This window comes from Stomoxys calcitrans, chromosome 4, assembly GCF_963082655.1.
Source record: "Stomoxys calcitrans chromosome 4, idStoCalc2.1, whole genome shotgun sequence".
Taxonomy (NCBI): Eukaryota; Metazoa; Arthropoda; class Insecta; order Diptera; family Muscidae; genus Stomoxys; species Stomoxys calcitrans.
In genome coordinates, this window is record NC_081555.1 from 182,773,599 (window position 1) to 182,902,024 (window position 128,426).

Here is a 128,426-nt window from a genome sequence, read left to right on the forward strand (position 1 = left end):
ACTGAGTAATCTGTTCAGCTTTTAAGGGGCAATGCCGTAAAACTCCATATAAAAAAACGTCGGCGAAAAACTGGAGGAAAATAGGTGAAAAAGTAGTACTCTGTTTATAGTGAGGAAAATGGCAAAAAGAAATTTTAGTGGCAACGCTGGACATCATTGCCGGCATCATTTTTGTTTTATTGGTTTCAATGGCTCGTTTTTTCTTTTTGTTATTTTACTTATTTGCGAAAAAATAATAAAACCAAAAGTACAGACATGGTACAATTAAAAGGAAGGGTCATAAGCACAACAACAAAAATCTACCCCCATCGAAACTAACTTGAGTGGCAAATGCCGTAAATTTAGATGTCAAAGTGGTTTAGAAATAAACTTTGTTTTACAACTAATCTTCTATAAATGTCCTTTATATTTATATATTTTCATCATTATAGCACTGTTTTGTTGCTTATTGGTGAAATATCGGATCAAATATAACATCTTTTTAATATTTTAGAAAAATATCACAGCTGTGATATCAAGCTTTTGACATTTAGATTTACTGCAAAGTCAAAACAAAATTAAAAAAAATTGTACTCAGCTGTTCGCATGACTTCACCTTATAAGTGCATCCTGAAATGCAGATAATAAACATCTTTTGGTATGAGCATAAAAACAAAACCTAACTGTCAAATTCCGCTCGCAGAACAATTAAAGATTTCTGCGCCTATTCAGAAAGGAGAATAGAATACCAAACCTTAAGCTGGGTATTCTGTTCAGCTTTTCAAGTGGAATGCTGTCAAACTCTATATAAAAAATGCGTCTGCAAAACTTTGTCTAAAAATAGGCGGAAAAGTAGTATTCTGCTATCGTGAGGAAAATTCCAAAAAAAGCGAAGTGGCTACACTTGAAACCATTGCCGGCACCATTTTTGTATGTTTTATTGATTTCAATGGTTCGTTTTTCTTTATTTGCGATAAAAATAAAAAACGTGTTTTGGTATGGAAACAAAAACATTTGAATGCTGTTTAGTGCAACTCTGATTTTGTGCATGTAACATTCATGTAACACACACAACCAAAACTCGTTGGCAGATAGTGCACTTCGCGAGAAAAAAATTTACTTAGCTGTTTACGGTACACTACTTGGTAATTATGTTATGGAAAAAGGCAAAAAAATCAAAGTGGCAATACTTGCTACCATTGCCGGCACCTTTTTATATGTTATTGGTTATGGAAAAAGGCAAACAAATCTAAGTGGCAATACCTGCTACCATTGTCGGCGCTTTATGTCATTAGTTTTAATGGTTCGTTTTTCTTTATTTTCGAAAAAATAAATTGAAGAGAGAAAACAATAAGTGCAGTTAAAAAGACCTGTATTACTATGGAAAAAACATTAGATTGCTGACAAATTCCGCCTGCGGAACAATTTAAAATTTCCTCGACTATTGCGAAGCAGAATAGATTACTAACCCTAAAATGTATTGGGATACAACTCTAAAATCGAAAAAATCTATCAGCTGGGCTAATGAGGTTACCTTCTTAAATGTACCTAGTATTTAGTGAACCCTGAGTGAACTCTGCTCTTTGTATAGCATAAATCAGCTGATGCCTTGTTTCCGTTATGTTTTGAGTGGCGTCCCAGATTTCATCCTTTATTTACCTTTTAGTTTTGTATCTCAGCAAACAATAGTTGTTTATAAAGAATTTTGTCTTCAATGTTTTTGTTAAATGTAATAAGAAATGTGTGTCTGTGTAAATTTATAACAATAACTAATGGGCGTGTTTATGCCCCATTTGTTGGACTTTTTAGTAATGTCACAATGTGTTGATGGTCGGCTTTTTCGGCGTAATCCATGGCGGTAAGTCCCAGCATATCTGTTTCGTTTATACTGTCCATGTAGTCTAATAAATAACGCACAAGTTCCTCGAAACCATGTTGTGCTGCCACATGCAGGGCAGTACGTCCTGAGGGATCAGGTTGCGAAAGGTCGGCACCAGCCAGCTGGTATGACTGTAAACGGAGCAAAGAACCTCTGGCTGCTGCCGCACACAGTTGTTCGCCCACTGCCCTTGATGATCCCGTGAGATGAGCACCGCACGTTATGAGCAAATTAATGATTTCGTGGTTGTCGGTAGTAACAGCTTCCAGCAGAGGAGTTCGCTCATACAAATCGCGAATGTGTACTGACACTCCGTTTAGCAACAAATGGTTGACTACTGCCAGATTGCCCTTGTAACAGGCGAGATGTAGTGCAGTTCTGCCGTCATGATTGACACCAGATAGATCCGCACCGTATGCTTTGAGATTATTTATCTGGAAGAGATCCAACATATCGGATTAATAATGTCTAAGCTTTGTTTCACCGATTTTAAAAACCTTTTGGATGTCGCCTGCAGCAACGGCGGCATTTAACATGGCAGGAAAAAGTGTGGCTCCGAGTTGACTTAATTCTTCCGGTGACGATAAATGTAATGATCGGGCAACAGCATCTACCAAGTCGTATTCCTCCATTCTTGGCCCAGCGCTTGAAGACAGCTCACCTCTTAGGTTAGATTGCATCATCTGTAGGTGAATGCGTTGATCAGTTAGCTTTTCAGAGAGCCATGATGCTAATGCAAATGCGCTTACCTGCTTTTTAATGTCCAGTGACCATTCACTTTTACCCAAGACATAAGCCAATTTAGTTAATGCAGCCTCTGGAGTCATATCACAACCGGCTATGACACCAATGTCGAACAAAACCTTGCCAGTTTGATAGATTTCGGCCACCGCACCAGTGGGACATTGAGTGCAATTAACAATGATAACACCTCTGCTGCAGGCTTCTTTCAGCTCGTCTAGCAAATCCTTGCGATTAGCCGGCACGTTGCCCGACCCAAAGGATTGTAAAACTACTCCTTTCATTGGTGGAGCAAGAAATGCCCGAAATGTGGATGTTGATATACTAGGGAATATTCTAAGAATGCCCACATTTTCGTCCAGTTGCGCATGTACATTAAATTTGGACACTTTACATGGCCTAAATATGAGTCGATAATCAATATCGACGCTAATACCAATGCGAGCCAACGGTGGAACATTGGGTGAATCGAAAGCATCGAGAGAATTGGAACTAATCTTCACAGTACGATTACCTCGCATTAGCTTGTTGCCAAAGAAAACACAAACCTCCGGTATCACATAATTGCCAGCAATTATTAGAGCCGAGGTGAAATTATCTTTGCCATCTGTACGAGTCTCAAAAATAGGTATTTGAGAGCCCGTAATTATCACAGTTTTGCCGAGATTCTCCAACATAAATGACAATGCAGACGCAGTGTAGGATAAAGTGTCTGTTCCATGCAGGACGACAAAGCCATCGAAAAACTCGTACGATTGCTGTAGATGAGAGTAACAAAGAGAATGCAGTTTCCAGGTAAACGGTACAGGGAAGCAAGTAATTGCTTTCGGAAGGCCTTACCTGTATATCCTTTGCTATTCTAGCCCAATCATTCATTGTCATGTTACTCGAGTCGAGGAGTGGACTATATTCCGTTATTTGATACAGCACTCTATTACATTCGCCCTGAACAAAGGGCAGCACCAACGGTGCCATGGACGCGGATGGACCATAACGTTTTTCAGCATATTCTTCATCGTGCATATTTGGATACTTGCGTATTCGCTTAATCAACGCATTGGGTATAGGAGCCAAAACTGAAAGTTGAGAAAAAAATTGTATTTGTAGCTCGATGATAGCCTTCGGATTTGACTCAAGAATATCCATATTTTACATACCGTTACGTTCATTTCTCACCATGCCGATAGTGCCGCCGGTATAAATAACTCTGACTCGAGTTTCTTTGGTTTCAGTTGGCATAAGTTTGCCATAGCTTGTGTTACCTGCAACGATAATCAGCGACGGTCAGTGTCTTTAAAGCGGTCAAGGCACGAGGTGTGCACCTACGTTTTAGTGAGGAACTTTTTGTAGGTGAGCAGGGAATTGATGTATCCAAGGAAGACAATGATTTCAAACCAGTTCTCATTACCAAACCCTGGTCATTTTCATCAAAGCAAATAGTTTTGGGAGGGTCGATTTGTACAGGTTCACTGTGACCATTGGCATTTTGACTAGACATCTGAAAGAGTATAAATATTTATTGGAATATTAGTGAAAATCAAAAGAGAAATCAAATCAATTCAGTGTCGGTGAACATATAAACTTTAACACTACCACTGCTGTTGTATACTGTATCTCCTTAGTCAAATTAGAAACAAGGAATTTATTTAAGAAATGTTCTTAGTTCCTCTCTTTGGATTTCGAACGATCCTTTACCAGATGAATGAGAATTAGTTTTCAAAAACATGATTTCATTTAAAACTTGAACGTTAATGTAATTTTGTTTGCAACGGTCAATTTGAACCGGTCCACTTTGTTCAAATAAGATTTTCCATCAAATACCAGCTTTTTGATCAAATTTTAGTTTTCACTAACTGATTTGAGTTAAATAATAAGAAAGCATCATAACATTTTCAAATGTATCTATTTATTCAGTAAAAATAAAGGGATTTGGGAGAGAAACGTCATGTGGTGTTATTATTTTGACAGCGGTAATATTGGCTCCAACATTAAAAATCGATTAGAATATATTGGGTTGCCCAAAAAGTAATTGCGGATTTTTTAAAAGAAAGTAAATGCATTTTTAATAAAACTTAGAATGAACTTTAATCAAATATACTTTTTTTACACTTTTTTTAAAGCAAGCTAAAAGTAACAGCTGATAACTGACAGAAGAAAGAATGCAGTTACAGAGTCACAAGCTGTGAAAAAATTTGTCAACGCCGACTATATGAAAAATCCGCAATTACATATTGGGCAACCCAATATAAACAAATCTAATATGATGGACAAATGTATACGGTTTCGAATAACATAATTGTCCATCTTCCCTATAATACTGAACGCAATAAGAAATACCTTAATGTGTATGTTGTACACCAATATTCAGGTGACTTTTCAGGTGACCGTAGGTTAAAGGGTTGCTTGAAGATTATTTCATGCAAATGTTGATCGTGACTGCGCCTCAAATGGTCCATCCCCTTAGTCTAATTTTGGCTTCAATGTTGTCTTCCAATACGTCAATTGAAGCGTGCTTGTCTGTATAGACATGAGCACACATAGCCCCACAAAAAAAGTATAAAGGCGTTAAATTGCATGATCTAGGCGGCCAATTTGCCGGTCCCGAACGTGAAATAAAATGTTCACCAAACTCGCCTCTCAATTAGTCCATTGTCCGTTGTGTGGCATGTGACACCGTCTTGATGAAACCACATGTCATGTCTTACAAGTCAAGCTCTTGCATTTTGGGCAAAAAAAAGTCATCATCTCACGATAGCGATCACCATGTCACGATTTGCATCATCTACGAAGAAGTACGGTCCAATGACCCCACCAGCGCATAAACCTCACCAAACTGTGACTTGAAATGCCCTTCTTAGCGACAGACAGTATGGGTTCCGCTCTACAGGAGACCTAATGGCATTTTTGTCGGAACGATGGAGTCGCTCTATCCACCAGTTTGGTGAGAGTAAGGTCGTGACTCTCCAAGGAATTGGATAGGGTCTGGCACGGTGCACTTTTATCAAAGCTTGTCCCTTTTGGAGTCGGTAATAACTTCGTTCGATTTATATCGAGCTTTCTCAGAGATCGCACTATACGAGTTGTCGTAGATGGGTTCTCATTAGATGAGTATACATTGACCGCAGGTGTGTCACAAGGCTTCGTCCTTTCCCCTTCCCTTTTTCTTATTTTCATTGACGATCTATTAGGTCAGACTTAGAATCCACTCTACTCCTTTGCCGATGACAGTAGTCTGTGTCATTCATATTCATTCGACCATAGGTCCAGTTCTCAAGAAATTGTGGACAGGAGGCGCATTATAGATGAGACGCTCTCCCAGTATTTGCTGGCCATTTCCGAGCGGGGTAGAATGAACAAAGTAGATTTTAAAGCACAGAAAATGCAGTGCTGTTTATTGTCTCACAAGCGGTTCACTGACCCACTTCAATCGCCGATATCTATCGACGGTATAGATATTGGAACAGTCAGATGCTCTTGATGTTCTGGTCATGAAGATACAATGTGATGTCCGTTGGTCGAAACACGTATTCGAAGTGTCGAAAGAAGCATTCAAGTGTTAGGGCATTTTCAAGCGGTGCAATAAATATTTCACTTCTTCTGATCTTCTCAATATCTATACTACCTATATCAGGCCGAGGATGGAATATAACTCTCATATATGGGCAGGGGCTCCAAAATCATCCTTGGAGCTACTTGACCGAGTGCAACGAAGAGCGATGGTGTTGATTGGGGACAGTAGGGTATCAAACTCTATTGCTTCTCTTGGCCATGGTCGGAATGTGGGTAGCGTTTTATTGCTCTATCGTTATTTTAATGGCGTGTGTTCCAGGGATATTCGCCTTCTTATTCCTGACGTTAGTATGTCCACCAGGAATATAAGACTAGTCAGGAACTTACACCCGTTTGTATGTAAGTTCCTGAGCAGTTGACCGAACCATGCATTGCCGAGAAAATTCATTTTTCGCCCGATTTCCGTCTAATGTCTTTCCTACCGACATTGACGTTCAGAAATTAAAGACGAATATCAATAAACACTACTCCCTCTTTCCCCTCTTCAACCCTTTACTTTTCCAATTGCCAACACAATGCAGGTGAAAAAAATGGAAGAAGCGCGCGATGAACTTTCCTAACAGAGCACGCATTTTGATAATAAAGTTCAATAATTTGCAAGCGCTGTTCGTTTGTAAGACGATCCTAGGTTAGATTATAGACCAAACTGAAGATGTTTGAAAGTTAAACCAAACACGAAACGTGCGTGAGCTGTTTAAACCAGTGTTACCAAAAAGATAAAAAATCACCTTTTAATAAACTTCCGATGTACAAACCTTCAGTAGATCCAACCCGAGATCAGACCATTATAAACGGTTTCAAAATTTGAAGACAGTTCCAAAAAAAAGTGAAAATACTTTGGAGTAATAAATCGGCAGGAAACTAAGAGATAGTTTGATTTATGTACCATATAGGTCTTAACTAACGTAAGATGATCGGAAAGTCATATAACACTCGAAGTATTGGGTTGCCCAAGAAGTAATTGCGGATTTTTCAAAAGAAAGTAAATGCATTTTTAATAAAACTTAGAATGAATTTTAATCAAATATACATTTTTTACACTTTTTTTCTAAAGCAAGCTAAAAGTAACAGCTGATAACTGGCAGAAGAAAGAATGCAATTACAGAGTCACAAGCTGTGAAAAAATTTATCAACGTCGACTATATGAAAAATTCGCAATTACTTTTTGGGCAACCCAATAATTCTAAAAAGCTTTTGTTTGGATCAAATTTAGTAGCTGTAGTTCAAGGCCCATAGTCAATACGAATGTTAACTGTACTTAAACATAATGCTTTGAATTGTAGACTAGTCTATGGCGCTTCATCTAAAAGCAGACCCATATATCTTGAGAACGTCTTCAATGTTATTTCGATAGTTTGGAATTTTTATCTAGAAAATTTTTAACTAAAGTTATGTGTGCTCGGACTATGCTATGGTGCGAGCTCATTCCTTGCCGAGGACTATTAGCCTTTTGCAAAAACTGCGGCTACAAAAACAGAAATACATTCCCTTTATAGTGTCAGTTAATGGTACCATATGCTTATAATGGGACGTAAAAGCATTTGAATCTGTTTAGAGAACGATATTCAGTTCAAATATGTACTTTTAAAGGTGATAATTAAGTTTCTAAAAGTTTTTGCTATAAAGCAATACCATTAGTGGCTTTCACAATTTGGTCTTAACAGTGCGCAATTCGTGTTATAAAAATTAAAAAAAAAATCAATTGTTACCAAGTCAAGCTTAACAAATACACTGTGAAAAACAATGTTTGTTTGTACTAATCTAATTATCTTGTATCTATCGCTAACTGGTTAAGAATCCGGATAAACATAATGAGGCACGAGTATTTGTTTTTTGTAGTTATAGTTATTCAAATATTTTTACACTAACATGACATTCTAATCAATTTCAAAATAATCTGTGATTTTGTCACATGTACTCAAATTACTCAAGTTACGAACGGGCTACCTATAAAATCAAACAGTTTTCTTGGTATCTACGCGAAAATTTTTATTTACATGCTTGTTATGAAAAGTATTCACATTATGTTTGTGTTTATTCTAATGCGATTAACTTGGAAAAGAGGGAAATGGCAACTTTAGGTGCATATTACATTCTATCACAGTTTTGGATTTTTCCTGCACGGGATAGCGACGAGCACAACACGGGTTGGAACTCTGAGCTCCGAAATGTATGGTGTTAATCGTCATCACGAAAAGCTCAGCTGAGATCTCACAGGTAGGATGCTCCATATCAAGGGTAGGCAAAACAGGTGACCCGTTTTTTTTTCTTTCAGCAGGTTAGTCTCTTTTGGTGCGTGCGCGCTCTCTTTAACCAAGCAGAAACTAACCATGAACAGTCGTCGAACATTATTCAGTGGAGCTTTAGTGCAGATAAGACATGTCTTATGTAATATTAAAATAGCAACCCTGAAAGATTCACACATCGTGTGAGACGAAAGAAAAAGTTTATATGAAAAATGGATTTTGAAATAAATATGCATGTTTTTCGATTAAATTGAAATTTTATTTCATCGAACATACCTGTAGACACATGTCTATAAAGAAAGTATAATACATATGAGAATACATTTTGTTTTCACGTAACCAACACGCAGGGGTTGGCCCCTATATATGCAGTGCATTGCGTTGGCAATTAGGAAAGTTAAGGGTTGGAGGGGGGAAAGAGGGAGTAGTGTTTATTGGTATTCGTCTCAGATTTCTGAACGTCAATATCGGCGGGAAAGACAGTAACCGGAAGTCAATTCCACATACAAATGACACGGGCGAAAAATGAATTTTCTCGGTAATGCATGATACGGTCGACTGGCCAATCAATTACAAAGAGAAGTGAGTTCCTGGCATGTCTTGTATACCTGGTGAACATTCTAACGTCAGGGATAAGATGGCGAATATCCCTGAAACACAAGCCATGAAAGTAACGATAAAGCGATACAACGCTACCCTCATTTCGACGATGTTCAAGAGACGCAATCCAATCGAGTTGGATACTCTACTGTTGAACCCAGTCAAGTCCAAGAATAATTTTGGCTCTCCTGCACAAATATGACAGTTATATTCCATCCTCAGCCTGATATAGGTAGTATAGATATTGAGAAGATCAAAAGAGGTGAAATACTTCCTGCACCGCTTAAGAAAGCCCAGACATGCTTCTTAAGATACTTCGAATACGTGTTTTGCCCAACGGACATCACATTGTATCTTGATGTCTAGAACATCAAGACCATCTACTGCCCAATATCTATGCCGTCGATAGTAGTGGGTCAGTGAATCGCTTGTGAGACAAGAAACAGCACTGCGTTTTCTGTGTTTTAAAGTCTACATTGTTCATTCTACTCCACTCGAAAATGGCCAACAAACAGGGCCTATGGTCGAATGAATATGAAGGACACAGATTACTGTCATCGGTAAATGAGTAGACTGGATTCGAAGTCTGACCCAATAGATTGTCAATAAAAATAATAGAAAGTGGAAGGGGGAAGGACAGAGCCTTGTGGCACATCTGCGGTCAATATATACTCATCGAATGAGAACCCATCTACAACAACTCGTATATTGCGATCTCTGAGAAAGCTCGATATAAATCGAACGAAGTTATTACCAACTCCAAAAGCGACAATCTTTGATAAAAGTGCACCGTGCCAGACCTTATCAAATGCCTTGGAGATATCCAGAGCCACGACCTTACCCTCAAAAAACTGGTGGGTAGAGCGAAGAAGGCCATTGGACTCTCGCTAAGAAGGCCATTAGACTCTAAGTATCGCACGAGATGATGATTAACCATACTCTCCATAACCTTGGAGAGCAATTAGCCGGTAATTCGCAGTGTTGTTCGTCCCACCTTTCTTGCACGGTAAAATGTACGGTAATGCCGATTGGAGCGCACTCTATTCGTATTTGACGTACATAACCCCAAGTCTTATGAATACAGAAAGTGACAGCTCATATGACAAGTCTTATCAGCTTTACGCAGATGAAGAAGGTTTTGTAATCGGTTGCCGTTTAAGATGAAAACGTGAAGTTAAATTTTTAAACTCAAATTTTTGTAAAGAAAAAAAAACTCTTGATTTCCTAAGCTATTATGCTTTTATTGCAAAAAAATAATATATTTTGTATGATGCGTTTTCATTTTTATGCCTTTTACATAAATTTGTAGCTGTAGTCCAAAGCCTATAGCGACACATGTAAATATTTTTTTGTTATAAAAACCTTAAAATTCAACAAGATACTAAAACAGTTTTTAAAAATCTCATTACCAAGATTCGAGGAAAATTTATGTTGAAACATTTGACATTGTTAAATTTTTATTTTTATTTTTTTCGTTCATATTTAATTTTATTAATTATTTTCTTTTTTATACATACATATACATTTATATTATGCAATTTTCACATAAGTCGCTTGGAAATAAAAAGACAAGCAATTAAATGCGTATTTGAAATCAAATTTGAAGAACAACACATTTTCAACCATTTCGTTTTTTCGCGAGTACACACATAGCCAGAAGAAATGCCCACCTTTGCTCCATATACAGAGTAGCTGCAGTCGCGGACATTCAGCGATATCGAGTGGAGAGTCTCAATGAGATGCCAGGCCGCATCGGTTCTTGCTTAAATACTGAGTGCCTGTGATACTCGTTATGGCAATGCGAGTTATTGGCGCCTTTCAATAACCAATGGTCATAACGTTCCCACGTCGATAGGTCCTTTGGACCTCCGATAGAGTTGGACGAGGATCGCTACCTCCACATACAAAGACAACAACAACTACTTTTTATGGAATAATTTTACTTTACCTTTAAAAATACATCTCTGCCGCATACCACCGTAGCTCAGATGTAAGCATATCTGCCTTTGACGCTGAACGCATATCGGCGTGAACGTCAGAAAACATTTTCAGCGGTATTTATCCCCTCCTTGCGCTGACGACACTTGTGAGGTATTCCCCACTTCGGTTATTCTCTGCTAGGTAAGGTTAGGTTAAAAGGAGGGTACGGAGGGTCCGCCCCATGCCATTATCGACTTACACTTATCTTGCCACTGAAGAAAGTTATTTCCTACCAAAATGTAAGAAAAATCCTTCAATACCCGACCGAAACCTACCAAATGTTCTACAAGCTTAAAATGCGGTATATGTTTTTATAAGCACCACTTAACCGATCTTCTGATTTGACTTCTTGAGCCCTTACAAGCCGCAATTTTTGTCCGATTTTGCTGAAATTTTGATTGTAGTGTTTTGTTATGACTTCCAACAACTGTGCCAAGTAGGGTTAAAATCGGTCTATAACCTTATATAGCTCCAATATATACCAATCCCCCGATTTGACTTCTTGAGTCCTAACAAGCCGCAATTTGTGTCCGATTTGGCTGAAATTTTGCATGCGGTGTTCTGTTACGACTTGCAATAACTGTGCCAAATGCGGGCCAAATTAGTCTATCACCTGATAGACTGATTTCGATCGTACAATCGGTTTCTCGATCATCGTTGTTCGGTTCCTAGAAGCTTTAACTTTTGCTGGTATGACAGAAGTTTGGCATGTAGAATAAAATTATGCCTTTCAACTAAATTTTTGTTGAATGAATTTTTAGCAGAATCCATGGTGGTGGGTTCGTAAGATTCTGCCCGGACGAACTTAGTACGCTTTTACTTGTTTAAATTTCAACTTTGCCACATGTTATTTGAATATCGCGTTATTAGCTGATTGTCTAATTACAACATTGTACTCTGTACTCTAATGACCTTTTTTTGCTCGATGTCGAATCCCTAAGGCTAATGCTATTTGGTAATCTTCGGATTATTCACATCTGGATTGATTGTATTAACCAACATACCCAAAATTAATCAGCTGTCAAACAACGATCTCAAAGTAAATCCTTCTCATGTTTCTTTACGCCTAGTGATTTAATGACGTTAGAATCGCAAAAAGCCTTCATTGCCAGTAAAACTACTGTGCCCGATTTGGTGGGTTTTTTTAAAGCGATATGTTCGAATTGGCCCCTAAAATTTTTTTATTCTTGTTTTTTTTTTTTTTGCTATTCGCAAAACTCACCCACAAACACACCAAATCCGAAATAAAATCCCGTGTATTAGATGGGGTGGAACAAAAATATGTTGGGAGATTTACACAATTTTGTTTTATTATTTAAAACAATTAAATTTCAACTAGATTCCCCAAGCGTTTATGCTTTCGATAAGCCTTTTGTTCAAAATATATACCAACACAGACCAAATTAGCGCCTTATTCTTCTGCTGTTCTTGGATGATTTCAGCTTCCATATGCTCATTGCCAATCTAACGTACGAACACAAGAGTCAGTGTTGGTATTTTGTAGTTAGCTACAAGAGCCAAAAATGCTTATGAAAATGTGCCATTATACCTCGAGGTGTGTTGTGTCAATAATTGTGAAAGTGCTAATTTTTTCTCACCTAACCAAAAAGTTTGTGTATGTGTGTGTGTGTATTAAGGGATATCTAAAATGTTGACAAACTTTAAACTAATAGATACCAAAAGATTATAAGTTCTTATCAGCTTATCAAGTGTAAGCCTTAAGAGCATCTTTTTCTTTTGCGTTGGTCATAAGAACTGGATGTAAGAGAAATGCGCCATAGACTATAGGCTATACAAGAACTTAATATGAGATCTGTAAAAAATGTTGTATTCCTTAAGAAAGTGTTTATTTATTGATGGATATTCATATTGTACCACCTATAAACGATGCTTTTCTCCAAGGTAGCTTCACCACATGCCACAGTGAACAATCAAAATGTGTACAAGAATACATGGACGGAAAGACGGACATAGCTGAATCGAATCAGAAAGTAATTCTAAGTCGATCGGTACACTTAACAACGGGTCTAGCTCGTCTCCTTCTTAGCGTTGCACAAATTTATAATATCCTGTGCCACATGTGTATTATAGGGTATAAAAAATACCTCGACAAAACAGCACAGTAAAACTGTATACCATCTCTTAAAGACTCCCAGCAAAAAAGGCATTACTCGATAACAATGTTGGTAATCCAACTCAAAATGTAGCAACTACTTATCCTTTCATTAGAATTACATCTCTTCGAATTGCTTTCACAGCAATGTCCTAGGAATAAGTATTTAATCGCACATTTACCGGTGACTCATTTGTAAGCGTAGACAAAATTTTTAAAAAGTCTTGGTTCTGTTTTTGTTTCCTCACTCTTTCTGTTTGGTGGCCATCGTCGCGTAGAAGTTAGTATGTCCGTCTAAGGCACGGTACGCCTGGGTTCAAGTTCTGGCTATAACATCCCTCCTAATGCTGGCGACACTTATGAGGTCCTATGCCATTTAAAAACTTCTACCCCAAGAGGTGTCGTTAAAGAAAAATAGTTAGAGTTAATATAAAGCTCGAAATTTTGCACAAAGGTCTAAATCAGTCTTTGACCTCGGGCCTAATTATCGCATCTGTAATCGACTTATAACGATAAAATTTCACTTTTTTTGGATTGTGCCAACCGTTATCGATTAATTCTATTCGAAATGTGCAAGTTTTTTCCCGCAGCAATTTACCTATTGTAAACAATCAATTTTCGATATTTTCGAAAAAATTTGGTAAAAATATAACATTAAAGAAGTCAAGACTAGAGATCGGTTTATATGGCAGCTGTATCAGGTTATGGATAGATTAAGACCATAGCCGGCATAGTAATTGGAATTCATAACAAATAGGCACTTGCAAAATTGAAACGATTTATATGACAGCTTTATCAAAACATGGGCCGATATGGCCCATTTACAATCCCAACCGATCTACACTAATAGGAAGTATATGGGCAAAATTTCAAGTGCCTAGCTTTGCTCCTTCGAAAGTTTGCGTGCTTTCATCAGACAGACGGCTAAATCGTCTTTGAATGTCGAGGCGTTCAAGAATATATGTACTTTGTTTAATTTCCGATGTGTAACTTTTATATGTAACTTTTTTATATAACCACAATTTGCTTTGCTTTTGACAAATTACGTTCGTAATGCAAAATCTCGCTCGATGATGGGTGCGAGGTTAAGCTGCTGATAAAGCACCCATATCTCTCCCGATCTCCCGTTTTAACTTCTTGAGCTTTCAGGGGTCACAATTATTATCTGATTGGGCTGACATTTTGCACAATGACTTCTGATGTGGCTCTATAAACTATGGCGCAATATTATAGCTACCATATAAAGCGATATTCCGATTTAACTTCTTGAGCCTCCAGAGGGCGCAGTTACAAATTTGCACAATGACTTTCGCTATGACTCTCAAAAACTCTGCCAGGTATGGTCCATGTCTGTGCTTAACCTGATATAGCTCCCATATAAACCAGTCTCTTGATTTGTCTTCTTGAACCTATAGAAGGCGTTTACTTTAAGATAGGCCTTTATTCCGTAAATCTGTGTTAAATTTTACTGCGTTTTTGTTAAGTTTTGGGTTTTGGTGATTTCGTTGGATTTCCGGCATTTTTGTTAAGTTTTGGGTTTTTGATGTATTCAGCGGACTAGAGTAAAATTTTCTGGCGGAAAAAAGAGAGTTTTTCAAAATAGGCCAAAATATACAAATGGAGCAAGTTGGAGCAGTTGAAATTTTGTTTTTTTTCATTCAGGAGAGATTACTGAAGAACATTGAAAAAGAATTAGGATGGACCAAGACGGACTTTTTTAGATTCATTCTGGCAAAAATTTAATTTTGAATTGATTGCTTTATTTTAACCTATTACTTAAAAACAGCGGTACTAATACGTACGTAATTATATCATAAGTGATGCTGCGGGTAAATATATATACAGCGGTCAAAAAAAGTATTCATCATTCAATGTTTTTTTTTTAATAAGTCTACAAAAGACAATTGGAATAAAAACATATTAAAATAATGATGCAGTAGTGCTTGTGTGATATATATGTACACAATTTCATTGTTTTTAAAGAAAAAAATAGTATTTATTGGAACAAAAAGGGTCATTTTACAGCTGAACACAAAAAATTAAACAAAAAAAGTATTCATCATTGCAAAAAAACAAAAAAATAAATAACATAATTTAAAAAAATTAATACTTTGTTATTCGACCACCGCGTCTTATAACTTCTTTTAAACGGTTTGACATCGATTGGACTAATTTAGCGGTTATATTTTGGTCTATATTAGTCCATTCCTCCATTATCACCTGTTGCATTTGACTCTTGCTCGAAAAATTGCGCGTTCTCAATTTGCGTTCGAGATGTTCCCAAAGATGTTCAATTGGGTTCAAGTCGGGACTTTGAGGAGGAGTTTTAATGACTTTGGGGCAGTTATACAGCATCCACATCTTGGTATTTAAAGCAGAATGTTTGGGGTCATTATCTTGATAATATTGAAAGTTATTACCAAGCCCAAGTTTTACAGCACTATCTTTTAAATTCCTCTTTAAAATGTCAATGTAATACTTATGATCCATTACTCCATTAATAATTTCAAGATTTCCCGCTCCTGAAGCCGCCATACACCCCCAAACCATTAAACCACCTCCACCATGTTTTACAGTAGCAACTGTGTTTCGTTCTTCAAGCTCTGTATTTGGTTTTCTGTACACTATGACCTTTCCATCGCACCCAAATAGATTAAACTTGCTCTCGTCTGCAAAAATGACTGTTTTCCAAAATGATTCGGGCTGTTTTACATACATTTTTGCGAAGTTTAGCCTTTTCACTCGGTTTATTTTATTTATAAAGGGCTTCTTACGTGCAGTTCTTCCTCTGTAACTATGCCTTTTGAGTGTATTTCGAATTGTTTGTGTAGTAACTTCCTTCCCTAAATATTCCATAGTGTTTTTACGAAGAATGGTCGCATTTGTCTTCGGAGTTTTCTGAACTTGCCGCACTAGCCAACGCACATCTCCAACTGAAAGTGCTTTTGGTCGACCAGATCTTGGTTTATTGTCAACAGTTTTCGTTTCTGTCCACTTTCTGATGATGGATTGTATAGTAGATCGTGGTCTATTTAAAATTTCACTGATAGTTTTTTGAGTTAAACCATTCCTGTGGTGTTTTATTATCAAAACTTTTACCTCATCAGAAACCTCGTTTTGCTTACGACCCATTTTGACAAAAACTATATTTTCAATGAAATTAAATATTTGCTGTCAAGGGCAAAGCCTCCTTTACTAAATAAAACAGAAAAGGGGGATTCCCAAATAATATTTGAATTTGACTTTGATGATAGCACATCAATGATGAATACTTTTTTTGTTCTGTTTTTGGTGTTATTATATAAAATTGCATTTTTTGCGCTAATTAAATTTATTTTTTGAATTTATTTTAAAACATATTACGAAAAATAAACTATTGCATAAAACTGCATTATTTGTTTACTTTAAATTTTCTTCAATTACCCAAAATAAGTGAATTTATTATCAATTTTGCAAATGATGAATACTTTTTTTGACCGCTGTATATCCCAATGTATATATGAATGACTACTTTGAACGGCAAAACAGAATTAAACCACTATCTTCAATAGTTTGCGAGAAATCATAATATTCTTCTACACAAACTTACAAAAATAACTTTTTTTTTTTTTTTGCAAAATTGCCAAAAATATACACCACACCCACAAAAGCAAATATTTTAATCTTATTATACCTTCCACCATAGAATAAGAAGATATATTAACTTCTTTTTAAACTCATAGAACTATTTGGATCTATAAAAGTGCATATGTTCTTGATCGTCTTGACATTTTAAATCGATTTAGCAATTTCCGTTCATTTATCCATCCATCTGTCTGTCGAAAGTTGGTAGGTCGATTGGGATTATAACAGGTCTAAGTCAGCCTATGTATTGATATAGCTTTCATGTAAACTGATGGTTTAAAGTGGCCCATTACCTGATTTAGCTCCCATATAACCGATCTTCCTATTTGGTTTCTAGAGCCTCCAGAGGGCGCGATAATTATTCGATTTGGTTGAAATTTGACTCGTAGACTCGTAGCCTAATATAGCTTTAATTAAAAACTCGATTTGACTGAAGTATTGCACGTGGCTTTTTGTTCTTGTGTCTTCTAACCCGATCTATTGTACCATATTCGATTAAAATATTTCGGAATACATATTTTGAATGAAAACAAAATTATATATATTTTAAATGGAGGTGAAGATCTGGCTAGATCTGTATGAAAAAATATAAAATAAAAATTGTATGACTATAGGCAAATAATGATTAGGGAATTTAACTACCAAACAATGTTATAATATCTCGTAACACCAGCTCACAGTATAATAACCAAGCTGAACATGCTTTATCTTAGTAATATATATTAGTAATATATAAATATCGAAATTAATACGAGTTGTAACATACCACCTACCCTATAGGTACGAAGTGGGAGCTATGTCTAATTCTGAAACAATTTTGATGGACATCGCCGGATGTTTTCAGATGGGTTGTTAAACCATCCGTATCACAATCCGTTCACAAATGAGAACATTATTTGCAAATTGCCCAAAATTTGGCTAACATATATATGAGGCTATATCTAAACCCATTTCGAGCAAACTTCTAAGATAATGTGGTACTCATCGAGAAAAGCGCTGTGAAAATGTGATTGCAATGGCTCTAGAAGTGAAAATGGGGCGATATACATATACAACAGCTATATCTAAATCTTAACCAATTTCTATGAAATCCATCTATAATATCGACAATCAAGAGAAAATCCTTCCAAACAAATTTCAAGAGAATCGGTTAACAAATTACCATTTAATTGCATTACTACTGCAAATAGTACGAACATATATTTGGGAGCTATATCCAAATCTAAACCAATTTTTTCCAATTTCAAAAGGCTTCATCTCTAGGCCGAAAAACATGCCCATACCAAATTTGAAGATGATCGGACGAAAATTGTGATCTGTAGTTTGTGCACAAATTAACATGGACAGACGGAGAGTTTTCTAACAGTCATAAGAAGTACGGTCCATTGCTAAAGCTCTATTATACACCGATCTCCTTATTTGAGAAAATCAAGTCTTAAGAGACATTAACCATATGGTTCTGCGGAATGTTTTCGTAGTCCTTTCTCCAACACTTTCCGTACATGTGATCTCTATTGTGTGTTACGAGGGCTGCTTTAGAAATTTCTGGCCTAATAATGAAAACGCAAATTTTTATCATCAACAACAGTTTTATTGTTTTTCAAAGTATTCTCCTGTATGATTTATACACTATTGCATGCACTCAAACCAATTGTCGAAGCACTTTTTCCACTCCGATTGAGACACCTCCAAATGCTTTAGCAGCATTTTTGGATGACGAAAATCGTTTACCACGTTGCATTTTTATCTTTATATGCGAGAATAAAAAGAAGTCGTTGGGTGCCAAGCCAGGTCTGATGACCCATATCGGCAATCACCCCGAAATTGACTGTCCTACGTTGCTTAAGCGAAACAGTCGCCACATGACAAATTTTGCCAAAGAAACAGGCGATCATTTGCTTCAAAGTCTTTCTTTCAAGAACATTTTTCGTTGGATTTGGCTCGACTTCGAAGACCAACTTGGTCGATTGTTGTTTTGTTTCGGACTCATACGCATAGACGCCAATTCGCAATTCGCCAACTGTGACGATACGTATTTTGGAGCCACGGCGATCATATTTTTTTACAGCTCTTCTCACTCATCGACACAGGCCTGTTTTGAGATATTTGAGATTTTATAGTCATGCAAGAACGATCAAAATAATGATATTTATATGGCAGATGTTTTAATGTTAATTTGAGATGTTTTTAACCTATCAGTAGATATCGAATTGTGCCAATTTTGGCACGGAAATACCATGGTTTCTCATCCCTACTGCATAGATAGTTCTATTTGGTGAGGCATAAATGAGTGTTTGCTAGACACTTGGGAGGCAGGGGTGTCGGAAGGAATGCTATTTTTGCTTCGCCAATGGAAATGTTTTTTTCTTCTGCGTACCAATGTGTTTTTTACCAAATAAAATTGTTTTTGTTGTTGTTGTTGTTTTTGTGGGAGACAATCTAATGTTTGTATGTATGACGCAGAAACACGAGTGCTCACACTGAGGCATTTGTAAACATTTGTGCGATATATTAATGTGGTTAGCTTCCTTCAAGTTTAAGAAAACTTGTACTAACTAAATATTTGTCTGTTAAATTTCGGTGTAAATGTTACGTATTTGTGCCATAGCTATTATTTTTATACCCTCCACCATAGGATGGGCGTGTACTAATTCCGTCATTCTGTTTGTAACACCTCGAAATATGCGTCTTAGGCCTCATAAAGTATATATATTCTTGATCGTTATGACATTCTAAGTCCATCTAGCCATTTCCGTCCATCTGTCTGCCGAAAGCACGCAAACTTTCGAAGGAGTAAAGCTAGGCGCTTGAAAATTTGCACAAATACTTTTTATTAGTGTAGGTCGGTTGGGATTGTAAATGGGCTAAATCGGTAAGTATTTTGATATAGCTGTCATACAAACCGATCTGGGGTCTTGACTTCTTGAGCCTCTAGAGGGCGCAATTCCTATCCGATTCCGCTGAAATTTGGTTAGTTTTGGTTGGTTTGTGTTTCGTTATGACTTCCAACAACTGTGCTTAGTATGGTTCAAATCGGTCCATTACGTGATATAGCTGTCATATAAACCGATCTGGGATATTGATTTCTTGATCCTCTAGAGGGCGCAATTCTTATTCGATTTGGCTGTAATGTTGCACGAGGTGTTTTGTTATGACTTCCAACAACTGTGCTTAGTATGGTACATAACCTGGTATAGCTGCCATATAAACCGATCTTGGGTCTTGACCTCTTGAGCCTCTAGAGGGCGCAATTCTCGTCCGATTTGACTGAAATTTTGCTCGTGATGTTTTAGTATGATTTCAAACAACTGCACCTAGAAAGGCGCAAATCGGTAAATAACCTGCCAAAGCTGCCGTATAAACCGATCTGGGATCTTGATTTCTTGAGCCTCTAGATGTCGCAATTCTCATCCGATTTGGCACAAGTTTTGTACAACGGCTTCTCTCATGACCTTCGACATTCGTGTCTAATATGGTCTGAATCGATCCATAGCTTTAAACAGCTCCTATATAAACCGATCTCCCGATTTTGCTTCTTGAGCCCCTACAAGGCGCAATTCTAATCTAAATGCACTGAAATATTACACAATGACTTCTGCGATGTTCAGCATTCAATTCATTTATGGTCCGAATCCGACTATAACTTGATATAGCTCCACTAACATAACAGTTCTTGTTCAATATTCTTTGTTTGCCTTAAAAGAGATACCGCGCAAAGAACTCGACATATGCGATCCATGGTGGAGGGTATATAAGATTCGGCCCGGCCGAACTAAGCACTCTCTTACTTGTTATGTTTCAATATTTGGTAACCGATTGACTTTGAATTTTGTTCAGAATTGATCTATTGTAGAACGTTTGGAATTTGAATGGTGAAATTTGAAATAGAATTTTTTTATGACTTATTCAAAGTCTCTTGAATTCGCAAAACCATTATTTTCAAATGATATTGCTGTCACATACATTTCCTAAGTCTACCTGTCTATGAAAATTACTGTGAGTTGCAAGTGACTTAAACTAGGGGCTTGAAATTTAGGGCAAATACTTTTTATAAGTGTAGGTCTGTTTAGATTAAATGACAACATAGATTTGCCTACAAAAAAGCATCGCCCAGAGAACCTAACGGATGAGAACTCTAATGGAGAGTATATAAAGTCGGCCCGGACAAATTTTGGATAAGTATTTTTTATAAGTGTAGGTCTGTTTAGAAGATAGACCGGTGAAAATAGTCCATGTTAACTTAGATTTGCCTACAAAAAAAGCATCGCACAGGGAAGATTACGCAAGAGATCCCTAATGGAGAGTATATAACGTCGACCCGGCCGTATTTAAGGCATTTAAAGTTATAATAATTAGTCTTTCGGTTTCATAATATGTACACTTCTAACATATATTGCTTTTCAGAGTAATCAATGTAGAGCGATTTTCAATTTTTTGAACATTTTCATTATCATATCCTACTTTTGACCACTTTAATGTTCACATGCAGGGCAAACAAAAACACTATAAACTTTAACCTGGAGTAGTATGTACTACGTTTTGGCATGAATGAATCAAAGTGCTAAATGAAATTTAACAGCTATTTGCTATGGTAGCACTTGAAATTGATAACATACTCGTAAATATGCCAAAGCGTTCATCTAAAAGTGTACTAAGTCGAAGTAGAATGATCAAAAGCCCCACTGTGCAGGCCATTGTTTAAAATTATGAAATTCATTAAACAAAACATCCAGAGATTGAGCTGTTATTTTCCACTGAAAAACTTGAACGTAAATGCATGCATGCAATGTGGATGTTGTTACGACCGAAACTGGAATGATTATTTGTCATTTTAGTTGTTAAAATATATAAAAGTGGACTCACAATTATTATTTTATGATTTGTTTGAGGCGTTAGGCAAATTTATATTTAATTAATTAGCTGATAAGAATATTCATTTACATAAGGGTGGTTCGTTATGGCACCCATTTGAGAAGGCTAAACCGAATCCAGAAGAATTTCTAAGCCGAGCCATACACTGCTTCACTGATGGGGTCTGTTCATGTTTTAACCATAAATTTCGGCGGTATGTAGTTTGTCCCCAGGAATTGCACATCAAGTCCAAAATGAAATTTTGCTACAAATAGAGAACACCAACAAAACTTTTTCGTCTTTTGGGCCTTTTATCATGCAGCTATTCTTTTTTTTTATAAAAAGTTTACATGTTTTATAATAATTATATATATATATATAATTATATAATTGGATTTTTTGAAATTTACAAAAATCTATTGAAAATATTTTTCTGCATTTTACAAAGAGAGAGAGAGAGAGAGAAAAGAAAATATAAAAAAAAATTTCACGATTTTTAAAAATAGTATTCGGCTGTTGCGCTTTTCCTTTAAAAACAATGTTTCTATTGAAAAGGGTACAGTTACAGTTACTACTGCTGTAAGGTTACGAACAGTCCGGGCGGTAAGGTTAAAAACAGTCTCGAAGTATAAGAAGGAGATTAACTCCTTTTCTGAGGATAGCACGATCTGTGCGGTTTGGGTGCCAGGCCATAGCGGAGCAAGGAGGAATGCAAGAGCAGACGATTTGGCAGTGAAGGCCAGAGGACTGTCGTTAATAAAGTTGGTTAACCCGAAGCCTTTTGAATCGAGGCAGTGCGAAACGGTTGATAGGGCGAAGAAAAAGCTATTATTGAAAGGAAGTAAGAAGGAGGTCAGTATAGCTTTCTGTATCATAACGCGACACATGGGACTACAGCTCACTTTTGCGAAATCGGTGCGGCCAGTGATAGCATGTGGGGATGATGATGAGACGTTACAGAGTGGGATAGAAACAAAAAAAAAAAATAATTTCTATCCGTTTTTTTACAAAAATCGGCAGTGGAGGCTACAAATATTGTTTGGTGCAACACATTATTTCATGTGTTTATTAGCCTGAATGGGGAATCTGGGCTTTGCATTTTGAGAACTCGAGGGGTTTTTCCTATTTTTTTAATAAAATTGCCTCTTTTGATGTGCATATTGCACCCGTTTAAGTTAACATACATTTTTTCACACTTCTTTATTCAAACGCTATAACTTAAATTAAGTGAAATATCGAATTGACGCTTACTGCAGTAAAGTCATTGAAAATCAGAAAATCAAACTACAAATGCTTTCGTAAAGTGAAAAATACAAAACCAATCTCGGCAGAAGTTCAACAAATAAAAATTAAAACTCGTACATTCCCAAAACGAGTGGAAATAACACCTCAGCATTAATCATTTCCTTTCTCAAATGGCATATTTGTACTTTTTTTTTTCATTCCATCCCACTGTATGTAGGAGCATTTCCTATGTCATTGCCCGAATTTAGTGGCTAAGAGACACAGGCACCAAATTGGGGACGCAATAATAGACGTGAACCAACTTAGAAGCGTAGGATGGAAAACAAATAGGGATTTTGTAACTTGCAAGGAATTCCTGACTTAGATTTCTTTTTCGAGTCTACTTTTTAGCATTTAGAGCACACAATAAGCCGATTACTGGTTTAGGTGTATGTCCATAGTGGCAGAGGGCGAATTTACACTTTTCAACCGAACCTAACCTACCTTTATCTACTACTTCTTTCTTGCGCAAACTCTTCTTCCAATTTTAGTTAAAATCATATATGAAATTAGATCCCAAATTGTTTTCTATATCTACACCCCAAATATACACTTTAAACAACAACAAAATGTTGGGGTGATTATGCACTCTTTGGGGTCCATTTGCAAATATGAAAATTAACCCTAATTCTTAATTGGAATTCGACGCCAATTTTATTTTGGTACTCAATTTTAAAGATTTAAATAATATTTTAAAAATTTTAATAAGTAATTTTAATCTTTTAAAATTAAGAATTTGATCTTATGTCATACCTTGAAAGATTAGTTCTATTTTAAAAGATTTGCCAATATAATATTTTCCCATTTTTAGAGAAACATTTCATTGACAAACAAATGTTAACAAATAGGATTGTGCTCAATTTTAAAATTAAATTTTGTAAATTTTTTTTAAATAAAGTATCTCAATATTTTTTAGTTAAAACAATAAAAAATAAATAGAAAATTTTAAAAATTCTCTATCATTTTTTTAATTGGATTAAGTAAAAATTTCAAAAAAATTTTAATTGAATATACAATTTTTCTACCCTCCATCAAAGCAAGGTGTTTAAATCTTTTTATAATTCCATTTACAGTGCATCGAAAAATAAATTTCCAAATCTAAATATTCTATATATATTCTGCCATTTCCACCCGTCATTCCGTCCGGCTGTTAAAACCACGCTGCAGTCTTTAAAATAAAGATATTGAGGTGAAAATGTGGACAGATATTTTGTTTACCGTAGGCAGATTAAATTGAATTGAAGAGGATAAGTTAAGGGTCATGAGCCCATAAAAGACGCATTTATTACCCATATTAACTGAAATTTGGTACGGAGATTTGTGCCAAGTATGTATAGACTGAACTAAAGATTTAAACGGACATTTATTATCAGATTTAGGTGAAATTCGTCTCAGTTAGTTTTGGTAGGTCCCTTGACATGCCCCGTGTCGAGTATAATCCAGATCGGACCATATTTGTTAATAGCTGCCAAATAGACCAATCTTCCGATTTAAGATCTTGGTTCCATTAAACGGGCATTTATTACCCAATTTCGCTGAAATTTAGAATAGTGAGTTGCTTGAGACCCCTTGACGTCCGTATCGAGTATGGTTTAGATCGGACCATATTTGAATATAGTCCCCACACAGACCGTTCTCCTGATTGAAGGTCTTTCACACATTCATGGCTGATTTTGCTGAAGTTTGTTACAGTGAGTGATTAGACCGCTTAATATCCTTCCCAAATATGAGGCAGATAGGGTGGTATTTGGATAAAGCTTCCCAATAGACCGATCTCCCGATTAACGGCCCCTAACCCATGTAAAGTCCGTTAATCATCTGATGTCCCGATCGTTTTATATTTTGATTAAAGAACATTGGATTCATAAATGGTGCATATCCCACCGGATTCTAACGCAATTTGGTTAATATCTATATATCCGTGGTTGTGGGTAATCGAATGTATTAAGTTCGGCGGGCCGAACTTAATACTTTTAATTGAAATTTTTTTCAATTACCTTTTTTGAAAGCGTATTGTATCATGTTCGTGATTGATGCAGTTTTAATTGAGAAATTAATAGGATCAATTAATTTAGTGATTGCGACCGATTTTTATTTTTTTTCTCTGTAACAACAAAAATACTGCTGTGACAGCAGTTTGTAACAACGCTTCATAACAACCTCACCATCCGTCTGTCCAATTGATGTTAGCGCTCGAATTAAAAAGCAATTCGCTTTGGCACAGATGATTTTTGGTGATGTAGGTCATGTGATTTGCCTTCTTAAAGCCCTTGAATCGCCATTTAATTTGGCCGAAATTTACATAAAAAGATGTAGCCCCTATAAAAACTTAACTCCAGATTTCCAGTCATTCTAAGCCTCTAACAACCGCAATTTTTGTTCGATTTGTTACCTCCTACACCATCCACACCTGCATGCTGACCCGAAGGTTAATGAAAAGAAACTATAGCAAAAACCTAGGAGATCGAATTCAGTTTTAAACATTATGAATGCTAGAAACACTATGAGTCGATGGAAAACTATTTAGTTGATATGTATTATAAAAAATCTGCTTAAACTTAAAAAAAGTAGGCCAAGCGGATCGGACAGAATACACAAAAAACAAAAAAAAAAAAAATAAAAGGTTCGTTAAGTTCGGCCTGGCCTCCCTCCACAATGAATTGCAATTTTCATGTTTTTTGGATTTTTTAGGGAGAAACAAAAACGAGTGTAGCTGAAAGCTTTTGTTATGATGCAAATTAATTTTTGAATCCGTTTAGAATTGCACACAACGATTAGTTTTTGGAACACTAGAAAAATTTCAAAGATAACATAATACCCTTATTAAAATTGTGTTATTAAAAAAATCTTCCAAAAAATCGTTCCACTCTTGTGTTCACGTGGATGCCTTATATGACGCATTCACGTAAGAATTGTAATGCCGCATTTTTTCTTAGAGTGTCACATTTGAAATTCGAGGTAGTTTTTGCCAACTTCTTTCGTGACAAAATGCTGATGCAATATTAGTGTCGTTGATGAAAAATGATACTGCGATCTGTAAAGGAAATATTTTCTTATTTTCTATGCATCTTTTTAGAAAGATTACTTCAATATGGACCTCGATATACATAGGTACAACATCACTCTCAAAGTAACAACGCATTCGTTTCTTTTCACTCACAGTTGTCAATAGAAATAATTCACGATATTTGTTGATTTTCTCGGTAATTGAGACCGAGATGCAGCAAAGTCGTGCTTGTTTTGTAAGTCTTGGTGTCTAGAGTTCAACGATTCCCGATAACCCTCGGACCAAAAAACATATTCATCTCCTTTCAACGAACCTTGTCAGGCTTGCCTCGCTTCGTTTCTTAAGAATGCATAAAGCGTTTTTGCAAACCTACGAGTTAATGTCATGTAATAGCAGGCACATCCGAGAGAGAATGCTGATTTCACTATGTAATCACTTTCTATTTGCAATTGAATTCGCTTACATTTGCAGTTGTAGCGTAATTCCACCGCCTTCTTGGGGTGTGTTGACTGGGATTTCTCCACGCGAACTTGACGCCGATGGCTAAGTGACACTAATTTGGTTATGGGAGTGCGCCGTATAGTGAGTGCCACACTTTGTTATTTCCGTGTAATATTTTTCTTCAATTAAAAAGCGTAGAACAGAAAGCACATGGATAAAACTTGTATCTAATTTTATGTGACCAATGCGCGCCGCACCACGCCACCCCACTAGCACAGGGAATTTGGTTTCTTTATATTTGTGGAATTAAAATTTAAACAATAGCAAACACTTGCGGACGGTTGTACAGATACTCCTGAAATTTAGACAGGTGTTATTTTCCTTCTCTAATATCGCCTCTTTGTATTCACAATTAATTGAAACACCCGTGTTTTTAAAGATATTCGCGTTCTCTAATGTCAAAATAGATAGATGGAGATTCTTCGAAATGAAAATCGATTGAATTTAGTATTAAATTTCTCTCTTTGCGACACCTTAACGTCCGAACGGAAGCACCTTTGGAATACGACTGAATCAACGAAAACCAAAAAAACATCTGTTTTGCAGTGAATGAGAGAGTGGTGTTTGTGTGGATTGTATATGTAGAAATACAAAATTCCATATGACCAAATTAAAAAACAAAAGCAAAATGTATCTCCTAATCAGGGACGGAGTTGAAGCATGCTAGGCCCTTCACCATTTGGTTTCTTGACAAAAATATCATAGTTGTGGTTAGAGTAACCTTTAGATTTTTACGTATCCATATTGCTTTATTATATCAGACTTTGTAGATAACTTCTTTGATTGTACATATACGAGGTCTGAAAAAAATAAGCGTTATTTTAAATTTTTTTCAAAAAGTATTTATTTATCCATCAATAACTATCTTGTCCCCTTCAAAGAAATACCCCTCAGATAGTTTTACTTTCAATGCTCGAAACGGACTTTTTGGTTATGCGAAACTTAATACAGTTTCTTTGATCCATTTTTTCGAACAGTAAAAAATCGAAGGGCACCAAAACACGACTAGTCTTTCTATCTATCAAACATAAACTGACAATCCAAAATGGCTGATATTACAAAAATTTATAACAGACATCTGTACTAACATAGCAGAAACAAGTAAATGCGTGCTAATTCGGCCGGGCCGAATCTTGGGAATCCACCGCCATGGATTCTGCTAAAAATTCATACCATACCAAACTTCTGTTAAACCAGCAAAAATTGAAGCTACGAACCGAACAAGGATAATCGAGAGACCGGTTTATATGGGAGCTATATTAGGTTACAGACTAAATTCGACCGTTTCGACTTGTCGTAGTTTCAGCCAAATCGGACAGAAATTGCCGCTTGTAAGGGCTCAAATAGTCAAATCGTGTGATCGGTTTATATGAGATCTATATCAGGTTATAAATTGATTTGGACCGTATTTGGCACAGTTGCTGGCACAGTTACTGCGGCTTCCAATATCAATATCTTCGATTTTATAATCATTTCAATTTGAGTTTTTGTTTGTACAAAGTTGCGTTTATTGGGTACATAAGCAGGTTAGCTATACCCTAGCTATAACCATGTAAAATTTCATGAATTCATCTTAATTCGTTCGAAAATGGTAGACTTATTTCCCCTTATTTTTTTCCCCCAACCCACTGTGCATCTGTCCGTCTGTCTATCGAAAGCACGCTTACTTTCGAAAGAATAAAGCTAGGCGCTTGAAAATTTGCGCAAATACTTGCTATCAGTATAGGTCGGTTGGGATTGTAAATGGGCCATATCAATTTCAATGCCATATAAACCGATAAATCTGATTGGCAGATTGATTTTACTTCTTGAGCTTTTACAGGTCGCAATTCTTACCTCATTTGTATTCTTCTTTACACTTTTTCTTTTTTCTTTCGTTGAAGTTACAATTCATGCATAAATATCTATTTAAAGCCATGTAAGTCACTTTGTAAGGTCTAGAATTTCTCCTTATTTGCTAGCGGTAATCATTCATTAAGAAATTTCAATAGATTAAGTATTTAAAAAGTTTGTCGCAATTGTTAGGTTCTTGACCATTCAGAACAACAATTCACTCCTTCATTGTAAGATGTCCATGGAAATGGAAATAAACACGCAAATTTTTTGACAAAATCTTCCAAATAATTGAATCGGCCGATGGACATCTAACAATGAAGGAGTTAATTATTGTTCTGAATGGAAAAATAAAACCGCAAATTTTTTGACAAAATCTTCCATATAATTGAATTATAATTAAGTGGGGCATTTGATTTCGTTCCACTTTGTGTACACGTTCCACACTAGTGTAATGCTGCATTTTTTCTTAGAGAGATAGTTTTTGCCAACTTCTTCAAAATGCTGATGCAATATAAGTAGCGTTGATGAATCTGTACTGCAATCTGTAAAGTTATTATTTTCTATGCATCTTTTAAGAATATTCATTATTTTTTTAATCTAAGCAAGCCATATGTAGAAATGTGGACCTTGATATACATGAGTACAACATCACTCTCAACTTTGTATATCTTTAGCTAACATATTTTAATTAATTATATTTCCATTTAATGCGTTTGTAATTTCATCTTCATTAAGCGCCGTTTTTTGGAAAAAAACATATTCTAAAAAAATATCTACTAGTAAATGTCATGTAATAGCAGGCACATCTTACAAAGAACGTTAATTTCACTACACTCAATCAAACTTGTTCTTCAAAACAGCAATAATGTTAGCTAAAACAGCAGTTTTTGTCTGCTGAAAATGCGAATCAGACATTACTGCTGATTCAGCAAACATAGGGCTGCTGTGTTAGCAAACATTTCGGTCAACTAAATCAGCAAACAAAAACTGCTGTTTTACGCACAAAAATCTGCTGGAACAAAAAATGTATGCTATTTTTTATGTTAGCCGGTTACTTGTTTTGATTACTTTAGGCATTTTTTAGAAATTTTGTTGAAAGAGATGATTTTAATTTGTGGAATATTACTGTAAAGAAGTTACCTGATTCATCCATTGGTATACTGAGCTCGCTCGCATTTTTTATTATTGCTCTACTAATTTGTACATGACTGGCATGGCTTGTTGTTTATTGTGGAAAGTATACATTCCGTGGTGGTTATAAATATCCACTGAGACACACATTTATTTTTGTATTTTATTTTTTCTTCTAACCTCCCCTTCATAATTGAGCAGCCGTCATTTTCAGCAAACAACTGACTTTTCAGCGGTCAACCTGCTGCTCTGAAAGTGCAAAACTACTAATGTAACACCAGAACTACTACTAAAGCAGCAGCAAAATTATCTACACTCATAGAAATTTGTTAGTAAAAACCGGAAAAATGTTTGCTGAAACAGCAGAAATTCTGCTGAAAATGGGACCGCAGCAAAAATTTTGCACTGTTTTCACATTTAAGAAAGTAAAATTTCAAATAAGAAAGCAGCAAAATAACTCAAAAAATGTTTATATTCTATTTTGTTTATCAATTTTAAAAGCATGTTTTTGATCGAATTTAGCCTAAAATTTTAATTTTTTTATTAATATATAAATATATAATGCAAATGCCTTAATTGTTGTTTAGAAGTTCAAAAATTTTATATCCGCAGACTAATTTTTCTGGGTGTACTAATATTCAGCTATTTTTAGCAAACTTTTTTCTATGAGTGTATTTAAGTATAGCTCCCGTATTAGCTTATGTTGCGATTTAACTTTTTGGTTCATAAATTTTAACTTTTATTAGAAATCGGTAAAATTAAGCATTTAACGCAAAATTATGACTTCCAATGCGTTAAATAACTAATAGCTACTGAAATCATGTAGAGTGGGGTATATCCAAAACTGAACCGATTTCTACCAAATTCAGCACGCGTAGTGGTACACTCATAGAAAACAAAAGTTTGCTGAAAATAGCAAACACTGTCTGCTGAATATTAGTAGTTAATTTTGCTGCTACTATTACAGCAGTAGACTGCAATTTCAGAGTAGCAGGCGTCGGTTGAAAAGTCTGTTGTTTGCTGAAAATGACTGCTGCTTAATTATGAAGGGGATGTTAGAAGAAAAACTAGAACACATATGTAAATGTGTGTCTCAGGGGATGTTTGTAATCACCACTAAATATATATTTTCCATAACCTTTTTTCTCTAAATTTAGATACAAAAGGCCATGCAAGTCATGTGCACATTAGTAGAGCAATAACAAAAAATGTGAGCTAACTCAGCCACATTTCGAAATGTATGCCAATGGATAGAATTATATTCATCTCTTCCAACATGATTTCTAAAAAATGCCTAAAGTAATCAAAATAAGAAACAGACAACCATAAAAAGTAGTATACAAATTGTTTGTTCTGTAATGCAAGTGTGGCCCAAATCGGTCCATAACCTGAAATGCAAAAATCTCCAATTAGTGCCTTTTTTCGTTTGACACTAGGTACCTTTTTGGGTTTTTGGTGACCTAAAAAGCACTAAATCTAGTGCAAAAAGCACTAAGCTGGCAACCCTGCCTAATAGCATTGACTGGTTTCCTAGATCTCGATTTCGTCTGGCACGTCAACCACATTCATCGGTAGGATCTGTCAAATTAGACACATGCCTTTTTTAGTGATTTGTAGATGAGAAAAAGGCGTGAGTCGAGTGTGACAGATCCTGCTGATGAGTCTGTTTGCATATCTACACTTTAATAAGAGTACAATAATACTAAAATTAAATTTACCGCGGTACAAAAAAGCCCAGTTTTGGTATAAAGTACCATTAAGTGAATACGCTTCTATTCGATTATATGTTATATTTAACTAGCTGAACCGGGCGCGCTCCGCTATGCCTTCTTTTACTTTCTATGGAACAAAATCATCCTTTAAATATTTATTTTCGATAATTAAAGTGCTTTTAGTGAAATATCATGCTACGAAAATAGTATTTGTATGTATATCGCTTGGCTAACAGTTAAAAAATTTAAATGCCTCTATCTGAATCCTATATGATCTTTACAGATTTATGAATTCGCTCAAAGGGTTTAGGGTCATTTAACTTTGGATGTTAGATGTACTCCATTCTTGAGAGGCTTAACTTGTGCCCGATATTCTTATGGGGATTTTAGGAGTAAGACTTCCAGGGTGGCGGTTTGTGGGTTTAGGGGGTGGTGTGGTCCCGAAAGTAGGTATGAATTTCATGATCTACTCCCAAATACCTCTCATTTGAGTCCCATATTACCTTGACCCGTAAATATGTATGTCCGATTTATGGGTGTTTTCGGGGTGATACTTGGCCTTGAAAATGATATCCGCATCGTGCTCTTCTCTCAAATATCATTTATTTTAACCCCATATAGCTAATGGTTAGAGAGAAGTTTATGGGATGGGGCCACTTGGCCCCAAAATTGGTTATCATATTCGTTTTCTAATCTCAAATACATTTCATTTGGTCGGTAAATTTGTATTCTTGGGGAAGGGGCGGTGCCCCAAATACATAGCCCCATATTTGAATATCAAATTCGTATTCTACTCCCAAATACATTTACTTGAGCCCCATATTACGAGAATCAATAAATAATTACTGTTTGTGGCGTGTTTTTGGGAAGACCCCTTCCCAGACCCCCAGAAAATTGGTCCCTAAAATGGGTATCAATTTCGTGCTCTACTCCCCAATACTTTTCTTTTGAGTCCCACATTGACTTGGTCGGTAAATATGTCCGATTTAGGTGTGGTTTCGGGAGTGGGGTTGTCCCCAAAATACTTAGCCTTGAAAATAAATCAACATCGTGCTCTACTCTCCAATATCATTTATTTGAACCTCATAAAACCCAAAATGCCATGGTGAGCAAAAACGTCCTATTTAGGGATTGTTATGGGGTTAGGACGTCCCCTAGACAGTTGGTCCCGAATGTTGATATCAGATTCGTGGTCCACTTCAAAATACCTTTCATTTGCGCCCCATATTTGCATAGTCGGCAAACATGTCCGGTTGGGGGGTGTTTTCGGGGATGTGGCGGCCATTCAGTGACTTTCTCTGAAAATATATATCAGCTTCGTATTCTACTCTAAAGTACCTCCTATTGCAATGGTCAGCAAATACTTTCTATGTGGGTGGTGTTATGTTGTGCGTTGGCCCCATAGAAACTTTTTCCCGAATATTGATGTAAGATTCGTGCGGTACTTCCAAAGACCTTTCATTTAAGCCCCATATTGCTAGCTCGTAAATTTGTGCTCTTTGGATGGTGTTTTTGTATTTTCACCACGGGATCATTATACACCATCTGTGAAAATTTCCAGAAAATCGGTTCAGCCGTTTTTGTGTCTATACGAACAAACAAACCAACAAACGAACAAAGAAACACAAATTGATTTTTATATATAAGAAATATAGGGCTTCAAGCTGAGAGCGCCTGCCTTCCCATACATCCTGCGTTTCATCACACTTCATTAACGAGACATACTCTCTTGTATGGAATCAAACATCAACCCTTAAGAGACAATACGGTATACCACCAGCGTTGCCATTACAAAAATAATTTTCCGACTAACATTTTTCAAAAACCTACAAAATTCCCTCCTACCCGATCGCAATTGCAACCTAAATCAATATACACCCAATTTATTTATTATTTAACAATTTATACTATAACATAAAACAAGAAAAAAAGTTTTTTTTCGGGATATTGGCTAAGGATGTCGAGAGGCCCAAAACTACTCTGTCAATTTTGGAAATTAGCAGAGGCTTTTATGAGCCCATGGCCTTATTAGAGTCTAAAACAACACACCATATGTGTCAAAATACAAGTCATCTGCATAAGTAGTTTGACAAACTAATTTTTAAAGAGTTTAGCTTACAGAAATTGTTAAAAATAAAATTTCTTAAAATGACTGAAAGTAGTAAACCATTATTTTTAAATAAAATATTAAGCCAAGTAGCAAAATGTTAGTTGTCATAAGTATTTTGACATTTAATTTTATTATAAGAATAAATAAAAAATAATAAATTTTATGATCAAATTAATAAAAAAATAGAGAGCTTAGACGAGTAGGTGTAATTTAAGAGGGTTTTACAATAGTTTTATTAAATTAATCGAGATGTTTTATTGTAAAACTTCATTCTCCGCCATTGTGTCTGCTTAAGCGCTTGTCAATAAATTACAGCGTTTTTGATTGAATTGGACCCATAAAATTTATAGATCTAGACTTGGTAGCGATCATTCTAGTGTATTTGGCATAATCTAATAAAAAGAATTAAATGACTCGCCAATAAGTCTATCGTCAGAGGGAAGTGAAATTTCTTTAAAAAATGTATCAATATGTTATTTTAATCCACTCTTCAATTCATTTTAACCAAATTTCCCCGCCCGTTATATGCAACCTACTCCCAAGGCAATACTTTGTCACCTTTACAGTATTTGGCATAGGCTTTTTTGCATAGTGCACTTAAAGTACTTTTTAATACCAACATATCTAAAAATATGTTTTCTGAAAAAATTAAGTAAAATAAGTTACAATATCCTGTACCTAAATAGTGGTATGGGTTAACAATGCCCGCCATTTAAGAAACAATAGTATAAAGAGTGGGCTCAGAAGTGCCTTTAGGATAGGTTACATAAGACGGGCGGGGAAACTTGGTCCAATTTGATCAAAAAATTATTTAAATTTTATTTACTCTTATAATAAAATTAAATGCCAAAATACTTATGCCACCCAACATTTTGATACTTGGCTTAATATTTTATTCAAAAAAAAGGTTTGAATAAAAATAAATGTGAAGTTTTGTCTAAGTCCATTTATGACTACCCTTAGTCATGTTACGAAATTCAAACTTTATTTTAAAAAAATTTCTGTAAGCTAAACTCTTTGAAAATTTGTTTGCCAAAATATTTATGCTTATGACTGTTCAATCTGATCTTGTCCATACTCGACACATGTATTGAGGGTCTCGATGCATCTCACTTTACCAATTTTCAATAAATATGGATTCAAAACCTCAAATCAGCAGTTCAGTTTATAATGCAGCTATATTTAAAACACAGATGTTGAATAGAGATAGATGTATTGGGCAACTCTGCAACAAAGATTAGAAGTAGACGAAAAAAATAAAGAGAAGAAGAAGTTTTCAATCGATTGTGGGCACTTTTGCTTTTAAACTTAAAATTATTTTTGCAAAACACTTTAACTTTCTTGTTGATTTTGTTTTGTTAATTTATTAGCGTTTTTCTGCGGTTTTTATTTTCCCCAATCCCATTTTCCTCTCTTAGGAGACCCTTAAGAATGAAACAAAAGAAAACGTCAGAGTTCTTAGTTGCAATTTATCGATGAGGGCCTTGATTTATCTATATCGTGTGATTTATATATAGTTCGATATTGACCATAATCGGTCTGAATATCTATTGGCACTCATTGTTCAAAATTTCAGCGGAATCTCATAATAAATGCAGCAATTATGGGCTTAAGACCCCTTAATCGGCAGATCGGTCTATATGGCAGCTATATCGAAATATAGTCCGATTTGGTCGATTAAACAATTTATCCTGCGCATGGAGAAAATATGGATCTGTCCCAAATTTCAGCAAAACGTCTCATAAGGTTGAAGGCTGTAGCGTGATTACAACAGATAAACATACAGACGGACACACGGATATCGTTAAATCTTAGTTAGCCTTAGAGCTTTACGATGATCAAGAATATATGTATATTATGTTAGGTCGGAAATGGATATTAAGATGTGTTGAAAACGGAATGACTAAATGAATATGGCCCTATCAAATCTAGGAGGGCCGTCCATTCTACCAAATCCTTTAAATTGAAAGTAAATCCTAGCAAATACGGCAACACTGTATATCTTAACATCACTTAACATTTCCTGGGATGGTTAATCCATAGCTCTGTAAAAATGAAAACAAAACAGCTGATATTAAACATTAGTATAAAAGACGTATGAGCATTAGCGCCAGTTGACATGCGCGGGAACTACAATTGTTAAGAGCGGCGGCATTCGACAAATAAAGTATTGGAAGAGAACTTTTAGTGTTACCAACACCATTTATTTAATTTCGACATATCACATGTGTGAAAGCTAAACAAAAATAAAAACATGTTAAAATAAAGGAAATACAGATGAAATCATATTTTTTTTGGATTCAAAAATACCGACCTTATGATATACAAATTTAAACTTCAATTGCAATTTTTTTTGTTTTGATAAGCAATTTCGAAGACAGTTGTTTGGTAAACAATTATTGACTTATATCATTTTCGAAATCCGGCGTTCTTACTAAGTAAAATGTGCAATTTATAATTTTGCTTCAAAAAAGTCAAAGGTTTTTTGCATAGTCGGGGAATTCTCCAACACGTTGGATGGGGTTTTTGTATTCGGAGTAAGTTAGTTTGTGTGTTCTCCAAGTAAATAAAATGCTTAGTTATGTAAAACACAAAAGTTTGGCCCCCTAGTAGGTATCAAGTCAGGTGAATTTGGTATGCAGTATCTTTTATTAACGCATTCGATTTGGGGTTGGCCACCACCTCAAATTTGTTCCGCTGTTCCGAAATTGCAAACATTAAGATATAACAGCAGAACTACTGCTGTTATAGCAGTAAAATTAACTACTAACAGGCTTTGCTTGCAGGCTTTTTTCAATGAGTGTATGCCATGTAAAAATATCTCTCCGAAGAGGTGTAGTACGGCGGCACGCCGTTCGGACTTGGCTATAAAACGGAAGCCCCTTATCATGTTGCAAAATTTGCAATTTGTTACAGTATAAATCGCTTATAGTCCATACGTTGCGTTGCACGAAATAAGTGGCTTATATCGTGAATTTGGCTAAAAGCGAACTTTTATATACAGGCCTATTCCGTTTTCAGGGAAGTTTGCGATTATAAATCGTAAGCAATTGATGCGATACATTGGTTGATTCTCCAGTTTCCGTGCGATTTTCATTTTATTTACATTACACTTCGCCGGCAACACCTGAAGAGCTCTAGCAAAATGTTTTGTTTAATTGCATACACCATACGTTTGTGTCAATTACTTTATATCTGATTTAGAAGAAACTTTTAAAATTACAGAATAATTATACTACATTACCAATATTTGTAATAATTTGAAATCGCATAAATGATAAAATGCAAAGCGAAAAACCTATTTTGCCACACCACCGTTTCTTATACTGACAGACACAATTCATTGCACGCGACTTTTTAGTAGCTGTTAAAAATGGCAAAAACAAAACAAGAAATCAAAATTTGCTATATTCAAAAAAAAAAAAACGGCTTGCAAAGACCCAAAAACTAAAATATGTTCTTAGTCTAATAAACGTTAACATTTTTAAATTTAACTGACGTCAATTGCAATATTTTGCAGAAAAGTGTTATCTAGTCAGCTGATATTTCCTGTGTATTTATAGTGAATTCGCTGAATAAACCAAAAGCGACAGGGGTGAATTTAAAGTGTTGTTAAATAAACCAAAATTCTATGTAAAAAGTACATAAAACTGAGCTATTAAGATGCCATATAATTCTATAGATAGTGAAGCTCTATATATAAAAATTTTAATATTTATAAGGAAATCAGTGCATTGGTTCTACATTCGCAGACGCAAGTTTGACCGCTTTGAAACCGGAAAATTTTTGCGATTTCGATTACCGGAACATAAATAAAAGTTAAATTCGCAAATTTTTGCGATTGCGGTTATTGGAACTGGTCTGATAGTCCATAATTTGGACAATAGTTGCTTGTCGACCATATGCGGTGTTAAGAGATTACACTTTGTTTATTGAGACTTTTTATACCTTCCATTATATACTTACTTCTGCATACAGTTATAACTCTTCAAAATTTTTATCAAGATCCTAGATAATAGTATAGTAATTTTAATCGACATGACATTACAAGTTCATCTAGAGGTGTCCTCCGACTGTCTCCCGAAATCACACTTAAATTCGAACGAGTATATCTAGCTGTTCGAAATGTTGCACAAAAACTTTTCATTGTAAATGGCCGGAATCGGTACATGTTTAGAATTAGCTCTTCTATAAACCAGTCTTCCAATTTGACTTATTGACTAAAGGGCACAATTCCAATCTAATTTGGACGAGATTTGACGTCCTGAGTTGTGTTATGACTTCCAACATCAATGCCAAGTATAGTTTCAATCGGTCAATAACTTGAAATAATTGCATATTATTCGATCTTTTGTTTCACATCTGGAACACAGCATTTGTCAATGTGTACATTCTTAAATTACAATATATATCTTACATAACTTGTGTATAATATATTGGGTTGCCCAAAAAGTAATTGCGGATTTTCATATAGTCGGCGTTGACAAATTTTTTCACAGCTTGTGACTCAGTAATTGCAATCTTTCTTCTGTCAGTTACTGTTACTTTTACTTTTAGCTTGCTTTAGAAAAAAAGTGCGCGAAATTTTGTTTACATTTGTTTGTTTGGCGTCAATTTTAATATGGGTATCAGATGTATTGAAAGAAATTCATTTAACAAACCGAATCAACGCTTGTGATATGCACCTTAAACGCAATGAATTCGATCCGTTTTTAAAACGAATCATAACTGGAGATGAAAAATGGATTGTTTACAACAATGTTAGTCGAAAACGATCATGGTCCAAGCATGGTGAACCAGCTCAAACCACTTCAAAGGCTGATATCCACCAAAAGAAGGTTATGCTGTCTGTTTGGTGGGATTGGGAGGGTGTGGTATATTTTGAGCTGCTTCCAAGGAACCAAACGATGTATTTTGATGCATCCACCATATAGCCCTGATCTTGCACCATCAGACTACCATTTATTTCGATCTTTGCAGAACTCCTTAAATGGTAAAATTTTCGGCAATGATGAGGCTATAAAATCGCACTATGTTCAGTTTTTTGCAGATAAAGGCCAGAAGTTCTATGAGCGTGGAATACTAAATTTGCCAGAAAGATGGCAAAAGGTTATCGAACAAAATGGCAATTATATATGTATTTGATTAAAGTTCATTCTAAGTTTTATTAAAAATGCATTTACTTTCTTTTAAAAAATTCGCAATTACTTTTTAGGCAACCCAATATGTTATGAGTGCTCCATATGGCTTTTAAATAAAAATGGACAATATCACTAATGGACTATATAACGATTGATTTAGGAGTAAATCGACTATATTCGATGCGACAAACTTAAGATATTGGACTATATCTTAAATTCTACTATATGCGGTGTGGACTATAAGCGAAATATATTGTATGAATTCTAATAACCATGAGAACGGAAAATATCGGTCCATAACTTGTTATAGTTCCTATTGGGTTGCCCAAAAAGTAATTGCGAATTTTTTAAAAGAAAGTAAACTTAGAACTTTTAGAATGAACTTTAATCAAATATACTTTTTTTACGCCGACTATATGAAAAATCCGCAATTACTTTTTGGGCAACCTAATATATATTAAAAAAATTTAATTCAAAGAACTTGTTACATACGATCCATGTTGGAGGATATATGCATAAGATTCGGGCCGGCCTTAGCAAATCCAATAGGAAATATTTTTAAAAGTAATCAGTTTTTGACACTCAACACTGATAGAAAAAAACGTCGCAAAATCATGCTCCAATGATGTCACTGTCATGAACAGGCATTGTTGAACATATTAGGGGTGTTTTCTTTACCCATTAAGCGGATTTTCTCGCTTAGTTTGTATGAAGAAAAATGCTATCCTTGATTATTCTAAGTGGCCAATCTAATCGCCGCTTACCATCGCAGTTTATTAAAACATATGGTGTCATGATTCAATTTGAATGACAAAACTAATAGAAGAAGAACGCAAAATATTTATTCAATAATTAATTAATAAATGGAAAAATTGGTAATGATTTTAAAAAAATCACATTTGTTTTGTTTGTTTTGTAGGCATTTGATTATGTGTGTGTCAGTGCTGCCCACGTTTAAGTACAAAACATTTGGAGGGAAGAGCTTTTTATTTATCCATAAGCTAGCGAATCCGCTTGAATGGTAAATAACATAACCTAATTGTCATCAGGCGGGCATGATTCTGTGCGCGCGTTGATGATAACTCCACCGATCGTTATGACCATCATCCCACAAAATGTGTATTTATACCCAAATGGCTGTACACTCGACTAATCGTTATACGATTAGTCAATCTTCTGTTACCTTTCAAATAAACAAAAAAAAAATCGATATGCTGCATATTGAAATAAACCATTAATCGAAATAACGACCAATCGAATAATACAAATAAATGTACATTCTAATACCAACCTTATACAGCAGTGCAATGTGTCGCGGTAAGGGATGCATGGAACGCAGGTTCGATTTTCAGTAGCACACCAACGCTTTTTACAAACTTTAAAACACTGTGCACTAGACGTTGTCAGAATGGGATCAGTTGCAGACAGTTTCGAACGTATCGTTTACAAAAATCTATCGTTGATTTATTATACTGCGCTTCTTTTTATGTTGGTTATTTTATTTTGTCGTTGGATTTCTTTGTTCTGCTGAAACCAATAGGTTTTGTTTTTGCTTCTATTAAAAATAGAAAGTAAATTAAATCCTTTTTAAACAGGTAAGGCGAAATGTGTCGTGTTATAAATGCATTGCGCAGGCTATGGAGATCGTGATTTCGAAGAATGAATCAAAGCTTCAGTCCGATACGCCCCAAAAAGATAAAATGCTTCCTCCAACTCAATAATTATTGAGCTGTGCAATGGTAGAAGCATGCCTTTTTGAGACGAACATTGGATCATACGAGGATACTTTTCTTCGAAGAAAGGTAAACCACCAACCGCCAATATCTCATCTTAAAACGAACATCTGGCATTAGCAACACACAAAATAGCCAAAACCTGTTACCCAGAAAACTTTGATTGTCAAAGAATAACCTTTCAATGTGTGTGTAATGATTTATAAACAAAGCCCTGCACAAAACCATACATTGATGACCGTTTTTACTGAACTCGTGAACACTGAACCCACATGATGTTGTATTTCAAGACTACTGAAGAGCGAGACACTGAAGATAGAGTAAAACGAACAAGTTGCTGTTGAGTAGATAATCTTGAAGAACAACCACCATTCAGTATTTAGGAGTATTTTGTATCTCGAATTCATCGTGAGTTATGAGAAATTATTCGCTGTACTCGATGTATATGAAAGCGTCTCGTTGTCAGGAGTTTAACCATGTTTAGCCATGCATTTTTCCAAATCAAATGACAAGAAGCGACTCTAGCTGAAGCAAAATGTACCCGAATACATGCATTGTACAACGTGCACTTACTGAAATCCAAATCAATCTTTCTCTTCGCTGAAGGGCTCATTTTATGCATTCACTCATCTCGTTACTTGATGTCTTGTTTATCTGTTTGACTCAGTTCTCAATTGTCTTATACAATGTTGTATTTTTAAACGAAGAGTTCAGTTCTTGAAATACTGTATGATTGTTAGTGTGTCTTGAAATCAGATATAAATGGTGTTGCGCAGGCTTTTGGTGTATATATTTCCCATTTATAAATTGTGTTGAGGGTGGTATATTTTTCTTTACTTTCATATTTTGTTGCGTATATTTTTTTTTTTTTTTTGATTATCCTTATTTATTACTACACCACATGAAATTGACCAAAGTCAATGCCTTCCAATTTGACTACCCTCTGTTTTTTAGCTTTTGTTCGTTAACTGCATGCCACGATCCATGATCAATCACTATGGTCCTCTAATTCTGTCTAACGTTTATTTCAGCTTGGAAATGTTTTGATATTACAAAAGAAAACTTAAATTGGCTTTTGCTGCAACGTTTAATAGCTTTTCAATTTCAGATATTGGATTTGCAGACTTTAAGTGTGGAGTTTTGATATATTTGTTTTATACTTACCAGATTGAATTTTTAAATATTCTCTGACGAGAAAGGCTTGAACTTTTTTTTTCGCTAAATAACAAGACGTTTTTATTGCAAATTTTATTTCGGCTTAAAATTGATTCATAATCGGTTGCTTGTCTTAAGACAATATTATTAGAGTTGTTTTCCAAACGATTCTCTGATTGAAATGTTATTTTTTGTATTTGTTTGAGTTTCAGTGTATTTTTATTCTTTTCTGTTTTTAAAGATTTGGGATTTTCCCTCATGTTGTGGAATTGAAATTTTTGCATTGGTTTTTTTTTGAGTTTTTTCTTTTGCCAACAACGTCAATAAATATAAGCTTATAAATACATATTTAAATATATTTTCTTGTTCATATCGGATTAATTAAATAAATACATCATACAGTTTAGTAAATACTTTGTTTATTTTTTTGTCATATTTTTGTTTAGCTTTTTGTTGTGTGTTTAATATCATATCATGAAAATATATGTTTGCAATTATTTATGGATATTTTGCTGTACCATGTTTTTACTAGTTCCATGTAAATACACATATTTTAGAAATACTTGTCGTTTTGAATTTTTATTTTTGTTTCAAAAAATCACATCAAAATTACATATTTTTTTATTTGTTTTTGCATTTTTGTTCTGTTCAAAAAGTGATTGCTCAATTTATGAGTTACGTTTGTCGGTTTGATGATGAGGACTTCCAAAAATATGAATTATATAGTTAAAATAGATAAACTCTCTGTTATTTGTTTTCTTTTATTTGGTTTCAGTTAATTATTTTGTGAATTGTACTATTTTTACCATGTTTTATTCAGGTAATGGTGGGACAATACTATGTACGTAGTGTTTCTTTTTTTGAATAATTAGTGTAATGTGTAAATCTATGATGGTCTTATGTTGGTAAATATGTACATAATGCATGTGGGCGTACACAAATGCACCCCACATTAGCCATAATACTCAGTATATGGATTATGTTTTCTTTGACCATGAATGAAATGAAGGAAACACATATTTCAAATACAGATTATTTACTACTTTGTTCATGTTTCACATATCCAATATATAACTACTAGCAAAGAAACGAAAGCTATATAATACAAAATTACCCACGTTGATCCCGAATACTCATTCACTCTCAAGCATAAATATGCATTTATTGGGGATCTTTCCTCGATATCAGGTTACGCTGTCGATTTTCTCATATGGTAAATTATGAGTATCAGCATTGCCCCAGTAAATCGCTTGCTACTAGAGCAATGCTGGAAAAAAGTTCTCTACTCCTACTAAAAACCTTAGGATATGGAAAATACCTAAAAGTTGCAGAGTTCTGTTGTCAACGAGTAAAACTTTAAAAGTGGTCGTAAAGTCAGTGATGATGCAGAACTCTTTCAATCCATAAATAAACTGGCATCACAAGTTGACATTGACATTTTCCAAAAAATGTCCGATAATCCAGCTCGTCTCGAAATAGAAACAAACAAAAATTTTCCAAAAACGTTAGAGATAGTTTTGAAAACGGATATAGCTCTCATATAAATTGATCTTTCTATGCTGGATATTAAGCATACTCTTAAAGCGTGTATACTAGTAAAATACTGCTCTATTTTTCAAAAAAAAATATTTTTTTTTATTATTTCCTCAACTTTTGACTCGGATACTTTTTAATTATATATCTATTTTTACGACCAATATTTCGATCATCGCCGGTAATCATTTTCAAGGCGATTGGAGTTGAAGAGTTTTTTTAAATATCGTAGGTATGAGTCTTTTTTTTTGGAAAAATAAGTATTGGCAATTATTAATTAGAACTTTGCATGCCAGAACCTCAAGCAATTTTCCTTGCATTGCTTTTGACAGCATTTTCCCAATGGATCAACAAAGGATTTTTCCAAGAAAAAATTTCTTAAAAAATAGCATTCATTTCTATTGAACTAATCTACATCTATTTTGATGGATGCAAGTGGGTGTATCATGGTGTAGTCTAAGTCTAAGACAAACATACTGAGATACATATAAGCGCCTTTCAATGAGAAACCAATAATAGGAAACTGGTCCGATTTGGTGGTGATTTTGACTCTTATAATTAACAAATAACATTAACTATTCTTACATTTTATGTAAATACACAGGTGGCTGTGTGTGTAGGATATAATAAATTGGAACAAGGAAATAACAATACATCCCTACAATGACTACATACAATACGTGGGAAGTGGGATAGTGAGTAGATTGAGTACACGGATACTTGCTAAACGATTATTGCTATGCTGCTGCATCAGTGTCTGATGCAAACTTCATTAAGCGTATTCTCTTTGAAAGGATAGCCAATGCGGGAAAACATGATGAGCAGGCTTTAATGTTGACTCCATGCTTACTCGCGTCATTTGTGCACTGGAGATGGGTTTATGGTTTACTTACAATGTAGTAGGTTCAAATGTCCCATTTCAGTTGCATAAAAGTGCACCGCCACAGCTTCATTAAAATTTAAATTATTTTCGTTTTTTAATTTCATTGGTTTGTTTTTAATGTTTTACTGGTTTTGTGAGGGACTTTTATGTAGTTTGTAATACCATCAAACAACAGGAGGATACAGTCTTTCTAGCCAGGTACCTGTAAGGACCGAATGGTAGCATTTTTAAAAATTGAGTTTAGATATTTAAGCTGATCATTTAAAAAACACAGTGAAGGACAACGGTGACTGGTCATTTCCATGTTTCAGAAATTATTAAAGAATATAGAAAATCTTTACATTTGTATGAACTTTTCCTAAAGCCAAGTAAAAGTTTAGAATCTGTATTAATTAAAAAAATATATTTTCATGTATGTCTATTAAGGTATGTCAGTTTATATTAACGCAACTTTTGCCTCAATGCCTCAATGTCCTGGTCTAACTAAACCAGGAGAATGAATGACACCAGAATGTAAGATTGTTCATTAAATCCCGAAAAGAAATTGGTCGCAGACAATATATCATTAGTAGACCTTTAAAAACCTAGACAGGACCCCGCAATAGTGCTGTCGGGCCTACCATTCGTGGCTTGTGATTTTGTGAAAATCACTCAGTGCAAAGCGACTTTATATTTATGAGATTAAAAAAAGAGTTTTTTGTTGCAATTACAAGAATTTGCCGGTAGTTCCAACTTAAGCACCCGATTACATTTCAGTTGGGTTTAGGTTCGTATACCACAAATTAACAAGCCATGAATGGTAGGCACAACAGACAATCTCTTTTCGTATGTATGCTCCTCCATTCTGGTGCTTAGCTCCACTCTCTCTCTTTCTCAATCTTCCTTTTGGCAGAAAAAGTAAATAAAATGATTTTCAATCGATTTCTATTGATAATTTGTATTATATTATTATCGTACCGGAGGTCTGCTCAATGGAAAAGGTGAGTTTGAAAAGTTTCGGGCTATGTGCTTTCGAAGAAATGTTCTTAGTTGAGTTTGTTGTAAGTTGCATACTATTAAGGCGTGTTTTGCTTGCTCGACTGGGTACTGTTGTAGAAAGAACGGAATCAAAGAATTTGCTTCAAATTGTGTGTAAGAATGGAAAAAAGTGCTCAAAAGCAATTGAAATTTTGATAAGGACATGGTGAGTGTATTGTGAAATAAAAATATGTTTACAAATGGTATCAGCTTTTCAACGCAAGTCTAAAAGATGTGAATGACGTTGCTGGAATATACATCACATCTCATTCCAATGAAAATGTTTATGTTGAGAACATGCGGAATCGTCAAATCTCTATTAGAGAAGTTACAAAGAATTTCGGTACATTGCCTCTTGCTATACAATATTTGAATATTTTCGTCATGAAGCATGTGGCAGTGAAGCTTGTTATAAAATTGCTGAACGTCCCATGGTCATCTGGGGAAGTTTTACGTCATTACGTTATTGACATATCATATATAATTAGTAGGTAAGAGTGTATGAACATCAAGACCAAAACGCCGCACTAAGTCAATTTAATGTCATCATTTTGTTCAATGGTTCTTTCTATAAGTGTAGCTTAGTGCACCATGCGTTTTTCCCACTGTCGAAGTTATGCGTAGTTGGCAAAAATTAATACGAAGAAAGAGCTCGGAATTTGGAAAAAAAAGTGCGGGATTTAGATTTGTTATTTTTTGACCTAAAGGAATACCAATCAGTTTTTCCTGTTCCGTTTTGCGACGCTAGAGGACAAAAAAATCCGAATCGCTGAGAGAGCTTAAGTCTATACCTAATAATGCATGACAGAATGCTTTGATGATAAGAGAAAAAGCTGACACAAGTGTACTCGTAGTATACCTAGAGAGTATACTTTAAAGGGCAAAAAATTAATAAATAAAAATTTTTTGAGAAATTTTCTTTTTCACCTTTTCTAATTAACAGACCTCGTATATGAAATAAAAGTATAAGTTTAAATGACAAAAACTAATTTTTTAAAAATACATGCAGTAGGATTTTTAAATGAACATTTCCTCAGCGGGAGACCTCTATCATTTGAATGAATGGCACTCGATTGAAAATTTAGACCAATGATAAGGAAAATTTTTGTGTGAATCTTATGGCATACTAATCTAAACTAGTATTTCAAACAGGCAGTGCTGAATGAAGTTCTTGGTAAGAATATACAGCTCCATTCTGAATAACAATTCCTTGGGATTTTTTCCTTACTCCCTTTTGCCTTTATTCTAAACCAACTTCGAAAAAAAGAAAATACCTCCCAGGGAAAAAGGTAGGTATTCTGAATTGAAATAAAAGAGAGAATGAGACTATACAATTTGGGAAAAATTAATCGAAACAATTGGAAGGAAGTTAGGATAAAAAATTATGAAACTAATTGTTTTTATAAAAAAATGATACCTCACTATTTACGAACAATTTATTATGTGCGGAAATTATTTTTCACTTTAACATCAAAAACAAGTACAAATTTTGTTAGGTTCTCCCGGTTTAAATATATCATCTACCCATCATAGAAGATTTGCATACGTTTTTTAACTTTATTTACAACAAAAGACGGAATTCTAGAATTGGTATATGAATATAGCACATAGGTATCAAAATATGTGGTTCATATTTAAATATTCTTAGACCCATATGTGTAAAGAGATGTCGGTAAGTGGCATGCAGTTTGGAGTCGCATTAAGTTTAATGTAGAATCGGGCAGGACTTATTGATATGCAAGAAATATTCTGCCTGTTTTTTAATGGAACTCATTCATGACGACGAAGTCGAAGCAAACCTCTATTCAACTCACTAAAGTAGTTGTGCACAAGAACGATCCGGTAGATTTAGCCACACAAACTTCTTTTGGCAAGGGAAAACGCCAACGTGCAGGATGTGTGCCCCGTATGTAACCAGGAACAACACGACCCACTTAATCTATTTATCTATGCACCAACCAGGCCGCCCTGAAACATCTCATTTTAGCCATTGATTGTTGGATGAAGACGGAAAGTTGTTATCACAACACAGAAATATCGTGACAAGCTGTAGGCCATACAAAATGTAAAACAAACATTACAAAAGCAAGAAACGTAGTAGCTGATATACTTGTAGAAATGCAAATTTTGCCCATGAACATTCCACTAAGGAAAAGGGGCAAACTTCGCACATATCAATGAGTGCAGTCCAATTCAAGTTTAAGCTCAATGATAAAGGGCCGAACACACCGAACGGTGTGCCATAGTGCGACACCTCATTGGAGAAAAGTTGTACATGGCATAGTAGCTCATAAATGTTGCCAGCATTAGGAGGGGAAAATCACCGCTGAAAATTTTTTTCTGATAGTATCGCCAGGTTTCGAACATAGGCGGACATGCTAACCTTTGCGCTACGGTGGCCTCCTGATGTACTTGTAGGATTGAGAATAAACGTGACAATGATATTCTAAAAGGTTTTATCTGCGTCTGTCCAAGTACTTTCTAAACTAGTAATCTACCACTACAGATTTTGTACAAACACTTGTTATTGATATATGACATATAAACCTTCCCAGCGAATTTAACTTCTTGAGTTTAGGGAATTCACAAATTCTTATTCGATTTGGCTAAAACGTTTACACTTCAAGATCTGTTTGAACCAATTCCATCAATTGGTGGAATACTACTTGAAAACCTAGAGTATTCTTATCTGATATGCAAGTATAATGGCTTCAGGCCGAATATGATGAAAAGCTATCCATAATCAAACTAATGCTCTGATTTTTTTTTTCTTAAGTAGCTACAGATTTTTTTGGAATCGAACCTGCCTTCCATACATCCCATGATTGCGTTAGAGTTGGCAAACTATCGACAATCGCAACATTCGATATTTCTAATAAAAAGTATCGACATTAACGATACTATCGTTGATTTCCCATCATCTATATTTTAAATGAAAATGAGAAGTAAAAGCCAGGAGATCGATTTATATTGAAAATTGTCAGTTGGGAGTCATGAGAGAAATCATTGAACAAAATTTTAGCCCATTCGGATGAAAATAGCACCCTCTATAGGCGCAACGTATCTTATTGGATACTTTCAGTGTGGGATCGCTTACGTTTTGCAAAAAAATTAACTTTGCCGATAGCAATGGAAGGAAAAATATCAATCGATATTCAGACAAAAATAAATATATCGATAGTGCCAGCGATATTTTGCCATCACTAGATGGCGTGCTTACCAAGGCCTTACCACATTGCAACACAGCCATCTATGCAAATACAATGTTTTACGAGCCATTTAATGTGTTATATATAAATTTATGTCACGTCAGAGTTTCCAAGGTGAAATGAGAAGTTACGGTAGCTTTTCTTTGGCCAGGGCACTATGATTTTGGCGTCATTCTGTTTCAACCTAAATCAAGGAATAGTCAAAGCAATCAAACGAGTTTAAATTACATTTGAGAAAGCTAAAAGTAAAATGTAAGTAAAAGTTACTCAATCCAAATCCATTGTCCTTCACTGGGTATTGAGATGATTTCCTGAAAATTGGTACTCATTTATTGATAATAATTGAAGTAGAGACACATGGAAATGGAAAAGAATCCAATGTACAAAAGATATACAGATTTGGTTAAATTTGAAAATGCGGTTGCTGATTACTTACTGCGTGACTTATATTAGACGTCTTTTTAGTTTTTGGTTAATATCTAATTTTGAGTAATGATTGATTGTTTGTTTGTTTTCTATAATAGTTTGGTAATTAGTTTGAACGCACTGACGCACTCTAAGTCCTCTGCTATGGTACAATGCATTGGCGCACTTTTCAGATTAGGAGGCTATGCTTGCTTGTGGTTAATCGCTTCGGTAGAATTTTGGCAAATGAACTCGGCTATTCTGATGGCTTGGGAAGCTGAGGTGGTAGATAGTTGCTGGCATGAGTGGATAGAACTCTCCCTTTTTTTCTCTCTAAGTAACATCTATAATTTTCTAGTTTTATTTTGGGGAAAGAAGAGGATATGATGATGAACATGATGCTGCGAGCGATACCACCGAGTATCATGGTTGTAGCTGGACAGACCATCTGGACGAGTTGGTTGGTAGGTAGGAGTGAAGCTGTGCTGTTGTCGCTTCTGCGAGGATTAGTGTTGGTGTCCAAAATAGGTTTTGCGCTTCAGGTAACCACTGCGTATTGGCGAAGATAGACCGGTCTCGTTGCTGCATGGTTGATAGGTTGTTTGTTGGTGGTGACATTCGATGATGACATTTGGTTTGATTTGGTTGGTGGGTTTTTTTTGTGTTGTGGAGTGGGGGTATAGATACAAGTTGGTAACAAATTAAATTATTATAAATTCTTGGAATATCAACTGGTAGGTTGTTTGTTGGGTTTTTGGTTTTTTTTTGTTTTGGGTGAAATGCAAGGATTTCTCTACTACTGGTATTTTGTTTTTGGTTTAAACACAACATTCATTAAATACTAATTGTTCATCTGTTCTTTATTTTTGTTCGTTTGCTGTGATTGTTCGTCTGCTGTGTTTTTGTTTTTTATTTTTTATGGGGAGGGTTTGTCCGACAACGAGAACAACAACATCATCTGTGTCCTTGTGTTTCTATGACGGCACCTTAAATTGCAGATTTAAGCATCCTGTTGCTCATGCAGCCTAATTCAAATAAAACCGATGATTTGGGTGGTTGGTGGGGATAGAGGGTAAGGTGGTTTCGTGTTTGTTGTGATTTGCAGGACAGGATAGTGGTAGTGATGTTAGTTAGGGTTGCCATACATTGAACGGTTGAGGTGAGTTGGTGGATGGGTAAGTGGTTGGGTATAGGAGGCCAGGGTTGGGAAGTGACAGTAGGCATATGCAGGTGAGATAACCCAAGAAAACGCAGAAAATGAAAACAAAGAAAAGAAAAACGGAAAGTATGAAATTTTCAAACCAAAACGAAAAAACGATAGAAAGAAAAACACGCATTTAAAAACATTTCATTTTGGTTAGTGGCAAGTTTCATACGCAGGTAGGTAGTTCTTAGTAAGTAGTTAGGTAGGCAGGTAGTTAGGCAGGTGTTTGGTTATTGTTTAGATATATTTGGATTAATTTCAAAGTTCACTATAACCACAAATCAATACTTAAAGATAAAGCCAAAGTAAAAGTTTAGGTCTTCCAAATTATAAAACATTGCAAGTCGCTGCCAATCGAATCTTCCCTCCACAAGCCGCACGCACACAAATGCGAGCTCGCCATCTAGTCTTCATCATAGTCTTGCATGTTATTGGCTGTGTTGGTTGGATCGAATGTATTGCTATGTCCGCAAAGTTATAGGAAAATAAAATTTCGAACAAATCATAATTTATAAATTCTGTTTACAAAATATACTTTCAGTGGCCAAATAAGCAAAGCAAATAAAAACGAAAGAACCAAAAAACAAAAAAAAAAAAGGCAACGTAACAGCTAAATAAACCAAAAAGAAAGACAATTGTGCCGATTATAAAATAACGACAACCAACAAGCACAAGGCTTCTTAAGACTATAGGTATTTACATACATACAAACGAGTATTAACAGAGATTCCAATAGGGATTTTAAACATTTTTTCGGGTTTGTGGAGGGATGGATATATGCAAGGAATGGTGCAGATTACCTTGTTTTTTGTTTATTGGTTCAAATCCATAAGAACTGCAGAGGTTTTTTTGTAGGGTCTATGGAGTGAATTTATTTTATTCTAGCATTTTTTTAGCAATAAAAAGTATTCTATGAGTTGACTTGACCCGTCATCATAGGATGACAAGATCTAGTTCTTTATGATCATTATTGGATATTTTTTATTCGAACTATGATTGTTCTTTGATTGGCCTGTTGAAATCCTGCTCGAAAATTAATGAAGGTATGCACTCAATATTAGGCACACCGTACCCTTTTATCTTCTGGAACATCTTCCATAATATCTAACAATAATTCTGAACACAACTTCACTGTCAAAAATTAATTTAGGGTATTATATTGGATTATTTTTTGCCAGTGCCATTATATGAAATTCGCCTCAACGAAACTGTATTTTCTATTTTTACATCCGAAGGAAGAGAGATAGGCCCATTCCATTTGTAGGTATAGGGATCGACTCAGAATCACCTTCTTATTCGATTCAGCTACAGTAAATGCCATTAATATTCGGTATTTTGTAATGTTTTGTGAATTAAAAATTCAGCATAAATTCAAATTTGTTAAACTGATCCTTTTTGATCATTGTTGATTACTTATTATTTTTATCCAGCACAAAAGAATTAACGTTTAATTTTATTTGTTCCTTAAAATACAAAAAAGGCGTGCAGATGATTTTTCCGCAAAGAGTCTAGAAAACTTTTGTTCACCGATAGAATGATAAACAATAAAGCGAATTTATTAGCAAATAGAAATTTTATCCACCTTTAACTTTTGTGTAAAGACAATGACGAAATTTGTGCCACTATATGGATCGACGAGTTCGTGAGAAACCTATTTCTTCAAAAAGTTTTGTTATAAAAAGACTGCAGGAGTAGAATTCTGGAGTTTCAACTACTTTGGAACAAAAGGAAAGCAACCATTCTTGGACAATGCGAGATTAAGGATAGGTGTCATTGTTTTTACACAAACGTTGAACACTGAAAGAAAAACGGTTCATTGCATTATTGAACGGGTTTCATTGATTTGTTTTTACTGATGCAATGAAAAGATGCTAGAAAAGCATTAACATAACGAAATGTTCCATACATGCAATGAAAATTTACGTTATTTAAAAGTTAATGATTTTTGGCTTCATTAAATGAATGAAACGGATTTCATTGATAGAATGAAACCCTTTATTTATAACAAAAAACATTAAAAATGAGAAAATTAAAGTAATTGTAAATAGTACAATTTAAAATATTTTCGCAACAAGTGTATAAAATTTGACGGAAAAGTATAAGATTTGTTAAATTTAGAATTTGCCCCACAAGTAAATGAAATTAGTTTCATGAACTTAATGAAACGTTTCATTTAGTTAACGAATTTGCATTGCATTTACTTAATGAAAATTTGCAAACACAGGATCGAATCCCCCCGCCGGCCAATTTTTTATTTTTTTTCTTTAAACTTATTTTAGAAACATTTTAAACGAAAAAAATATGTATTTCTTATAAAAAAACATTTCTAAAATGTGGTTTCTAAATATTTTTAAATTTACTTTAATTGAGAATTTTTTTGCTGTGCAGTAGTATTATATGGTATTCTAGTGAAATGTTTGCAACCCCAAGTTCAAATCCCCCGCCCTGCAATTTTTTGTTTTTTTTTTTTAAATTCCACGCAAACGTATTTTTTATTGAAATTTTTTTTTTTCAAAATTGTTTCTGCTATTCTTTAAGTTCAATTGAGAAACTTATTGCTGTGCAGTAATATATTGCATGCCACTGACACATCTGCCATCGTACCGCTCAGCAATTTTTTTTTATGTTTTCCTCAAATTTATTTAACAAAATTCGGCGTAAAAAATGTATTTCTTATTATTATTTTTTTAAATGTAGTCTCCACACATTTACTTAATTTAATTTAATTGAGAAATTGTTATTTATGCTTATTGAGTTATGTCATCATTCAGTAAGATATGTTGGTAGGCTAGAGGATGCGTGAAAGACTACCAAACATGAGATAATGACTTCAAATCTTCTTGACCACAAAATTAATTAAATCGTTGAGTAGAGAAATAATAAGTAGAGGGAATGACAGAAAAAATCAAGAGCGCAAATCTATAAAAGGAACAAAAAAAACCCACCAACCATCAAAGGTGGTGGCTTTTGAGAGTGAAACTTTTTCATTACTTAAATGAAATGATTTCATTACTCCAAAGAAAAATGTTCATAACATAAATGAACGTTTTTCATTGTATCAATACCATTGCAATAATTAACATATTTTATTAATTTCACTTTAATTAAACTTTTATCACGTATGCAATGAAGCTCTACATTGGCTTAAAATCCATGACAAATTTCATTGACACAACCTACGATTTCATTTCTGTCATGAAGCTTTTCCTTTCAGTGAATGCTTACAAAAATGCATAAAAATATGCCAAATTATTTATTAGAAGTGATATAAGTGGGATATGCTACAAAATATTAAATTATTACTTTTTCATATACATTGAAAAATAATGCATACAGCGGTCAAAAAAAGTATTCATCATTAGCAAAATTGATAATAAATTCACTTATTTTGGGTAATTGAAGAAAATTTAAAGTAAACAAATAATGCAGTTTTATGCAATAGTTTATTTTTCGTAATATGTTTTAAAATAAATTCAAAAAATAAATTTAATTAGCGCAAAAAATGCAATTTTATATAATAACACCAAAAACAGAACAAAAAAAGTATTCATCATTGATGTGCTATCATCAAAGTCAAATTCAAATATTATTTGGGAATCCCCCTTTTCTGTTTTATTTAGTAAAGGAGGCTTTGCCCTTGACAGCAAATATTTAATTTCATTGAAAATATAGTTTTTGTCAAAATGGGTCGTAAGCAAAACGAGGTTTCTGATGAGGTAAAAGTTTTGATAATAAAACACCACAGTAATGGTTTAACTCAAAAAACTATCAGTGAAATATTAAATAGACCACGATCTACTATACAATCCATCATCAGAAAGTGGACAGAAACGAAAACTGTTGACAATAAACCAAGATCTGGTCGACCAAAAGCACTTTCAGTTGGAGATGTGCGTTGGCTAGTGCGGCAAGTTCAGAAAACTCCGAAGACAAATGCGACCATTCTTCGTAAAAACACTATGGAATATTTAGGGAAGGAAGTTACTACACAAACAATTCGAAATACACTCAAAAGGCATAGTTACAGAGGAAGAACTGCACGTAAGAAGCCCTTTATAAATAAAATAAACCGAGTGAAAAGGCAAAACTTCGCAAAAAGGTATGTAAAACAGCCCGAATCATTTTGGAAAACAGTCATTTTTGCAGACGAGAGCAAGTTTAATCTTTTTGGGTGCGATGGAAAGGTCATAGTGTACAGAAAACCAAATACAGAGCTTGAAGAACGAAACACAGTTGCTACTGTAAAACATGGTGGAGGTGGTTTAATGGTTTGGGGGTGTATGGCGGCTCCAGGAGCGGGAAATCTTGAAATTATTAATGGAGTAATGGATCATAAGTATTACATTGACATTTTAAAGAGGAATTTAAAAGATAGTGCTGTAAAACTTGGGCTTGGTAATAACTTTCAATATTATCAAGATAATGACCCCAAACATTCTGCTTTAAATACCAAGATGTGGATGCTGTATAACTGCCCCAAAGTCATTAAAACTCCTCCTCAAAGTCCCGACTTGAACCCAATTGAACATCTTTGGGAACATCTCGAACGCAAATTGAGAACGCGCAATTTTTCGAGCAAGAGTGAAATGCAACAGGTGATAATGGAGGAATGGGCTAATATAGACCAAAATATAACCGCTAAATTAGTCCAATCGATGTCAAACCGTTTAAAAGAAGTTATAAGACGCGGTGGTCGAATAACAAAGTATTAATTTTTTTAAATTATGTTATTTATTTTTTGTTTTTTTGCAATGATGAATACTTTTTTTGTTTAATTTTTTGTGTTCAGCTGTAAAATGGCCCTTTTTGTTCCAATAAATACTATTTTTTTCTTTAAAAACAATGAAATTGTGTACATATATATCACACAAGCACTACTGCATCATTAGTTTAATATGTTTTTATTCCAATTGTCTTTTGTAGACTTATTAAAAAAAAAACATTGAATGATGAATACTTTTTTTGACCGCTGTAGGTATTTTAAAAACCCGAATATCAATGCATGATGAATCGTTGGCTTTTTTTATTATGTTTGTTTTATATGAAATTTTTATAGCAAAAATTAATGTTAAATAATTTAATTTGGATCTCTGAATATCGGTCAAAGTTTTACAAACAAACTTTTTTCGTGTCTTTTTATAAATGACGAAATTTGTTCATTGAATTTTGTTAACAAAATAACGAATACTTTGGATACAGATTTTGGTAAAAATCTATTCGGATTGAAATATATCTAGCTCCCTTATATACATTTGTTCGATTTGTCTATTAGCGCTAAAATGTGTATAATAATCAAAAATTGGCACATACCACATTCGTGTGATTGTTGGCATTTCTAATGAACTTTATAATAATCGGCTCAGATTAACCTCTAGCTTCCATATACAATGTACATGCATCAACCAAAGAACTCTTGTAAAGCCCTAGGTAATACAATTTTAAACTTAGCTTGATATATGTAGGAACGGTGGTTTTATTTGTTTTCTCAATTTTTTGTGAGAATTGATGTCTCGAACTCGGAGTGTTATGCTGATCTGACCTTAATTTTATATAACACCTCCTCAAAAGTGCTTTTAATCATATAGTAAACTTGTGAAGTTAAAAAGGTTGGGTTTAAGTGCTTGCAAGATTACATTACAAAAGGCTTTTTTTAAATCTATTTTCTAATTAGGCGTTAGCTATGGACCAATCCTTACTTAACCTACTGTGCCGTAAATGTCTGTTTAGATATATCCTATTAACTATAGGAATAATAGACTAATCCTAAGGAGTTCCTATGGATTTGTGGTGGTCTATAGTGGGTGATAACATACATACGTACATACATTAGACATACATACACAACATCCAGTGGAACCAATTGATTACACGCTACCTTAAGCAGCAGTGAGGATACACGAAACTTACCTTCTACGTCTGGGATTTGTAGTTTGCCCCGGCAAGTTGAAACATCCACGAGGAATGACCATGCGGGCGTTACCCTTAGCGGGTCGAGAGCCGCCAACAACTTGTAAAGCGGCCAAATGTGCAGCATAACCATCATTGAGGACAGTGGCATTGGTTTGCAGCTTTTTGCTAACCTGCAGTAGATGTTTATAGGTTATTGAATGCATATATTTGTGTACCGTGTACCCCAACTGACCTTGCCCACAATGAATATTTGATCCATTCTCAAGCCCACATTGGAGTAAACACTGATGTCTTTACTGCTGCCGTAAGCTGCCATAATTGAGATTCCATGATTTTGTACCAAATTATTCAAATAGGCTGTCTTGTGACCCAGCGGGTCGGTGGTCAAACCATCGGCAAAGGATATTAAGCCATGGGGGAAATTGTGTTGGCTCAGCCAGGAGACAACACGCTGCTGCTGCATATCCGGCCGACCAGTCATGTAAATCAGCAAATAGCCCAGCTCCTGCCAGTGGCGGCAAACATCTACGGCTCCTGCCCTTACCTTGGGATCTCGCCCCGTAACCGACATAGAAGCTGTGAATGAGCCATCTATGCTAAAGACTACGCATTCGGTTAGCGGTGGCACCACCGCCAAATAGCAATCGACTGAAGTGTGGTCGCCGCGTACCACCATTTTGATCGGGTAAATGCCATAGCCCAGAGTAACTTCATCTGGAACAGTGTAGGAAATGCGTCCCGTCTTGTCAGTGACTTCTGTACTGAGGTAGTTCCACTCGCCAGCAGGTGGATCCTTCATAATGTGAATGTCAACCTTTTCGCCATGCAATGTTATCATATCTAAAGGTCCATACATGAAACGGGCATTGATTCGTTGTTCTCGACCCTCCAACACTATCACATCATTCGCCCGATGATTGGCGGCAACATTCTTCAACTTCACCGAAGTTCTCTTTCTTATCCATTTTTCGCGTGGTTGTCCCGGATTGAATTGTATTGTCTCCTTGTTATCGGGCGAGGTGACATATGGAATTCCCTCGAACTTGCCAATCTAAAAATTTAGTTTGCAAATGCATTTTAGTTTCGAGTTCAAGGAATTCTAACAAACCTGTCTTAGTATGAATGCTATAACATCAGCACTCTCCCAGTAACTGGCATGAAATAGATGGGGCAAAGCATTGGCAGGAAAATTACTCAAGCCTTCAGGGCAGTAGAGAGCGTAGTCTAGGCGTTTAGTACCCCACCATTTGCTTTGTACTGCAAGATAAAGGGATTTATTAGTAAAATTATAGAAAATAGCAAAAATTTGTATAGGTTTTAAGGTTTAAGGTACTGGAGTTTTAACTATTCTGCCTACTTTTAGGTTAGACTTTAGACAATATATAAATAAAACGTGCAACATGTTATGCGTTTGGATGAGTTGATGTATGAGATATTAGTGTTATGTTTCTAATGGGCCTTAATATGACCCAATGTTGATGTTGTTGTAGCAGTGTGTTGTAAACTGAGGAGCCAGCCCTTACCGAGGAACAACTCCATCGAGTCAAACCGGTGCGTACAGCCGGCTGCCATGGGATTGACTAAAACTCATCATTTCCCGGTAGTGCCAACTTGCGTAGCCATCTCAATTGCCATGTTTTATTTACCCAATAAGCGGATTTTCTAGTTTTTATCGCCGTTTATTAAAACATATGGTGTCATCATTCAATCTGAATGACAAAATGGCAGAACGCAACATATTTATTTAATGAATAAACCTTATGGAATTCAAAAATTGCTTAGGACTTTAATAAATTGACATTTATGAACTCGCGAGTAACATTTATTTAAAGTTAAAATGACTTATTTTTTTTTGTTTTATTGATATTGCACTATTTTGGATGTGTGTCAGTGCTGCCAACATTTTAAGTACAAAGCATTAAGTGGGAAGAACGTTTTATTTATCCATAATCTGGCAAATCCGCCAGACTGGTAAAAAACGACCCAAATGTTTAAACAAGTCATCTTAATTTATGGGACTGATCAAAAGAATTTGACCTACGTATTTAAAACCGGAACCTAAGGTCTCTAATCAGAAGACTACGCAATATTGGATTTATTCGATTATCACAAGGCTGTTGATACGACCTTAAACAAATTCTTAGGAGTAGGAATCACTAAAAGTTGACATACTGCATTATAGCTGTTAAGAAACGACGTAATTTTGACTGTGGATAAATCGTTAGTCTTAATGTACCACACTTTGTCCTTTGAAAGCCAATCTGTGCTTGGACCAAAGAAAATGACACGCTTTCAACTTTGAAAAGCACACAGTTCTTAGAGAATAAATCTATTTGTTTGATGTTGGGGAAATTTATGAGTATTTCAGTAGCGTCATTGATATGGAAAGAGTTTCTTCTCCTTGATGGAACAATGGCGAAATAGTGTTCTCTTTCTGCCTCTCGCTCTAAGAGAAATGCGGCAAATTATATATTTAAATAACAGAAATCTGCCCAAGAATCGTATCGTATGACTACGAGTGTTCTTCTGCTACTGAAGCGAAGAACATTGATTAAAGGTTATCACTTTAGTCAATTTGTAGTGCAAACGAGAGATTTCGGAGAAAATAATAAATGGTCATCAGGTCGAAGGATACAGGATTATTTGCAGTGTTCGAGGAGAAACTTATTCGTAAAGTATATGAGACGATTCGGATTCACATCAACTACGAGCTGAATACATACAAACGGTGATTCTGTTGAATATCCAGATCCAGGAACTCTGTGACTAAGGTGGGGTGCGTGCGGGATATGGGTCTGAGACGAGTGGATCCGCCTGGGCAATTAAACAGTTGACGTGCGGTCCCAGATCACAATCTGGACATACATCCTCCATACATCCTGCATCTGCTGGTAAACTATTCTGGTTTGTTGGGGGAGGTAAATTTCTTTATATGCAATGGATGTCGGTTGTTCTCATTCGACCGCATTCACCCGGTAGCTATTTACCGCATCTGCTACCGTATTGTATGAATGTTGCCAGGACCCGCTGGATCTAGAGGTTCTCTCATATAACGTTGAACCTCTAGCTTTAGACCATAAAGATCCACCTTAAGGCTTCTGGGCGATGGATTCATATCCACAAGATAATGATTTGGATGGTGTAATCAATAACAGCCCAAAATATGTATGCGGTGTTGGCATGCAAAGCAGTTTTTGTGCTATGCAGTCTTTTGAAAACCATGTTGATGCTCGGCGAATGGAAATTTTCCTAAGAGGCTCGGGAGGGTTAGTCCCTCAATCGTTTTACAATAGTTACTGGTGAGAGAAGGCAGATCGGTATGTACGACTCCCCCTTGCTCGGGTCCTTTCCGGGCTTCATTAGCAGGTTAAAGACAATTGTAAGCTACTCGACTCCAGATAAATTCAGATTGTTCATTATCAATGTAGACATTCCGTTGCGTCTAGCGTCTTGGATGACTTGGCGCCACGGATGACATTCGTACCTTCGGTAAATTGTAATGGCTGTTCATCGGCTCGGAGACCACGGATACGACAGTTTCCGCGTATTTGTGTAATATTGTTAGGTTGTTAAATTATAACAGCGGACGACGCACAGTGGCGCGAACAGAATAAACAGGTGACAAAAATCAAAATTTTCATGTGCACCTACGAAATTTTGAACAACCTATTAAAGGTATTTCAAGCTATGTCTGAGTTTGGTATCCCTGCAAAATTAATAAGACTCCGCAGGATGACACTTGCTGATACGCGTTCCTCAGTGAGAATAGGAAAGAATCTCTCCGAACCATTCAATACCAAACGAGGTTTCAGACAAGGAGATCGTGTGATCTCTTTAATATCCTGCTGGAGAAGATTATACGAGATGCAGATGTGAATAGATATGGCACACTAATCACAAGAGAATACAATCTACTCGCATATGCGGGCGACATCGACATCATAGGTCGCTTACCGGAAGTAGTAACTGTTGCCTTTGAAAGAATCGAAATAGAGTCAGTGAAAATGGGTCTGGCAATAAATGGAGATAAGACGAAATGGTTGTTTCAACTCCTAAAACGCCTTGTACAATCGAGCAGATAAAGAAAATGGAGAAAGTTTTGAGATAAAACGAAGAGTAATACTGACAAACAGATGCTACTTTGGACTAAGCAAACAGACGAAGATTAAACTATACAAGACACTGATACTACCCGTGTTGTTATATGGTTCTGAGGCATGGGTACTTGTGAAAGCAGATGAGGCAGTGCTTGAAGTATTTGAGAGAAAGATTCTTCTTAAAATATATGGACCAGTTTGCGTTAATGGAGAATATAGGCGACACATGAACCAAGAGCTCTATGAGCTGTATGACGACGATAGCAAAGGTACACACATCAAATACGACGGCTGCGTTGGCTAGGTCGTATTGTCAGAATAGATGAAGAAGCTCCAGCAAAGAAGTCTTTTGAAGGCAAACACAGTGGTACACGCAAACCGGGAAGACCAAAAGCCCGATGGAAAGATCAAGTGGTGGGAGACACCTCGAAACTTGGTGTCAGAGATTTTAGAATGAGCGCAGAAGATCGAGGCTCTTGGAACACTATTTTACGTTCGGCTTTCCAATCATTTAAAAAAGCTACCCATAGAAATGTTAGATTTTTTACTAAAGAAGATATGATCTTTCAATGTTGACCTATTTTCAATTTACAAAAAAATACACGATTACGATTACGTGATCTGCTCCGATTTTGTATGTAATATCTCGAAAACTAAATAAGCAACTGTCATATTTAATTTTATCTATCCAATAAATGTAGAATTATCCAAAAAAAAAAAATCTTTGAGCTTCTCTAGATAAATCACTATCTAAAAAAGTACCAATTTTTCACTAATTTTCAACTTTGATGGGAAATAAAAAATAAAATCTTTTATACCCTCAACATATGTATATTCAAAATTCGCTCTTTTATTGTCCCTCAACATAATTGAAAAAAGTTTAACTGCCCGTACTTGCCCCATCTTCGTTTAGAGGCATAAAATGCAAAAAATACACGGCTCAGAAATTGTGTGGAAGACATGTGCCACAGCCGAAAAATAGTTGGAATAATTCCATAACATTTGAACAGATAAAGATATTTATACGAAACTTGGTATAGTAATTGTAGAGATGGCTTCTAATAAGTATGCAAAATTTGGAGGCCCTAGGCTGACATAGGGCTTTAATGTTGGTCACCTTGAGCATTTAAAATGTTGAAGTGCTGCCAATGAAGTATTTATTGGTCGAATGTCATAATTCTTTTTGCAAAAGAAAGAGCTCATAAAATTCTACCAAAAATCTACATGCCTACATGTCTGAAATATCTCTAATGATTTTTATTGGAATCGCAACAGATTTTTTGAAGATTTCAATCAAGTTACACCATTGGAAAGGTTACAAAATTCTTCGAATATTACAAAAAATTGATGTAGATTGTCCTTTCCTACTAAAAGTAAAAAGCTTCACAACTGAAAATTTCCGAAAATCCTAAATTATTTAAAAAAATTCAATAAAGCCTTAAAAAAGGAGAAAAAAATCTAAAATTAAAAAAAAAATCTCTACTCAGTTACCATTTTTCCACAATTTTTAACTTCGATGAGCCAAAACTAAGCACCTACAAGGTAATGCACACTTTTTAAACATGAATTTCATAGACTGAACACCTATTTGTCATATGCTGTTTAAATCATTCAATTATCTTATTCGGTTCAAAAAATATGATTTTTGCAACGAACAAACTCTAAGCGCGCCACTGTGCAACGTTGGCTAGGTCATGGTGTGTGAGAGATGTAAGGCACATTCTTAGAAGAAATGTCTTTGGTGTAACTGCATGAAATGAAAATTGGGTTTCTAGCATATCTACTTACATGTGTTTATAGTACTTAGGGAGATATTCTCAATCAAACCCGACACTGTACTTTGCATAGAGGCATCCGATAAGCGTCGTCCTCCCAACAAGTTGTGACCTTCGCTAAAATGATGTGGATGCGATTGTATAACCTCCACTGAAATAAAAGAGAGGCATTAAAGTCCATCATGTTCTTAAAGTTTCCCATTCAATGTGGCTCACATAAATGCAACGGTTGTCCATTTCCCAATGGATATTTGGCATATCGTGGTATATTGACTGGAGGTAACATAGAAAATCGAGCACTAAGCAATGGCTCGAGACGGGAAGCCGTTGGATCGGTTGGATGAAACATATTGTATACATGATGACAATTTGGACGCTGCAATGCTAAAATGAGGACGCAAATATGAGTTTCCAAACCATTTTGAGAAGTTCTAAACAGTGTCACTACTTACCTGTTTTAGAATCATGCAGTTTTTTGGCAGCCAGAACAATAGATAAAGGCGAGCCAAACATGAAAAAGTCACTAACCTCAAAATCTAATTTCGTATGTTTTGAGTCACTGGTCGAGGAGGAACGTCTGCGTCGAGGTGAGGGAGCCACCAATAGGCGTTTGGCATCCATATCACTATCATCGAAACGTTCATCGTCATCGGTGGTACGTGATGAGCGACTGCCACCGTCACTAGAAGAGACTCGACACAGGGCTTCATAGGCCAACAAAGAGCCCATTGAGTCGCCCAGCATAACAACTTGTCCAGAAAAGCCATGTCCTTCATCAGACTTCAGGAATTCATGGTAGACAATATTGGCGGCGGCCACAGTTTTATTGACAGTGTCATGAAATTCTGGCGAGCTTACTGACAACAATGGTATGGCACCGATAGGAACGTCGGCTATATTCGGAATATCCGCTGAAGGAGAGGCATCAAATGAGTATGGACTAAGACTAGACAGTATGCCCAAAGCGTCAGTGCATATGGAGGGACAAGGTACCATTTTGATGGTCACATGAGACAATAGACTTGGATAGTGTTGTCTCATAACAGATTCGAAGGCCCCCCGGAAGGTGGTGACATCAGATTTTTTCGAAGTTAGTTCACTTGTAGCATCTGGGGAAGGCAGAGGCAAGGATTATAAAAAGTTATACCACCAAAATTTAGATAAAATCGTCACCTAGCACACTACCAGCATGTACTACTAAAATCAATATGGTTGTTGAACATGAAGGTGTTCCCGGTGAGCCAGGCGGCGAGACATCATGTCCACCTCTTTCCAGGCTGGCGGAGGAACGCAATTGTCGCTTGTTGCCTCGCTCCGAAGCAACTCTCATAAGAAAATCTTGATTGAAAATACTGTCATCTTTGTTATCTCTACCAGGTACTCCACTATGTGGTGGCGGACTATCATCGGTTTCTCCCAGCAACTCCAACGAACTCCATTTTGCCAGGGAGTTCGTTTCATTAGTATCTAAATACAGTTGAATGTTTAAATTTTTGAATGTCATTGTTTAAGATATTTAGGCACTCACCCACACAGTCGAAGAACTCTTCATCTGAGTTGGATTTGGAATCAACCTCCAAGCGCTCCATACGCCAATTTGCCACCTGAAAGTGTTGTGAGTTCTATTATAAGAACAACCAAAAGATCGCTTCAAGCAACACAAATTCCAAACCCAAACAATAAACAATAGACATAAAATCAAACTTACATTTTTATGTTTAGCATTTTTGGCATGCGGCTTTTAAAAGAAGTAAAACAAAAATCATTTTTGTTTTAAGAAGAACGAAAAATTAGAAGGAAGTACAGATATAGTTACAATAGAGAAAACACAGGGAAAGGCTATAGGAATGCATTACGAATTAATGATAAGAAAATAAAAATTTTTCATCGTTGATTAAAAAAAAAAATTAGTAAATATGGACCAGCCACAGGAACATTGAGTTTGTTAGTCGTTGTATTTAACATTTCACGCTTATAAACAATTAGGCTTTAGAGGTTAAGAGAATTGTACATTCGTTTTAACGATACACATCCAATGTGATTAGAAATTTCATAAATTTTCCCAGCTGATCAACTGCAGGTTGATATTTCGAAGATTTGTGGGGTGTGTGGCAGAATTAGAAGCTTATATTACATAGTGGGTAAAAGAAGAAAACATTGTTTTGTAGACTTTCAAATACAAATTTTGCCCATCAACATTCCCTTAACCCACTAATGAGAAGACAAATATCCAAGTATCCTAATGAAATTTGGATTGATGTAAAGTAGACGAAACAAATTAAAAACAAGCAAAAATTTGCTAATCTTTTTATACAAACAAAATTTAGTTGAAGGGCATAATTTTATTCTACATACCAAACTTCTGTCAAAACTGAAAAAAATAAAGCTTCTAGGAACCGAACAAGGATAATCGAGAGACCAATTTATATGGGATCAATGATGGCCTATATCTTGAAATATCATCCTTTTACCTACATTTAAAACAATGAGACCCCTTGTAACAGTATTTGGTCTCTCGACATCCATGGTTTAGTTCTGCACTCTTAAGGAGTACACAGAAACGACAAGAATTGAATATATTTTGAGTTATCCCCTGCGATATTTACTTGGTATTTATATGTTGAAAAAACCTACCAAAAATTTAGGTCAGCCTACCAACCTACCAAGAGAATAAAAACCTACCAATTTTGGTAGAAACCTACCAAAAACGAAAGCTCAAGAAGTCAAATCGCTAGATCGGTTTATATGGGAGCTATTACTGGTTATAGACCGATTTGGACCGTAATTAGTACAGTTATTGAAAGTCGTAACGGAACGGCTTCCAGGGGTTTAAAAAGTCAATTCGGGAGATCGGTTTATATGAGAGCTATATTTAAATCTGAACCGATATGGCCCATTTGCAATCCCTAACGACCTACATCAATCAATCAACAATCCCATGGCAGCCGGTTGTACGTACCGGATTGACCCGATGGAGTTCTTCATCGGCAAGGGCTGCCGCCTTAGTGTATAACACACTGCTACAAAAACAACAACCTACATCAATATTAAGTATCTGTGCAAAATTTCAAGCGGCTAACTTTACGAGTTCGACTGCTATCGTGATTTCGACAGACGGACGGACGGATATGGCTATATCGAATCAGAATGTCCATATAAGGACATGTTTTGAAGGACAATTGGGTTGTTGGAAGTAGGCAATTTTTTATATAAAAAAAATCAAACAAAAAATTTTCTAATAATTCTTATATGTGGGATTACTGGAAATCGTTTTAATGTCTTGTTGCATTTGATGGGTTCTATATTAAAAAAATGTATCGCTATAAGCCTATTTCTTATGACAGCAGGTGCAATCGCACCAAAGTCATAAAAATCCACTTTTCTTCTGTAAATGGTCATAAAGTAATAAGAAAAGGTTTTTGTTGTAAAATCTTAAGAGAATCGACGTTAAGGCATTAATGGGTTAAGGAGTAGATGCAACTATCAATGAGTCCTGTCCGACTCAAGTTTAGGCCTTCGTGTAGCCTTAATATCTCTTTGTGGAGAAATTTTACATGACTGCCATACCAAATGGTACAGGGCCTCACAAATGTAGGCAGCATTAGAAGGGGAGAACCGTCGCTGAAAATTTTTTGTGATGTTCTCGCTAGAATTTGAAACGAGGCGTTCAGCATCGTAGGCTGACATGCCAACCTCTGTGCTACAGTGGCCTCCTCCGTAGACTATCACGTTCTGTAATAATTCCACCTAACTTTAGGTATTACGTAAATGAGTGTTGTATGATATCTCCTTATTCCGTTGGATCTGAATTTAGATAAAATTTTATTTTTTTTTTAACATTTCGTTAAACCTTTTTTTATCAAAAAAAGTTTTTCAAAAATGTTATTTCTAAAGGAAACAAAATTATTTTTGTAGGACATGTTGCCAATATTTCATTTAATAGGACACCAGCTAGGCCGATGTGTTTCGTTAAACTCCTAAATGGTTTCCGATTGGCCTACATGAGCATGGAGGGTTTTATGGGGGTTGGCCGGGCCCTATATTCTGGCTCCCGAATACAAATATTAGAGTTGTACTCCAAATAATCTTAAAATTGAGCCCAATTTTGTAACAGCCTAAGCCTATTGAAATTTGCTGTTTTCGTATCAGCTCCCCAAAGCTTAACTCAACAGTTGCCATCACCAAGATGACAGTAGCACAAATGACATGCAGACGCACTCCAAAAGCTGATTGAAAAATGCCCACAAAAATAATATTAAATTTAGCGGTTAGGAATCGGGATTATAACCAGGGACTACACATCAATACCTGCCTTAAATCGGAAAATTATGTCTAGACACCACAAGGAGAGGCTTTATCTTCTGAAGGAGATATCATATGGTTGTCATTGGGCCTTTCAGGTGTTTTAAAGAGCAGTGGGCGAAAGTTGGTGCATACGAGGATGGCGTTATCATGTACTATTAAAGGGTGATTTTTTTGAGGTTAGGATTTTCATGCATTAGTATTTGACAGATCACGTGGGATTTCAGACATGGTGTCAAAGAGAAAGATGCTCAGTATGCTTTGACATTTCATCATGAATAGACTTACTAACGAGCAACGCTTGCAAATCATTGAATTTTATTACCAAAATCAGTGTTCGGTTCGAAATGTGTTCATTCACCGTAACGTAAATTATACCTGTCTTCTGCGCTATTTTAAACTTTTCTAGGAAGATCACAATGGACCTAAGGTTCCCGATTGAAGAGTATAGCGATTGAGGTTGCTAGATGGGGGACATTCAACATTATATAATCTAACAACCTGCACAGCAGCAAAAAAAAACTGATTTATAAAATTTTTATTTTGAAGTTTACATTTACGTTTGGTTTGGTTTGGTTTTTGCAAGGCGAATTCAAAATTATTTTGACATCAGCTGCGCTGATGCATTCGCCTTATAAAAACGCCTTGGTATTTACAACACATAATAACAGTCAAATAACTAATAAACGTTTTTCGAATTTTTTGATGTTTCATCTGGGTCAAGGCGTATTTATCAGGTGGCTGCAACAAATCAGCTAATAGAACTTGATATGTCAATTCATTTCTGAATTTGCCTTAAAAAAACTAAACTTTAAAATAAATATTTTTAAAATTGATTTTTGTGTTTACTGCTGTGATGGTTCTTAAACTTTGATTATATGATGGCACGCTTCTAACAACCTCAATCGCTGTAAGCATCACTCAGGAAACTTAAATCCGTTGTGTCGCCCCAAAAAAGATTGAAAAAACGCAGAAGAACCCAGATAAAATTTACGTCAGTACAATGTCAGACATTAGAATGAAGGAGCCAACATGCATGACAAAGCGGTGACCAGGCGGGCGGGAGAGTTCCCTACAATCTGCCATTTAAAATCCGACAAATATCCAAAAAGTTCAAAAAGTCATACAAAATCCCTCTGGTTAAAATCTTCCTTTTTGAGCCCTTTGCTAGTAGTACGCTAATTATTCTGCAGCATTCAACATCAGCTTCACTAGGTAGCTATCTACCGCTAACCTTGTAAAAACTATGCCTTCTTGATGGTTTTGTGGGTTAGACTTTGGAGCTATTGGTAGTTTTGTAAATTTTTGGATTTTGTTTTTTCTTGATTGACACTCAAAAATATTTGAACTTCTTGCTCTAATTGGCCGAACCAAAATTTGAAATGTCACGGCGAATAGAATTTTATTCGCCTTGCTTAAAAATGTTGACATCTCAAGTACCCAAAAAAGATGCTTTGTTGTAGCAATTCGCCGATGCGGCCATCTTATTAAATACGGCTTCATCTGGCTATTCGAGTATTTGTCAATAACAATAAAAATAGAAAAAATGATTTTTGTTTTTGTTTTTAACCCGTCTTGTGCCGCTTTGGATATATTTGTAAGCCAGCCATTGGCTTTATGTTCGCTAATAATCATGAAAAGTCAATCTATACAAGAAATTTCCTAATCGTATTCGTATTTACGGCCTAAGAGGGTTCCTCAATACGTCGCCCACGCTCCTTAACTTGGACTGCCTTGAAAGGCTTCACATTCATCAAGTTTATTAAAAGCCTTTCATTCCCCCTTACTCCACTATGGCCCAGCACCAAATCGATGCGGATTTTGTCATGCTCAGGGAACGCAAGAACTCCAAGATAGTGCGTGACTTCACCATCTTGGTTCACCATCTCAGGTTATTGATGGAGGTCTATAAGATTTTTAAAAATATTACGATAGTATAATGTTCAAAAAAGGCGACAATGATCAACAGAACTCTAGGACTGCTCGTGGCTCTACCGTCTTGGTTGTTATGGCTTTAAGGGCCGTTTACTATGCAAAAAGATATTCACATTCGACAATCTTACATTGAAACCGTACCACCTGAAGCTTTCCTGCTATGATCAGCAAGAGGAAACAGAACTCGGTCTATGGGTTTTCAATTCCAGACCAGTTCTCCCTTCTAACTATGATCCGTCCGCGCAGCATGAACTATTAGATTTAAGTCAATAGAAGATTATGACGCAAGAAAAAGTGTGTCACACTCGACCTCAATGTTTGTTGTTATTGTTGCTATTGGTTTGTGGTCTTCGTCATGCTCCATAGATGACCAAGCTTATTCCGGTCCATACGAACGCTCGAGTACGTTATGGCCATTGGTTATATAAAGGCGCCAATAACTCGCCTTGACATATCGGGTATCACAAGGAGTCAGTATTTAGACAAGAGTAGGTGGCGGCCGACCTCTCACTGAGAATTTGCACTCGATACCACTGGTTGTCCGCGACTACAATTGTTAATCACACAAATCGGAGCACAGAATTCCAACCCGTGTGGTGCTTCCGTGTCGGTTTGAATCAAGTAATTTATTGGCTGCTAGACTTTCACAATGTGTAAAAAATTTATTTGAAATAGCTCTCACATATTTATATCTACCAATTTACCCTTGTCAGGCCTTAGTATAGGCAATATCGCATCACTCATTAGTACTATGGATTGATTTATTACTTATTTACACAATTCTACCTCATTTTATCAGCAGGGCAATATCACGAAATTTGTTACTGGTTATTTTATTACCCATCTGTACACTAATGCCGAATAATAACGCTCATTTTACACTTGAAATATGGGTATATGGTATTATAAAGTCGGCTGTTAAGCTGCGTCGGGCATGTTAGTATTGGACATAACATCAAATCAGATTCTTCACATGCTCTAGTTAACGCAAACGAAAGAAAACAAATGCATGCGCTTACCTGTAGTTCAAAACTGTGAGCAGAACCAAGGGGCGAGTGCAAACCGCCCGCTTTGGAACCGTATTTGGATTTCGCAGCCATTTGTATGCTTTGCGAGCGTGATCTTTCACTGGAGTTATTTTGCTCTTGTTGGCCTTCGTCATCGGTTGAGACTTCTTCGCTGGGAGGCTGTTGCCTAACCACTGGGGGTTCTTTGCTTTGACGTTCCTCACGTTTTGGAACCTCACCTATGTGTTTCGCATCATGGGCTTCTGATATACTCTCTAAAATCAAAACATTTTTGAGATTCCCACTATTTGTTTGACTATTGTATCGATACCTTCTTCCTCCTCCTCTTCTTCTTCTTCCTCGCCACTGACATCACCGCCACCCATTTTGCGAGCCAGTGCCAATTGGGTTTGTCGTTCAATTTCTCTAACATCATCGATGGTCAAACCATGCCATTCATCTTGCCAAGCCCAAGCTTGACGATGGGCTCTTACCATGGTTTTTCGCAGCGCGATATCGTGTATGAATTTCTCCAGTTTTGTTTGCATGCCCCAGTAACGAAACTCCACGCGACATATTTTGTAGGCGCACATCAAGGACATGTTGCGGGCAGTTGGTTGCTTTTTGCCTTGTACTTCCCGCCAATATTCCTCCAGCCACTCATCGGCCAAAGGACCGCGGCCTGTCTTTTCGGACACAAATAATTTGGGATCTTCTTCTCGGACATAGTCACCTCCAGTTAGTTGATCCTTAACAATGTCAATAACATCTTAAAAGTAAACGAAAATGGAAGGGAAATGTAAATTGGAATTTCAGTAGGCCATGCTGGAGTGGACTCACCAACAACTCGATTTCTTAAATCACTGCCAGACAGTTTAAAGACATTGTCTTGATAGCCATTGTCTGGGAAGTAGTATGTCTCAATATCAAGAAGGAACTTTTCAACAAATGGGCAAGTATAGCGTGTTCTGGTGTAGGGATAGGCATTCCAGGCCTCTTCTTCTACGGTCAAAGCGCTTTTGGGTAGCAAACCTGCAAATGGAAACATTTTTAACTTAAATTGAAATGTTTTTGATTAAAAAGCACTCACTTTTTATCCAGCCTGGCAAATGACTGCCAACATGGTATATCTTCTTAGTGTATTGTCCCTTACCACCTGGGCCGTCGTTGTAGGGTTCATTAATGATAATTTCTACTCCACTTCCTTCTCCATGACTCTCTTCGCGACTTTTTTTCTATGGCAAATAAACGAATTTATTTTGTACTTCTCTTTGTAATCCTAACAACTCATCTTACCGCTATCATATACAGCTGGGCTATGCGATATTCATCCACAGTTAGTGGCAATGGTATGCGATATTCTTTAATTAACATTTTGTCTTGCTATGGACTTTTGGTTTAGACCGCGCAATAATGAATTTTATTCGAATTCGACTACCAAGACTAGCATCGTACCTTACAGATCATCTTCTATGGACTTAGTGTTTGGAAGATTCTGAAAGACGGAGATAGAGAAACATTGATGAACTTGCTGTCTTTACTTAAAAAAATCAACATTTAAAGACGTTCCTATTCGTAAGGCAACAACAACATTGCCTTTCCCCAAAGTCAATTTCCTAACCTTCAACGACGTTTTTACCTTCATTAGTTAAGAAGCTATTATACTACCTTTGGAGGTAAACAATCCTTAATATCAATTAAAAATTCTTTCACCAAAAGAAATGATTCTTTAAAAAGTTGTAAATCGTTATCTTTAGCCCAAATCTTTAATATTTCAGTGTAGGTCTATCCGGTTTTTATTGACAAAGTCCGTCCATAACTAATTTACCTTCTAGGCTCAGACGAAATGGCTGAAGGTTCTTTGGCTTTGCCCGTCTGTCTTTTTTTGTAATTAAGGTGAAGTCGCATTTGTTATCCAATCATCATTAAACTTTCCACATGCCACATGTTTAGCACAATTGAAAACGCTGTAAACTTTTGTAGAAATTCGTTCAGATTTAGATAGCTCTCATATATACATATCATACGATTTGCATATATAAGGATGTAGATGACAGTTTTGAACCGACTTGCAAGAAATTTGATATGGAATGTGCTGTTACCCATCTGAGAGCCTCTGTTAAAGTTGATCAAAATGAATTCAGATTTGGGTATAGCTTCCGACGGGCGGACTTTGCCGTTAAAAATCCGAGGCTCGATTTTGATTTCAGATACACCGTCCTAGATACCGATTTTGATAACCGTTTTGTCTACAAAATTTTTTTGATATGCACCTAAAGGGATAATAAGGAACTTAAGTGAAAGGTATGTTATTTGGGATAAGAATACAAATTTGATATTAAAATTTGGACACAAGTGTCAAGGAACCGCCACACGGTAAAATATCGAACTGAAGTGAAAGTAATTTAGAAGAAGAGAAGGCTACGAACCTGATATGAAAGCAAGTAAAGCGCGCAAAGTTCGGCCGGGCCGAATCTTATATGCACTCCACCATGGATCGTATGTGAAAAGGTTTTCGAATGATTTTTTCAAATATACAAGTGCTATATCAAGTTACAGACCGATATGGGCCGGACAATCGAGTAATAATTGATCGGTTGGCAGGTTATGAACCAATTTAGAATATATTTGGCGCAACTGTACAAAGTCAAAACAAAACGCTACGTGAAAAATTTCAATCAAGTCCGATAAGAATTGAGCAATTTAGAAGCTCAAAAAGTCTAATCGGCAGATTGTTGATTTATATGACAGCTATATCAGGTATTAAAGCGATTTGAACCATATTTGGCACAGTTGTTGGAAGTCATACCAAAACAACATGCGCAAAATTTCAATGAAATAGGTAGGTAATTGCGCTTTCTAGAGGCTCCAGAAATCAGATCTGGAGATCGGTTTATTTGGCAGCTATATTAGGTTAAAGATCGATTAACCATACCCGTGTCAATCCGGTACGTACAACTGGCTGCCATGGGTTGTGGATTTGCGGTTAGCCGGAGTCGGTGTACTCCGGTGGATAAGAGGCCAGCCACATTCCGTCTTCAGCTTTATTTGCGCCCATGTCTCGACTGAATAGCTTTGGCCCACCAGTCAGAAAATTTAACAGCACCAGATTCCAAAATCGATAGATTCACAACATGGCTGTCCCCCGATCAAAACAAGAGAAACCAAATAGATCATGTTGTAATACATTGAAGGCATTTAACCAGCGCGTTAGATATAGAATCGATCCGAGGGGCGAACATCGTTTCGGATAATTACTTTGTTACAGCAAAGGTTCGCATCCATTTTAATAGTGTGGCGAGAAAAGTACGATCTGACACTGTACGGAAGCATAGATCCCCCACTGCTACGTTATAAAGAAGTTCGACTATTTCTTGCCTCGATAGTATAGCTGCACAATGGCAAACAATTGCGCAATCACCGCAACATACGTACTTGGGTATCAAAAGACTCCCCAGGAAACCCACGACCAAACTGCAAACTTTGCCCATGAACATTCCACTAAGGAACAGGGGCAAACTTCTCACAAATCAATGAGTGCTGTCCGATTCAAGTTTAAGCTCAATGATAAGGGGCCTCCTTTTTATGGCCGAGTCCGAACGGCGTGCCGCAGTGCGACACCTCTTTGGAGAGAAGTTTTACATGGCATAGTACCTCACAAATGTTGCCAGCATTAGGAGGGGAAAACCACCGCTGAAAATTTTTTCTGATGGTCTCGCCAGGATTCGATTCCAGGCGTCCAGCGTCAGGGAACCCACGACCAGGAGTGCCAAAAAGCTACCGAAGCCAAAAGTGCGTCATACAGGACAACCTTATAGCCAGTAGCAACGTGCCAGGAGTAGGAGAGGTATCGGGAGAAAAGGAGAGAGGAAAACGTATTTTCCGCTAGATGGAGAAGTAAATGAAATGTATGAGCGAATTGAGATGTTCAGGAGCCAGCATGAAGTCTGAAGAAATTTCTACCAAAGAATTATACATCAAACCAATGGCTTTGGTAGAAGCACATCCTCCTGCAAAGACTAATAAGGAAATCTTGGTAACTGGTCCGAGCCGTTCAATATCAAATGAGTTTTCAGATGGGTCTATAGTATGATCTCTCTAATATCCTGCTCGAAAAGATTATACGAGATGCAGCTGTGATGACGATGGAGGATTTGAGAGAAAAATACTTCGTAAAATATATGGACCAATTTGCGTTAATGGTGTATACAGGCGTCGTATGAACGACGAGCTGTTTGAGCTGTTTGACGATGATAGCAAAGTTACACGCCTCGAAATACAACGGCTGCGTTGGCTAGGTCATGTTGTCAGATTGGGTGAAGAAGCTTCAGCAAAGAAATCTTTGAAGGCGACCATAATAGAACGCACTGATAGAGTGCCCAGAGATTGGTGAAGAAGCGCAGAAGATCAAGGCGCTTGGAAATCTTTTCTACGTTCGGTAAAAGGATACATTTTCTGCATTGGTGAACCAAAGTAAATTATGTAATTTATATCTTGATTTTTGCTTCAACTGTCTCCTCATAAAGGCCATTTATGGGTACTTAAGCATTAACCATTACCTCCGCAACATACAACACGAAATACTTACGTACGAACAACAACAATACGAACAGTTTTCACAAATTTCATAAATTTGTACCAGACGTAGGACTAGTTTTTTGGAAATAACATATCGTCAGATAGACTTGGGCAGCTGCAACTATGTGTGTTGAAAACTGCACACTCTTAACGCTTAGAAAAAATAGGTTCTGTGAAATTTAAAATTGTTAAAATTCATCTTCTTTTATTAATACGTAAAAAAATATTTGCAGACATGCATTTTCACAGAGCTAATTATAATGGGTTGCCCAAAAAGTAATTGCGGATTTTTTAAAAGAAAGTAAATGCATTTTTAATAAAACTTAGAATGAACTTTAATCAAATATACTTTTTTTACACTTGTTTCTAAAGCAAGCTAAAAGTAACAGCTGATAACTGACAGAGGAAAGAATGCAATTACAGAGTCACAAGCTGTGAAAAAATTTGTCAATGCCGACTATATGAAAAATCCGCAATTACTTTTTGGGCAACCCAATACTATAATTAAAACTGACATTATTATAATATTATTTATTAAAAAACAATCGAATTATCATAAAAATTAACTTTGATTTATAAAAAAATATTTTAACGCACCACTTTTTATCAATTTCACTTGTAACATGTCATTGCCATTTTTGTAGAATCTACCTGATCTTATGCATGTGTCGCGACTGTTTTCCACAGTGCATCTGTGAGAACAGTGTGTGACTCAGTAAGGCCCAGTAAATTTCGGTGAGAACGAAACTTAGTGTGGAGTAGTAGTTTTGACCTTGGTAAAGTGACCCATTGAAAACTAGAAATTTTAGATGATTGCCTTAATCATTAGGAGGTAAGCATGTCCATATACATGAGTGCACATTCGTAAATACGCCATTGAGCGAATGCCTTGATGGATGCATCCAGGGCTAAAAGACCAACAGGATTTTACCAAGCTACATGCAAACAACTCGGTCTATTCAGTCCATGTTTTTAAATATTTTTTAAATACAATTCGCCATTCTCCTTCAAATTTCTAAATTTGGGTTTATTACCCTCTAGCAAAAACATTCCTTTCCCAATTGTTAGTGTTAATTGTTAAAACAATTATGAATTTCGCATTTGACATCCTCCAGTCCTTGTCGTCTATTAAATATACTCAAGCAGCTTTTCAAAAGAATTGAGTGAGGAGATAATGGAGGAATGATGTGTGGCTGGAGGTAGAGTGACACTATTCCTAACAATAATAAGTCCATTAAGCTCTATTTAAGTAATACTGTGAAATGGGAAAAGAAGCACAAAGTGTTGGCGGCTTTGCTGCTGGTGGTGGTGCTGGGTAATGATGACCTCATAATTCGAATGCAAAGTGTGCATTTCAATGGTTTCCATTAAAACCCTCGTTGTTTGCCTTCTGCATTGTTTTTCTTTCTTTTCTTCCCTTATCTCTTGCATATGTTTATGAGGTGCCATTTTTATCACATTTCTTTGCAGTTTGGTGATTGTTTTTAGAAGGTGGGTAAATTTAAAATTTCTTTTGCTTGTAATCCATTTCATATTTGGTAGTAAAATGGTAATTGGATGAAATGTTGGGATTGAATTTCAGGCTATTAAAGGTCAATATGATTTAACATATTGGTAGATCACCAATAATACTGCAGTATAAGGTTTATAGAAACAGATTTACAAGTTGGTAGATGGTAGATTATACTACTAGTTCGTTAAAATAGTACTACTAAATAAAATACTAATACTACAAGTTCGTTAAAAGCCGTACTTTTTCTAGAGGACTATTGAGTAAACTGAATTTTTGGATTAACTTTTATACTTCTAGGAATATATCTGGAGTTCATAGCAAACGGTTTGGGTTAAACACCGCCAGAAATTCTTCAAACCCCTCTCCCTAGCATGTTAAAAACTGTTACTTTCGACAACATTTAGAAACTTTATTGCCTCTCAAAGGGTTTTAGCCTTTCTCCCTAGGATATTGAAAACTGTTACCTTCGACAAAATTTAGAAACTTTATTGCCTTTCAAAGGGTTTTAGCCTTTCAGCGGATTAGACGTTTCTTTTCTCTTCATTTTTCTCGATATCCTCCTTCAACTCGCGCGGTTGATACTGACAGCAGGGTTGCTTTGTTTGCCGTCTTCTTGGATTTGGTAAAATGTCAGCACTCTTGGATTTCTTGGGGCAGGTTTCTGGTACAAATTTCGCTGCAATTTGCATAGAGTGGGGACAAGGAGTGCTTTCAACAAGTAGTTGGGTCAGCCAAGTGGAATATGCAGTTGCTATCTTTTGCGTATGGAGCTTTTCAACCTCCAGTTTTGGTGCTATGTCAGGTCGTGCTTTTTTCGGCACGTTTTGATGGGTGCGAACCTTTACTGCCACAAGGTAATGATTCGAATCTATATTCGATCGTACATCTAACACGCTGCCTTCCGTCTATTACAACGTGATTAATTCGATTTATAACTTCTGGATCGGGGGACAAATATGTGACGTTGTGAATTTTACGATGTCGAAGTCTGGTGCTGCTAGGTTGAAAAGAGGGTGTGGATATTATTCCGTCCCATGCCACTTTGGGCATATATCTTAGCCAGTAATCGATATGTTGTGCATCCTAAATACTAAAAATCTAAGCCAAAAATTCGATGCTACTAACAAAATTCCTAATTGTTTTCCATACCACGACAATAAGTTGGTACATATCTGGTATTGTATACCCACCTTAGTGCCGGTGTAAGTTAGCCGCGATAGCCGGGCAATAACATAGGAAATGCTGCAACGTGTCATCATCTTCCTCACATACCCTACACATGCTATCAGTTTCCGCACCGGTTATGCATAAGTGAGCTCGTAGTCCTATGTGCCCCTTTATGATAAATTACTTCCTTACCTCCTCCTCTCACAATCCGGATCTCTCCATAGGATTTTCATCGTTCTACCGACCGTTTCGCTGTTCCACAGTTCGTCGCCCACGGCCTTACCTCGAACTGCCTAGGCCCAAAAGGCTTCGGGTCAACCTAGTTTATTGACGGCAGTCCTCGGGCCTTCACTGTCAAATCCTCTGCTCATTCATTCATTAATATCCTTCTTACATTACAATACCACTCGTGACCATACCGTCCTGTTTGTCATTCCCCTGATAGCCACTTTACTGGTTTTGCCAACAACTATGTTTTTTTTTTTTGACTCGGCGAAGTGTTTTTGCCTCAATCTCTTATCTCTGATAGTCGGACACAAGATATTCTCCCTTCCTAACTTTAGAAAGTCTTCTAGAATGATTTTAACGTCATGTTTGGCGGCAGCGTCCACATATTTCCCTAGGGCTCATAAAGTATATCCTTGGTCTATTCGTCCTTGTCTTCTGTAAGGCCATGGTCACTGGCAAGACCGATATAAAAAGTTTGGCTTTCATGCGGATTTTGGCTAGTCTTTCATCCATCCATCTTTAACTAACCACAAATACACAGCCAAATTCATGCTCTCTATGGCAGCTATAAGTACAGGGCATCTTCCTTCGTTGTTGTGTTGCCTTACTCAATCCATCCTACTTTCTATATGTCGGTAATAACTGCATTGTACTTTTCCAATACACCCGCCAGTGCAAGGTGCAGTACTGTACTGCTCCTCTTCTGTTAATATTCGGATATTTCAAGCGCAGATCTGCAATTCATGGTCCTTCATTCGTTTTTATCTTTCTTTGTTTTCTCAAAGTTATTGAATTAATTTGACGAGCGCGGGTTACAAGCCCAGCGCGCCAACAACATGGGTAATATGATATGAGAGCCGCTTGCCTCCAGCCGATCCTAACCTGGAAACAGACGCTGATGATGGTCATTGTCATGGTCATTACGAAAGAGACGGTGCCACTTTGCCTCTCATTCAGACTTTCCTCTCGAAACCGCTGATTTCCCGCGACTCATTTGCAGTTACTCCGCATATCTACGAAGCTTTCCACTATCTGCAACCTCTGGACGCGGCTGGTTGTTTTCAGCTTTGAAGTGCTCACAGTTATCTCGTGTCGGTGGGCAAAAAAGAACATTAGTGGTTCTTACAACCATAAAATAGCTAGATCGACTTAACAGATCGACAAGATCTAGATTGTATGTATCGCTATTTAGAGATAACGCAAACTGTATTGGCTATAACAACTATAATCCTTACCAAAGGAAACATTTTGAAATGTTTCCAATTTAGTCGACCATGTGATACATCACGACTGCCTTAGTATACATTCCTTAAAAATATTTATAATCCCATTCATTAGGAAAAATACAAAGTAATTTAATTAAGGAACAAATTCAATCATTTGTTGATTTCATTCCAAAGCCATGGAGAGTGGCAACCATATTAAAGTTCCCTTGCAATTCACTGTTGCTGATGTTGTTGTAGGGAAAATTGTTGCTGATACCGTCAGTGCCATTGATATCGGTGGTAGGTAGCGGTTGGTTGGCCGTTAGTGTCTGAGCCATAAAAACGACTTTGTTTAACAATTAGTTAATACCAATTCAACTGAGGCATGTAATTGACTTAATGGTCACTACGACTATTGCTGTAGCTGCTGTCGTCACTCCCATTTGGTATGGTGTAGATGGAGCTCCTTCAGGGTGGAAGCGGTATGGGGGACAATGCACAAGGCAGTGAAATATTCATGAATACCAGCATACTTAGCTGCAAGGTATTCATTGCGAGCTATCTTTGTGCCTGCTCGTATGTACGAGTATGTGGGAAGTTACCTCGTAATTTGTTCTACTTTTGGCTCTTCTCATTCATTTATGACATTCTAACGACAGCACTGTGGAGGAATTACTTTGGGGACGGGGGTGATGTTGGTTCAATGCTAGTATAACGACGAGGGGTTAATTAATCAGTTAGCCCTAATTGCAATATGGCCATCAGTGTTATCTTGCAGCTGCTTGGGATGTAAACCAATTTGGCAAAGCACTATGATTAATTTAAAGTAAAAAGGCAAATAAACCTGCAAGTTAAAGGCTGCAAAAAAAAGCGAAGAGTTTCTTTTTTTTTTGAAAATAAACAAAAAATAAATGTTAGTTTAAAAAAATTGGAAAGTTAAAACCAACCGCCAAATTCTACAGAAAATGAAAATCGCCCTCAGTGACATGGGTTTATCGTTTGGAGTGGTTTTCAGACTTATTAAGAAAAATTTAAGGCCATAGTATTATCACAAAATTCTTTTTGTAGCGAAAGACCGTAATACCAACCTTTTAGGTACAACGTTCGTGTTGCGCAAGTATTTCGCGAATGCTTTTTGAAATACCACAAATATTACAATTTTATCCTGAATAATGAGAGAATGTTATACATAATTAAACTAAAAAAATTAAATCCACTTTACACTTCAATACTTGAGCCCAAGGCGTATTAAATAAGGTGGCCGCATCAGCGAATTGCTACAACAAAACATCTTTTTTGGGCGAAGAAAATTCGATTGGCATTTATTTTTTCGGCATTTCAAATTTTCGGCAAATTTGCTTCGACCAATCAAAGCAAAAGGAAAAAATTTTATTAATTTTTGAGTATCAAGCAAGAAAACACATTCCAATTGACTCCAGGGGTCTTAACCAAACAACTTAGCTGCGAGCTACCGGGTGCGTCCACAGTTTGTGGATAGTGGAATGCTTCATACGGAGTAGCTGCAACGGCAGTCGTGGACAATCAGCGGTATCGAGCGGAGAGTCTCAGTGAGAGGTCGGGCGGCACCGACTCTTGCATAAATACTGAGTGCCTATGTTGTTCGATATGACAAGGAGGGTTATTAACGCCTTTAAATAACCAATGGCCAACCAGTTCCCGCGGCGATCGGTCCTTTGGACCCGAACAAGCATGCTCACCTACAGGAGTCTGACAGGGACAACAACAACCCACAAAACCACCAAGATGGCAGTTCTAAATAGTTTTCATAAGGTTATTGCAGCCGTAAATAGCTACCAAGTGAATACTAACAAATGGTTAAACTAGGAAGATTGTGATTAGAGCTCAATCGTCACAAGGAGGGGTTGTGTACCTCTTTTGGCTCTTGGACATCCGTCGGATTTTCAGGTCATTTGAAAAGGGCAGTTAAAGTTTGTTAGCTACGACGATAACGTTGTCATCATGGTGTGTGGCCTTTCAGAGTTCATATAGTATGCTGCCAAAATACTAGGTAACTTGGTATGTTCAGAGGATCTCTCCTAGATGTGATGGAGCTGCCGCTCTCACTACTGAATTTCGTGAAAAGTCATTGAAATGTCAGGACTTTGACATTGCACTAGTCACATGACGGACTTAAGCTTGCTTTGTGGATTTCAGGAGGAGTCATAGACGGTTGTGCAACTATTGCAGTAGGTTCAGGATTATGGCTACACAAGAACTTATTTTCCTGTCTAAATTCTCTTCATGCAATAGTGCTTTTGCCATCTTGGACTACTACTGCTTTAAATTGCACATTGGAGGGAGCTTCTACAGACTGCCAAGCCGTTTTGTAATCCATGTTGGCTTGCTAATCTTCTTCCTTTTAATGTCTGGCATTGTACAGACTTAAATTTTATCAGTGTTCTTCTGAGCTTTTTGAATCTTTCGGGGCGACACAATAGACCTAAGTTCCCTGGGTGGAACAGATGATGAGGTTGCTAAACGCGTGCCATTATATACCCTAAGTTTAAAACCCATACATACCAACAGCAAACAAAATTTTTAAAATATTTTTTTGAAGTTTATATTTGTGTACGGCGAATTCAAAAATGAGGTGTCATATCAAATTCTCTCAGCTGGGTTGTTGCGACTACCTGATATATACGCCTTGCTTAAGCCTATTATTCTCTCTATTTTTCACAGGTAATCTATTAAATTTAATCTTAAATAAGAGCGTAACAGCTGTGTGACAAAAAAAAGAGAAATTCAGTCATATCAACTGTTAAGATTCATAGAATATTCAAAAAAATAATATCTTAAAAGATAACTACATGATCAGCATTAAATCTCCTCAAACACTACCCTTAATATACAAAATTTTAACTATACTGCGTGTGGTTAAAAAATTTTCTGGCAAAGTGATTGCCAGATTGCAAATTAAAAAATATGACTACTCACGGTTCCCAATTTCCGAGAAATCGGACAATATATACTCAACAAATACTTAACAACAGAAGCAAAGACGATGTCATAAACTATTTACAACAAAGAGTAAACCATTATGCATGGTTTCCTAGGTGATATTTGATTTTACAATTCATACCAGTTATTCTGAACTGCAAACCGATGGAAACCATTTAATTTTTTTCCCCATTCGAAAAGCTTAAAATAAATGATATTGAATATTTCTTAACTATTAAATTTCTAGAAAAATGCGTTGTTACTACATAGGGTCGTAGTGTTAATTCTATTTAAGAAGCAGTGACATCATTTCCCTAAAATGTCCATTGTAAATTGTAAACAATCGATATGTCGATAATCTCCTTACCAAATCCTCGAACCAAAATTTTTGAACCAAATGTCTGGAGGAGGATATTTTTGTTACCAATTTTTTTATGTTCTTAAGCCCCCACACAGTTTGTGTGAGTGTATATGTGTGCTATAGTGCTGATGGAATGACATCATATGAGAATAAAACAAAACTATAGGCCACTTGCTCCCTGGCCCCCTTACAAACACCCATACACTTGCTGCTATGATTCTTTGTCATCTATGTAGGCGATAATAAAGAGATAGGACCTCTAAAGGACATGCACACAAAATCATAATAGCAGACATACGTTTGATGTAATATTCTAAGTGCAAGTGTCCGTGTGGATGTGTACGTACTGCTCTCTGTTTCGAAATCAACCTACTTTCTCAGGACATGCATTCATTTATTCATACGTCCATCTATCAGCTGCAATTGTGCTGCAGTAGGTATTGGCATTCGATAATGATGGTGTCCATAGAAATGTCTAAGAATGTCGTTAGACGTTCGACAATCCTTCATAAATGCATTTCGCTTTATTGTTGCCAGGAGGTGTTCATGTTCATCTATCGATGATGCCAAGTAGGTTGACAACGACAAATGCACTTAGAAAGTTAAAGAGAGCGGTTACAAGAATATTATCAGACTTTTCTAGCAATTATTATTTCATGTTCGCTCAGAATCATACCCACATGCAGTTAAATGTTTTAATGTTTAAGCTCTTTGTGTCAACAAGGGAGTAGTGATGAGAGGTCTCCAGTTTTTAGGCGAGTCTGAAAGAAATTTTAAATGACTGAAGGTCTCGAAACTGTCGCCAGCATATTGTGAGGGTATGGAAGGATGGATAGAGGATAGAGAGAGTCATAACTAGAGTCGGGAATTTCATGCAAAATGGAAATTTTTCAATTTATTATTTGAAATTGAAGGAAACTACCACCTCATTCGTCAAACAATAGTTATGAAAATTTCGATTTTGCATAAAAATCCGGACTCTAGTCATAACATCAGGGTATAATAGAGGCGACGATAGGAAACCTAAAACAAAAGGAAGAAGATGCTAAGCGGATGGATCAAAGTTAGAAGACAGAGTGGGCCTGGGGGTCTACATTGCGCTCCCAGAGACTGAGATCTGTTTTCGAATGCCCATCAGGGCAATAACAACCATGACGGTAATGTCACTAACAGCCTTGTAAAGTGTAAAAGTTTTGACTGAGCGCACTCCACATTGTTTGTATGCGATAAAGAAGTAAGCAGACGATTTTGCTGTGAAAGCCAGAGGACTGCCGTCAGTAAACATGGCTAATCCGAAGTCTTTAGGGTTGATACAGTCCGAGTTAATGGCGTGAGCGACGAACGCTCTTAACATGCTGTGGAACAGTAAACGGTGGGTAGGACGATGAAAATCCTTTGGGGAGGTTCGGATTGTGAGAAGACGAGGCTTTTCCAGAAAGGAAGTAAGAAGGAGGTCAGTATAGGTTTCGGTATCATAACGGGACACATAAGACTACGAACTCACTTATGCATATTAGGTGCGGCAAGTGTAGATCAGAATAGCACAGAATTCCCAACTTTGTGTTTTTAGATTACTCTTTATATCCTTCACCATAGGATGGAGGAATACTTACTTCATCATTCCGTTTGTAACACATCGAAATATTGGTCTTTTCAAGTCGATCTAGCCATGTCCGTCAGTATGTCTTTGAAAAGCACACTAACTTTCGAAGGAGTTTCTTCGTATTAGTGTTAGTCGGTTAAGATTGTAAATGGGCCATATCAGTCAATGTTTTGATGAAGCGCCCATATGGTCGATCTCTCGATTATACTTCTCGAGCATGTAGAGGTCGCAATTTTTATCCGGTTTGGCTGAATTTTTGCACAAAGACCTCTAACATGCGTCTAACAATATGGTCTGAATCGCTCCATGACCTAACATAGCTCTCATGTAAACCCATCTCCCGGTTTTACTTCTTGGATTTGGCCCAGCCGAACTTAAAGCGCTTTTACTTTTTAATCTCCACTGGCTAGGTTTGGGCCGTTAATGACGCAAAACATCGAATTCTTACGGGTATTTTTTGGATATCTTATAAATTTAATATTATTCTAGTCTATTACACTGCTACATTCATACCAACGAAATAAATTTAGTTGTTGAATAATAACCGTAATAAATTTTGGTTAGGCCATGGGACTTTTAATGCCACATAAAGTGTTAACTGTGACATCATTAACACTGATTTAATTGCTCGTCTATATATGGTAAAAATGCTGTAAGTTTTTTTGGTTACAAGGCAATAAACATGTTTACTACTTTAGAACTTTTGATATTGGACTATAAAACTATGTATTTGTACAAATACGTATTCGAAATAAGATGACGAAAGGATTTCTAATGTTAAGTAAGACTAGAAAATGACACATCATTTCCATGTGCTATGAATGGAGAACAGAGGATTGATCCATTTATACGAATCTTTCGATTGTACAACATAAATATAATTATTTCTTTGTTAAAATTTTGAATGCCCATGGACATTCCATGAAGGAACAGGGGCAAACTTCTCACATATCAATGAGTGCTGTCCGATTCAAGTTTTTATAGCCGAGCCCGAACGACGTACCGCAATGCGACACCTTTTTAGGGAGATAAAATGTGTGTGTAAAAGTCTTAATTTGATCGAATCTTCAAATGCAAACAATGATACTTAGCTTGTAATAAAATATCGAGTTTGTTAAAGTAGCCATTAATCACAATCTCAACCTCTTCACTGCCACCACACGTTTCTACGATGATGAAGTTCAAGATTTTCATGTTTGGAAACGAAGCAATTTGAAATGAAATCATTTGCCAAGGGGTTTTTTTTGTAATATTTTGAGCAAACATAGCAATTTTCTTCCTTTCACCTTTCTTATAATCAACATATTAGAATTTTGGCACTTTTGGAAATGGCTATTACTTCAGCTTGTTCTTTAACCGACCAACTGGTACAAAATATCAAAAAAGCATTCCACAACTTTTAAGCCATTAATTTGAATACTGCAACATATCTATATCCTAGACATATCTAGAGTATAGCACAGGTTTTTGGGCATATTTTGCCCCTATTTGAAATGGGGGGAATTTTCTCAGCGGTTTTGGTAAGTATTCAACAACGTAATATTCATAAGAGCTCATCATGATAGGTGGAAATCATTCATACAGCATCGATTCAAGGAGCGAACATCGATTTGAATCATCTCCTTGCAGTAAAGGTTCCCATTCGTTTAAATCGTACGTTCTGAAACTGTACAAAAGGAAGTTGGAGGTCGATACCCCATTGGACTGACCTTATTGAACAAAGCACTTCTTTTCCCGATTTAATAGCGGCTAAATAGAAAACCATTGATAGTTCATGCAGTCAGTAGCAACGTGCCAGTCGAAGAAGAGAGGAGATACGTCTGTTTCGCAGGAAGAAGAGAGTAAAGGAAATGTGTGATTATAAGCCAGCTATGTTCAAAAAAAAAATTGTGACTGTATGTGTGAGACACTCTCTTAATATAACAAAACTTAAATAGTGTTTATACCTTCGAAGAGTTAAATCAATAAATATTGTTGTTTTTATATAAACCCAGAGAAACCCACAAGCCGAATTTAATGAACCATTGAAAGCTGTCGCACACATAAACTAACAGACAACAGGCTATCACAACTGCATACTAACTCATAAATGAAGCCAAGCCCAAGAGCGGCATGGCATGAAATAACAGCGATATGTCGCGATCATCTCAGATAGATCAAAAACAAATCAGCATGCCGTCAAGCGTGATTTATTGCCATGGACATTTTCATTCGCTAGGGAGCTTTGCAAAGAAACGGTTGCATGGAAGTGAGAAATATGGAGTACATATTTCAAAAACTATATAAATAAATGGTGGAAAAATCTTAAATGTAAAAGTATTTCTAAGTAAAGAATAATATGTCTTTATTCTCATTCAATAAAGACAGCTAAAAAAATTTTGTGTTACCATATAATGCCACTTTTTGGAGAAATTTTGGCTAGTCAAAAATTCCTAGTTTGACATAATTTTAAAAATCAACAAAAGTGGCTTCGAAAATGCTTGAAAGTGAAAACATCAGCTGCCATATGAATCGATCTGGGATCTTGACTTCTTGAGTCTCTAGAGGGCGTAATTATTATAAGGTTTGTCTTCAATTTTGCATCATGTGATTTGTTTTGCACCTACTTCTCTTCTCTCATATCAATGGCAGGATACTTCACAAATGTAGCCAGCATTTGTAAGTGTATAACCACCACTGAAAATGTTCGCGCCGGGATTTGAACCCAGGCGCTCCGCGTCAAAGGCGGCCATGCTATCCTCTGCGCTACAGCGGCGTCAATATAGCTCTCATATAAACCGATCACCCGATTTTACTTCTTGAGCTTTAAAGAGCGCAGTTCTTATCCAATTGGCTGAAATTTTACACATTGACCTCTACTATGGTCTCCAACATTCAATTCGATTATTATCCGAATCGGACCAAAACTTGTTATAGCTCCAATAGCATAGCGATTCTTATACGTTATCCTTTGTTTGCCTAAAAAGAGATACCGAGTTTGATAAAATTCGACCCGACGGAACTTAACAAGTTTTTACTTTTTACTTTTTAAATAGCTATTTGCAGTACCATAAAAATTACAAAAATCCTTAATTACACAATAGGGATAAAGGTTTTATGATGCCTTCGCCCATTTTGTCAAATGTTCGTTTGACGCCATCATATAATAGGTTGCAAAATTGCTTTGGAAATTTTTCTTTTCTCAAATATTTAAAAAAAAATCAAAATCACTCAATAGGATGTATTGCAGGTATGCCGTGTTGCTGCCTAAACGGTTTACGGTATCGTGCTTGCCTCCGCATAGTAATCTCTGACAGCCCTTGCGTTGATGATCTCTTATCATAGTAATGCATTTGTTTTCGTCAGATGGCATTAATAGAGAAAAATGCGAAATTTGCAACCCTTTAATAGAGAAAAATGCGACATTTGCAGACCTTTAATGTATATGATGCATATTCATTCATTGCTCTATCAACAGACACTGAAACAAAGGGAACAAAAATACATGTGACTTGCAATCAACGCTACCGTAAAGAGATGAACATCGCTGTTGTAAGCGAATCGACATATACAGAGTCAAAATAAAGTCTTGAAATTCTACCATAGAGTAAAATAAAACATCAAACCGAAGGCTTACCGACCCAACCTTCCGCAGAGACAAGTAAAAATCGGGTACCAACTACAAACAGTGTGCTTAGGTTTTTGAAATACCATGTTTTCCAGGTGCAAGTATTCGATAGTGGCGGCAACGAGGATACTTTAGAACCAATCTTTGATGACGGTATAGAATGTGGGAGTAACCCGGAAGGAAAGCAACAAGGCAGCAGGGGCCGATGTTTTACCAGAAGAATTATATTAGAGAGAGAGAGGGGTGACGCACTGACGAAACGTTAGGATCACCTTATCTACACAATCTGGCTAGAAAACAGCATACCCCATGAAAGGAAACCACACAGTATGTGTCTACTTCAGATTCAACGAGACAATTGTACCTTATCAGATATTCATAATGAATAGACATTTATCATCCTTTCACAATGTAAGATAGACATGTATCATACTTTCGTCAAAGGTGTTTCAAGCCATACGAAATTGATGCGACTGTAGAATGATGCTAGCTGACACTCCTTGGTTTAAATAGTTTAATAGGAAAACTCAGTAATGCGTTTAATATCAAACAAGATTTCAGACAGAGAGATATCTTGTCGTATTTTTTCCTTAACAGTCTGCTCGAGATGATTATACGAGATACAGGTGTGAATAAGTATAGCACACTATTCACAAAACAACATATGCTGATCACCTAAGCTGACCATTGGTCATCGAGAGCAGTAACTACCGCCGGTCGAAAAGGTCGAAAAATGTTAGTTAAAACGGCAGAGAATGGAGATAAAAAAAAAGTTGCCACCTTACACCATGTGAACCCAGACCAACAGAGAAGGTAGGGAGCTTACATTTATTTACCACGACTCCATCATAAACCAAACGAAATACATCTGTATTTTTTTTAAATAAAAAACTGGTTAATATGGGATATATTTGTTTTTAGCAAACGACTCGTTTTCCCTTTATAATGCTCCGAAAACAACTCGTTTCCCTCGCAATTTATAAGGACAAAACTACTCGTTTGCCACAAAAGCGAGTCATTCAAAACATGCGATCCCAAATAAATGCCTAAACTGTGATAAATAAACACAACCATGAATAATGTAAGAAAAAAAGTTTTCCCAAAAAAAAAAAAAAAAAAAAAATATAAAATAAACAAAATTTTACATATAACGCAAGAAATTAAAAATCTTCACAATGGTGCATCATAACATTTTCATTAGAGTGTCGGAAAAATGCAATTTCCAAAACATCCCAACTAGTGTGAACGGTTGAGATGTTTTTCAAAACGACATGTCTACATCGACAAAACGAGTCAATGTGGACATGGCATAATACATGCTGATTTGGATTAAGCAGGCTGTTTAGCAACAAAACCGAAAAACGAACCCCGTAACAATGTGCCAATTGATTCAATCGCCAATTCATCGAAATATTCACGACTTGGCGAAAGAACCGAAATGTGGGTACTTGCGAAAGCAGACGAGATAGTACTTAGAATGCTTAAGGAAAGATTATCCGTAAAATCTATATCCCGATCTGGAGAATTTCGGCATCGTATGAACCTCGAGCTTTATGATGACGTTAGCATAATAAAGCTTGTTAAAATAAATGAAGATGTCTCAGCTTGAAAATCATTTGAAAATTAACCTCATAGTAATCGCAGATGGGGAAGACCAAAACTACGAGCGAAAGACCAAATGTAGAAATGCATCCCTTAACTGGATAGAGAGCAGAAGATCGGTGGGCTAAGAACTCTATTCTGCGTTGTATTCTACTAGGTGAGACTAAACATAAGGGCGATGGGATTGGGTACTAGGGTGTACATTTATTTGTATTTTAGAATTATTCGATTAATCGTTTATTTGAAACTTCAAGTCCAATGATTAACCGAATAAGAACGAAAGAGCTTGACGATTAATCGATTAATCTAATATATCTAACAACACGAAACGAGATATTTTTGTTGATTGTCGATTTGAGGCAATTGGATCCAATTGTATTGTTCCTTCTTTTGGACTCAAGCTAAATATTTTCATCCCAATCGAATGAAATTTTCCCCAAGTAGGGCCCATATGATCGAAAACAAATGCAGACAAATGGCATAATTCGTATATTGTAAGCTTTTTTAACATCCAAACGATTAATCCATTAACCGTCCTCAATTATTCAATTATTTATTTAGTTGAAAACAAGATATTTTCATTTACAAGTAGTGGCAGTTGCCCAACAACAAAATATTGAGTACACTATCTGTCAAAATCAGTTATTAGTGCAACTCTGATTTTGTGTAAGTTACTAGTTCGCGCCATTTTTCGTTGTGTGTGTTATAGTTCTTAACTATAATACGCACACACACAACCGAAATTTGTTGACAGATAGTGCACTTCGCGAGAAAAAATTGTACTCAGCTGTTTACGGTTCCCTACCTGGTAGTTATGTCATGTTTGAAACTATAAAATTTTTTTAATTGTTTGATTATTCAAAACGTCATGAATAATCAATTAAACGAATAACAATTAATCGAGTGTACACCCTATTGGTTACACGGTGTAAGCCTCAGCAGCTGATGCTGAAGACTTGTCTGAGAAACTATCTTCAACATGACGGATGTGTAAGGAATCTCATGAAGTCAAAATTAAACACAAGAGTAATGTAATTCAACTGTGATGCAAAATCTGAACTTTCACCATGGTCTGAAAACCTCGACCACCTGTTAAAGCGTTGAGCTTTGTTTTTCAGCGCTGCGTTAAAAAATGCCACTCTGCAAACAAATCCGATAAAAGTAAAAAGTAAAAAAAAAAATAAAACGCAAAAGTAAAATGCAACTTTGACGATTGAAATCGAGCGTCATTCTGTGTTGCCATACGTGAAGAAGGCGTCAAAGATAAAATTTTTAAACTTTTGAGCGTTACTTTGGTGGAATTTCTTTGTAGAGTGCATTTTTTCAACGCTGCACTCAAAAACAAAACTCCTCGCGTTCATTCTGTTTTGGCCTTTATACCGTTCTGATGACAGGAGAGGTTAGCATGTCCATCTAAAACGATGAAGTCCTGGGTTCGAATCCTGGCAAGAACATCAGAAAACATTTTCAGCGGTGGTTATCCCCTCGTAATCTGACGCATCTCAGTTTTATCTTTTTTTCTTTTAAATTTTTGTATCACTTTGTCATTAAAGGGACGACACAAGTGTTTGGAAAATATATCACCAATGCACCAATTCCACAAGTGCTCGTCCATTGTTTTGTATTGGATTTTTTTTGTGGAACTGTTGCAGCGGCTGACAGAGGCGAGGTCACACGCCAACACTTCTACATGAGTGACCAAATAATTGGTACGTTGCATGCCTCATTGGTTGGTTGCATGTCTTTTGGGTCAAGATTCAGTGGCAATCAAGTGGTTACCGATGATGTTACATATAAAGCATTGCAGAGTATGGGTTTGTGACAATTAAATGTCGAGGACAACGTAGAAGGGGTTTTAAACAAATGCTTTGACGAAAAAAAGATTTAAGTCACAAATCCTACTAAGTTTTAACTACATATGAAACAAGTGGGATAATTAGATGGAATGCTTTTTCGAAACGAGTTGCTATACTTAAGCCCCCTCTTCGGTCTTTGTAATGACATGTGGAAGGCACTTCTGTTAATTTCTCCCACTTCCCTGCTGTGTTTGGGTGAGTGGACGGGATGGTGTAATACTTCCTGGCGCTAAAGTGTGTGCCAAATTCGCCTTTAAATCCCTGTCATTTATTTTGCTGGACAATTAGCAAAGACTTTCGTTTGTTAAAACGTAAATAATCCCCAAACGTTGATGGCGGCGATAGCCAAAAGGGGAAACATGGGACAATTAGTGCAGTAGACGATGTAGGCAGGGGACACTTGAGGCGACCCACCAGGGACGCCAAGTTTTCAAATATCTACAATTCAGTTGTGGTTGGCACTTCTTAACTTAGTTTGGCTAAAAATGGGTTTTGTGAAGTGTAAGTTTCCTAGTTATTCTTTTTTTTTTTTGGTTTGTTTTCTTGTGGTGCCTTCTGTTGGCATTACTGCTGGTTAACATTGTTCTCATTGTAGACACAGTCCCACATCAGCGTACACGCATGTGCCACATTGTCTGTGAAAATGCGGAGGCTTTAGCTGAAGAAAAAACTTAACTTCCTTGCCTTTATTTTGAAAATTTTCTTCTTCGCACTACGTTAGTAATCACAAGTTTAAGGACATAATAATTGTCTACACATTATGGTGTTGTTCTTTTTTCACCTTTTTCAAAAATTTGCAAATTGTCATTTACGTTTTATTTCTCTTTGTATTTGTATTATTATTGCACTGTTATTTTAAGTTTTCCCGTTTCTATTGTCGACGTTCACATATTGACTGACTGACTTTGGTGTGATATTTCTAATTGTGTTTTCTTTTTTTTTTTTGTATTTTCTCTATAGAAAATTTCTGCTTTGAAAAACACACTACTTTGCTGTTTCCGACGTTCAACTTTCGATTCGAACCACACTCCATGAACCCCCAAATGAAACTAAACAAATGTACGTGTTGTAACATTTCATCATAGATACTTCCAGGTACACAGGGGCTGCTCAGTGGGAGCACACAAAAAGGGTTGCCCCCAAAGCAAAAAAAAATATATATTTCAGCAAAGTCTGTGAACTGGGAAAATCAGTAATCCAGTTATATACAGACGATGAAAGTCCTCCTGGTGGTAAAGAATTCAACAAGGAAGCTTGACTCTATTCAGTACAGGGTTCGCCAAAGAAACTTGCTTAATTGAAAGGTTACTAAACAAAAAAAGAATATTTCACACAGATAAAAATAATTTTGAAAAACAGCAACTTTTGTCGGAAAAACAATGACAAAATCGGTTAACTTTCCTGCAATATTTTATTTTGAATATCAACGACCCAAAGTAAAAATTTGTTATTGAAAGGCACTTTTTGCAAGCCAACGAATAACAACAATCCATATTATTCGTAAGCAAAACAAAAACAATTAACCAACCAATTCGTGTGCTTTGCTGTCGTACTGCTTCGACGTGGTGGTGATTTTATTTTCTTTGTTCGACTAGCACGCTTACTTGTTCTCGTTTGTTTACTGCTGCTTTCGGGGTTTCGTCTGTTTCTCTCTGTACTCTGTTATTACCCTAAAAACAATTTTGTTAATTTTGCCGCCGCGGAGATTTGAACTCATGATCTCATGCAAAAAGTGTAGAAACCACCTAATTTTTATAATACCGTCCACCATAGGATGGGGGTATACTAATTTCGTCATTGTGTTTGTTCCTCGAAATATGCATCTGAGACCCCATAAAGTATATATATTCTTGAACGTCATATCATTTTAAGTCGATCTAGTTATGTCCGTCAGTCCGTCTGTCTGTCGAAAGCACGCTAACTTTCGAAGGGGTAAAGTTGGCCGCTTGAAATATTGCACAAATACTTTTCTTTGGCGTAGGTCGGTTGGGATTGTAAATGGGCCAAATCGGTCCATGTTTTGACATAGCTGCCATTTAAACCGATCTTGGGTCTTGACTTCTTGAGCCTCTAGAGGGCGCAATTCTCGTCCGATTTGACTGAAATTTTGCACGTAATGTTTTGGTATCACTTATAATAACTGTGTTTAGTATGTTTGAAATCGGTCCATATTTTAATATAGCTGCTATATAAACCGATCTTGGGTCGTGACTTCTTGAGCCTCTAGAGGGCGCAATTCTCGTTCGATTTGACTGAAATTTTGCACGTAATGTCTAATAACTGTGTTTAGTATGTTTCAAATCGGTTAATAATCTGGTATAGCTGTCATATAAACCGATCTTGGATCTTGACTTCTTGAGTCAATAAAGCGCGCAATTCTCGTCGGATTTGGCTGAAATTTTGTACATCGGCTTTTTTCATGACCTTCTACATGCGTCTCTAATGTGGTCTGAATCGATCAATAGCTTGATGCAGCTCCCATATAAACCTATCTCCCGATTTTGCTTCTTGGGCCCCTACAAGTCGCTGAACTGAAATATTACACAATGACCTCTTCAATATTCAGCATTCATTTATGGTCCAAATAGGACTATAACTTGTTTATACATATTTTTTTAAGCCGAATTTTTTTAAATATGTTTAAAGAAAAAATAACACAACAAATGTTTTGACCGGCTGGGGGATTGAACCAGGGCTGCGGATTTGGAGTCGAACAATTTTCCCTGGAATCAGAGTCGAAAAAACTACTTCGACTCAGGCCAAAATAGAAAAAAAGTATTAAAAAAATTTCATATTAATAAAACAGTAATTCATTCAAATTAAGTTTTTAGAAAAAATTTATTTGAAATCTTGTCCTTAAAAACAAGGTCATTAAAATTATGACATAACAAACAATTTCATTGTTTTAAAATTTTTTCAAATTATGTTTTCATACCAAATGTAAATAAAGTTTTGTCTTTAGAAAAAGTTTACTTTAAATTTTGTCTTTAGAAGCATTTTATTGTAATTTGGTTTTTAGAAAAAATTTTATTGACATTTTCTACTGTGGAGAAAACTTTTGTCTTTAAAAAAAATTTATTGGAATTTAGTCTTTAGAAAAAATCTCACAGAAATTTAGCCTTTAAAGAAAATTTTATCGAATTTTGTGTTTACAAATAATCTTATTGAAAGTTTTTCTTAAGAAATTTTATGGAAAAATATCTAAAATTTTGTCTTTAATAACTTTCTTTGAAATAGTTCCTTTAAAAATGTCTTTGAAATATTGTTTTTAGATTTTTTTTTAAATTTTGTCTTTTAAAAACATTCAATTGAAAAATTCTACTTTAAAATTGTATTAAAATTTTGACTTTAGAAAACTCTTCATTGAAATTGTGTAATATCATTCAAATTTTATATTTGGGAAAATTTCATTTAATTTTGTATTACAGCACAAAAATTGTTTAATTATATTAACGAAAATTTCGTTTTTTTTTGTTTTTAGTTTGTTCTGCAATAGACATTCAAAAATATTAAAAACTTGCGCACGTTTTTTGAATAAGCTCAGTTTTCGAACAGTTTGAAAGCCCAGTACAGAAAATTTGGCCAATCAATCAAAACAATTTTTAAGTACATAGTTTTATTTTTTATATAAATGAAAATCAATTTATCCAATATAGCTAATATTGGACAGCAAGCACCACACAATAAGAAGAATCTATGTAAAATTTCATGCGGATAGCTTCATTCGTTACGACGGTATCGTGATTTCATCTACCTGTTGAACGGACGGACGGATATTGCAAGATTGACTTCGAGTACTCAGACAATTAAGAATATTTATTTTAAGTATTTCAAGGTGTTACGAACGAAATGACGAAATTTGGGTAAAAATTTACTTTATAGGACGGACCCCGTAGTTCTGAGCACAGGAACGAGATTCTGGAGTCCGTTTCTGGGGCCAAGGTCCCACGATCCCCTAGCGACCCAAAACACCCCCTCGGGGGAGTATTGTCAATGGCGCAACACAAGGATTTTCGCGTAAATGTGTCAATCACATTTTAACGCCCTCAGGAGTATATTTAATGTGGGCTCCCTTTACACCCACGATGTGATGTCTTCATTCTCATCATCATCCTCCTCTTCATCCTAAATTTTGGATTAAAAATGAAAATTGGAAAAGGCGCCGTAGTCTACTCCTTAATACCTTTCATTTGCTACCTATATTGCCAAGGGTTAAAGGGGGTCCAAAATTTTCAAGATCCCGTAGGTCTTTCCCAGATCCAATTTTTATTTTTTGTTTTAACATATTCGTAATCTACTCTCTAATACATGTCGTTTGATACCCATATTGCCTAGGTTGGGTATTACCCCCATTCTTGAGTGGTGGGTTTTAAATATAGCCTTTTTAAGTGCCCGGAGTCGACTTCGGAGTTTGCTCGACTCCGCAGCCCTGATTCGAACCTGGTTTTGGAAATCATGAATGACATGGGAGTCTGGTGTGCTACATGGTAGCACTCGTATTTTAACACCTAACTCAACAAATGAATTTGTTGAAAGTTCACAAAATTTTAATAATTTTGTCTCTACAAACCTATTTCAACGATTAATCTCTTCAATTCAATGCAAAAATTCGTTGAGAATTGACTGTTTCACATACAAATTTGGTACCTTTTTTTTCTTAGAGATATTTTTTGTGCAGTTATTGTTTTAATTCTTTTTTTTTTTGAGAATACATAATCCCAATTTTTTTTTCATGCAGTCTTGAAAATGACATCGGGCAAACGGCGACCCCCATTGCGCATACCCTGATTAATTCGATTTTTAAACTCGTGTCCACTATTCGCAGCGTATTAATCGGTATGTTGGCAATGGCGTCGCGAATGCTGTTCTGGAGGTGTGCTTTGGCGCGTGGTCGATCGACAAAAACCAAGGAATTCAAATAACCCCATAAAAAGCAATAAGGTCTTCATGGAGAATTCTTCGAACAGCGATGCAACAAGTGAGCGACCGTTAGAAAAGAAACTCTCGACGGCGAAGGCCCGCTGCTCCTTAGACCAGAGCATGATGGCAACTGACTGGAGAGAGAATCAAACATGAGGACTTCCTCCTCAAAATGCGCTCCTCTCTACCCTCTCGCCGCCCATCTCACAGATCGGGAGATTTTTTTCAAATAGGTAAGTTTTTCTGGCGCACTCTCTTTGTAGTATAGTTCCTCAGTCATCGGGGAAAAAAGATAATGTAAACTCTATACAGTGAAATTATTTCAAATGACATTTTCCTTTGGCTTCATATTACGATTGGCTATTTAACGACAAAAATATAAAAAAAACACGATTGGAAACTTATTTTTTCTATATTATTCTGTAGTCTTTTTTTCAATATAAGTTAAAAATATACAGCTAACACCTACATGTAAATGTTCACCAAGTCACTGATGCGAACACGCCACACTTGCCTAATAGGGGTTAACAGCTCCACAGTGAGTTTGTTTTTGTCAGACAGACGGACGCGTTAGCGACTCAAGGTTTATACAGTTTCTTTATGGAGATACAACCTAAAATTGGTTGTAAATATAATCACCACGTACTTATACCCTCATACTACGGTGGAGAACTATGGATATTAAAAGTTCTGTATTTCATTTATGATTTCTTACAAATAATAAAACCCAGAATTTTTATCTTTTGTTTTGAGGAAGTATTTTTATTTAATCATCTACCTAATTTGTTCTATTTTATATCAACCATATTTGATTGCAATACATTTTTTCCATTTAAGCAACTTTTTCAAATACTAAGCTTTGGCAACTCTGTATTTGCACCCCTTATAAATACTCTGTTCAAATCTCTTGCTCACTGTAGGTCCTCTCTCAACAATTGCCTTGAGTTGTTTTGTTGTTGCTGGCACGGAGGGGGATGCTTGGCTTTGGTTGTAATAAACTTATGACGTCATTATACATAAATCGATGAGGTTGTACTATCATCAAAGTACGTCATTAAATTTTAACTTGTAACCTCTCACTCTAGCTCTCTCTCTCTCTCTTCCAAAATTTCTCTTGGATTCAGTTATTCGTTATGCTCAGCCAACAAGTTGCAGTTGTATGTTTTCTGTGTTGCCCTTTGCTATTGTTTGCGCGCCCTGGAGCGTTACGGTCTTGTGGATGTGGGGCTGGATGCCTGAATGGCTCGCTGTTGTTACACTGGCACTGTTTTCACCAGTGACGTCACGTTTGTTGGTTTTCCTACAGCATGGGACGGACATCGTCTCATTTAAATATGCATGAAGGGATGAGAGCCTAAATAGCATTAATGATGGCGGTTTTTGTTTTGCGTTTCTTTAATTCGTCACAAAAATACCTATAATAACAAAAAGAAACTCATCTCCTGGCAAATGTAAGAAGAAGGGATATTCTGTTATTTCTTGTTATCCTATTTCTTGGCAAGTGCCATTTTTATTCTTGGACTGACTTACTGTTTGACCTTCACATAAATGTGTGTGTGTGTGTGTGTCTGTATATATTAATTTCTTTGTCATAATTTCTTTTTTTTTATTTTTTTGTGTCGCTAAAAGTGATGATTTCTAGGATATTAGCGTAATATTTGGCCATTTCTATGCTAATAAGGTTCATGATAAGAAAAAGTAATAAAAGGCTTTCGTTCTTGAGGACAAACGTTTCATTTCATAAATTGACGACTTATTTAATATGGACTAACTACGTTAGAAAAAAATTAAATTTAACAATAATCAATAGCCGAGTTGGTACCATGGTTGGCTTTGATTCCCTCCAGGGTCTTCGGTGTGTTGTTACAAAACAAAAACTTTGGTATCACAACCAGTATTATGGGTGATTGGAGCAGCTCGGCAGACATAAGTTTGGATCCTCTGGTCTAGTAAATCAGGTTTCCTGACAAGCCTTCATTTCATATCGATCAGACAACCTCCACATAATTCTCATCATTGACTGATCAACTGATTTCATAAATTCTTAACACCGCATGTAAATCAATCACTAGAAAGCCTATTGTCACGGCTTCCAAGTACACCAATAACTGTTTCAGCACGCTGCCGCCTCCCTCAGATATTAATGCTGCCGGGAAGAAGTTCCGAGACAACATTTACGCAGCAGCCTTTCGCTTTACAACAAATGCAAATTTACCAAAGAACATTTCATTAAGGAACAGAGCAAACTTCTCACATATCAATGAGTGCTGTCCGACTCAAATTTTAAGCTCAATGATAAGGGGCCTCCTTTTTTAGGTGAGTCCGAACGGCGTCCCGCTGTGCGACACCTCTTCAAAGAGAAGTTGTTACATGGCTGTTATACCAAATGGTACAGTACCTCACAAATATCGCCAGTATTAAGAGGGGATAAACACCGTTGAAAATTTTTTCAGATGTTCTCGCCAGGATTCGATCCCAGGCATTCAGCGTCATAGGCGAACCCATATAGGGACAAATAAAGCTTGAGTGCAGGTAATTCGCTGTTGTACAGGTATGTTGTGGGTATTCAAAACTCAGCCCTTTCGATATGTGATAAGTTTGCATTTTCCTTATAAATGTTTGGTCTGAGATCTCTAAACCCTTTTTGGGCTTTGGCCTTCTAACCTAATACCATCAGCCAAAGTTGTAACCTCCCACACCTAAGACCGTGACCCAGAAACTGTTCCACAGTGTTATTAGCTCAGTTTACATGATCATTGCAAATCCAAATTTTGCCCATGAACATTCCACTAAGGAACAGGGGCAAACTTCTCACATTCAATGAGTGCAGCCCGATTCAAGTTTAAGCGTAATGATAGGGGGCCTTCTTTTCGTAGCCATGTCCGAACGGCATGCCGCAGTGCGACACCTCTTTGGAGAGAAGTTTTAAATGGCATAGTATCTCACAAATGTTGCCAGCATTAGGAGGGGAAAACCATCGCCAGGATTCGAACCCAGTCGTTCAGCGTCATAGACGGACATATTAACCTCTGCGCTACGGTGGCATGATGATTACTATTAAGAAATTAAACTTGTCTCAAATTTGAAGACTTGCTATTAAAAACCTAACGTTTGGCTTATGAATGATGGAATTGTTGGTTAATCTAATTATTTCTGTCAAAAAAGTGAACATATCAACAAAAAATTTTATTTTACCGACAGTGTTGAAACCTATCGATATTGACCCAAAAATTTAATTGTCAATAGCGTTATCGATAGTTTGCCAGCTCCAGCACTAGGCCCCAAAGAAATGTAAACACATATGCTGAAGTACCTGGATGTACCAGGCTGACGAGTTCTGACAAGTACTCTCAAGTCTCAAAAAGAACTTGCAAAGTTACGTCGTCTGATCATAATAATTCTCACATGGATTCCCGGCCATAGTCCGGAATGGAGAGGCAGACAAACTAAGATAAGACTGAGACATGTTGTATATCTAGGAACACCTTGTCCCAATACAAACTTAACGGCACAGCCTTCCTGATCAATCTGGACCGACGATCTAACTGGTCACTGGTTTATTGGAAATCATGTAGAAAACCTCCTTTGATTTTGCACTGCATCAATTAAATTTAGACTTATGGTCCTAGGTCGCATCTTCCTCCATTGCCTTAATAAGATAACAGGGTTAAACCTGGAAGACATGGTGAAAATTTTCAACTCTTCAGACTGGAAGAGTAGAACGTGACAGCAGCCATTACGCAGGTGTTGTGGTTTTCAAACCAGTATTTTTAACATCCTAATTGGGTTTATAGCCAGCTTATGATGTAAGGACTCGAGCTAGGGAGAATCTTACTGCCCGATTTTCCTTCTCTCACCATTGGCCAAGACGCTTGAAAGAGGAGAATTTCTATTCGCTGAGCATTAGCATATATTTTGTAGATTGCATACCACGACAACTGCCGTGCAAGACATTGCTGCACATATCAACCGAGGTTTCAAGTACATCCGCATTCTGGTGTGAAAACCGTTACGTTTGCTACGTTTACACTGCTCACCAAAACGGGTTTGATGTCCCTTTCGTCATTTACATGCTAAAACCTGAGTTCTACCATACCAAAAGAAATCAAATTTTCGCTGGAATTATTCTAAATTCCCAAATAAATCCGATTTCAAGGCTGAATAATCGCCAAAAGTACCAGCAAGTGCAACTGTGTCCAAGAACTGTTTATGGATGTGTGTGAAATGTATACACATGTATACGCATCTACCCTTGTGTATGCCACTTAAATTACCTGTAACGCAGATTTGTTTGTGGATTTAGTTAAATAGTTAGATTTAGTTATATTTTAACGCAAATGTAGCAAGAATACCCGCTTCAATAACAAATACAACGTGGAACAAGTAAAACGATTAACCATTTCATGTCATATGCATCATCTGGATTACCAAACTGCATTATAATTGGCAATGAACACAAAGGCTACATGACAGTCTGGCAGCAGAGCTTTTTTCTCCCCACCAAAATAAAAACATCGACGATGGAAACATCTGCCAAATAATTTAATTGAATTTTGTGGCTACAGTTGACTTAATACTACTTAAGATCATTCCATTTGGTTTAATTCCATTTGACTTATGGATATTCATAGTGTGGGGAATTCTCAGGTAGTAAGCGAGAGAGAGAGGGTGATAAGCATCATTCAGTGCTCACCATCAGTATTACCATTGTGCGACTAAAGACTGAAATTCCGACCCGGCATTAACTTTTGTGCGAATTCTCTAAATTTTTTACAAATTTACGATTTTTTCCAAATTGTGCGGCTTTTTCCAAAGTTGTGTAACTTTTTGTACAATTTTTGGGAGAAAGTAAATTTAACCAGGCTACCACACACGGTGTTGCCAAGTCGAAAAATCGTCAAAATAATTCAAGAATTTATAAACGGACAGAGATATGTATAGTCAATGTTGACCTTGGTGGGTCCAGAGGCTGATCCATTAGGCCTGAAATTTAGTAATTTCGAGCATGTCAAATTTTAAATTGATTGCCAAACAGTCATTTATGGGTCGATAGGTTTGATTTTTTTTTTAAGATAGAACTCGTAAAACTCTACAAATTACTTCTTAAAAAGTATGGAATATCCCTAACGGTTTATCAGTTATTGGCCTTTTTTTAATTTTAGTCAAGGTATTTTTGAAATTGTCGAGTTATTCGTAAACCCATTATAAAATTAATTTAAATACCGTTGGAAAGGACACAAAATTCTACGATTGTTTAAACAAAAAAGTTATTGCCGATTGTCCTTCTTACATTCAAAATTCAAAATATTCATTTCACATAAAGAACATTTTCATCAAGTAAACTTCTTTTCTGAAAAATGTTAGGACTTTCTTTGCGATGAAAGTTGTTTTGATGTTTTTTGAGTTTGTGACAAAAATATAATTTCTTTAAACCATGGCAATACCTTTCATTCTTTATATGTATGTTATTCGGGATTTCAGTCAGCTTTTCTTTATTTATAAATTAATTTAAAGTCATGCTTAGGTATATGTATATTCTTTTTAATTTTAAAATTAATTGTGCTTATTGAAAAGGATGCCAAGTTCAATTTAATGTGGTAACATAATTCTGTATGCTATAAATAAAACAAAATATTACCTATGGGAGTTGTTGTTTTCGCACATTTTAATACCTGTTTGGGATATACTTCTATCACGTAAATGTTACCAAACAATATGTGTGCCGTGGGAATTCTTGTTGTGTTTTTTTGTACCGAGCAGCCATTTGTGTGTTACTTAATGATTTTTGTCATTGGATATACTGGAATTTTTGGACTTAAAGCGAAATTTTAAAAATTGTCACTTTCCGAATTTGCCATCCGCAATCGACCGAGCTGCTCAATATACTGACTGCTCTTTGCTCAGTCAAAACAAAACAAAAGGTAAACAATGTTGTGTGTGAGAATGTGTCTATTCCATTGACGAGCACACAATTTAAATTATTTGCAAGCTCATGGGCCTGCTTGGGATTTCTTATAAGCGTACAAAGTAATGCGCAAAAGTGTAAGCATTTTTACCAAACACTGCATACTCACTCTTTATCTCTAGTAGGAGAGACACAAGAGAATAATTTTTGGTACGATATACGAATAATCGTTTGCGACTTTCGAAGCAATTAATAAGTGTTTGCGTTTATAGCAAAATAATTGTCCTTTTACCATAGGCGAAGCTGCTAAAAGGTTTACCATAAACAAAGTTAGTTACGTTCAATAATACAACGTTTATGGCTAACGTTTAATATGTTGAAGCGAAACGTTTCTAGGTTACAATAAAAGAAAAACTTCGTGATAAAAGTATTTTTGTCGCAAAAACATCCCAAACGTTTTAATTTTTTTGCGTGCACCAAAAGTTATCGGCTGCATAACCTAAAATTTCCGAAAAATCCAAATTTTTTATCTTTTCTCGAAAAATTTAACATTATTATTATTATTTCCGTCTTATTTTCTTCCAGTAGGTGTTATTTTATTTTTTATATCTCTTAAGGGCACGGTATTGTACATGCGATTAATCATGTGCAAATGCACTTTATACAGCTCAATTTTTATGAATTCGTTGCGCACGCATAAGGTTTAACCGGAAGCAGCGCATGCGCTGAAAGAATTTTTTCTAAATTGGGTTTCATGAAAAATAAATGTTATTAGCTTTAAATTTGTTGGGTGTTGAAATTAAGAATTGGATTCCATATGATGAACTTGTCCAAAATACAGAACTGAAATCTCAATGACGTAAAATACACAGCTAATGTATGTACTCTTGAAATCCATATGAAATGTTAACACTTTAAGAGTAAATTTTTGTATTTGGTTTTTCTAATGTAGAGATGCTTAAAACGACGTTTTTGTGAACTTTATGTTCCTTTTTATACCCACCACCGAAGGATAAGGGTATGGTATATTCATTTTGTCATTCCGTTTGTAACACATCGAAATATCCATTTCCGACCCTATAGATTATATATATTCTTGATCAGCGTACAAATCTAAGACGATCTAGCCATGTCCGTCTGTCCGTGCGTCTGTCTGTTGAAATCACGCTACAGCCTTTAAAATTAAATATATTGGTCTGAAACTTTGAACAGATTTTTTTTTTTGGTCATAAGCAGGCTAAGTTTGAAGATGGGCTATATCGGACTATTACTTAATATAGCCCCCATATAGACCGATCAGCCGATTTAGGGTCTTAGGCCCCTAAAAGCCACATTTCTTATCCTACTTTGCTGAAATTTGGGACAGCGAGTTGTGCTAGGCCAGTCGACATACATTTTCAATTTGGCCCAGATCTGTCCAGATTTGCATATAGCTGTCATATAGACCGATCTCTCGATTTAAGGTTTTGGGCCCATAAAAGGTACATTTATTGTCCGATGTCGCCCAAATTTGGGACAGTGAGTTAAGTTAGGCCCCTCGACATCTTTCTGAAAAAATGGCACATATCGGTCCAGATTCGGATATAGATGCAATATAGAGCGATCTTTCGATTTAAAGTCTTGGGCCCATAAAAAGCACATTAGGCTTTTCGACATCCGTGTCGTATATGGTTCAGATCGGTCTACATTTGGATTAGCTACCAAAAAGACCAATATTTTGTTCTACAAAATTGAACATTGACTTGTACTTTTTAGACGTCTCAATATCCGTGTCGAATTTGGTCCAAATCGGACCATATTTCGATAAAGCTGCTTTGAGGACGTAAATTATACATTTTTCACCGGATTATGACGAAAGGTGGTTTTCGTATATAGCCGATGTGGTGGGTATCCAAAGTTCAGTCCGGCCGAACTTAACGCCTTTTTACTTGTTTATGTTGTTTTGGATTAACAAATTCATAAAACAAAAACGTGCTACTTTTTTTGGGAAAACGACTTTTTGGTGCAACATTTTTACAAAACAAAAAAGACTTTTTGTGCTACTATTTCAAAATTCTCAACTGTATCACTGCCCACCGTTGGCATTCCATTGTTCGAAGACGCTGTAGTACGTTTTCGCCATATTTTTGATAAACATTTATCAGGTCAATGGTGTAGGCAAGTCTCTTCGTACTTTGTGTCATTGTGCGATTAAACTCTGCAAATATTAATGAAGTGATAACCAATTTCTGCTTACTAATCACCATTGACGTTTGCTTATTAACACTTTGTTTGGGTGGAGTACTACATCGTTTGACTAAAGCCAGTATAGCAAAGCGTCGTAGTAATAAAACTGGAGTGGAGATATTACTATCACCACTGTGAATTTAATATGACAGTTGGCAAAGTTTCCACGAAACTTGAAAAAACAAAACAAATCTAATAAATGTCTAAAGTATGTCATCAGAAAAATGTTATTAAAATTTGGTGTTGGTAGGATATTTCATAGAAATTTTTATCAAAATTGTATCTTTAATTAATTTAATTTGAATTTTTCTGTAGAGAAAGTTTCGTTAAAATTTGTCTAAAGCAAAACTTTAATTGAAATATTGAATTTAGATAACTATAATTAGGTGTGATGGAAATAGGAAGCTAAAACATACTTTGAAATTGATTTGGCAAATTTCGGTACCAGATGTCATTATTTTAGATAACAAGCGATCTTCTTGTTCCGGTAGGGAAAGCATCGTAAAAAGTGATGTTGTTTGCTTACTACTTTTAAACAACAATTATCTATCGCTTGAATTTTTTTTAATAACATTCCAATTTCGATTTTTTCCTTGGTATTAAACAATCTATTTTCCAAGCTTCTTTGGGGATTGAAAAGATAGTTTTCTATTCTATATTTTTGCTAATCTCAACGCGCCGTTAAATGACCAAGTCTTTTGCACTATTATGATTATTCATGGCGATAACTTAAGTATGGTTAAACCTTTACACTCATAGTAAAAAGTTTGCTGAAAATAGCAAAAACGGTCTGCTGAATATTAGTAGTTAGTTTTGCTGCTATTGTTATTTTACTGCCAGTTGTTCTGCTATTACAACAGTAGTATTGCAATTTCAGTAGCAGACTAACAGCTGAAAAGTCGTTGTTGTTTGCTGAAAATGACTGCTGCTTAATTATGAAGGGGATGATAGAAGAACAAATAGAACTCTTATGTAAATATGTGTCTCAGTGGATGTTTATAATCACCACTGAAAGTATACTTTCGAAAACCTGTCTTCTTTAAATTTAGATACAAAAGGCCATGCCAGTCATGTGCACATTAGTAAAGCAATAACAATAAATGCGAGCTAGCTCAGCCACATTTCGAAAATAATATTCCATAAATTGAAATCATCTCCTTCAACAAAATTTCTAAAAAAAATTCAAAAGTAATTAAAACAAGTAACAGGCAACCATAAAAGTAGCATACAAATTTTTTGTTCTGCAGACTTGTGTACTTAAAACAGCAGATTTTGTTAGTTGAAATAGCAGCAAGGAATGTTTGCTAATACAGCAGCCCTATGTTTGCTGAAACAGCAGTAATGTCTGCTTTTCCAATTTCAGCAGACAAAAACGGCTGTTTTAGCAAACATTTTTGCTGTTTTGAATAACAAATTTGGTGGAGTTATAGATTTCTTACTAAGCGGGTTCCTAAGTGATTCTCTCAGGAGTCAAATAAATTATATATAGAAAATATTAGTCACACATTACATGATTATAAAAATTAAGACTCACTTTCGGTATTGTCTCATTGATTTTGAATTAAACTAAGTGCATGGGTTTTCTAATAAGTTCCGCTTTACGTCCTTAAAGCTATAAAAGTGCTTTTGAAAATCAACGACCACCCACTTTAATAACTTGCGAATAGTCACTGAGTTGTGTAACTCGACTATATTCTGTGTAAGTTTATCTTATCGAATATATTTCCATTTTTTTCAAGTGACCGATAAGTCAAATCGTTCATGAAAAACAGACAGGCAACAATAGTCAAATCTTAAAGAAACAGACATGCATTGTACACAAATTGATAAATTCTTCAATTGTCTACAGTAGACACATGATAGCGGCGAAAGTGCAAATGATGATATTAGTTCAGATTTGGATATACATGGGACCTACATAAACCGATATTCCATATCATTTTAAGTTGTCTTGAAAATTTCCATTTCAATATAGGGCAGTTGTTGGAAGTGATACCAAAACACCACGTGCAAAGTTTAAGTCAAATCGGACGAGAATTGCGCCCTCTGGAGGCTCCAGAAGTCAAGACCCAAGATCGGTTTATATGGCAGTTATATCAAAACATGGACCGATTTGGCCCATTTACAATCCCAACCGACCTACACTAATAATAAGTATTTGTGCAAAATTTCATGACATGACGTTCAAGAATATTTATACTTTATGGGGTCTCAGACGCATATTTCGAGGTGTTACAAACAGAATAACGAAATTAGTATACCCCATCCCGTGGTGGAGGGTATAAAAAGTCACGAATGACATGGAAGTTTGGTGCGCTACATGGTAGTACGCCTTTTTTAACAACTACCTCTTGTAATTTGTTGAAAATCCTCCACTTTTCTATTATTTTGTCTGTCAAGTCTATACAAACCTACTTCAATAAACAACGTCTTTGATTCAATGCTAAAATTCGTTGGAAATTTGAAGTTTCACATACAAACTTGGTGGTTAGTTTTTTCTAAGAGTTTTTTTTTTTTCTGTGTAAGTTGATGTGGGTTCAATTTCCACAAGAGGCTATCAAAGTAGCTATGGTCTACTAATTGTCTTAGCGAATCTGTACGTAGACTTATCTACTGCAGATAATACACAGGGTCTCCTATAACGACAAAGTTAAAGTAGAACTAACACATGAACCAACTGAAAATCCAATCAAAAATATTCGATGTATGTACATTAGAGTGCCAAAAAAAAAAAAAAAAAAATGGAAACACATAACCTCCATTTCTTTCTTTTGATCCCAATAAACATAATACGAAATATTATGGCGGTCGGTTAACTACAACCCCTTCCGACACTACGTCCAAAGTTGGATGTAGTTCTTTCTAAGAGATTCGGTTGAGTATTTTAGGTTCTAAAATGAAATTCATAAACAAAGGACACGTAAAGGGTGATTTTTTTGAGGTTAGGATTTTCATGCATTAGTATTTGACAGAGCACGTGGGATTTCAGACATGGTGTCAAAGAGAAAGATGCTCAGTATGCTTTGACATTTCATCATGAATAGACTTACTAACGAGCAACGCTTGCAAATCATTGAATTTTATTACCAAAATCAGTGTTCGGTTCGAAATGTGTTCATTCACCGTAACGTTGCATCCAACAGCATCTTTGAAAAAATACGGTCCAATGATTCCACCAGCGTACAAACCACACCAAACAGTGCATTTTTCGGGATGCATGGGCAGTTCTTGAACGGCTTCTGGTTGCTCTTCACTCCAAATGCGGCAATTTTGCTTATTTACGTAGCCATTCAACCAGAAATGAGCCTCATCGCTGAACGGTGAATGAACACATTTCGAACCGAACACTGATTTTGGTAATAAAATTCAATGATTTGCAAGCGTTGCTCGTTAGTAAGTCTATTCATGATAAAATGTCAAAGCATACTGAGCATCTTTCTCTTTGACACCATGTCTGAAATCCCACGTGATCTGTCAAATACTAATGCATGAAAATCCTAACCTCAAAAAAATCACCCTTTATATATGGAATTTATGGTTAAAAGGTGAACTGTACCCGGCGCCACAACTGTGCCTTATCTGCATATCCTTTTTGTGCCGTTTGTCCCGTCTGTTATTTTTTTAAACCAGATGGAGATCGCATTTGTTACCCATTCATCACGAAATTTTCACACATAGTTTTTTAAGAATTGTAAAGTTCGGCAATTTTTTCGAACCTTGTTAAATGAGAGAATATAAAAAAGAAACACCAGTAAGAAAAGACATATAATACCCTACACCACTGCGTCTACCTACTAATTATGTGCAAGTCATCTTATATGAACGATTGATTTTGCACACTTATGAAGACTTCAAATTTAACACCTCATGCAAAATTTTGTAAAGATTGGTTCAAAATTATGGCTAATGCAGCCATAAGAGGGCATATCGGATGGAAGATATATATGGGGGCTATATCAAAATTGAAACGATGTTGATGAAAAGTTGCACACATATTTAGGTAATTTGAAGCCTTAATAAGTGTGCAACTTTTCATCTTCCCCAACTTCCCCAGGGAAAGTTTTGTGGCTACTACAGCCATAATAGGGAATATCGGATGAAAGATATGTGTTTATGAAAGTTATATCCAAATCTGATCCGATTTTTGGAAAAATCCATAAAATTTGTCCTTGGGCCAAAAAATGACTAGTGCAAAATTTTTTGACAGTCGGGCAATAAATGCAACCTGAACCTTGACCACAAGATTACATGGACATGCATACGGACATGGCTAATTCGAATCTGGAAGTGATCAATGGGAGCAGCTCTTCTCCTTCTAAGCGTTGCAAACAAGTTCACAAAGTTATTATACCCTGTGCTACAGTGATGGTGTAGGGTATAAACGGAAATAAATTTTGTCCGATAGTTAATTTTTAATTGGCGACTTAAATACAGGTATAGAACCAAATGTCCAATCTTCATTTATAAGGACGTAGTTACTCAATTTTAACCAATTTTCCAAACCGAAATCTGCTAAATTTTATCAAAATTAGTTCAGACTTGGTGTTCGTCCTTGGCATAAGAAGTGATATGTGAAAAATTTTGTGATGATTGGGTAACAAATGCTCTCCACCTTGATTACAAAAACGACAAATGGACAAGAGGCACCGAAAGGAGATGCTGACAGACGCACATGGCTAAGCCGAATCAGGAAGAATTTCTTAGTCGAACAGTACATTTTATCAGAGAAGTTCATGTTTAGGTCAAACACACGATATAAATGTGTCCTTTGTTTACAAATTTTGTTTTATGACCTTAAACCCTCAACAGGACTACTACAGTCAACTTTGAACGTACGGGTTGACATTACTTATTGGTATATAAAGAATAAATTGGAGGGTATGCGCTTCCCTATATGCGAAAAAAAATTCTTCTCTTTAGAGTGGGACAGTCTAATGTATATATATCTGTAAATATGCGGTGCTGTGGTTGCCTGACTTGCATATTCTTCCGATGTGTACTCGGAACCTGTCTCAATCAGCTGCAAGTATTGTGGCCTTTGAAATGCCATTGTGTTTTGCCGTTTCTTTCGTTTATCTAATCAAGGGTAATCGTGTCCAATTAAGTCCAAGTAATCAGTGGCAATTTCTTAAGCTACTTACTTAGACACTAGGGTGGATTGAAATATCTACAATTCCCATTAAAATGTACTTTTGCAACCAAAACGAGTTTTGGTTCATCTGGGCGTAAAGATAGGGCATGTTAAAATTAATTAATTAAGATGGAATTTTTAACTGTGTGAGTTTTATGCTTTGATGTAGATACAGTATACAGAAAAAAATATTTCCAAAATTCTTTCAATTAAAAATTTAATTGAAAATTAAATTGTTTTCAATTACAAAATTCATTGAGTCAATAATTTTTTTTATTGAATCTTGATTTTTTTTAATAACGATAATGATTGTAATTTAGGAAATTTTTGATAGATTCAATCATTTTTAATTGAATCCGAATTTTTTTCATTTACGATCAGGATTGAAATTTTGTCATTTTCAATTAAAAAATTAATTGATTTAATAATTTTTTTAATTGAATCTGAACTCTTTTTTCAATTACGATTGTGATTGAAACTTTTGTCATTTTCAATTAAAAAACTAATTTATTCAATCATATAAATGTGATTGAAAATGTTATATCTTTCAATTAAACAATAACGGCCTACACAACTAAATTTTTTTCTTTTTGTCCAATGGCCAATTCATTGAAAGCAGCTGATTTTATTGTCGAATTGGCGAACGAATCGAGTGACAAAAAAAACTTTGTGGCCTTTGTTCTTTCAATCATTATTTAATTGAATTGGAAAATTTCTTAAACTCAACAACACTGTTATGGCTGTCCGTTCTTGAAAAAGTCTAGCCGCTCGTAATTTTGATAAATACTTTTTATATATGGAAAATAAAACTCCCCTATAAACCGCCTTTCGATTACCTTTTTATACACTCCGCCATAGGATGGGGGTCAAATGGAAATGGGTCAAATCGGTCCATGTTTTGATATAGCTGCCATATAAACCAATCTTGGGTCTTGACTTCTTGAGATTCTAGAAGGCGCAAAAATATCGTCCGATTTGACTGAAATTTTGCACGTGGTGTTTTGGTATCACTTCCAACAACCGTGCTAAGTATTGTCAAAAACGATTCATAACCTGATATAGCTGCCGTATAAACCGATCATGAGTCTTGACTTCTTCAGCTTTTAGTGGGCGTAATTCCTACCCGACTTGGCTGTAATTTTGCACGAGGTATTCAGTTATGACTTCCAATAACTGTGCCAAGTATGGTTCCAATCGGTTCATAACCTGATATGCTCCAACCTCTCATCATCTTCCCCGCATGCCCTACACATGCTATAACTTGCCGCATCGATTTTACATAGTCCTATTTGTCTCGTTATTATACCAACAGCTATACTAAGCTCCTTCTTGCATCCTTTCAGTAATAGCCTCGTCTTCTTATGATCTGGATCCCCCGATAGGATTTTCGCCGTCCTACCGACCGTTCCGCTGCTCCACAATGTTGTATGCGCATTTGTCGCCCACTCCCTTAACTCGGACTGCGTCGACCCGAAAGGCAACTGTGTTAAATATGGTTCAAATCGGTTCATAACCTAGTGTAGCTGCCATATAAACCGATCTGGAATCTTGACTTCTTGAGCCTCTAGAGGGCGCAAATCTCATCAGATTTTGCAGAAAATTTGTACAACGACTTCACCTATGACCATCAATATACTTGTCTTATATGGTCTGAATCGATCTATAGCTTGATACGGCTCCCATATATTCCAATCTCCCGATTTTGCTTCATGAGCCCCTACAAGACGCAATTCTTTACTGAATGAATGAATGAACTGAAATATTTTACAATGACTTCTACAATGTTCAGCATTCAACTCATTTATGGTCCGAATCGGACTATAACTTGATATAGCTCCAACACCATAACAGATCTTATTCATTATTCTTTGTTTGCCTAAAAAAAGATACCGGGCAAAGAACTCGACAAACGCTATCCATGGTGGAGGGTATATAAGATTCGTCCCGGCCGAACTTACTTGTTAAATTTCTAGTCTTATATATGAATAAAATATGCATATTAATAGCATAACGACTTCTTTAGCAACGATCTCATTATAACATATACTATATACATGAGTTTCTATTGGGTTTAGTTATTGCAATAAAAATATATTAATAACTGTTAGCCTATGTCGGTAACTAAACATAAACCAGCCTCGCTACTCTTTCTTTTAAAGTTCGGGAAACAATATTTTCCGTAGCATTTTAAGGAGTGATCATGGATCCACACATAAACTTCAAATTCGTTTTCTAGGAGTTTAACATATGCGAACCATGTTGGATCGAAATTGGGGGTACAACCTATACAGCGCGCTTTTCGCAAAAATTTTAATATCAAATTTGCAAATTTTTAGTATTTTCAATAGATCCAAATAAAAAAATTATTCGGAAATTTTAATCATTTTCTTTAATTAGATCAATTAAAAAATTAATTGAAAATGTCAAAATTTTTCAGTCATGTTTTAATTGGATCAATTAAAAAATTAATTGGAATTTTTAGAAATGTTCAGTAATTTTTTTAATAGAATATGCAATTTTTTTCAATGAAAATTTTTTCGATTGCCTTTCACTGTAAATGATATCATAATTTTCATGATTATAGCAGTTTTAATTAAAAGATTAATTGGATCAATTAATTTCGCGATTGTAACTGATTTTTTCTGTGTAGACTCTCGGAAATTGGAGTTTTCTCAAATTGGAACGATTCACAAATTAGAACAGGTGTTTTTTAAGTAGGAACTCTGAAATTTTGACTTCTGGACCTATATATGCTTGGTGGTAGATAAAGATAGGCTATGTACGGTCACAGACTCTGTTCTATGATGTATGGTGATGTCAGCAGTTAATAATAACATGTTCTCAATTTATTTATTTATATGAAACTAAAATAATGTAGGCTTTACGTATTTCAGCAAAAAATTAGTATTACTTCGACCCTCTCTTACATATGACAAAAAAAAAAACATACTACTAACTTATTTACCAGTTTTAACATTCAATTGTCAATAGCCTTAAACTTATCGACTGTAGGGTCATAGACTAAGATGTACGTTAACAACACACAATTTAAATATGGTAATTGCGAATTCCAATTTAAAAATACATTTATAATTGCAGATACATACTATCTTCAATAGTTGTATGTTTTTATATATAAATTTTTTCAATAACACAAAAATACAATTTATATTCCAATACAAATATTTTTATAAAAGCTTTTAAGAAATTTGTGCTATACGTTTTATTACTATGTTCTACTTAATAATATACTTAAATGTACGGAAAATTTGCTAAAATTTTGAATTTCGACCCGATGATTTTTAAGAATTGTTGTTGTTGTAGTCACATTTTCATGCGGAGCTGGCGATCCTCGTCAAGCTCCTGTGTGAGCAAGCTCGTTCCGGTCCAAAGGACCTATTGCCGCGGGAACAAGGTGGCCATCGGTTATTTAAAGGCGCCCATAACTCACCTTGTCATATCGAGCATCATAGGCACTCAGTATTTGTACAAGAGCCGGTGCCACTCGAACTCTCACTGAGGCACTCCGCTCGATACCGCTGATAGTCCGCGACTGCCGTTGCAGTTACTCCCTATGGAGCATTTCACTATCCGCAACCTGTGGACGCGCCCGGTAGCTCGCAACTAAGCTTCTCCTAACAGCAATGAACACCACATAGATCGGACCTCAATGTTCCAGTCTGTGTGGTGCTTGCAGATATCCCGTGCCGATAGTATGGTTTTGATTTCAGCAATAAAACTGCGTAGGGAAAGTATTGTGCCATGAATATTTTAAACCCTTTACATAATAGTTTTGTATTTAAAAACGAGCAATATGTGCAAACATATTCATTGGCGTTCTAATGGTGTTTATTTTGTTTTATTTATAACACAAAATAATTTATGAAAATAGCAACATTTTCACTAAGATAAACAAGTCGCTGTTTAATTCAACAAGGGAAATAATTATTGGATTTAATGTAGAACATTTTATTGGAATTTAAAAATAGTTTTGTTTTTGCCTTTTGTACCTTTGTATATAAGAAATTTAAAATAAAAGCCAAAACATTGCAAACATCTCTTTTTGAAAATTAAACTTTTGCAAGGTTGTTGACGATTGAGTTTATCTTTTAAACAGCCGAAGCAGATTAGGATTATCGGTCAAAGTTATTGACATTCTATCACTAGATTAGGCTATTAGACAGCTTTAATACAGTGATGGCGGGCACACATATTCCTTAAATACCAAATCGCATAAAATTGGAGCTTCTATGGGCTCAGGATGTAAAGTCGGCCAAATTGAGGTATCCAGGGGATTAAGAAGTGTGATTGGCTTATGTAGGGACTGCATCTTGCTATGGACTTAACTTTATCATATTTGCTTTTGGTGATGAAATTAACAAAAATTTCTCACATACCAGATTTTAGCAGAGTGATTTAAATATTGAGGCTTAAAAGGGCTCAAAAACTCAAACGTGGTATCAGTTCTTTATGAACTGTTCTTGAGATGATTTGTGGAGTCCTGGACTTAAGTGGGAAAGAAGAATGGAGAAAGTTGGGAACCATAACTTTAAGATCGTCAGTAACATTATCTACCTCGGCACCTCCGTAACCGAAACGAATGACACCAGTTTTGAGATAAAGCGAAGAATAATACTGGCAAACAGATGCTAAGTAAGCAGTTTAGAAACAAGGCCACCTCTCAACTGACGAAGATTACACTATACAAGATACTGATACTACCCGTGTTGTAATATGGTTCTGGGGCTTGGGTACTTGTGAAAGCAGATGAGGTAGTGCTTGGAGTATTTGAGAGAAAGATTCTTCGTAAAATATATGGACCAGTTTGCGTTAATGGAGAATATAGGCGACGTATGAACCAAACCAAAAATACAACGACTGCGTTGGCTAGGTCGTGTTGTCAGAATGGATGAAGAAGCTCCAGCAAAGAAGTATTTTGAAGGCAAACACGGTGCTACACGCAAACCGGGAAGACCAAAAGCTCGATGGAAAGATCAAGTTGTGGGAGACAACTCAAAACTTGGTGTCAGAGATTTTCGAATGAACACAGAAAATCGAGGCGTTTGGAACGCTATTCTACGTTCGGCTAGTGGTGGCTACAAATGTTCTGTCATAGCCAATTAAAGAAAAGTAAGGACCTAAGTGGGACATTTATAGTGTGTGGGTTGTTTTGGTTTTCTAGTACTTCAGATACCAAATTTTAACCAATTTTTATTTAACGACCCAACTGGATTCGTTATAAAGCCCTACATTTTATCGCAGAAATCTTTATGTGGATGGATATACCTTTGTAACCAACAATCTATTACAGCAAAATCCGACACGTCTTAACTTCATAAAATTTATTTAAGAATGAAAAAATTATTACTACGTTGATATGAAAATTGGATACAGAACCAGATAAAATAAAATTAGATACAGATATGCTAAAATTTTGTTATGTTCAAAGTGTAAAAGGAAATAAGACTAAGGCAAAGCACACTTGGTTAAGAGTTTTAAACTATAAAGTAGTATAACATAAATTTGAAATAGTTTAAATAAGATTGATTCTCCAACGTATTTAACTTTAGACGGCATGTCGACACGAGCTATCGTAAACCGATCGCCATAATGTTTCGTATTTTGCTTATTGGGATCAAAAGGATAAAAAATGAAGGGTATGGGTTTCAAAAAAATTTTTTTTTGTTCTTGGGACACTTAAATGTATATGTATTAAAGCCCATTTACATTAGCTATATCTAAATCTAAACAAAAAAAGTGATATGTGGACATTTCGTGATGTTTGGATAATTAATACGATCTCCACTTTGATTACAAAAAACGATAGACGGACAATCGGTACCGGAAAGATATGCGGATAGACGGATATAGCTAAGCCGAATCAGTAGGAATTTCAGAGTCGAACCATACATTTTACCTTAGCTACAATAGTAGTGCTGGGTACAGTTAGTGTTTTTATAATGAATTCCATATAAATGAGTTCTTAGTTTATCACTTTCATGCTAACATGCTCAACTGGATTCTTTTGAAAGCCTTGAATTTAACTTTGGATGTCATCTATGTGCAAAAAATTGTCTCCTTTATGGAATGCTCACTTTAGGAAAATCGTTCAAAGATCACCCGAAAACTATTTGCAGGAAATCAAACGAAAGACTTCACTCAAGTGAAACATCGTGTGAAAGTGAACAAAATTCACTTCCTAAATAAACTTGCATGGCAATGGAGCACATTTAAAGGCATTCAAGAGAAAAAGTCAGGAAACGAAGCATTAAGTTGTATTACATAAATGGAAAAATATATGAAGAATGAGTAATACTTAGAGATATCAAGAAGTACGAAATCAAACTCAGTCTTGGCTTCATGCCAACTTTTCAAGCGCGCTCTATCTGAAGTTGATTTTTAGCATACAGTGCGTTTCGTTTGTACCTTGACCTTGCTCCAGTGACAGCGATTCAAAAAAAACCTCAATTGCTAATTCGCACAACAGCAACACTAATGTTTAAGCCAATTATGGGCATGTAAACAAACGTGAATTTGTACAGAGACAAACGTTGCTTATACAACATGTACGGATTTATGCTGGAGAGTGGAAAGACACATAAGAGAGAGCAAAATTTCGATAACAGGAGAGCACTTAACATTCAGGTGCGAATGAGCGTATGAGTGCACTCATATGGTGGAAATCATATTCAAGTTACATAGCAAGAGCGCTGAGAGCAACAGTGGGCCAACCCACACGGCATTCAAAAGGCTGATACTTTGATTGATGGCTCTTGCTGTTTTCTTCTATTTCAATTAATTTCTGCGAGATTTCCAACATTAATTAATGTTGAGCCATTTGTTATGTATTAAATTATATGAACAAACCTGAGATGTTTATTGCCAAATCTAGCCACTATAACTGTAACTTATAACTTGAACAAAAACAACAAGCCTCAACGGTGGTACATAATGGAAAGTTACGAATACATCAACATTTTCTTAAGAAATACAAATTCGCCATATTTGTTGTACATAGTACGAAGCAAATTGCAGTTTTTTATATCCACCACCGAAAGATGGTTGAATATAAATTTTGTTATTTGCATCACATTGAAAGTTTCCATTTGCGACCTTCAAAGTATATAAACGTTGTAAAAATCTAAGACGACCTAGCTACGTCCGTCTTATTGTTGAAATCAAGCTACAGTCTTGAATAATAGATGAACTTTATTTATTTACTCATATATTTTGTCCTACACAACAAGATTAATATCTTACAAATTAAAGCGTAGGTTTACAACCACTAAAAACAAAATGGAACTTATTCTAGGGAAACTTTTACAAATTAAAAAGAAAATTTCAAGATTTTAAAATTTTTAGACTGAACTATTGATTTAAAGTCCAAGACCCATTAAAGTATTTATTACATGACTTTGTTGGAATTTGACACATTGAATTGTGTTAAGATCCTCAACATCTGTGCCAATATGGTCCAAATTGGTCTATATTTGGATATAGCTGACATATATATCTATCTTCCGATGCGAGGTCTTGAGGTGTATTTCTCGAATTAAGATCTTAGGGCTATAAACTGCACACTTATTATCAGATTTCGCAGAAATTTGCGGTACAATGAATTACAAATATTAGAAACCTCAGATATGGATGCTTTTGTTTTGAAAAATATTTGTACTGGTAATTTAATCAACAAAATCTGCTGTTTTTTTAGTACTAATAATTTGGAAATGTAAATTGAAAATTGCTCATAGACATTCAATTGAGGAACAGGGGCAAACTTTTCACATATCAATTGGTGCTGTCCGATTCAAGTTAAGGATCAATGTCACAATTCTATGACGATTTTTTACTATCCAACCTATTTATTTTAGACTCCGTACATTAAAATAAAATTTCGTAATTGTAACTCTTTCTCTCTTTGTTCGCTGCAGATTAAGGAAAACTATTTCATACTATATAAGTGTCCAAATGTACGAATTTTGAACCTGTGCATTAAAACTGAAAATTTTAGCTGAATTTGTGGATAATGTTTGACACTTAATGTACTTTTTCTAGCACCAATGGAAAGAATGATATGTAAAATGTCAGTGTTTAAACTCTTTTGGGAAGAAAAGTATCAAATAGTATTCCATTTTCTAATAAATGTGCGTTTTTGCTGCATTTAATTTGACGCAGATCATTTGTAAAAAAAATTCATAATAATAGCTCTCTACGTTTGGTGCGGATGAAGGAAACCTGTGTCGTACTATTTTGTAGTTTTTCATATACGTGTAGTTGAGCGAATTTCGGCGACAATGGCAACCATATTTAGGTTGCCATCTTACCATAGTTCAGATTTCTTGCTCGATCCCTAAAAAAGTATCAATAACCCCTTACTAATGCGGGGACTTTTGGTGAAGCCTTCAGTCGCTTAAAACTTCTACAAAGGTGACCAACAGTGACACTTGGTTCTCTCCGTTCTTTAATTGTATATTCGTAACATTCTTTACATGTTGCGGAATGGCTCTAGACTCCCAGTGGATTCCATATTTCTTGACCAATGAAATGTTTCCTTTTATCGAGATTAATCTCGCATTTAGCTCGTGTTCGCATATTTTCTTCTTCAATTGAGACGTACTTTGAGCGTTTATATTACCAAACTAACCCACATTGATGTTTGATCAGAATATTTCCCTTACAGTTTTTTACTTCTTCAATAAACGTATATTTGCGATTTAAGGCATTGTTTTCCTCAACGTTCGGCATAATCGTTGATTATCGCAGCACAGCACATGCATGTTAGTAAGAATAAATGGTTGGGGAACTTAAAATGAGGGTAAGAGGAGAGAGTACACTTTGGGGTTCGCGGGGTTCGAGAGTTTCACTTGACAGCCTGGATACAATACCCCCACGTTACAATGCACGATTCTCCATCGTTTATCTCTAAACTCACAACACATGCAGACGAACAGGCGGACAGGCTGAGAAACACGATAAGTAACTTTACAGTGTAAATAAATACACCGTACGAGCATAAGAAAGTTCTTTTCCCCCCGACTCCACAATGCATTCAATGGGTGGTTCGTTCATTAACAATACTTTTTTGTTTTGTTGTTTTTTTTTCACTCACAATGCTTTTGTTTTGTTATTTTGTGGAATGCATCGTTAATTTAACAGCCGCCGTTGTTGAGTTTTCAACTTTGATTTGTTGAAATTGGGTGCTAGAGGTGGGAAAGGGGTGTCTCAACTTCTCCAGTGGACTTTGTCGCTTTTGGTACTGACAGAGGTCAACTACAACAAATCGTCAAAAGGTGCAAACTTTTGGAAAAAACAGCAGCTTGAAGACCACAACAATCACAAATCACTGATTTCGTAATATTTTCTCTTGTTTTACTTTTTTTTTTTTGAATTAATTGACTGAGAAGCTTACTTCACAGTATGCAAGAAGCTGGCAGGGGCATCACTTTTCCTCTGGAAATAATTACTACTTTAGACAGATATATTATGTACATATGGACGCACGTAAGTATATGTCCATATGCGTGTGCTTTTATATGGATATACACTACTGCGGATTCACACCGTAACGCAACTAGGTATTTTCAGATACACGAATTATGTATATTTTCGCTGTTTTTATATTTTTTTTTTTTTATTTCTATTTGTTTGGTTTCTTTTTTTGGTTAATGTGAAAATTTCAATTTAATTTTTGTTTGTTTGGTAAACAAATGATTTTTCTTTTGGTGATTTTTGGCCAATGCTGCGCTAGTCAAGTGGCAAGCGAGCGTGCGAGCGAGCGAGCATCCCCCGTGGATAGGCCAAATTGAAATTCTGCAAAAATCAAACTTGTTTTTCACTTTTTCACGGACAAACACGGCAGTGGGGACAGCGGACTGTTGATTCTCATCCGTCGTTACTAGCGATTCCGAGCGCGTCAAAGTGAGACTGTGCCATATTTGTTGATTCCATAGCATTGAGTCCCCCAAAAAATTAAGCGAAAAGAAAATTTTGGCCAGAGAGCGAGAGCACTCGCGCCTCAAGTACGCACATACATACCATGTATATGTATGTATTCATTGACAGACATAAAAAAGCCAATTGAGCGTTTTTTTTGCCACGCGATTATTTTCTAGAAGAAATTTAGGAATGCTAAATTCATACATTTAAAGTTGTTAAATCATATTTGCAAACTTGAAGAAAACAAATTAAACAAACCATATAAGGAAAGGCAACCAAGTGAGGATGAAGGCCAACTTTCGTCTGAAACATTTCATGCAACATTTTGACAAAATCGGTCCAAAATTGTGGACCGATATATATGGGAGCTATATCAAAATCTGAGTGATGATTTTGATGATTCAAGCATTAGATATCAGCATTAGGAATAATCCTTACCAAATTCCTAAAGTATATCCTTAATATTATTAATAATATACACCTAGAAATTCCATCAGAGCATAGGTAACTAATCCAAGGATGAAGATATTACGTGCAGTAACGATATTTTCCAAGCACTAGAACAAGTAAAAACGCCACTAAGTTTAGTCGGATCAAACTTTTGTATACCCTCGACCATGGATTTGCGGCCAACCTTATGCCGACACTTAATTAGAGAGTTGGTTTGGAGCTCTGTGATCCATATTCAGCATAGTCATTGAAATCGAATGTATGAACCCATCATTAGCACAAAAGCATAAATTGAGAATTTTATCTATATAGCGGCTATATTGAAATGTGAGTCTACAAAAAAATACTTGGAACAAGCGTAGGAGCGTGTATTTTGGTATTAAGCTTTGAGAATAAATAAATAATTCTTTATCAAAATTGCATAAAACATTGCATAAAAACGGTCTTTATAGGAGCTCGACTAGAACAAGCTCATCAGTGAGCTAAAAATTTGAAAAAACTGTACTCATAGACATGAACTTAATTCGTAATCCGTCGTAATTTTTGAGGCCAATGTAGAACGGTATTGACTTTGCCTCAGTATCTTGTAGATATATTTCCCATTGTTATCCCATTTGTTTGCGTTACGTCAGGAAGCTATGGCCGTATAAAATTAAAAAATGTTACGTTTTGGCTACAAAATACTTGTTTTTAATACACAAAAAAAAGGTTGTCTCAAAATTTAAGATTTTTCCTAATTTGTAGGATTTTAGCAATAAAAACGAACCAAAACTTTAAAATAAAAATGCTATCCGTTTGCGCTATTTTATTTTTATCTCTTAGATCTTTTCGTGATAAGGAAATTGACTTTGGGGCAAGACAACAGTGTAAAATTGCAAATGTTGCCCATGAGCATTCCGAACGGCGTGCCGCAGTGCGACACCTCTTTGGAAAGAAGTTTTACATAGCATAGTACCTCACAAATGTTGCCAGCATTAGGAGGGGAAAACCACCGCTGAAAATTTTTTCTGATGGTCTCACCAGGATTCGAACCAAGGATTTCAGCGTCATAGGCGGACATACCAACCTCTGCGATACGGTGGCCTCCACACATTGAATATGATCTCGAGTTAGAATATGTTCGAAAAATCACCAAAAAATTAAAATGCTATCTTTAAATTTAATTTCCCATTTACTAACGGACACAACCAACTGCTTCAAATTTTGATCGCAGATTAATTCTTATTTTATTACACAGATGACTGGTCAATAATTAATTTTTGCCAATTTTTTTTTTTAATATAGCATCTTCACCTAAATAAACTAAACATTTAATGACGCTTCTATTTGTAAGTCTATTTTGCGTCTTTAACTAAGGCACACTGTTGTCTTGTCCCAAAGTCAAATTCCTATCTTCCAACGATATTTTGACCTTAATTTTAGATTTTTTGTTTTTAATAACAAGACGCAAAGTTAAGGATCTATTAATCTGCCATTTAAAAAAATTCTTGATATCAAGGAAAATATCTGTTACAAAACGAAATGTTTCCCAAAAAACAAATGTTAAATTAAGTTTGTTTATCTTTGGGCCGAATCTTTAAAATGAAGACAAACATTTTTTCAATGTGCCATTTCCCGAATCTTATTTATCATCTCTGTAAGTGGGCTGTAGGTTTTAGTGATGCTCTCAAATTGGGAAAGAACACATAAATTAAAAGGTCAGACAATTCAGATTTCAATCGATTTAGTTTATTGTAGGTCGAAAGTCATTGCCGCCTTCATAACTTGATGCTTCACAAGTGATTTAAAGGCGATGCGTAGAAACGCCTAGGTTTATAAAAAGGACGGATTGCAAATTTGGTCATGACGACCGCTCTTTATTGTAAAGTAAAAGCTTTTGGCACTTTTGCAAAGAATGGATCAAGGGTTGCCAAGTTGATCAAAATATGTAGGTCCACAAGATGGAAGGCATAGTTGAAGATACTTAAAACAATTTTAAAGATTCAATTATGTTATAAAAGTAATTCATATTAGAATTTTTAACTTCAACCGATAATTTGGATTTTTTTTCAGTTATCATGATTTTTTTTCAATTAAAAATATGGGTCTTGGCTCGACAAAACTTTTTAGAAAAATTACTCAAATTAAAAAAAAAGTTTTTATATTGTTTTATGAATTATCCAAATGCATTCATTTCTGTGGTTGTTATGTAATACAACTTGATAGTTTTGCGTCAATTATTGCTGTAATTGACTACACTGGCGATTGTGGGAGCTCTTTGTTATTAAATAAGGAAGGCATCGAAATGCTCTCTTTCAATGTCATAGCCAATGTTAACGAAACGAGTTTTTTCACTAAATTGTCTGCTACCAGGTATAACGTTAACATTTGTTTATGTATTTAATTCAATTTGCGCTGACAGTAACAGTTTTCTAGAGCGAGAGAGAGAGAGAGAGAGAGAGAGTGAGTGCGAAAATATGGATAAAAAAATGAAAAGAATGAAAAGCTGATATTCATATGGTGTACCCTGTAAGAAGTTTTAAAAAGTATTGCTAACATTTACGAATAATTTGAAGCAATAATTTACTTAGCTTTCACAAATATTGAATACGGTTAGAATTAGATTTGTAGTTAGGTATTTGGTGTGGCCAGTCCAGAGCTTTAAACTCTTCTTACTTTTTTTTTTATTAGCACAAAACAGACATAGGAAACCATTGTTTTACTGCTGACAATTTTGATAATTGAGTTTGGTTATAACTTCTCCTATTGCAAGAATTTTTGCTGGACAGTACCTGAGAGCAAGGAAAATTTTGAGAGTTTAATGATTGAGAGCTGTCAATTTCTACTGGAAGTTTTTTCCCAACAAAAATTTGCCACATCGAACAGCATTTTTACTAAAACCAGCTGTTTTATTCAAAAAAAGATAGACTATGCCTCCCCTCCTCGCATAAAAGTACGCGAACAGACTTATAAAAAATAATATAGATTATGTGGGGAGAGAGGAAAGAAAAATCTTTCTAATGGTTAGTACACTTGCTTTAACTTTAAAAACTTCTCCCCAAAGAGGTGTCGCACTTCGCCATGGCGCACTGTGAGGAATTTGACCTTAAAAGTGTCATTTAATGCAAAATTCAAACTTCAAGCTATAAGAGAATATTATGTACCAAATGTAGTAAATCCTCCTTCATATTCCGGAAAAAATTGTCTTAGGACATGTAACATAGTCAGTAGATTCATGATCATACCTTTTTTTGGTTCTTCAAATTAACATGATTTCGTATAATTTTTCGGAAAATCTATAGGTCATATAACCTTAAGACTTTAACCTATCTGTTTCAAGTGTTTAACTATTTAATTTTCCAAATTTTCTTACAGTTGAAATCAAAATGTGAGATGTGTTAGGGCCTTCGCTATTCTCCCTCAATTTGGCTCAGATCGGTCTAGATTTGGGTATAGCTGCCATATAGACCGATCTCTTGATTTAAGGTTTTGGGGCCATAAAAGGCGGATATATTGTTCCATTTTGTCGAAATATGGGACAGAGAGTTGTTTTAGGCCCTTCGACATTCTTCTTCAATTTGACCCAAATTGGTCAAGATATGGATAAAGCTGCCATAGAGACCGATATCTCGATTTAAAGTCTTGGCCCCATAAAAGGCACATTTATAATCCGATTTCACTGAAATTTTACACATTGACTTATGTTAGGCTTTTCGACATTCGTGTCGTATATGGTTCAGATCGGTTTATTTTTAGATATAGCTACTAAAAGGACCAATATTTTGTTATACACAATTGAACAATGACTTGTACTTATAAGTACTTGGTCCAAATCGGAACATATTTCGATGTAGCTGCTATGGGGCATAAGTTATGGATTTTTACCGGATTTTGACGAAAGGTGGTTTAATATATATCCGAGGTGGTGGGTATCCAAAGTTCGGCCCGGCCGTACTTAACGACTTTTTACTTGATTTGTTTAATAAGTCAATGCCAATGCTGTTTGTATTTTTATATGTATGTGAATTTTTGCCCAACCTATCGGGCACAACATTTGCCCAATCTTTCGGGCATTCAATTAAGATTATTAAAGCTTGAATAAGTGATCTGAGATTTGATGCGGATTTATTTTCTTAATCTTTATTGTTATATATGTGTATCCATAAACAGCGATATCGTTAAGCACACTACCCTATAAAATACCAAAATGTTGATTGAAAATTTTCGAAAATCATTTGTATTTCTAGGCTAGATACTTGGTCCTGAAAAAAATATCAGCGTCGTGTTCTTTTCTCAAATACCATTTGTAAAAAGGGGAGTTTATAGGATGAGGGGTCCCCCAAACATTTGTCCCCAAAATTGGCTATCAAATTCGTTTTCTAATCTCATTTTAGCCACATATACGCCAAATACATGGTCCCACATTTGGATATCAGTTTCGTATTCTACTCCCAAATACCTTTCATTTGTGCCCCATATTCCCATAGTCGCCAAAAATGACCGGTTTGGCGGGTGTTTTCGGGTGTTTTCGGGGATGGGCACTAAAACTATATATCAGATTCACGTTCTATTCTAAAATACCTCTTATTTGAGCCCCATATAGCAATGGTCAGCAAATACTTCCTATTTGGGTGGTATTATGGGGGTGGACTGGCCCCATAGACAATTTTTCCCGAAAATTTATATCAGATTCGTGCTTTACTCCCAAAGACCTTTCGTTTGAGCCCCATATTGCTATGGTCGTAAATTTACCCTCTGGGTGTGTTTTTGGGTAGGGGTGGCCCCCCAAACATTTGGTTCCACATTTGCATATCAGTTTCGAATTCTACACTAAAATACCTTTCATTTGAGTCCCATATTGCCATGGTCGATAAATATGTCCGATTTAGGGGTGTTTTGGGAGTTGGGGTGGTCCCCCACACACTTGGTCCGACAATTGGATATGAGCTACGTTTTCTAATCTTAAATACCTTAATATGATCCAATATCTTAAATACCAATATGGTTCCATATTGTCGTGATTGGTCTATATATATTTGCTAGTTTTATGGGAGGGGAGGCCCCCTAGTTTTTAGGTAACTATAAGATAGCAAACAAAATTTCGCTTAAATGGCACCACCCATCTCCGAGATCTGGCGTTTCTGAAAATTAATGTAAAGGGGAGGGTCCGTCCCCCCTTCAGATATCAAAAAAGGTAGTGCTTGCAAAGAATACTCATCCTTTTCGAACTGTCCCAGGACCTATCCTACGGTGGCAAAATTGTTGAGAAGCATCTACAACCGTCAACGCATAACGGTTTATGGTGCGGCGGGGTCATTGGACCTTACTTTTTCGAAAATTAGTTTGGATCAAAAGTTACGATAAATGGATAGAAGTTAGATTATATTGATCTGGGAAACATAGGCTATAACATATTTTAATATCGGAAGGGGGCGGACCCTCCCCCTTACCCTAAAAGTACTACCCAAAAACAAAAGTGTACCGATCGGGACAATATGGGATTCAAATGAAAGGTATTCAGAGGTAGAATACGAATTTTTTACTAAAAGTTGGGTCCAAATAATTTGGGGGCCGCCTAAACCCCAATACACCCTAAAATAGGTTTATTGGATGATCATGACAATATGGGAGTCAAATGAAAAGTATTCGGGAGTATATTGCGAATATAGTCAGGAAGAAGGAATATGCTTTATAGTTTGTTGATATGGGAAGGGAGGGGGCGGACCCTCCCCCGTTACCCCAAAAATACCACTCACAATGAAAAGTGTTCCGATATGACAATATGGGTATCAAATGAAAGGTATTGATGAATAGAATGCGAATATGGTAGTAAAAATTGGGTCCAAGTAACCGGGAAGTCGCCCTACCTCAAAATTCCTCCAAGCAGTCAAACTGAACGTTCATATCAATATGGGGCTCAAATGAAAGCTATTCGGGAGTAGATTACGAATCTGACGTACAAAATCAGATCGAAGTATAGGGGTCACACCAATCCCCTGAAAACTGCCCAAGTGGGCATATTAACCAATGATGACTATATGGGTCTCGGTTTGTTGTTTGACACAAAAACCCTAACCGATTTTCTTAAAATTTTCACATTCTGTAGTTTGATCTGGAAGGTAACATAGGCTATATAATTTTTTGATATCGGTTGGGGGCGGACCCTCCCCATACCCCAAAAGCACCACCCAAAATCAAAAGTTGGCCGATAGGCACAATATGGCTATTGAATGAAAGTTATTAGAGACTAGAAAACGAATATCGTATTAAAATTTTGGGTCCAAGTTCCCAGCAGGCCGCCCCAAATCCAAAACTCATCTAAACAAAAATATTTGACGTTCATGTCAATATGGGACTCAAATAAAAAGTATTTGGCAGTAGATTACAAATATGGCATATAAAACTAGGTCCACGTAATGGGAGTCCCCCCAAATACCCCGAAATGGGCACATTAGCCCACCATGGCTATATGGAACGTAAATGAAATGTATTTGGGAGTAAGAATATGACATTAAAATTTGCGTTAAAATCTAGGTGGCGCTTTTTCAAATACGTCAGATAGGTTCATTAACCCGTTATGACAATATGGGACTCAAATGAAAAGTAATTAAAAGTAGAAAACGAATCTGATTTCCAATTTTGAAGCCAAGTGTTTGGGGATACGCCCTAAAGCATCCCCCAAACTGAACTTAGTTTCCGACAAGTTCAAGACGGACACACAAGTAACGAAACCATTGCTCTTTTTCGGGAAAAGTTTCCGGGTTGTGTTATCTCCGGAAAAAGTGATCAAAATTGACCACCGAGATCTTGTTATTTAACACCTTACGACTTCTTCCTTTAAGGCTAGGTGAAAGATAAGATGTACGCCAACAGCCCAGCGTCGATTCAAGACCTCAAATATGGAATTCGTGAAGTTATCGAGGGCATACAGTTATGTGCGAATAAATAGGGACAGCGGTTTGACAGACATATAAAGGATTTTAAAACGCATATGATGAAAGCAAAATGTATGGTTTATAGCAATTTTTTATTGCAAAACCAATTCTCGTTACGAAAATGTCAAACATGTTCTGATATTTCGCAAGAAAGACACTATTGCTACAAATCGTCCAATTTAAGTTTGTGCGAAATAATAGGGACAGCAAGTCAATTCATCTAAAAAATGTTGACAACTCATAAAAAGCTGTTATTTATAGTCAATAAAAATCAGCTATTTGTTTGTTAAAACAAGCGTGTTAGCCAAAAATTTTATTTTAATTTAAGTTTTTCTACGTTAAACCTAGGCCGATATAGGCAGATCAAGGAGCTGTAATCCTTTTACAAGAAAAAATATGCAAAAGTTAATAAACTTGGGAAATTACTATCGTAAAGTGGCTGAATTGCTTTTGGTATCAAAAATTCTGATGGACATGCCGGTTCAAGAAACCGAAAATTGTGAGGCGAAACATAGAACGATTAGAAAAATTTGTTTATTCAAGTTTTTACTTCAATTCTTCAAAAAACATTAATTATTGAAAGTTTATGAATAAAAAGGTTGCTCAAATTGTCAACAAAGGTTGATATATTCGAAATAGTCAAATATGATATTTTCAGCGGAATGGTGCAATATTTCTTAATCTGACAACTAAAAATTATTTTTATACCCTCCATCATAGGATAAGGGTATACTAATTTCGTCACTCTGTTTGTAACTACTCGAAATATTTATCTGAGACTCCATAAAGTATATATATTCTTGATCGTCATGACATTTTATGTCGATCTAGCCATGTCTGTCCGTCTGTCTGTCGAAAGCACGCTAACTTTCGGGGGAGTACAGCTATTCGCTTGAAATTGGATCTTGACTTCTTGGGCCACTAGAGAGCGCAATTCTTATTCGATCTGCCTGAAATTTTGCATGATGTGTTTTGTTATGATTACCAACAGCTGTGCTAAGTATGGTTCAAATCGGTCCATAACCTGATATAGCTGTCACATAATACGATCTTGGGTCTTGACTTCGTGAGCTTCTAGAGCGCCCAATTCCTATACGATTTGGCTGAAATTTTGGACGACGTGTTTCGTTATGACTTCCAACAACTGTGCTAAGTATGGTTCAAATCGGTCCATATCCTGATATAGCTGCCATAAAAACCGATCTGGGATCTTGACCCCTTGAGCCACTAGAGCGCGCAATTCTTATCTGATTTAGCTGAAATTTAGCATGACGTGTTTTGTCATGATTTCAAACAACTGGTCCGAATCGGACCATAACATGATACCACTCTAATAGCAGAGCAAATCTTTTGCAGAATTGTATTCTCACATTATCTGAAGACTATAGGCAGATAGATAAATTTATATAGATAACCTTGGTATAGGGCAATAAAATATGTCCTGGAGTGGCACCCAAAGTCTCTGAATCTAAATTTGAACGAAAACCAATGGGATATCATTAAAACTCAATAAAAGGGACTACTTCCGCCCAACTCAGATAAATTTTGGTTAATCATTTGAACTTCGTAGGCACTTATGGTCATTTCGGTTCACCAGAAATGAACCGACTCTATGCTTAGGATGATTTATGCCATTTTTGAAAACAAGAGATCTTTAAGAAACTAATGAGTTGCTGTATCACAATTTGGCTACATTCAAAACTTGCCATCCTTTTTTTCTAATTGTGCAGTTTTTTATTTAAAAACCAGAAGTGCCCCTATTATTTTTCACACCTTAAATTTCGATATTATGTTTAAAATGACTATAATAAAAAAGCTACATGTGTTTGCCGTAAAGGAAGATGTTTTTGCAATCAGCTTTTGTTTAAAAATTGCTATAAACCATCGATCTAGCCCTAATTCTATGCGGTTTGGAATCCTTTATTTGTCCGTCCATCCGCTGTCCCTTTGCACATAGCTGTAGGGCAGCCCCTTTGCGATTTCGTTTTGGAAAATTTCATGAAAAATATATGGTCCCTCAAGCGTGATCGTGATGGCCATTTGGCTGATGTTCTTTTTCCGACCATATATGTCAAAAAATTACATGTTTCTTACTGGAAAAACCGATATAAGGAAGACAGATAAACCAATCAGAATTACTTTCTGATTCAATTTAGCCATGTCTGTCTGTCTGTCTGTCTGCCCATGTTCATTTACAGATCTCAATTTCCCCCCGATCATCCTCAAATTTGGCACAGAGATTTTTTTTGGCTTGAAGACGTTGCCTATAGTAACCCAAAGATTTTTATCTTTAAAGCAAAATTCTTAGCCATACCAATTAATAATATGCGCTTTATTTTTTCTTGAAAACCAGACGTCTAAAGAGACAATCGATAGCAAAAGCAATGTGAATGAAAAATAAATAATACTTAGTTGAAAACTGTTTATTATATGTCTTATGTGTTTATATTGTGATATACATTAGTGCCAAATGTCCAACTTGTTGTGTTTAGCGGAATCGTGTGTTGGCCAAATGGTAAATATTTTTATATTCACCTTTTTCACCACTTTCCCAAAACCAGGCGAGGTCTATGTTAGCGATTGTGTTATCGATAACAGAAGAAGTGACATAGGTTCGCGTCTATGATAACTAATTGAAAATTTTCCAAATTCGAAATGTTAGCAGGGTTGAATTTCACTTTGTAGATTAGCATTTGAGTATTTTAAAATATCGAATATGTTCGAAAGTTGTATTTAAAATTTTGCAAAGAATAGCATGTAGAGATTTTATTTTAAATTTCAGTTGTATTTTTTAAATATATGTTGGGATTGGAGAACAAAAACAAATATTAATTATCGAAAATCGCTTTATTGTTTTTCAAAATACTCCCTATTAAGATCTATACACTTTTGCATGCGTTTGAACCAATTGTCGAAGAATTTTTATCACTCTGGTTCATATCTCCAAAACATGCATTCTGAACGCATTAACCGCTTCTTCAGGTGCCGAAAAACGTCGACCTCTCATTTTATTGTTTACGTACGGGAATAAAAAGAAGTCATTCCGTGCCAAGTGAGGACTATACAGCGGATCAGTCATCAAATCGATGTTTTGTGTTCTCAAAAATACAGTTTTTGAGCTGATGTGTGAGAGCTCGCATTGGCGTGGTGAAGAGTCATCCGTCTTCGGCGGTTGGTTTTCCTGATTTCATGAAAGACAACTGGCAAACAAATGGTTGTGTACCACTCAGAAATAACTGTTCTGCGTTGTTCTAGTGGTACGATTGCGAAATGTCCAGTCTTGCCGAAAAAACAGGCGATCATTTGCTTGGAAGTGATTCGTGTACAAGAAACTTTTGTTGGATTAGGCTCATCTTGAAACACCCATACAGTCGGCTATTATTTATTTTCGGGCTCATACGCGTAAATTCACGATTCATCACCTCTCACGATGTCATAGACGGGTTCGAAGCACCACGATCGTATTTTTGGAGCATTTCTTTCGACCAATCGACACGAGCCCTTTTTTTGAGCGATTGACAAATTGTGTGGGATCCAACGCGAACAAATTTTTTTGACGGTCAAATGTTCATGCAATATTGAATGTATGCTGGTCCCACTAACGCCTAAGGTTGTCTCCATCTCAAGATAGGTCACATGACGATCTTCCAATATCAGTTGGCGCACACCACCTATGGTTTTTGGAAAAGCAACTGATTTTGAAAGACCTTTACGAAAATTTTCTGGAGTGAGCTACGACCTCGGTCGAATTCACCATACCACCGAAAACACTGGTCCTTGATGGAGCTTCATCGCC

At 36.0% G+C, this 128,426-nt stretch overlaps 2 protein-coding genes across 19 annotated transcripts; both read right to left on the reverse strand.

The window, feature by feature from the left end:
• Positions 1-1,597: 1,597 nt before the first annotated feature.
• LOC106095423 (L-asparaginase) lies at positions 1,598-26,888 on the reverse strand. 7 transcript variants are annotated; one of them, XM_059368212.1, is made up of 7 exons: positions 26,338-26,888; positions 3,926-4,097; positions 3,757-3,861; positions 3,440-3,675; positions 2,608-3,357; positions 2,356-2,541; positions 1,598-2,292 (listed from the first exon to the last, which is right to left on the reverse strand). In XM_059368212.1, exons 2-7 carry the CDS (start codon positions 4,095-4,097, stop codon positions 1,762-1,764), a joined length of 1,980 nt encoding a protein of 659 aa, XP_059224195.1. In that variant the 5' UTR covers positions 26,338-26,888; the 3' UTR covers positions 1,598-1,761. The 7 variants fall into 7 exon arrangements, with proteins under 7 accessions (XP_059224195.1, XP_059224197.1, XP_059224196.1 ...); XM_059368214.1 differs by lacking the exon at positions 26,338-26,888 and adding an exon at positions 26,188-26,321; XM_059368213.1 differs by lacking the exon at positions 26,338-26,888 and adding an exon at positions 26,028-26,170.
• Positions 26,889-41,369: 14,481 nt separating this feature from the next.
• LOC106095879 (protein retinal degeneration B) lies at positions 41,370-117,258 on the reverse strand. Of its 12 annotated transcripts, none has more exons than XR_001222812.2 (18): positions 116,892-117,257; positions 116,440-116,780; positions 69,767-69,965; positions 69,561-69,705; positions 69,311-69,502; positions 68,802-69,239; positions 68,483-68,745; positions 62,935-62,964; positions 62,755-62,830; positions 62,400-62,693; positions 61,679-62,335; positions 61,443-61,610; positions 61,240-61,377; positions 56,463-56,611; positions 55,587-56,405; positions 55,352-55,524; positions 48,272-48,822; positions 41,370-43,811 (listed from the first exon to the last, which is right to left on the reverse strand). XR_001222812.2 is itself a non-coding variant. In XM_013263312.2 (16 exons), the coding sequence occupies exons 2-16, from the start codon at positions 69,842-69,844 to the stop codon at positions 49,241-49,243; spliced, it is 3,645 nt and encodes a 1,214-aa protein (XP_013118766.2). In that variant the 5' UTR covers positions 69,845-69,965; positions 116,440-117,257; the 3' UTR covers positions 49,075-49,240. The 12 variants fall into 12 exon arrangements, 2 of the variants coding, with proteins under 2 accessions (XP_013118766.2, XP_013118765.2); XR_001222814.2 differs by having other exon boundaries at positions 117,179-117,251; XR_009398243.1 differs by having other exon boundaries at positions 116,740-116,780; positions 117,167-117,247.
• Between the last annotated feature and the right edge of the window lie 11,168 nt (positions 117,259-128,426).

Excerpts from the sequence above, each read along its gene's own strand:
- LOC106095423 (XM_059368212.1), bottom strand. The coding sequence starts at position 4,097 with ATGTCTAGTCAAAATGCCAATGGTCACAGTGAACCTGTACAAATCGAC. Across the intron at positions 3,358-3,439 it reads GAATAGCAAAGGATATACAG|CAATCGTACGAGTTTTTCGA; the intron begins GTAAGGCCTTCC and ends TCTCATCTACAG. Across the intron at positions 2,542-2,607 it reads CACTGGACATTAAAAAGCAG|ATGATGCAATCTAACCTAAG; the intron begins GTAAGCGCATTT and ends ATTCACCTACAG.
- LOC106095879 (XM_013263311.2), bottom strand. The coding sequence starts at position 69,844 with ATGTTAATTAAAGAATATCGCATACCATTGCCACTAACTGTGGATGAA. Across the intron at positions 68,746-68,801 it reads AGAAGAGGAGGAGGAAGAAG|AGAGTATATCAGAAGCCCAT; the intron begins GTATCGATACAA and ends TTTTGATTTTAG. Across the intron at positions 56,406-56,462 it reads TAGCATTCATACTAAGACAG|ATTGGCAAGTTCGAGGGAAT; the intron begins GTTTGTTAGAAT and ends CTAAATTTTTAG.